The sequence below is a fragment of the Prionailurus viverrinus genome, chromosome E2 (assembly GCF_022837055.1).
Source record: "Prionailurus viverrinus isolate Anna chromosome E2, UM_Priviv_1.0, whole genome shotgun sequence".
Taxonomy (NCBI): Eukaryota; Metazoa; Chordata; class Mammalia; order Carnivora; family Felidae; genus Prionailurus; species Prionailurus viverrinus.
In genome coordinates this window covers 46,350,175-46,477,018 of record NC_062575.1, presented here as the reverse complement: position 1 = coordinate 46,477,018, position 126,844 = coordinate 46,350,175, and the positions used below count along the sequence as shown (strand labels likewise).

The following is a 126,844-nucleotide window of genomic DNA, read 5'->3' as shown; positions in this document are numbered from 1 at the left end:
GTTTGAGTCCCACATCAGGCTCCACGCTGATGGTGCGGAGCCTGCTTGGGATTCTTTCCCTCTCCCTCTCTCTCTGCCCCTCGCCTGGTTGTGTTTTCTCTTTCTCAAAAATAAATAAACTTTGGGGGCACCGGCGTGGCTCAGTCGGTTGAGCATCAGACTTCGGCTTAGGTCATGATCTCATGGTTTGTGAGTTCGAGCCGTGCGATGGGCTCTGTGCTGACAGTTCAGAGCCTGGAGCCTGCTTTGTATTCTGTGTCTCCCTCTCTCTCTGCCCCTCCCCCACTCGTACGGGTTTTCTCTCTCTCTCTCTCTCTCTCTCTCTCTCTCTTTCAAAAGTAAACATTAAAAAAATAAATAAACTTAAAAAATATATCATATATGTATTATATGATATATATTTTTTAGATCACTGTGTTTTGGGGTCTTTGTTATATCAGCTTAATCTAGACCCTAGCTTATACTGCCTCAGTGTGCCATACAAATATTCATTTTGTTTCTGTTTGTGCCGTGATGAAGGTTGGGAATCACCATGACCTGGACCATTTCTTCTTTGTCCCTTTTGCTAACTCCTCCTCCCCAGTGTCATCAAGGGGGAAATCCTTTCCCTCCTACCCATTCAGGTATGTAGCTTATTCTGGTCCCAAGATAGAGATTGGATACCCCCAATTCTTGCAGAAAAAATGGGCATATGGGGGTGTTGACCATTACCTTGCTTTGGGTAGCACCTGGAGTAAAGCTTGGTGAGCCTCGATGCTGGAAGTCCCCAGGATGTCCGCATCCACAATCCCCCCCAGGAGCCCAGCACCCGTGAAAGACTGTACCTGAATCATGAGTTGCCCTGGCATAGTGTTTCCTCATGGGTTCCTTTCCTATCTGGGAGACAGTAGTTCCGCCTCCTCCAAGAAAGACACTTTCATTGTTGTTTCCGCAGCTCTCACAAGTCTTTCTTCTGCTCTGCCCGGTCTGAGTCGAACAGTGACACCAGGAAAACCAAGCCTCCCAAAGTTTATCTCCATGCTTCTGAGCTAGGTCATAAGGCAAGAAGCTGCCAAAATTAATATGAACTTCGGGCTCCTTGGCTTACTGGTACCTTTGGACGAGCCCCACTAGAGCGCTCCTCTCCCAGGAGGAGCCTCACACTTCCAGGGCTTCTTGACAACAGCACCTGGGGGCTGCGCTGGTGGGCAGGGGTCCATAGAACTGTCCTTCCTCCACCCTTCAGAGTTGACTCCTTTCCACCTCTGACTTCGGTGCCCTTCATCCGCCCCCCGCCAGTACCCCTTCTCTTGTGCAAGAACCCCACTTGAGGCCCTAGCCCTAGCTTGGCTGGCTGGAACCGGAAGCCGAGGGGATTTGGCTCTGGGGCGCACCAGTGCCCGCCAGTTGTGCGGGTTAGATCACTCGGAGCACCTGCTTCTCCCTCCTGAACTACGAGCCCCAACGTCCTTCGAGACGGATCGTTTCCAGCCTTCCCCCAACTACATTTCCCAGAGTCCACCGGGGCCCTTTTGGGCCCTCTGAAGCGCGTGGCAGCCTGCGTGCCTGGCCTTTCTTTAAGGTGAGAGGAGGGGGCGGGGTGTGTGTGTTTCTGTATGATTTTCGCAAAGGCGTTGGGCGCTGCTTCTCTCCTGCTGCACGTGAGGTGGTGCCGCCTCCTGCCCCTCTTCCTCCCTCCCACTCCCCGTCAGGGAAAAAAGTTGTGAACTCAAACTCCCAGAGCCTAGGGCAAGTTCTGTGGAAGAATGCAGCCGTTTTGACCCGGATGCAGGCCCTCTTTGGTGTTCGAGTGACTCAAAACCAGACTTTTGGGGTTTTTTTTTGCGGGGGGTGGGGGGCGTGAAGAATCTTAATGTGTATCAGGGGCCAGAGAAGGAAGCGGAATGAGTTTGAAATCATACATGTTTGGAAGCTGCGAGACAGGTGTGGAGTCTTCTGTCTCCTTTTTCTTCCTCCAGACTTCTAGAACTCTAGTCCTAACAAGAGGAGCCTGAGGGAAGAAGTTTGCACTACTTAAAGCCTTAAAGTCTTGGCCAGGTGAGTTGTATCTTCCCTCTTTCTTCAAACACCGTCTTATTTTTCATGACTTATGCTCCATATTTTGTCTAAAGGTTGCTATCCTGACAGGCTTCTCTGGGCAGTTGGTCCTCAGTCCTCTCACCACAGTGGGTGAGAGGGCTAAAGATATGCTCGCAATTAGCCCACTCCCCACTCTGATTGTTCCTTCCTCCCCACCCTGTCTTCATGTAATTCGGAAATTATTCCACACATCCAGGGAACTCGGTGCTCTGCACAGCTCTGATGGTGCAGAAATACATACCCTGGAGAGAATTAGCTTTGCAACTTGTGGGGTCATCTGGAGTATTTACCAGCCTATGAAGCACAGGCACTACCCAGCCAGAAAGACACAGGTCCCGGATGAAGCAAGGCCTTGGAAGCCGCCTGCTAGATCTGATGTTAACCTTTAGTTTCAAGATTGGGGAAATTGGGGAAGGGGATTTGAATAGCTCAGTTTGGAGGGTGGTTGGTGCAGCAGCTGTTTACCAACCATTTTATCAATCTGTAAGGCTCTAAGACTGACACATTCTCATTGCATTTTAACATTTCTGAAGTTGGGATGCTTGTTTTTCAGTCAATTCAGTTTAATGAAATAACAGTAACCTTGCCAGCATCATGCATTGCAGTTTTTAAAGCCACAAAGGAGATAGTCCTGACACCTGACAGGGGCCACCTGCTTTAGGAGGGATTTAAAAGGTTTGTGATTGAGGCCTTTAGCACAGATGTGGGTCAACAGGTAAGTTTGGGCAGAGAATTGATGGGAGATGAAGCACAGAGTTCATTATTATTTCTGAAGGGTCCGGTTAAAGTTGAAGGTTTGGGCAGTGAACATGTATGTGCAACTCTGGGTCAGCCTCCCCCATTCGTCAGGGTGTGGTGGTGTCCAGTGGCACTATGTGAACAATCATTAAATATAAGTGATGATTATGAGCCTGTTCATTGCTTTCCTTTGTATATGAGAAAAATTTCACAATAAAACCATTTTTAAAAATTATTTTAAAAAGATTTTATTTTTATTTTATTTTTTAAAATTTTGTTTCATTTATTTATTATTAAATTTACATTCAAGTCAGTTATCATACAGTGCAACAATGACTTTAGGAATAGATTCCCTAATGCCCCTCACCCATTTAGCCCATCCCCCCTCCCACAACCCCTCCAGTAACCCTCTGTTTGTTCTCCACATTCAAGAGTCTCCTATGTTTTGTCTCTCTCCCTGTTTTTATATTATTTTTGCTTCCCTTCCATTATATTCGTCTGTTTTGTATCTTAAAGTCCTCATATGAGTGAAGTCATATATTTGTCTTTCTCTGACTAATTTCGCTTAGCATAATACCCTCTAGTCCCATCCACGTAGTTGCAAATGGCAAGATTTCATTCTTTTTGATTGCTGAGTAATACTCCATTGTATATATATACCACATCTTTTTTTTAATGTTTTTTTTTAATTTATTTTTGAGACAGAGACAGAGCATGAGCAGAGGAGGGGCAGAGAGAGGGGGAGACATAGAATCAGAAGCAGGCTCCAGGCTCTGAGCTGACAGCACAGAGCCTGACGCGGGGCTCGAACTCACAGGCTGTGAGATCATGACCTGAGCTGAAGTCGGACGCTTAACCGACTGAGCCACCCAGGTGCCCCGACATCTTCTTTATCCATTCATCCATTGATGGACATTTGGGCTCTTTCCATACTTTGGCTATTGTTGATAGTGCTACTATAAACACTGGAGTGCATATGCCCCTTTGAAACAGCATACCTGTATTCCTTGGATAAGTACCTAATAATGTAATTGCTGGGTCTTAGGGTAGTTCTATGTTTAACTTTTTTGAGGAGCCTCCATACTGTTTTCCAGAGTGGCTGCACCAGTTTGCCTTCCTACCAGCAGTGCAAAAGAGATTCTCTCTTTCTGCATCCTCACCAACATCTGTTGTCAGAGTTGTTAATGTTAGCCATTCTGACCTGTGTGTATCTCATTGTAGTTTTGATTTGTATTTCCCTGATGATGAGTGATGTTGAGCATTTTTTCATGTGTTGGTTGACCATCTGGATGTCTTCTTTGGAAAGGTATCTATTCATGTCTTTTGCCCATTTCTTCACTGGATTATTTGTTTCTTGGGTATTGAGTTGATAAGTTCTTTATAGATTTTGGATACTAACCCTTTATCTGATATGTTGTTTGCGAATATCTTCTCCCATTCCATTGGTTGCCTTTTAGTTTTGCTGATTGTTTCCTTCACTGTTCATAAGTCTTTTATTTTGATGAGGTCCCAATGGTTCATTTTTTTTTTTTTTTTTTAAATTTTTTTTTTTCAACGTTTATTTATTTTTGGGACAGAGAGAGCCAGAGCATGAACGGGGGAGGGGCAGAGAGAGAGGGAGACACAGAATCGGAAACAGGCTCCAGGCTCTGAGCCATCAGCCCAGAGCCTGACGCGGGGCTCGAACTCCCGGACTGCGAGATCGTGACCTGGCTGAAGTCGGACGCTTAACCGACTGCGCCACCCAGGCGCCCCCCAATGGTTCATTTTTGCTTTTGTTTCCCTTGCCTCTGGAAACGTGTTGAGTAAGAAGTTGCTGCGGCCAAGGTCAAAGAGGTTTTTGCCTGCTTTCTTCTCGAGGATTTTGATGGCTTCCTGTTTTACATTTAGGTCTTTCATCCATTTTGAGTTTATTTTTGTGTATGGTATAAGAAAATAGTCCAGGTTCATTTTTCTGCGTGTTGCTGTCCAGTTTTCCTAGCACCACTTGCTGAAAAGATAGTCTTTATTCCATTGGATATTCTTTCCTGCTTTGTCAAAGATTAGTTGGCCATGTTTATGGGTCTATTTCTGGGTTTTTTATTCTGTTCCATTGATCTGAGTGTCTGTTCTTGTGACAGTACCATACTGTCTTGATGATGACAACTTTGTAGTACAGCTTGAAGTCTGGGATTGTGATGCCTCCAGCTTTGGTTTTATTTTTCAAGATTGCTTTGGCTATTCAGGGTCTTTTCTGGCTCCATACAAATTTTAGGATTGTTTGTTCTAGCTCTGTGAAGAATGTGGTGTTATTTTGCTAGGTATTATATTGAATATGTAGATTGTCTTGGGTAGTATTGACAATATTTGTTCTTTCTATCCAGGAGCATGGAATCTTTTTCCATTTTTTGGTATCTTTTTCAATTTCTTTCATAAGCTTTCTACAGTTTTCAGCATATAGATTTTTCACCTCTTTGGTTAGATTTATTCCTAGGTATTTTATAGTTTTGGTGCAATTGCAAATGGGATAAATTCATTGATTTCTCTTTCTATTGCTTCATTATTGGTGTATAGGAATGCAACTGATTTCTGTGCATTGATTTTATATCCTGCCACTTTGCTGAATTCATGGATCAGTTCTAGCAGTTTTTTTGTGGAATCTTTTGGGTTTCCCATATAAAGTATCATGTCATCTGCAAAGAGTGAAAGTTTGACCTCCTCCTGGCTGATTTGGATGCCTTTTATTTCTTTGTGTTGTCTGATTGCTGAGGCTAAGACTTCCAATACCATGTTGAGTAACTGTGGCAACAGTGAACATCGCTGTCTTGTTCCTGACCTTAGGGGGAAAGCTCTCAGTTTTTCTCCATTGAGGATGATATTAGCGTTGGGTCTTTCATATATGGCTTTTATGATCTTGAGGTGTGATCCCTCTATCCCTACTTTCTTGAGGGTTTTTATCAAGAAAGGATGCCGTATTTTGTCAAATGCTTTCTCTGCATCTATTGAGACGATCATGTGGTTCTTTTCCTTTCTTTTATTGATGTGATGAATCACATTGATTGTTTTGTGGATATTGAACCAGCCCTGCATCCCAGGTATAAATCCCACTTGGTTGTGGTGAATAATTTTTTTAATGTATTGTTGAATCCGGTTCACTAATGTCTTGTTGAGGATTTTTGCATCCATGTTCATCAGGGAAACTGGTTTTCCTTTTTAGTGGGGTCTTTGTCTGGTTTTGGAATCAAGGTAATGCTGGCTTCATAGAAAGAGTTTGGAAGTTTTCCTTCCATTTCTATTTTTTGGAACAGCTTCAAGAGCATAGGTGTTAACTCTTCCTTAAATGTTTGGTAGAATTCCCCTGGAAAGCCATCTGGCCCTTGACTCTTGTTTTTTGGGAGATTTTTGATGACTAATTTGATTTCTTGACTGGTGGGTCTGTTCAAAAGTTCTATTTCTTCCTGTTTCAGTTTTGGTAGTTTATATGTTTCTAGGAATTTGTTCATTTCTTCCAGATTGCCCATTTTATTGGTGTATAATTGCTCATAATATTCTCTTATTATTGTTTTTATTTCTGCTGTGTTGTTGTGATCGTCTCTTTCGTTCCTGATTTTATTCACTTGGGTCCTTTCCTTTTTTCTTTTTGATCAAACTGGCTAGCAGTTTATCAATTTTGTTAACTTTTTCAAAGAACCAGCTTCTGGTTTCATTGATGTGTTTTACTGTTTTCTTGATTTCGATAGCATTGATTTCTGCTTTAATCTTCATTATTTCCTGTCTTCTGCTAGTTTGGGGTTTTATTTGCTGTTCTTTTCCCAGCTCTTTAAGGCGTAAGCTTAGGTTGTGTATCTAAAACCTTTTTTCCTTCTTTAGGAAGGCCTGGATTGCTATATACTTCCCTCTTATGACTGCCTTTGCTGCATCCCAGAGGTTGTGGGCTGTGGTGTTATCATTTTCATTGGCTTCCATGTATTTTTTAATTTCTTCTTTAACTTCTTGGTTAGCCCATTCATTCTTTAGTAGGATGTTCTTCAGTCTGCAAGTATTTGTTATCCTTCTAAATTTTTTCTTGTGGTTGATTTCGAGTTTCACAGCGCTGTGGTCTGAAAGTATGCAAGGTATGATCTCGATCTTTTTGTACTTGTTGAGGGCTGATTTGTATCCCAGTATGTGATGTATTCTGGAGAATGTTCCATGTGCACTGGAGAAGAATATATATTCCACTGCTTTAGGATGAAATGATCTGAATATATCTGATAAGTCCATCTGGTCCAGTGTGTCATTCAAAGCTGTTGTTTCCTTATTGATTTTTCTGTTTAGATTATCTGTCCATTGCTGTAAGTGGGGCGTTAAAATCCCTTAATATTATGGTATTATCAATGAGTTTATTTTCGTTTTTTCAACGTTTTTTTTTTTTTTATTTTATTTTTGGGACAGATAGAGACAGAGCATGAACGGGGGAGGGGCAGAGAGAGAGGGAGACGCAGAATCGGAAACAGGCTCCAGGCTCCGAGCCATCAGCCCAGAGCCTGACGCGGGGCTCGAACTCACGGACCGCGAGATCGTGACCTGGCTGAAGTCAGACGCTTAACCGACTGCGCCACCCAGGCGCCCCAATGAGTTTATTTTTGAAATTAATTGATTTATATATTTGGGTGTTTCACATTTGGAGCATAAATGTTTACAATTGTTAGGTCCTCTTGGTGGATAGAGCCCTTATTTATGATATAATGCCCTTCTTCATCTCTTGTTACAGTCTTTATTTTAAACTCTAGATTGTCTGATGTAAGTATGGCTATTCCAGCTTTCTTATGTCGACCATTAGCATGATAGATGGTTCTCCATCCCCTTACTTTTTTTTTTTTTTTAATATATGAAATTTATTGTCAAATTGGTTTCCATACAATACCCAGTGCTCATCCCAAAAGGTGCCCTCCTCAATACACATCACCCACCCTCCCCTCCCTCCTACCCCCCGCATCAACCCTCAGTTTGTTCTCAGTTTTTAACAGTCTCTTATGCTTTGGCTCTCTCCCACTCTAACCTCTTTTTTTTTTTTTTTTCTTCCCCTCCCCCATGGGTTTCTGTTAAGTTTCTCAGGATCCACATAAGAGTGAAAACATATGGTATCTGTCTTTCTCTGTATGGTTTATTTCACTTAGCATCACACTCTCCAGTTCCATCCACGTTGCTACAAAAGGCCATATTTCATTCTTTCTCATTGCCACGTAGTACTCCATTGTGTATATAAACCACAATTTCTTTATCCATTCATCAGTTGATGGACATTTAGGCTCTTTCCATAATTTGGCTATTGTTGAGAGTGCTGCTATAAACATTGGGGTACAAGTGCCCCTATACATCAGTACTCCTGTATCCCTTGGGTAAATTCCTAGCAGTGCTATTGCTGGGTCATAGGGTAGGTCTATTTTTAATTTTCTGAGGAACCTCCACACTGCTTTCCAGAGCGGCTGCACCAATTTGCATTCCCACCAACAGTGCAAGAGGGTTCCCGTTTCTCCATATCCTCTCCAGCATCTATAGTCTCCTGATTTGTTCATTTTGGCCACTCTGACTGGCGTGAGGTGATGTCTGAGTGTGGTTTTGATTTGTATTTCCCTGATAAGGAGCGATGTTGAACATCTTTTCATGTGCCTGTTGGCCATCTGGATGTCTTCTTTAGAGAAGTGTCTATTCCTGTTTTCTGCCCATTTCTTCACTGGGTTATTTGTTTTTCGGGTGTGGAGTTTGGTGAGCTCTTTATAGATTTTGTCCATCCCCTTACTTTCAATCTGAAGGTGTCTTTAGGTCTAAAGTGGGTTTCTTGTAAACAGCATATAGATGGATCTTGTTTTCTTATCCATTCTGTTATGCTATGTCTTTTGATTGGAGCATTTAGTCCATTGACGTTTAGAGTGAGTACTGAAAGGTATGAGTTTATTGCCATTGTGTTTCTTGTAGAGTTGGAGTTTCTGGTGGTATTCTCTGGTCCTTTCTGGTCTTTGTTGCTTTTGGTCTTCCCTCCCCCCCCATCTTTTCTCCCCTCAGAGAATCCCCCCTTAAAATTTCTTGCAGCGCTGGGTCAGTGGTCACAAACTCCTTTAATTTTTGTTTGGGAAACTTTTTATCTCTCCTTCTGTTTTGAATGATAGCCTTGCTGGATAAAGAATTCTTGGCTGCATATTTTTTCCCATTCAGCACATTGAATATATCCTGCCACTCCTTTCTGGCCCGCCAAGTTTCTGTGGATAGGTCTGCTGCAAACCCCATCTGTCTTCCCTTGTAGATTAAGGACTGTTTTTCCCTTGATGCTTTCATGATTCTCTCCTTGCCTGAGTATTTTGGGAATTTGACTATGATATGCCTTGTTGATGGTTGGCTTTTGTTGAATCTAATGGGAGTCCTCTGTGTTTCCTGGATTTTGATGTCTGTGTCTTTCCCCAGGTTAGGAAAGTTTTCCGCTCTGATTTGCTCACATAACCCTTCTATCCCTTTTTCTCTCTCTTCATCTTCTGGGACCCCTAGGATTCTGATGTTGTACCTTTTTAATGAGTCACTGATTTCTCTAATTCTTAAATCGTGCTTTTTTGCCTTAGTCTCCCTCTTTTTTTCTGCTTCATTATTCTCCCTAAATTTGTCCTCTATATCGCTGATTTGCTGTTCTGTCTCATCCATCCTTGCCGCTGTGGCATCCATCTGAGATGGCAGCTCAGCTACATTTTTATTTCATCCTGACTAGCTTTTACTTTTTATCTCCACAGAGAGGGATTCTAATCTGTTTTCAATCCCAGCTAGTATTCTTATTATCGTGATTCCAAATTCTGGTTCAGACATCTTGCTTGTATCTGTGTTCATTAAGTCCCTGGCTGTAGTTTCTTCCTACTCTTTCTTTTGGGGTGAATTCCTTCATTTTGTCATTTTGAAGGGAGAAAGAAGTTAATAAGGTAAAAAAATTAAAATTAAAAAATTAAAAACAACACACACACACACACACACACACACACACACACACACACACACACAAATCAAATAAATGATGCTAGATCCTAGGTGTGTTTTGGTCTGGTTGTTGAAAGGAGCTTGACAGATTAGAGAAAAAGGGGAAAAAAGAAAAAAAAAGTTTGAAAATTTGAAAAAATGAACACAATGAAATAGAATAAAATGAAATGATGGAAGTAAAATAGAATTTGAAAAATTTACAAAAAAATAAAAAAATATAGTAGAATTAAGGGAAAACATTTTTAATAAAAATTGAAAATAAAAATAAAGTTTTTCTTTCTGTATTCAAGAAAAAAGAAATGAAAAAGAGAAAAAAAAAACAAAAAAAAGAATATTGAATAGGTGGACCAGCAAACAGAGTGAAATACAATTGAAATTATATCATTTTCCCCTACAAGTCAAACTATGAAGCAATTTATAGTCCATAAACTAAGCAGGCAGAGAGACTTGCGGTGTTCCTGAAGAGCGAGGTTGGCCCAGTTGGGCGAGGCTTAGTGTAATGGCTCCATTCTCCACTAGGTAGCACTGCTGAGCTTACTGGGGTGGATGGTTGTGGCGCTTGTAGGTGTGTATGTGTATGCGTGGGAGGGGTGAAAATGGCATCACCCAGCTACCCAGTCTTTAGTGTCAGAACTCTGTTCTCCCTGATCAGCAATTGCGCACCCATCCTTTGTCTCTGGCTTCTGTCACTCCCTGCTTTTACACTGTCACTGAGCCATCAGGTTGCCAGGCGGCACCTCCCTCCTGAGTTTTATCTCAGATGTGGCTGTGTTTCCCAGCCCCTCACTTCTGAGAGAGTGCGGCTTTGTCCCACTCAGACTTCTGGGGGGGGGGGGTGTCTCACTGAGCAATGGCTGGGTGCCGACCACACCCAGGAACGTTTGAGGGACTGTGCTGCTGCCAATGCCCAGAGACTGCAGCTGGGTGCCAGTCCGCCCCAGAAAACATTCACGCGACTGTGTAGCAGCAGCATTTCAGGATTATGGAAAATCATAACACACATCTGGCACCAGGCTTCACCCTTAGTGACCTTGTTCCAGCACCAGCTAATGTGGTTTTCCTCTGGGGTCTGCTGGCACCTTTCCCTGTAGGGGGGGCATACAGCTTCTACCAAATGTCCTCCCAGCAGGGGAACCGCCTCTCCCCGTGTTGCCCGAGGACTACCTGGACTTCACTCTGCTCTTGGGGATTCGCCCTTCCTACCAGCACACCTCCAGGTATTGAGCTGCGGAGTTTCAGACTCTGTGCTCCCCCTGTTTATAGAGTCTTAGTGGAATTTAAACCCTCTCCTTTCTCCTTTCTCCTTTCTCCCTTTTTAGTTCAGTCCCTGTGGCTGTTTCCACTTTTCCACTTTCTCTCCAGCTGCTTTTTGGGGGAGTGCTTTTCCCATACTCTCCTCCAGTCTCTGTCCTCTCTCTGCAAGCAAAAACAACTCCCTGCCCTCCGCGGCTACTCTCTCCCCCAGTTTACCTCTCCATGCTGTGTACCTGCTGAGATCTGTGGCTCAGGTTGTGCAAATTGTTGTGTGAATCCTCAAATCAATTTTCTAGGTGTGCAGGATGGTTTAGTGTTGATCTGACTGTATTTCATGGATGCAAGATGCAACAAAACCTTCCGTGCTGTTCCACCATCTTGGCTTCTCCAAGACTTTATTTTTTAGAACGGTTTTAGGTACATTGCAAAGTTAAGAAGAAGGTACAGAGATTTCCCATATTTATCTTGTCCCAACACGTGCATAGCTTTCCCTATTACTAACATCACCCACCAGAGTGGTACACAGTTGATGAACTTACACTACCACATCATGTCACCCAAGTCCCTGGTTTACATTAGGGTTCACTCTTTGTGTTGTACAGTCGTTGGGTTTGGACAAGTGTATAGTGACATGTATCCATTATTATAGTATCATACAGAGTATTTTCACAGCCCTAAAAATACTCTGTGCATCCCTCACCACCCCTCCCCCCCCCATCTCTGGCAACTACTGATCTTTTTACTGTAGTTTTGTTTTCTCCACAATGTCATATGGTTGGAATCATATTGTATATAAACTTTTAAGATTGACTTCTTTCAGTTAGTAATATGCATTTAAGCTTCTTGCATGTCTTTTCATGGCTTATTAATACATTTTTTTAGTGCTGAATGATATTCTGTTGTCTGCATGTACCACAATTTATTTATCCATTTACCTACTCAAGGATATCTTGGTTATTTCCAAGTTTTGGCAGTTGTGAATAAAGCTGCTATAAACATCTGTGTACAGATTTTTGTGTGGACATAAGTTTTTAGCTCATTGGGTAAATACCAAGGAGTGTGACTGCTTGATCAGATCGTTAAGAGTAAGTTTAGTTTTAGGGCACCTGGGTGGCTCAGTTGGTTAAGCATTTGACTTCAGCTCAGGTCATGACCTCGTGGTTCATGAGTTCGAGCCCCGCATCAGGCTCTGTGCTGACCACTCAGAGCCTGGAGCCTGCTTTGGATTCTGTGTCTCCTTCTCTATCTGCCTCTTCCATGTTCACACTCTTTCTCTCTCTCTCAAATATATAAACATTAAAAAATGAAAAAAGAGTATGTTTTGTTTTGTAAGAAACTGCCAAACTTCCAAATGGCTGTACCATTTTGCATTCCCACCATTAATGTATGAGAGTTCCTATTCCACATCCTTTTAGCATTTGTTGTCAGTGTTCTGGATTTTGGCCATTTTAATAGGTATGTGGTGGTATCTTGTTTTAATTTCATTTCCCTGATGACATGATATGGAGCATCTTTTCATATGCTTATTTATCATCTGTATGTCTTTTTTGGTGAGGTGTCTTGGTCTTTTGCCCATTTTTAAATCAGGTTATTTGTTTTCTTATTGTGTTTTAAGAGGTCTTTATATATTTTGTTTAACTCCTTTATCAGATATATCTTCTGCAAAAATTTTCTTGCAATCTGTTGCTTTTTTTCTCATTCTCTTGACGTAGGTAGATATTTAAAAAATTCCTACTTTTTGAAATAAATCACAGAAAAATTAAACAAAAAATGTCACTAGGAAAAATATTAGCTAATATTCACCACGATGAACCAGAATACTCCAGAAATTAAATTGTATTTAAATAATATTTGTAGTAAAAAAAATTAAAAAAATTTTTTTAAATGTTTATTTATTTTTGAGAGACAGAGAGAGACAGAGAATGAGCAAGGGAGGGGTAGAGAGAGCAAGGGAGACACAATATGAAGCAGGCTCCAGGCTCCAAGCTGTCAGCACAGAGCCCAATGAGGGACTTGAACCCACGAGCCATAAGGTAATGACCTGAGCCAAAGTCGGATGCTTAACCGACTGAGACACCCAGCCTCCCTTATTATTATTATTTTTTTAATTGAAGTGTAGCTGACATATTAGTTTCAGGTGTACAACATAGCGATTTGGCAATAATGTGCATTATGAAATACCACAATAAGTGGTTACCATCTGTCACCATACAAAGCTATTACAGTATTATTGACTATATTCTCTATACTTTTCACTTTTGTGACTTATGTTATAACTGGAAGTTTATACCTCTTTTTTAAAAATATTTTTTAAGTTTTATTTATTTATCCAAGTAATCTCTACCCCCAATGTGGGACTTGAACTCATGACCCCAAGATCAAGAGTTATATGCTCTTCCAACTAAGCCAGACAGGCACCCTGGAAGTTTTTGTATCTCTTAATCTCCTTCACCTATTTTGCCTAGCCCTTTTCCCTTTCTCCTCTGGTAACCACCAGTTGTTCTCTGTATTTATGAGTCTGCTTCTATTTTTTGTTTGTTTTGTTTTTAGATTCCACAGATCAGTGAAATAATATGGTATTTGTCTCTGACTTATTTCACTTAGCATGATGTTGCCAAGGTCCATCCATGTTGTTGCAAATGGTTTCTTTTTTTATGGCTAACATTCCTTTGTGTATATATACCGCATCTTTTTTTTTTAAGTTTTTATTTAAATTCCAGTTAGTTAACATATGGTGTAATATTAGTTTCAGGTGTACAATTTACTGATTCAACACTTACATACAGCAATTTCCCTTGTTAATCCCCATCACCTATTTAAACCCATCCCCCCCACCCACCTCCATTCTGGTAGACATCAGTTCTCTATAGTTAAGAGTCTGTTTCCTGTTTTGCTTCTTTTCACCCCCCCCCTTTGCTCATTTGTTTTATTTCTTAAATTCCATATATGAGTGAAATCATATGGTATTTGTCTTTCTCTGATGTATTTCACTTAGCGTGATACTCTATAGCTCCATCTATGTTGTTGCAAATGGCAAGATTTCATTCTTTTTTTATGGCAGAGTAGTATCCCATTATATATATACACACACACACCACATCTTCTTTATCCATTCATCAGTCAATGGACATTCAGGCTCTTTCCATTATTTGGCTGTTGTTGATAACATTGCTATAAACATTGGGGTGCATGTATCCCTTTGAACTAGTATTTTTGTATTCTTTGTATACCACATCCTCTTTATCCATCCATTTATCTATGGACATCTAGGTTGCCTCCATATCCTGGCTATTGTAAATAATGCTGCAATATACATAGTGGTGCATATATCTTTTCAAATTAGTGTTTTTGTTTTCTTCAGTAAATATCCAGAAATGGAATTACTAGGTTGTATGGTATTTTTCTTTTCAATTTTTTTGAAGAACTGTTTTCCATAGTGACTACACCAGTTTCCATTCCTACCAGCAGTGTACAATGGCTCCTTTTTCTCTACATTCTCACCAGCACTTGTTAAATTTCTTGTCTTTTTGATATTAGCCACTCTGACTGGTGTGAGTTGATATCTAATTGTGGTTTTTATTTGCATTTTCATGATGACTAATGATGCTGAGCATGTTTTCATGTGTTTGTTGGCCATCTGTATGTCGTTTTTTGGAAAAATGTCTATTTAAGTCTTTTGCCCATTTTTTAATCAGATTTTTTTTTTGGTGTTAAACTTCTTTTACCCAGCAAAACTATGTCTAGTTCTTTATTTAACTGCTCCATAACATTGCAACTTTATTTGCCCACTGCCTGCGTGATGGATACTAGATTGCTTCTCTCCCACCATCAAACACCACCCCTTCAACAACACAACAAACAAAACTGATTAAAATTCTTCTATATCTCTCTTAGGGAAATGTAAAAATTTCTTTGGGTTATATACCTGGGAATGGAATTGCTGTATCATAGGGCTCACTTGTGCTTCATTTGACTAAAAACTGCCAGGCCACTTTCCAGAAGAGAAGGGCTGGCTATTCCTGCCAGTAGCATACAGGAGTTCTTCTTTACCACACTACTAATCAACATCTGGCATTTATCTAGCTTTCTAATTCTTCACAATCAGTTAAGTATAATTGGTATCTTGTTTAAGTTTTATTTATCTGACTATTGAAAAGTTCAAATATTGTTTATTTGACTTGTTAACTATTTGGTTTTCCCATTCTATAAATTGACTTCTCATATCTTTTTTTTTTTTTTAACTGGGATATTTATCTTTTTCTTTTTGGTTTGTATAGCTTAGCTGTGTATTCTACTTCATAGACTAGTTGATATTTATGTTAGTGTTAGATGTTACAAATATCTTCTCTTAGACTGTCATTTTTTTCCTGGTAACTTTGGGGTGCTTTGCTTAATAAACATTAATTTATTAGTAAATTAATTATTAATTATTTTTTGTTATTAACTATTAATTATGTAGTAAAAGCCATTAATTCCTTTTTTTTTTACTTACAATTTCTGCTGTTCTTGGCTCTTGTTTAAGGTCTCCCCAAATTAGGTCACAAAAATATTCTATAAGACTTTCTCCCATTAATTTTATCTTTCACAATTAGGAGTTTATTCCACATGGAATCGTTATTTGTATATGGCACATGGTAATAACTCACTTTTATTTTTCTCTGTAATGAGCAGTTTCCTAATACTATTTTCTAAAAGTTTATCATTTCCTCATTGACAAAGAGAGTGTGTGTATTTATTCCATTCCATTGGTCTATGTTTAAGTGTTGGTTCTCAACCTCTATAGTTCCCCATGTGAAATTTGAAATTGGCCCCTATACACAGAGGGCAAGGAGAGACTCAAGAAAGAGGCCCATCACTCCAGACTGGGTAGGTGGCAGGGTTTTGTTGTTTTTGTTTATTTTTATTTATTTTTTTTGTTTTGTTTTTAGGTGGTAGTTTTAATAAGCAAGGGAACTTACATATGAGGCTTGTCTTGGGTGGCTGCAAGACCAGTAGATCCCCGCATCTGCCTGCCAGAATCCTAAAGGTTTATATAGAGACCTTAACAGGATTCAGTCACATATACCATCCAGATGGTCTCAACAACACATGACTCAAGGCTTGTCCTTGAAGTGGCTTCTAGTATGGGAAGAGTGGTGGAATGTACATCCCAAGGACGGGAAGGAGGTAAGGAGCCTCCAAGTGTCTGAGTCCACTCATGGGTCAACTGGAGTCTTGAAGACCTCCTCCTACAGAAAGTAAGCAACTATTAAGTTAGAGGAAAGAGTCCACACAAAATCACTCTCACTTCCAATACCAATTGCAAGTTGGTGGGTTCCTAAAACTACCCTCAGTTTTCATAATTTGCTAGGTAGTCTCAGAACTCACTGAAAGCTGTTATATTCACAGGTATGACTTATTACAGGGAAAAGATATAGATTAAAATAAGTCAAGGGAAGAAGTACATAGAAATGTATCCGGGAAAAGGACCAGATGTGAAGCTTCTGTTGTCCTCTCCCTATGAGGTCAAGACAGTGTTTTTCCAACACTGATGTGTAATAATACACAGAGAGTACTGCAATCAGGGAAGTTCACCTGAGCCTTGGTGTTCAGAATTTATACTGAGGCTCCAGCACATAGGCATGACTGTGCATGTGGTAGATCTGAGTCTCTTGTCTCCAGCCCCTCCAGAGGTTGATTGAGCCCACATGCCTGAAACTCCCACTTTAAATTACATTGTTAGACTCTCCAGTGTGATCTAAAGCCCCTAAGCAAAGACATTCCTACCATGCATGACATTCAAAGATATGTTGAGAAGCTGGAACTAGTGTATTGAATTAAGAATATGGAGATTATGACCTGATGAATGAGGGGGCACAGGCCACCCACATGGGATTGATAGGTAGTTCTCTCAGCATCCAGGCTCCCCTTTGGGGGAAATGGGACCCACAGGGTAATTTTGATTGAAAGTGTAGTTTCAGTACCCCCACATAAAGGAAGTACAGTCACAAGATTTATTATCACTTATGGATCCCAGAAGTGAAAGGGTGAAGTTGAAAGCCAGGGGGAAGGGGAGTCCTCCATCCCAGGTCAGGAGCAAGCAGGAGGTAATGAGGAGGGTAGTAAGCACCTATTACTTACCAGGTGGTTGGGGTGGAGGTCACTAACTTTTCATAGGCTTACCTCTAAGTGGTTATTTAAAAAGGTGCTTCCGAAAATAAAGTGGGAACTTGTGTTCGGCATCCTAAACTCAAGTCCTTATCTAAATGTTTAGACTCTGGGTGTGAGCAGGGTTATCGTACTATAAAATGCCTAGGCAGCACCTCAGAAAAACAAAGTTGTTTTCCTCAAAGGTTGTTTTCTCATCACACAAGGGCCTAGACACTACCTCCTGGAAGCCAAGAGAAAAGGCCAGAACTCCTTTTGGGCAAGGTTAAATTCTTTACTACACAGTCTATTTGTCTGATCTTATGCTAGTACAATGCCATTTTCATTACTACATACAGCTTTGTAGTTTGTTTTTAATCTGGTAAGGCAAGTCACTTCCTGATATTCTTTTCTGCAGTTGACTTAGCTATTCATGGATTTTATTCCTCTGAATAGATTTTGGAATAAGATATTAAGATAACTCAAAAGTCCCACTGGAATCTTCTTGGGAATCTCACTGGATTTATATATTAATTTAGAAAAAATTGGTATCTTTATTTTGCTATGTCATCTGATCCAAGAACATAGAATATCTTTATTCAAAATTTCTCCTTTAAGAATTCAAAAGTTTTCCCATAGAGGTTTGTGTGTTCTGTGTTAATTCCTAGATACTCAATGCTCATGTAGAGAAATGCTGTTGTTTCTAATAAAATAATCTTGAATCCAGCAAACTAGCTAAATTCTTTTAATTGTCTAATAGTTTACATGTTGATTTGATTGGATTGTCTAAGTAGATGATCTTAGTTTCTTCAAACATTGATAGTTTTATTCCTTCCTTTCTAGTCCTTGCACATCTTACTGTCTTAGAGCATTGTTCAGGAATTCTAGTAATATGTTACAGTAGTGGTCATTCTTGTCCTATATTTATATTTAAAAGACTGACTCTAATTCTTCATTATGAACTACATTTTGCCATGCGATTTTGGTAAGTTGCATCTAATTACCAAAGATCTCTTTTATCTGTAATTTGTTAGAGTTTTTTTTGCTTTTGTTTTTCAGTGACTAGTTCTTGAATTAAATCAATTCAGTATTCACCTATTGAGATAATTGTATTTTTTCCCTTTACACCATTAATGTGGGGAATTATTTAGTTGGCATTTGGTGTGTTGAACCATTCTTATAGTCCTAGAATAAAATTTACCTGAATGAGAAGTAGGCTTTGATTACTATTTAAATTCCTTTAAAGGTTATTGATACATTCTAGTGTTCTATTTCCTCTTGTACCTAGTTTCATATTATAAATAATTTGTCCAATTCATTTTGGCTTTCAAAGTTAATTGTGTATAGTGGCTCCTAATATTTTATTTCTTTAATGTCTCCTTTGTTGTTAATTATTTCTGATTTTCTTTCCTATTACTATACAATATTCAGAATTTTACTTCTTATTTAATTTCTGTGCCTCCTTGCCCTTGCCACCTAGGCTGGTGTTATCAGTTTCCTTGTGGGTGTAGTTTGTTGGCTTTGTGGATGAGAGCAAACTTGGAAATCTATTTGTTCTGAATATAGATTTGAAACAAACTTCCTATTTTCAGCCTCCTTTTTCTTGCATCTCCTGAGTCTAGGGCTCTGTTGAGGCAAATCATCTCAAATTTCACACTCGTATGTCTTTTTACATGTACTAAATTGCAGAATTTTATGCTATGCTGAATCGTCATCAGTATTCCATACTTTAATCTTCTTTGAAAAACTATACAGTCTCTATATGCAACATATGCAGTCCTAAAAATCATCATGTTATGCTAAGTTACCTGATAAAAACCATAAGGCTTTTAAACAAGGATAAAGGCACAATGTCCAAAAATTTCACCAGTAACTCATTAGAAAATACAGGAACTTAATAAAAATGGCAGCACAGTTTTAAATGGCTAAGTACATTAAGTATTACAATATATAGTAATTCACCTTGAAAAAGACCTGAAGTTTTGGATGTGGGTATCTACACTCTCAGTGGCCAGCCAATCCCACTGTCACTCCCGCCACCCCATGTGCAAGAAGTAAATGAAAGAGAGAATAACAGTAACAGAAAAGACAGAAATACAGCAAAAGACAGAGGGAAAATACCAAACAGGTTGAGAAGAAAGAAGGGGAAATGAAAGGGAGGTGTGAGGCTGCAAGGCCCTGAGGACCATCTTGTTACTGTGAAGTGGTGGGAGGATGCTTATCTGAAATTGGACGGAAAGTTGTAACACATGCATGAGTGTGGCTCATTGTTTTTATGAGGTGTGTGTCTATATGTGGTTAGTGTTCTATATAGCTTGGTTCAGCTGAGTGCACTTTTTGCATTCACTTAGTGTTTCTCAAATGAAATTACACTTAAGCAAATCAAAATCCATAGTAAACTCCAATTATTTTCTTATAATCATGTTAATACATTTTAAAAGGATTATTACAGAACTGACAATATTTGAAATCTTTACCCATGTTTTCTCCTTACTTGTTCTCTTTTTCCATGTGAATTAATTCCTACTGTTATTTTATGTGTTTCCAGGAGGAAGACATGTAGTCAATTTATTATGCTTAACCAGAAGTCCTAAAATGACTGTTCTTAAAATGCTAGCTCTGTATCTTGTGGTGTGGAATTAACTAAGGTATGGAATTAACCTCCATTGAGCTTTGGCTCTTTATTTGTAAAAGGAAGGCAATAACTTTAACCTAATTGTGTATTTTGGAGATTAAAATGCATGCACCTGATGTAGAATAAATAGAAGGAACTAAAAAGGTTGTTACACATACTACTTTTATAGTTGTCAGTTTCTTTATGGAAAATGTAGAATTTATAACAAAAGTCATATGGTGAGAATTATGTCTTTTTAGTCTTTATTGTAGTATAGTTAACAAATATAAACTACACATATTTAAATGTACAAGTCAAAATGTACATTTTGACATATGTATACACATGTGAAACCATCACAATATTGCTAACATATCCATTACCTCTGAGAGTTTCCTCATGCCTCTTTGTAATCCTACCCTCCTATCCTCCTGTACCTCCTCTCAAATCCCTGTTCTGTCCCAATAGATGATTTGCATTTCCTAAAGTTTTCTATAAATGGACTCATATGATATGTACTCTCCTTTCATCTGGCTTCTTTTTTTTTTTTTCTTCAAGTTTTTTTCAAGTTATCTGGCTTCCTTTGTATATATATGGTGTTTTCTTTCTTTCTTTTTTTAAAATTTATATTCAAGTTAGTTAACATACAGTGTAGTCTTGGCTTCAGGCGTAGAAGCCAGGGATTTATTTCTTACATATGACACCCAGTGCTCATCCCAAAAAGTGCCATCCTTAATGCCTATCACCCAGTTAACCCATTCCCCTGCCTCCAGCAACCCTCAGTTTGTTCTCTGTATTTAAGAGTCTCTTATGGTTTGCCTCCCTCTTTTTTTCCCTTCCCTTCCCCTATGTTCACCTCTTCAGTTTCTCAAATTCCACAAGTGAAATCATATATCTTTCTTTGACTTAAATACCCTCTAGTTCCATCCACATTGTTGCAAATGGCAAGATTTCATTCTTTTGCATCGCTGAGTAGTAGTCCTTTGTGTTTATATGTACACACCACATCTTCTTTATCCATTCATCAGTTGATGGAGGGCTCTTTCCATAATTGACTATTGTTGATAGCACTGCTATAAATATCTGGATTCTTTTATGCAGCATGATTATTTTGAGATCCATCCATGTGGCAATAATCCATTCCTTTTAATTATTGGTGAATGGAATTCCACTGTGTAGATACTACAATTTATCCGTTTACCTATTGATGCAATTGTGGTTCCTCTTCCCCTTAGGACCTGGCTATTGTAAACCTGGCTATTGTGTATTCTCTTCCCCTTAGGACCTGTTTTGCACATTTGTACAAGTCTTGATATGGATATGTGCCTTCATTTCTCTTGGTAAATATCTAGGAATGGAATGCTTCAGTCATATGGTAGTTACATGTTTAACTTTAAAAATATTTTAAAAGTTTTCTAAACTGTTTTCCAAGGTGGTTTACCATTTTATATTCCCAAAAGTATTATATGAGAACTAGTTCCTCCACATCCTTGCCAACACATGGTATGGTCAGTCTTTTTATACACATTATAATAGGTACATAAAGTATCTCATGTGGTTTTAATTTGCATTTCCCTAATAACTGATGATGTTAGAATGTTGAACATGTTGATGTCTATTTGAAATCTGTATATATTCTTTGATCATATCTAAATGTTTTGCCTTTTTTTGTATATACATTAAAAAATTTTAAGTATAGGGGCACCTCAGTGGCTCACTGTCTGACTTTTGATTTCAGCTCATGATCTCACAGTTCATGGGATCGAACCCTGTGCCAGGCTCTGCTTGGGATTGTCTCACTCTCTCTCACCCCCTTTCCCACTTGGATGCTTCCTCTCTCTCTCTCAAAATAAATAAATTAAAAAATTTTTAATTTAAGTGTAGTTGACACATGGTATATTAGTTTAAGGTGTACAATATAGTGCTTCAACAACTATATGTTATGTTATGCTTACCACGAGTGTAGCTACCATCTGCCACCACCCAACGATATTACAATACCATTGACTATATTCCTTCCCAATGCTCTTTTATTCCCGTGACTGATTGATTCCATAATTGGAAGCCTGTTATCTCCTCCCTCTCAACATTTTGCCCATCCTCCTCCCTTTTCCCTTCTGGCAACCATCATTTTGTCCTCAGTATTTATAGATCCAATCCTGCTTTTTGTTTGTTTTGTTTGAAAATTTTTAATGTTTATTTTTGAGAGAGTACATGTGTGAGTGAGGGAGGGACAGAAAGAAAGGGAGACACAGGATCTGAAGTGGGCTTGGTGCTGACAGCAGAGATCCCCTTGTGAGGCTCAAATTCATGATCAGTGAGATCATGATCTGAGCCAAAGTTGGACACTTAACCAACTGAGCCACCCAGGCACCCCATTTGTTTTTTAGATTCTATGTATGAGTGAAATAATATGCTATTTGTCTTTCCCTTGTCTGATTTTACTTAGAATAATATCACTTAGTTCTATGCATGTTATTGCAGATGGCATGATTTCATTCTTTTTATGGCTGGGGAATATTCCATGTGTGCAGGTGTATGTATCTTTATCCATTTATCTATTGATGGATACTTGGGTTGCTTCCATATCTTGGCTATTATAAATAATGCTGCAGTAAACATAAGGGTACATATATCTTCTTGAATTAGTGTTTTGTTCTTGTTGGGTATTAAATACCCAGTAGTGGAATTACAGGATTGTAAGGCATTTCTATTTTCAATTTTTTGAGGACTCTCCATACTGTTTTCCGGAGTGGCTGTACTAATTTACATTCCCACCAACAGGGCCCAAGGGTTCCTTGTTCTTCAAATGCTTGCCAACAATTGTTATTTCTTGTCCTTTTTATTTTAGCCATTCTGACAGGTGTAAGGTGATATCTTATTGCGGTTTTGATTTGCATTTCCCTGATGATTAGTAATACTGAACATCTTTTCATGTGTCTGTTGGCCATCTGTATTACCTTCTTTGGAAAAATGTCTATTCAGGTCCTCTGCCCATTGTAATTGGATTATTTGTATTTTGGGTTTGGATTAAGTTCTTTATATATTTTGGATATTAACCCCATATCATATATATCATTACAAATATCTTCTCCCATTCAGTAAGTTGCCTTTTTGTTTTGTTGGTTTTCTTCACTGTGCAAAAGCTTTTTATTTTGATATGCTCCCAATAGTTTTTCTGTTTACCTTGCCTTACGAGACATATCTAGAAAAATGTTGCTATGGTCGATGTCAGAGAAATTATTGCCTGTGTTCTCTTCCAGGAGTTTTGTGGTTTCAGTTCTCATATTTAGGTCTTTAATCCATTTTGATCCTTTTATGTATGGTATATAAAACTTGTCTGATTTTTTTTGCAGGTAGCTGTCTAGTTTTCCCAGCACATTAAAAATTTTTTTTTTCATCATTATAAGTGAACTCTTTAATCCCCATCAACTATTTCACCCATCATCCCACCCACCCCCTCTCTGGTAACCATCAGTTTGTTCTCTATAGTTGAGTCTATTTATTGGTTTGTCTTTTTTTTCATTGCTTCGTTTCTTAAATTCCACATATGAGTGAAATCATACGGTATTTGTCTTTCTCTATTTCACTTAGCATTATACTCTCTAGCTCCATCTATGTTATTGCAAATGGCAAGATTTCATTCTTTTTTATGGTTTAATAGTATTCTATTGTAGATATATCACATTTTATTTATCCATTCACCTAATGATGGACACTTGGGCTGCTTTCATAATTTGGCTATTGTAAATACTGCTCTAAACATGGGTGCATGTATCTCATTGAATTAGTGTTTTTGTACTTTTTTTTGGTAAATACCCAGTAGTGTGATTACTGGATTGTAGGGTAGTTCTGTATTTAATTTTTTGAGGAACCTCCATACTGTCTTCCACAGTGGCTCCACCAATTTGCATTCCCATCAATAATGTACGAATGTTCCTTTTTCTCTACATCCTCTCCAACACCTTGTTGTTTCTTGTATTATTGATTTTAGTCATTCTGACAGGTTCGAGGGGGATATTTTATTGTAGTTTTGATTTGCATTGCCCTTATGGTAAGTGATGTTGAGTATTTTTTCGTGTGTCTGTTGGCCATCTGTATATCTTATTTGGAGAAATGTCTGTTCATGTTTTCTGCCCATTTTTTAGTGGATTATCTGTGTTTTGGGTGTTGAGTTGTATCAGTTCTTTTTTTATTTTTTAAGTTTGTTTGTTTGTTTGTTTGCTTATTTAGAGAGTGAGCCAGCCAGATACTCCCCTTAGTTGCTCTTTTAAATTGTGGCTTTCTTGGGGCACCTGGGTGGCTCAGTCAGTTAAGAATCCAACTCTTGATTTGCTCAGGGTCATGATCTCACAGTTTGTGAGTTTGAACCCTGCATCATGCTATGCACATTAACAGTGGGGAGTCTGCTTGGGATTCTCTCTTCTCTCTCTCTCAATTAATTAAACTTAAAAAAAATAAAAATAAATTTTGGCTTTTTTTCCATGCCCCAGCGTATCTGGGGTTGGTGTAAGCTAGGAATGTGGGGCTCAGTGAGATGACAGGCCAGCTACATATCTGGACCCTGCTGCAGTCTGCACTCTCAAGGTGGAAGAGTAGTATAAACCATAGTGCTCACCAACCCCTCTAACCTGGAGAGAGTTAAAGTCACTCTTCTACTGTTCAGTGGGTTCTAGGGCTGGATCTTTTATGTATTAATTGCTCTTTTAAGCCATGGCTTTTTATTTGTGCCCCAGGGCAGATGAATTTGCTTCTGGCCCCCTGTACTATCCCTCCACACTGCAGTTTACTTGTTTGGACATTACCATGTCGCAATCTCTCATGCTATTCTCTGTTGTTTTAGCTTTTGTTTTGCAGAAGCTATTCAGTTATCCATCAGTTTTTCAGGAGGAAATGATCTGTAAATAGGTATTGATTCTGGTCTGTCTGGGGAGTGAGTTCAATGTCTTCCTACATCACCATCTTGGAGTTTCATGCATTAAATATGTTTAAGTACCTATTTACATCAACAGTGACAGAAGATATATTCCCAAAAAATTGCCGAATTAATTATACAGACCATCCTTATGACAAATAGGAGTTTTATTGAGTCTTAAGGACAAAACATTGTATAGTAACTATACTGTGGTGCCAACTAGATATGAAATTGATTCCTTGCTATGCCATTTTCTCCATGTCCTTGGGAAAAACTTATATCTCTAAGCCTCAATTTCCTTATCTGTAAAATGGGGTAGCTGTGAGAATCAAACTGGAAAAAGACCTAAGCACACTGTACCAAGAATTGGTAGCAATTATTATTAAAGACAGGATGCACAGTATTTGGGTATAGGGGGTGAGTAGGGATTCTTGGTGAAAAGTGAGTTATTCTTCAGAGTAAAATCATTTGACTAAATTAGAAGGTTATTTAATAAGTTATATTTAATAATGTGGTCATGTGTATTCCAGATGGCATGCAGCCTCAATTGCCTCATCCAGAACATTCTCAGACTTACTGACCTACAAGAGTGGCAGGCAGTGTTCTCTCCCCTGAGCCTTCAACACATGGTTGCTTACAGGGTACCTGGAAGGTGAAGGTAAGCCTTGATGATGGAGGCTTTAGCCATATCAGAGGCTCAAATATTCTGACTTCCTAGAGGCTATCCTTACTTTTCCTTTCCCCTTCACACTCTAAGGAGCATCACTGAGGTAGCACTTTTTTCTCTTATCCTGGGGAGACAGGATATTATTTCTTTTTCACCCCTAACTTTCCTGTATCTCTGTCTTTAATGCAGGGCTTGTCCTTCCACTAGTACAGATATAGGACACTCCACATCCTGCCCTTCCCACGCACAAAATGTCAAACCTACCCTTGACATTTCTTTGTCATTTGCTTGCTCTGGAAGCAACTCTCTTAGAATCAACAAGGTATAACGATGGATTAAAAATGAGCCAGGAATCATTTTACATTTTTCTCATTGTGAAGAGATCTCCAATTCTGCCTCTTGAATCTGGGATGTTCTTAATGGTTTGCTTGACCAGTAGATTATGGTAGAAGTAATACCCTGTGATTTCTGAAGCTAGGTTATAAGAAGCCTATAGCTTCTGCCTAGTTGTCTTGGAACACTCAATCTTGGGATGCTCCACATGGGAACCGAACCACCATTAAAAAAAAAAAAAAAAGCCAAAACCCCCCTGGGGTCGTATGTGAGTGTTGTCAAATGCACCAGTTGAGGTAATCAACCACTGGCATTAATCTGCCATCCATATAAGTGAGCCATAGTGAGTGTCCCAGATTATATGAAACTACACATTGAAGAAGCTCACTGAACTCTAAGGTAGATAATCTCAGAGGTCCACGCTGAGACACAGTATAATTGTTGGAATACAAAGAGGATATCTTGAAAGCAGCGAGAGGAGAGACTTGTCACAGACAAGGGATTGCCAATACAATTAATAGCTGATTTCTCATGAGAAACCCATCTGGCCCAGAAGGCAATGGGATAAAAAATTAAAGTGCTGGGGGGAAAAAGCACTTTCAACCAAGTCTCTGTTGGCAAAACTGCCCTTCAGAAATGAAGGAAAAACTAAGATAAACAAAAGGCAAGAGAATTGGCCTCTACGAGACCTCCCTGCAAGAAATGCTAAAGGGAGTTCTAAAGGCTGAAATAAAAGGACATGTGACAGTAATTCCAAGTCATACAAAGAAACATTACCAACAAAGGTAACTGCACAGGTGTATATATGAAAGCTAGTGGTACTGTATTTCTAATTTATCTCACTTTGTTTCCTACATGATTAAGACAAATGCATAAAACAATAATTTGAAACCTGTGTCAATGGGCACGTAATGTGTAACGATGTAATTTGTGAAATTTCAACAAAAATTTGGGATGGAGTTGGACAGGAACAGAGGTACTGTGTTATTGAACTAATTTGGTATCAACTCAATGTAGATTGGTATAAGTTAAGAGTGTTAACTGTAATACCCATAGTAACCCCTAAGAAAATAAAGAATATACTGAAAAGAAATGAGGAATAAAAATGGTACACTAGAAAAAAAAAATATTAGGAGAGTTGAGGAACAAACAGCAGAATGAATCCTGCATTATCAGTAATCATTTTAAATGTAAATGAACTAAACTTACGAATTAAAAAACAGGAATCATAGTGGGTTAAAAAAACCAAAAAAAACCAACAATGCAACTGTATGCTGCACACAAGAGACTCATTTTAGAGCCAAAGACACTAGTAGATACAACATTAAGTTATGGAAAAAGAAACTCCATGCAAATAACAACCAAAAGAGATCTGGGGTAGCTCTATTAGTATACAAATGGGTTTTAGGCTTAAATTTTTACACGAAACAAAGAAAATTATATAAGGGTCAATTCATCAAGAAGATATATGCACCAGACACTCAAAATATATGAAGTAAACCTGGACAGAATTGAAGGGAGAAGTAGTTCCACAACAACAGGTGGAGACTTAAACACTTCGCTTTCAATAATGGATAAAACACATAGACAGCAGATCAGTAAGTAACTGGAGGACTTGAACACTAAAACCCAGCTAGCCCCAACAGACACATTTGGACACTCCATCAACAACAGCAGCTATACATTCTTCTCAGGTGCACATGAACATTATCCAGTATAGCCTGTGTGTTAGGCCATAAAGTAATTCTCATTTAAAACAACTAAAAGAATACAAAGTATCTTCTCTGACCAATAGAATAAGGGTAGGTTGGGGCGCCTGGGTGGCTCAGTCAGTTAAGCGGCTGACTTTGGCTCAGGTCATGATCTCGCGGTCCGTGAGTTCGAGCCCCGCGTCGGGCTCTGTGCTGACAGCTCAGAGCCTGGAGCCTGTTTCGGATTCTGTGTCTCCCTCTCTCTGACCCTCCCCCATTCATGCTCTGTCTCTCTCTGTCTCACAAATAAATAAACATTAAAAAAAAAAAAAGAATGAGGGTAGGCATCAATAATAGAAGGAAAACTGTAAAATTCACAGATGTATGGGACTTACAGTCTTAACCAGTTAGTCAAAGAAATCACTGTGTAAACTGGAAAATACTTTGAGATGAAGTACAACAAAAACATCAAAATTTATGAGAGGCAATGAAGGCAGTGCTCAGAAGGGAATTTACAGCTGTAAATACCTACTTAAAAAAGAAAGTCTCAACCTGACTTTACATCTTAATGAACTAGAAAATGAGGAGCAAACTAAACCCAAAGCTGGAAGAAGGAAGAAAATAGATGAAAACAGATAAACAATATGTAGAATAAAAAAACAGAATCAATGAAACCAAAAGTTGGTTCTTTGACATGATCAACAAAACTGACAAACTTTACATAAACTGTTTAAGAAATAAAAGATAATGCAAATAATTAAAATCAGAAATGAGAACATTACCATCCTTACAAGAATTAAAAAGGATTATAGGTGAATATAAACAATTGTACACCATCAAATTAAATAACGTAGATTAAATATGTAAAATTCTTACATACACAGAAATTACCAAAGTTGACTCAAAAGAAACGAAATCTAAAGAAACCTATAACAAAAGACGGAGTTGGTAGTTCAAGAGCTCCAAAAAAGAAAAGTCAAGAACTACATGACATCATCAGTGAAATTAAACATTTAAAGAAAATTTAACACCAATCCTACTCAAACTCTTTCAAAAGAAGAGGAAGGAATGCTTCCTAACCATGAGGCTAGAATTATCCTAATAACAAAGCCAGACAAAAGTACCACTAGAAATGAAAACTATAGATGAATATCTCTCATGGCCATAGATAAAAAAATACTGAACAAAATATTAGCAAATCATATCCAATAGCACATTAAAGGGATTCTACACATGATCAAGTGGGAGTTTTGCTAGGAATGCAAAGTGGTTCAATATATGAAAATAAATCTATATGATACACTAAATAGAACAAAGGGCAAAAAAAAAAACCCCATATCATCCTCCCAATTGAATTTGAAATATTCAGCACCTTTTCAGGTAGCACCACTCAGCAAACTAGGAACAGAAGGGAATTTCCTTACTATGATTAAGGGTATTTATGAAAAACCCACAGCTAACATCTTCCCCAATAGTAAAAGATTGAAATCTTTCTCCTTAACATGAGGATAAAAATGAGAATATTAGCTTTCACCACCAATACTCAATTTGGTACTGGAAATCCTAGCCCAAGAAATTAGTCAAGAAAAATAAATAAAAGGTATCCCAATTGGATAGGATGAAGGAAAACTAACTCTACTTACAGATGACCTGATTCTCATTATAGAAAACCCTAAAATATCCACACACACAAACTATTAGAGCTAATAAACAAATTGAGCAAAATTATAAGGTACAGGGATCAGCACATAAAAATCACTTGTGTTGGGCGCCTGGGTGGCTCAGTTAGTTAAGCGTCCAACTTCAGCTCAGGTCATCTGCATTCTGTGAGTTTGACCCTCACATTGGGCTCTGAGCTGACAGTGCAGACCCTGGAGCCTGCTTCAGATTCTGTGTCTCCCTCTCTCTGCCCCTCTCCTGCTTGTCTCTCTCCCTTCTCTCTCTCAAAAATAATAAACATTAAAAAAAACTTTTTAAGTTAATTGTGTTTCTATTCACCAACAACCCCAAAGGAAATTAAGAATATGATTCTATTTATAATAGTGTCCAAAAGAAAATACCTAGGAATGAATTTAAAGAAATGAAAACTTCAAAATATTTCTGAACACAATTGAAAACATCATTAAATGTAAAGACATTTCATTTTCATGGATTGGAAGACATAATCTTGTATTAATGTTCTAGGGCTACCATAGCAAAATACCACAGACTGGATGGCTTAAAAAATTTATTTCTACCAGTTCTAGAGGCTGGATATCCAAGATCAAGGTATTGGCAGATTTTTCCTGGGGTCTCTCTCCTTGACCAAAGGCAAATGGCCTTTTCTCTTTATGTGTGTTTTCCTCTTATAAGAAAATTATTCCTATTGGATTAAGGCCCCATCCTTATGCCTTCATCTAACTTTGACTCCTTAAAGGCCCTTTCTCCAAATACAGTCACACTATGGGTTAAGGCTTCAACATATGAATTTTGGGGATACAATTCAGTTTATAACAACTGGTAAGATGGCAACATTCCCCAAAGTAATGTAGAGATTCAGTGCAGTTCCTGTCACAATTCACAGTCTTTTTTTTTTTTTTTGCAAATTGGAAAAGCTGATCCTCAAAATCAAGTGGAATTTCAAGAGCCCCCAAACAGCCAAAACAACATTGAAAAGGAAAGACAAGTTGGAAGACACACTTCCCAACTTCAGTATTTACTTCTACACTACAGTAATCAAAACAGTGTGGTACTATTATAAGGACAGACATAGAGACCAATGGGGTAGAGTTGAGAGGCTATACACCACCTTAAGAAAATGGGGTATGAAAATCATATGATCATCTCAGGAGATACTGAAAAAAAAATTTACAAAATTGAACATGCATTCATAATAAAGACAACCAGATTTAGAGGGAATATACCTCAACATAATGAAGGCTATATATGAAAAATCCACAGCTAACATCATACTCAATAGTGAAAATAGGCTTTTCTTCTAGGATCAGGTACAAGAGAAGGATGCCCACTCTCACCACCTTTATTCAACATAGTACTGGAATTTCTAGTCATAGCAATTAGAGAATAAATAAAAGAAATTAAACTGTCACTACTTGCACATGACATGATAGTATACATGAAAACCCCAAAGATGCCACAAAAAAATTACGAGAATAAGTGAATTCAGTAAAGTTGCAGGATACAAAGTTAATACCTGGAAATTGGTTGTGTGTCTATAATGCTCATAACAAAATAGCAGAATGAAAAATTAAGAAAACAATCCCATTTATAGTTGCACCAAAAAGAGTAAAACAAATAACTAGAAAGATGAAAGACCTATACTCTGAAAACCCTAAAACACTGATGAAAGAAATTGAAGATGACACAAACAAATGGAAAGCTATCCCAGGCTCAGGGATTGAAAGAATATTGTTAAAAAGTCCATACTACACAAAGCAAACTACAGATTGAATGTATTCCCTATCAAAATACCAACAGCATTTTTCACAGAATTAGAAAAATTTATATGGGGCCACAAAAGACTGAGAAAGGCCAAAGCAATCTTGAAAAAGAACAAAGCTGAAGGTATTCCAATCCTGGATTTCAAGATATGCTACAAAGCAATGATAGTCAAAACCATATGAAATTGGCACAAAAAATAGATCAATGGAACAGAGAGCCCAGAAATAAACCCACACTTATATGGTCAATTAATCTATGATGAACGGGGGGGGGGGGGGGGGAGACAATCTCTTCAATAAATGGTGCTAAGAAAACTGGACAGCTGCCTGCAAAAGAATTGTACTTGGACCATTTTCTAAAACCATACATAAAAATAAACTGAAAATGAGTTAAAGACTTAAATGTAAGACTTGGGGCACCTGGATAGCTCAGTTGGTTAAAATTGTCCAACTCTTGGTCTTGGCTCAGGTCATGATCTCACGGCTTTGTGGGTTTGAACCTGTGTTGGGCTCTGTGCTGATGGTGTCGAGCCTGCTTAGGACTCTCTCTCTCTCTCTGTCTCTGGTTATCCTTCACTTGTGTTGTCTCAGTCTCTCTCAAAAAGAAAGTTAAAATAGATGTAAGACTTATAACCATAAAAATTATAGAAAAGCACACAGACAATAATTTCTCTGACATCAGGCATTGTAACATTTTTCTATATATATCTGTTAAGGCAAGGGAAACAAAAGCACAAATAAACAACTGGGAGTACCAAATAAAAGTTTTGTGCAGTGAAGGAAACCATTAACAAAACAAAAAGGCAGCCTAATGAATTGGAGATGATACTTACAAATAATATATCTGATAAGGGGTTTATATCCAAAATATATAAAGGACTTATACAACTCAAAAACCTAAAAACAAATATGATGAAAAAATAGGCAGATGACCTGAATAGTTTTCAAAAGAATACACAATCAGGGAAATGCAAATCAAAACCACAATAAGCAATCATCTTACACCTGTCAGAATGGCTGAAATAAAAAAGACAAAAACAAGTGTTGGTAAGGATGTAGAGAAAAGGGAACCCTCATGCACTGCTGTTGGGAATGTAAATTTGTACAGCCACTGTGGAAAACAGTATGGTGGTTCATAAAAAAATTAAAAATAGAAATACCATATGATCCAATATTTCCACTGTTGAGTATTTACTGAAAGAACATAAAAACAGTAATTCAAAAAGATCTATGTATCCTATGTTTCTGGCAGCATTATTTACAACTGCTAAAATATGGGAGATGTGGTACATATATACAATGGAATATTATGTAGCCACAAAAAGATGAGACCTCACCATTTGCAACAACATGGGTGGAACTAGAAGATACTATGCTGTGAAGTAAGTCACACTGAGAAACAGAAATACCATAAGATTTCACTTATATGTGGAATCTAAAAAAACAAATAAAGAAACAAAAATAGAATCATACGTATGAATACAGAGAACAAAGTGATGGTTGCCAGAGGGGAGGTGGGTTGGGGGTATGGGAAAAAATAGGTGAAAGGGAGTGGTGGGAGATACAGGCTTTCAGTTATGGAATGAATAAGTCATGGGAATAAAAAGCATAGTACAGGGAATATAGTCAGTGATCATGTAATACTATTTTATGGTGACAGATGGTAGCTCCATTTCTGGTGAGTATAGCATAACAGAGATGTTGAATCACTATGTTGTACACGTGAACACAATGTAACATTGTGTGTCAACCACAGTTAAATAAGAAAAGTATAAAAACAATTGTAGAAGCAATGAGTTTCCCAGCTATGCAAAACCTAAAGGAATTATTTACCACTAAATGAGCTTAAGAAATATTAAAGGGACTTCTTTATTCAGGAAAGGAAAGGCCATATCTAGAAATAAAATATATGAAAGAGAAAATCTCATTGGCAAAAGTATTTAATGTATACACACACACACACAAAAAACAAATATGACATAAACAATATATGGGGTTGTGTGTGAAAAAATGTAGTACTTTTAGAATGTGTTTGAACTTAAGTGACCACCAACCTAAAATATACATAGGTTGTTATATATGAACCTCATGGTAATCACAAACCAAAACTAAAGGTATACAAAACTAAAGAGAAAGGAATTCAAACATAACACTAAAGGCATTAAAAGAGGCGCCTGGGTGGCTTAGTCGGCTAAGCATCTGACTCTTGATTTCGGCTCAGGTCATGATCTCACAGTCATGGGAGTGAGCCCCACATTGGGTTACACACTGGAGCCTGCTTGGGATTCTCTCTCTCCCTCTCCCTCTGCCCCTCTTCCCTACTCGTGCTCGCTCGCTCTCTCTCTCTCTCTCTCAAAATAAATAAATAAGCAAACAACAAAAAATAAAGTCATTAAATCAGAAGGGAAGGGAGAGAAGAAGAAATGAACTACTAAAACAACAACAAAAAACCCCCAACAAAATGGCAATAAATATATACTTGTCAATAATTACTTGAAATGTAAATGGAATAAATGCTCCAATCAAGAGATAAGGTGGCTGAATGGATTAAAAATCAAGACCAACCTACGTTCTGCCTACAAGAGACTTACTTCAGTTATAAAAGTTACAGACTAAAGCAAAATGGTTGGGAAAAGATTCTACCAAATGGAAATGAAAATAATACTGGGGTAGCAATATTCATTGAACAAAATAGTCTTTAAAACCAAGGTGTGACAAGACACAAAGAAGGGCATTATGTAACAAATGGATCAATCCAACAAGGTATTACACTTGTATATATTTATGTGTTCAGCATTGGAGTATGTAAATATATAAAGCTAATATTAAACAGACACAATGAGAGAAACGGACAGCCATACACTAATAGTAGGCGTCTTTAACACCCTACTTACATCAGTGAATAGATCATCCATATAGAAAATAATTTAAAAAAAAAGCAAGGTCTCAAATGGCTTGAAGATGGCGGCGTAGTAGGACGCTGGGCTCACCGCGTCCTGCTGATCACTTAGATTCTACCCACACCTGCCTAAATAACCCAGAAAACCACCAGAAGACTAGCAGAACGGATTCTCCGGAGCCAAGCGCAGACAAGAGGTCCAGCGAAGAGGGTAGGAAGGGCAGAGAGGCAGTGCGCACTACACGGACTGGCACTACACGGGAGGACCGGCAAAGCAGAGCCCCCAAGTCTGGCTTGCAAAAGTGGAAGGGCCAGATGGAGTATGTTCTGACAGCAAGCAGGACTTAACATCTGGAAGGTTATAAGCTAACAGCTCTACTTGGAGACTGGGAGGGCTGGAGGACAATGGGAGGGAGGGTTGTTGAGCCCCGGATGACAGAGTGCAGCTTGGTGGAAACAAAGACGCTCGCCAGCGCCATCTCCCTCGCCCATCACCCAGCCAAAATCCCAAAGGGAACCAGTTCCTGTCAGGGAACTTGCTTGCACCCTGCAAACACCCAACGCTGTGCTTCTGCGGATCCATCCCTCCTGTGGCAGGTCTGACCTCCTCCTGGTGCCGCAGGGCCCCTCCCAAAGCGGACCTCTGAAGGAAAAGCGAGCTGAGCCTGCCCCTCCCGCCCTGTGCACCTTGCGGATCCACCCCAGCTAACATGCCAAATCCCCAGCACCACAAGCCTGGCAATGTGCAAGTTGCCCAGATGGGCCATGCCACCCCACAGTGAATCCGGCCCCTAGGAGAGGGGAAGAGAAGGTACACACCAGTCTGACTGTGGCCCCAGTGGTGGGCTGGGGGCAGACGTCAGGTCTGACTGCGGCCCCACCCACCAACACAAGTTATTCAAGACAGCACAGGGGAAGTGCCCCACAGTTCCGCACCATTCCAGGGACTATCCAAAATGACCAAATGGAAGAATTCGCCTCAAAAAAACCTCCAGGAAATGACAGCTAACGAACTAATCAAAAACGATTTAAACAACATAACAGAAAGTGAATTTAGAATAATAGTCATAAAATTAATTGCTGGGCTTGAAAACAGTATAAAGGACAGCAGAGAATCTATTGCTACAGATATCAAGGGACTAAGGAACAGCCAGGAGGAGCTAAAAAATGCTATCAATGAGCTGCAAAATAAAATGGAGTCGACCACAGCTCGGATTGAAGAGGCAGAGGAGAGAATAGATGAATTAGAAGATAAAATTATGGAAAAAGAAGAAGCTGAGAAAAAGATAAAAAAATCCAGGAGTATGAGGGGAAAATCAGAGAACTAACTGATGCACTAAAGAGAAATAATCTACGCATAATTGGTATTCCAGAGGAGGAAGAGAGAGGGAAAGGTGCTGAAGGTGTACTTGAAGAAATAATAGCTGAGAACGTCCCTGATCTGGGGAAGGAAAAAGGCATTGAAATCCAAGAGGCACAGAGAACTCCCTTCAGACGTAACTTGAATCGATCTTCTGCACGACATATAATAGTGAAACTGGCAAAATACAAGGATAAAGAGAAAATTCTGAAAGCAGTTAGGGATAAACGTGCTGTAACATATAAAGGGAGACCGATAAGACTCATGACAGATCTGTCTACTGAAACTTGGCAGGCCAGAAAGGAATGGCAGGAAATTTTAAATGTGATGAACAGAAAAAATATGCAGCCGAGAATCCTCTATCCAGCAAGTCTGTCATTTAGAATAGAAGGAGAGATAAAGGTCTTCCCAAACAAACAAAAACTGAAGGAATTCGTCACCACCAAACCAGCCCTACAAGAGATCCTAAGGGGGATCCTGTGAGACAAAGTACCAGAGACATTGCTACAAGCATGAAACCTACAGACATCACAATGACTCTAAACCCATATCTTTCTATAATAACATTGAATGTAAATGGACTAAATGCGCCAACCAAAAGACATAGGGTATCAGAATGGGTTAAAAAAAACAAGACCCATATATTTGCTGTCTACAAGAGACTCATTTTAGACCTGAGGACACTTTCAGACTGAAAGCAAGGGGATGGAGAACTATTTATCATGCTACTAGAAGTCAAAAGAAAGCTGGAGTAGCCATACTTATATCAGACAAACTAGACTTTATATTAAAGGTTGTAACAAGAGATGAAGAAGGGCATTATATAATAATTACAGGGTCTATCCATCAAAAAGAACTAACAATTATAAATGTCTATGTGCCGAATACGGGAGCTCCCAAATATATAAAACAATTACTCACAAACATAAGCAACCTTATTGACAAGAATGTGGTAATTGCAGGGGACTTTAATACCCCACTCACAGCAATGGATAGATCATCTAGACACACGGTCAATAAAGAAACAAGGCCCCTGAACGATACATTGGATCAGATGGATTTGACAGATATATTTAGAACTCTGCATCCCAAAGCAACAGAATATACTTTCTTCTCAAGTGCACATGGAACATTCTCCAAGATAGATCACATGCTGAGTCACAAAACGGCCTTTCATAGTATACAAGAATTGAGATACCATGCATACTTTCAGACCACAATGCTATGAAGCTTGAAATCAACAACAGGAAAAAGTCTGGAAAACCTCCAAAAGCATGGAGGTTAAAGAACACCCTACTAAAGAATGAATGGGTCAACCAGGAATTAGAGAAGAAATTAAAAAATATATGGAAACAAATGAAAATTAAAATACAACAATCCAAACGCTTTGGGATGCAGCGAAGGCAGTCCTGAGAGGAGAATACACTGCAACCCAGGCCTATCTCAAGAAACAAGAAAAATCCCAAATACAAAATCTAATAGCACACCTAAAGGAAATAGAAGCAGAGCAGCAAAGACACCCTAAACCCAGCAGAAGAAGAGAAATAATAAAGATCAGAGAAGAAATAAACAATATAGAATCTAAAAAAACTGTAGAGCAGATTAATGAAACCAACAGTTGGTTTTTTGAAAAAATAAACAAAATTGATAAACCTCTAGCCAGGCTTCTCAAAAAGAAAAGGGAGATGACCCAAATAGATAAAATCATGAATGAAAATGGAATGATTACAACCAATCCCTCAGAGATACAAACAATTATCAGGGAATACTATGAAAAATTATATGCCAACAAACTGGACAACCTGGAAGAAATGGACAAATTCCTAAACACCCACACACTTCCAAAACTCAAACAGGAGGAAATAGAAAGCTTGAACAGACCCATAACCAGCGAAGAAATTGAATCAGTTATCAAAAATCTCCCAACAAATAAGAGTCCAGGACCAGATGGCTTCCCTGGGGAATTCTACTAGACATTTAAAGCAGAGATAATACCTATCCTTCTCAAGCTATTCCAAAAAATAGAAAGGGAAGGAAAACTTCCAGACTCATTCTATAAAGCCAGTATTACTTTGATTCCTAAACCAGATAGAGACCCAGTAAAAAAAAGAGAACTACAGGCCAATATCCCTGATGAATATGAATGCAAACATTCTCAATAAGATACTAGCAAATCGAATTCAACAGCATATAAAAAGAATTATTCACCATGATCAAGTGGGATTCATTCCTGGGATGCAGGGCTGGTTCAACATTCGCAAATCAATCAACGTGATACATCACATTAATAAAAGAAAAGAACCATATGACCCTGTCAATTGATGCAGAAAAAGCATTTGACAAAATTCAGCATCTTAATAAAAACCCTCAAAAAAGTCGTGACAGAAGGAACATACTTAAACATCATAAAAGCCATTTATGAAAAGCCCACAGCTAACATCATCCTCAATGGGGAAAAACTGAGAGCTTTTTCCCTGAGATCAGGAACACAACAGGGATGTCCACTCTCACCACTGTTGTTTAACATAGTGTTGGAAGTTCTAGCATCAGCAATCAGACAACAAAAGGTAATCAAAGGCATCAAAATTGACAAAGATGAAGTCAAGCTTTCACTTTTTGCAGATGACATATTATACATGGAAAATCCAATAGACTCCACCAAAAGTCTGCTAGAACTGATACATGAATTCAGCAAAGTTGCAGGATACAAAATCAATGTACAGAAATCAGCTGCATTCTTATACACTAATAATGAAGCAACAGAAAGACAAATAAAGAAATGGATCCCATTCACAATTGCACCAAGAAGCATAAAATACCTGGGAATAAATCTAACCAAAGATGTACAAGATCTGTATGCTGAAAACTATAGAAAGCTTATGAAGGAAATTGAAGAAGATATAAAGAAATGGAAAAACATTCCATGCTCATGGGTTGGAAGAATAAATATTGTCAAAATGTCAATACTACCCAAAGCTGTCTACACATTCAATGCAATCCCAATTAAAATTGCACCAGCATTCTTCTCGAAGCTAGAACAAGCAATCCTAAAATTCATATGCAACCATAAAAGGCCCCGAATAGCCAAAGTAATTTTGAAGAAGACCAAAGCAGGAGGCATCACAATCCCAGACTTTAGCCTCTACTACAAAGCTGTCATCATCAAGACAGCATGGTATTGGCACAAAAACAGACACATAGACCAATGGAATAGAATAGAAACCCCAGAACTAGACCCACAAAAGTATGGCCAACTAATCTCTGACAAAGCAGGAAAGAATATCCAATGGAAAAAAGACAGCCTCTTTAACAAATGGTGCTGGGAGAACTGGACAGCAACATGCAGAAGGTTGGAACTAGACCACTTTCTCACACCATTCACAAAAATAAACTCAAAATGGATAAAGGACCTGAATGTGAGACAGGAAACCATCAAAACCTTCTAGGAGAAAGCAGGAAAAGACCTCTCTGACCTCAGCCGTAGCAATTTCTTACTTGACACATCCCCAAAGGCAAGGGAATCAAAAGCAAAAATGAACTATTGGGACCTCATGAAGATAAAAAGCTTCTGCACAGCAAAGGAAACAATCAACAAAACTAAAAGGCAACCAACGGAATGGGAAAAGATATTTGCAAATGACATATCGGACAAAGGGCTAGTATCCTAAATCTATAAAGAGCTCACCAAACTCCACACCCGAAAAACAAATAATCCAGTGAAGAAATGGGCAGAAAACATGAATAGACACTTCTCTAAAGAAGACATCCAGATGGCCAAGAGGCACATGAGAAGATGCTCAACGTCACTCCTCATCAGGGAAATACAAATCAAAACCACACTCAGATATCACTTCACGCCAGTCAGAGTGGCCAAAATGAACAAATTAGGAGACTATAGATGCAGGAGAGGATGTGGAGTAACGGGAATCCTCTCGCAGTGTTGGTGGGAATGCAAACTGGTGCAGCCACTCTGGGAAACAGTGTGGAGGTTCCTCAAAAAATTAAAAATAGACCTACCCTATGACCCAGCAGTAGCACTGCTAGGAATTTACCCAAGGGATACAGGAGTACTGATGCATAGGGGCACTTGTACCCCAATGTTTATAGCAGCACTCTCAACAATAGCCAAATTGTGGAAAGAGCCTAAATGTCCATCAACTGATGAATGGATAAAGAAATTGTGGTTTATATACATGATGGAGTACTACGTGGCAATGAGAAAGAATGAAATATGGCCCTTTGTAGCAACGTGGATGGAACTGGAGAGTGTGATGCTAAGTGAAATAAGCCATACAGAGAAAGACAGATACCATATGTGTTCACTCTTATGTGGATCCTGAGAAACTTAACAGGAACCCATGGGGGAGGGGAAGGAAAAAAAAAAAAGAGGTTAGAGTGGGAGAGAGCCAAAGCATAAGAGACTGTTAAAAACTGAGAACAAACTGAGGGTTGATGGGGGGTGGGAGGGAGGGGAGGGTGGGTGATGGGTATTGAAGAGGGCATCTTTTGGGATGAGCACTGGGCGTTGTATGGAAACCAGTTTGACAATAAATTTCATATAATACAAAAAAAAACCCAGAAACAAAAAAACCAAGCATTAGCCTTAAACACATTAGAACAGATGGATTTAACAGATACGTACAGGATATGCCACTCCAGAATACACATTCTTCTCAAGTGCACATGGAACATTCTCCAGGATAAATCACATTTTAGGGCAGAAAACAGGCCTCAGTACATTTAAAAGATTGAAGACAAATGAAGCATCTTTACCAACCACAATGGTATGAAACTAGAAATTAAGTAGAAGAAGAAAACTGAAGAAACAATATGTGGAGACAAAACAACATGGCTATTAAACCAATGGATCAACAAAGAAATCAAAGAGGAAATTTAAAAATACGTTAAGGCAAATAGAAATGAAAACACAGTATTCAAAATCTGTGGAATGCAGCAAAAACTGTTGTAAGAAAAGTTTATATCAATATAGGCTCACCTCAAGAAACAAAAGGAAGGAAAGATTCCAAACTCATTCTATGAAACCAGCATTATACTGATACCTAAACCAGTCAGGAGGGAAAGGGGTGGGGGGAAGGAGGGAAGGAAGGAAGTAAGAAAGGAAGGAAGTTAGCAGCAATTATCCCTGATGAGCAAGGATGCTAAAATCCTCAATAAAATATTGGCAAACTGAATTCAAAAATACATTAAAAGAATCATACACCATGATCAAGTAGATGGTTCCATATGTGCAAATCAATGTGATATACCATATTAAGAAAACAAAGGATAAAAACCATGAGATTGGCAACAGATCCAGAAAAAGCATCTGACAAAATTCATTATACATTTATGATACAAACTCTCAACGAACTGTTTATTATACAGGGAATGGACATCAACATAATAAAGGCTATATATGACAGACCACAACTAACATCATATTCAGTGGTGAAAAGCTAAAAGCTTCCCTCTGAGATCAGGAAGAAGACAAGGATGCCCACTCTCACCACTTTTATTCATGATAATATTGGAAATCCTAGCCGCAGTAATTAGGCAAGAAAACTAAAAGGCATCTAAATCAGAAAGGAAGAAGTTAAACCATCACTACTTGCAGATGACATTATGCTATATATGGAAAATCCTAAAACTCCACCAAAAAACTAATAAATGAATTCAGTGAAGTTGCAGGATACAAATGAATATACAAAAATCTAAAAAAAAAAAGATGAGTATACAAAAATCTGTTGGCTATCTATATGCTAATTATCAGAAAAAAATTAATAGTCTCATTTACAATTGCATGAAAAAGAATAAAGTACCTAGGAATAAATGTATCCAAGGAGATGAAAGACCTGTACTCTGAAAACTGTAAGACACTGATGAAAGAAACTGAAGATGGGGCTCCTGGGTGGCTCAGTCAATTAAACATCTGACTTCGGCCCAGGTCACGATCTCACGGCTCCTGAGTGTCGAGCTCTGTGCTGACAGTTCAGAGCCTGGAGCCTGCTTCAGATTCTCTGTCTCCCTCTCTCTCTGCCCCTCCCCTGCTCGCACACTGTCTCCCTCTCTCTCTCAAAAATAAATAAAAAACATTAAAAAAAAAAAAAAAAGAAGAAACTGAAGATGACACAAACAAGGGGAAAATACTATGCTTGTGGATTGGAAGAATCTATACCCAAATGTCAATGGTGGTTTGCACAAAACTAGAACAAATGATTCTAACATTTGAGAAGAACCACAAAACACCCCAAAACATCCAAAGCAATCTTGAGAAAGCTGGAGGTATACTGATTTCTAGCTACACTACCAAGCTATAGTAATCAAAATAGAATGATACTGGCACAAAAACAGACATATATATCAGTGGAACAATACAGATAGATAGAAATATACCCAGGTTAATATTGTCGATTAATCTATGATACAGGAGGCAAGAATATACAATGGCAAAAAGTCTCTTTTATAAATGATGTGGGGAAAACTGCACCAGTTTTCTTATACCATATACAGAAATAAAATCAAAATGGATTAAAGACTTAAATTTGAGACCTGATACCATAAAATTCCTAGAAGAAAACACAGGCAGTAAACTCTGACACCAGTCTTAGCAATCCCTTTCTGGATCTCCTTAGGCAAGGACAACAAAAATATAAAAATGGACTACATCAAACCAAAAAGCTATTGCATAGCATAGGAAACCATCAATAAAAAGAAAAGGCAACCTACTGAATGGAAGAAGTTATTTGTCAGTAGTATATCCATTAAACAGTTAACATTCAAAATATCTAAAAATCTCATACAACTCAGTATAAAAATAATCCAATTGAAAGGGGGCAGAAAATCTGAATAGGCATTTTCCCAAGGAAGATGACACATGAAAACATGCTCAACATCACTTAACCATCAGGGAAATGCAAATAAAAACCACAACGTGATATTACTTTGTATCTACCTATCAGAATGGCGCATATATATAAAGACAAGTGTTGGTAAAGATATGGAGAAAAGGGGGCCCTTATGCACTGTTGGTGGGAATGTAAATTGGTGTAGTCACTATGGGAAATACTGTGTAGGTCCTCTAAAATTTAAAAATAGAACTACCATAAAATCTAGTAGTAGGTAATTACTTGAAGAAAATGAATGTATCAACCCAAAAAGATATTGGTACCCTTACGCTCATCACAGAATTATTTATAATAGCCATAATATGGAAATAACCTAAATGTCTATTGATGGAGGAATGGATAAAGATCATGGTTTGTATACAACAGAATGTTACTTGGCCATAAAAAAGAACAAAATTGCCAACTGTGACAACATGGACAAACCTAGATGATATCATGCTAAGAGAGATAAGTCAGACAGAAAAAAATACTGTATTATTTCACTTCTAGGTGAAATATAAAAAAACAAAAAATAGAAATAAACACTCATAGGGGCACCTGGGTGGCGCAGTCGGTTGAGCGTCTGACTTCAGCCAGGTCACGATCTCGTGGTCCGGGAGTTCGAGCCCCGCGTCGGGCTCTGGGCTGATGGCTCAGAGCCTGGAGCCTGTTTCTGATTCTGTGTCTCCCTCTCTCTCTGCCCCTCCCCCGTTCATGCTCTGTCTCTCTCTGTCCCAAAAATAAATAAATGTTGAAAAAAAAAAAAAAAAAAAAAAAGAAATAAACACTCATAGATATGGAGAACTGATGGTTAGTGGGCAGAATGTAGTTTGGACAAAATAGTGAAGGGTCTTAAGTACAATCTTTCAGTTATAAAATAAGATGGGATGTAATGTACAGCATAGGGAACATAGTCAATAATACCATAAGAATTTTGTATTGTGACAGATAATAACTAGATTACAGGGGTGACCATTTTGTCATGTATATAAATATTGAATCACTATGTTGTACATCTGAAACTAACATTGTATGTCAATTATTCTTCAGTTTAATCAGAAGGGGGAAAAAAGAATGAAAGTATAAAACTCTTAGAAAACAGAAGTAAATCTTCCTTATGTTGGATCTGTCCATTGATTTTTAGATCTGACACCAAAAGCAAAAAAAGACAAATTCGAGTTCATAAAAACTACAAACTTTTGTCTATGAAAGGACTTTATCAAAATGAAAACATACAGAATAGGAGAAAATGTCTGCAAATCATACATTTGGTTTGTCTTCTGGTTGGCTTTTTATTTGATTTTGATAAAGAACAGGGAAATGAAGCTGAATTAAAAGTATCTACTGAAAATATCTACTTACCCAGATTATTAACTAGAAAATGGAAATTCTTCCCGCTCCATTTTATTGTGATACAGTCAGCACACTGCACGTATAAGTTTAAGATATAAAGCATAATGAACTTACCTATGTTGTGAAACAACACTTCTATAGGTAAGAAAAAAAAAAACTGCGATGAGAACTTTTAGGATCTACTCTCTTAACCTTAAAATATATAGCAGGAGAGCCTGGGTGGCTCTGTTGGTTAACTGTCTGACTTCGGCTCAGGTCCTCATCTCACAGTTCATGAATTTGAGCCCCACATCAGGCTCTGCACTGACAGTGTGGAGCTTGCTTGGGATTCTCTCTCACCCAATCTCTTTCTGCCCCTCTGCCACTCTCTCAGACTTAAAAATAAAACCATATAGCAGTGTTAACTGTAGTCTTCATGTACATTACATCCCTAGTACTTATCTTACAACTGGAAGTTTGTATTTTTTGGCCACCTTTATTCAATTCCTCTTTGCTCTGTTCCTCGCCTCTGGTAACCACAAAACTGACCTCCTTTTCTGGGAGTTTTTTTGTTTTTATTTTTTAGATTCCACAGATAAGTGTGATCGTATGGTATTTGTCTTTCTCATTTGACTTCACTTAGCAAAATGCTCTCAAGGTCCATCCATGTTGTCACAAATGGCAGGATTTCCTTCTTTTGGATTTCCTTTCTTATGGCTCAGTATTCCACTGTGCGTATGTGTGCACGCACCACAAATTCATTATCCAGTTCATCCATCCAATCCATACACTTAGCTTGTTCCCTTATCTTGGTATGAACATGGGAGTGCACATACCTCTTCAACATATGGTTTTTGTTTCCGTTGGATATATTCCCAGAAATAGAATTGCTGGATTATACAGTTGTTGTTTTTTAAAAAACTGCATACTGTTTTGCATAGTGGCTATACCAATTATGATACCACCAACAGCGCACAAGTGTTCCCCTTTCTCCACATCCTTGCCAGCATTTATCTTTTTGATGATAGCCATTCTAACAGGAGTGAAGTATTATCTCATTGTGGTTTTGACTTCCATTTCCTTAATTACTAGTGATGTTGAGCATCTTTTCATGTACCTGTTGGGACATTCATGTGTCTTCTGCACAAGGGATTCAAATCCTAACAACTCAGCTCGGTTGTAGCTCTGGTCATTTCAATTAAGAAAAAAAAAAAAAAGCAATCAGCTTTTCACTCTCCCCTTTATCAGAGCCCAGTGCAGAATTAAGTTTCTATTCCTACCCAACAAGCTCTAGCAACAAGGTGTGGTGTTATCACTGTTTCCTCTCCATCCTCGACACCTCTGTTTTAGCTGGGCTGAATGGGGAGGTGAACTTCTATCCCTACCCACTGAAAATGAAGTGGGTATCAGTGCTCCACTTTTGCTTGGGTTGAGTCAGTGGGGCTCAGCAGGAACATCCACACCCACCTGTACACTAAAGCTATGCCTAAACTTACCTGCAGAAAGGAGGTTAAGTAGGAGCTAGAGTCTCAGAACATAACACACAAAATGTCCAGGATAAAAATGAAAATCATTCATACATCATATCAAGGAATAGGAAAATCTCAAGCTTTAATGAGAAGACAATCAAGAGACATCAATACCAAGGTAACTGGAGTTATTTGGCAAGGAATTTAAAGCAACCATCATAAAAGTGCTTCAGGTGAACAAATCATGTACACACTTGAAACAAATGAAAAAAAAAAGCTCAACAAAGAAAAATATAAAGAACATGAAATAATTTGAAATGAAAATTACAGTAACCAAAAGACTCAATGGATGTGTTCAGGAGTAAAATGGAGAGTACAGAGGAAAGTATCAGTGAACTTGAAGATAGAACAAAATAAATTACCTAATATGAACAACAAGAGGAAAAACATGTTGTCTTACAAGGGAAGGATAAAAAGTATGAGGCTGGAAAAGCAGTAAAAGAAATAACAGTGGGAAATTCCTCAACTGTGGCAACAAACCTAAGTCTTCAGATTCAAGAAGCTGAGCAAACCCTAAACAGTATAAACCCAAAGAAATTCATGCTGAGATACATGATAATCAAACTTAAGAATACTGAAGACTAGAAACAATTTTTGAAAGCAGTTAGAAATGATACATTCCTCCTATAGAGGAATGGTTCAGATAAGAGATTTCTTATCAGAAAAAAAAAGGTCAAAGTGAAGTGGCCCCTTTTTCAAGTACTGAAACATCTGTCAACCAGAATTCTCTACCAGCAAAAAAAACATCCTTTAGGAATGAAGGTGAAATGAAAACATACTCAGACAAAGGATAACTAAGATAGTCTTTTTGTTGCCAGGAGACCTATACTAAAAGAGTGGCTGACGGAAATTCTTTCAGCAGAAATGATGAAGGAGTATAGAACATCTGGAATGAGGATAGAACAGAAACAGTAAAGATATGGGTACATTTAATAGAATACCTTTCTCCTGTGGTTTCCTAAATTATGCTAGATGGGTAAAGCAAAAAATGGTTAACACTGTCTCATATAGTTCTTATGGTATATAGGGGAAATACCTGGTACAATTATATAATAATAAAGGGGGAAAATAAAGAATCTTAGTTGAGATAAGGTTTTGAACTGGTTAAATGACAGTAGATTGTGGAAGTTATATATGTATGATGTTAATACCTAGAACAACTACTAAAAAATCCATAGAGATACACTCAAGAACTCTAAAGTAGAATTCTAAAAAAATATGCTGAAGTAACCCATGAAGGCATGAAAAGTGACAGAGGAACAAAATAGACGGAACAAAACAACCAAATGACAGATCAATGTTCATAGCAGGTTTTTATAATAACCCAAAACTGGAAATGCAAATGTCTTTCAAAGGCTTGATGGTTAGAGAAACCATGGTATATTGATACCATGGAAAACTACTTGAGAAATTTTAAAACCAGAAAAACTTTATCTGTAATAACTGGGATTTATCTCAGGGCATCAGGTTGAATAAAAAAACACCAATCTCAAAAGGTTATATAGTGTAGGTTCCATTTATAAAACACTCTTGATATTAAACAGTATATTATAGAATATAATAATCTCGAGATTATATATTAGTGCTTGCCAAAGGTAAGGAGTGGGAAGCACAGAGGGGAAAAGGGTTATGGGTGTGACTACAAAGGGACAGAACAAGGAATATTTGTGGTGTCAGAAGTTCTGTATGTTGATTGTGGTGGCAGAGAAAAAATTGGAGTGGTAGTTAGGAGATAAAATTGTTTAGAACTACATTAACACACACAAGCGCATGCAAAACCAGTGAAATCTACTAACGTACAGATTGTGCCACTGTTAAATTTGATACTGCACTGTAGTTATGTAAGATTTAACATTAGGGAAAATCGGACATAGGGCACACAAGCTAAACAGTACTATAGGGTATTGTTTCTGCAACTTCCTATAAACCTGTATTTCTAAATAAAAACATCTTTTGCAAGTCCCAGTAGAAAACAAATAGACAAAATATATGAATGAGCTATTCACAGAAAAGTTAATTTGAGTTCCACATATATTTGAAAGGCCTGAATATATAACATTTTAGATGTGGTACAAGAAGAGCTTTCACACCCACTGGGCACGTATGTCACACATATAAAATCACCATCATGTGCATGACCATTTAAGGATTCAGAAACCAAATAAAGCTTTGTTGAGATATGCGAAAATTCCCTCTGGTCTGATGCAGGCATCTATCCTTGGCTTGCTTGACATGTCAGAACATTATTCACATTTTACAGTAGGTATGAATGGCCCCTACTCAATCTGAAACCAAGCCAAATATAGGTTTTGGGTTTTTTTCCCCAAGTGGAGAGCCAGTTATTCCAACAATTAACTATTTCTTTAGTTTCTTCACTGCCTTCAGCTAAGGAAGAATTTGTGTTTGAAATAAACAATTTTAAAATTGGCATCAATACACACACACACACACACACACACACACACACACACTGAATCAACATTGTGAGGAGATGGTAAGCAAAGTGTCATCTTAATTCAGGTTTTGTTTGTGTATCAGTAAAGAGAATTTCCTACAAATTTTAGTTTTGACCATAAAGAATCCATTTTCAAGTTGTTTCTATAGGTCGTGTGCCATTTTGGTTCTTATTTTAGAGAAATTAGGAAAATAAGGAAAGGCAAAAAAGAATACAAAAATAGCAACATAATCTTGACAACCTGATTTGTTACCACCATTATATTTGCTTTCCTTTCTATTAAAGAAATGTTACAGGTAAATATAACAATTCCATCTAAAACCCTCCCATTTCCTGAAAGGCAACCAATGTCATATGTGGATTTATGACCAATACACAGTACCGTTCTTTGCATTATTTTATTAAACTTATACAAATGTTACATCTTCTCATTGTACATTTTGCTTTTTCCTCTCAATATTATATACTGTGATCTACGTAACTATATGTCACATTTATACCTTCTAAATATTGTATTCTATCATAGCAATAATTACGTGGTATTAATTTATCATTCTACTGAGAATTTATGTCCAATTTAGTGTAATACAAACCACAATGCAGTGAACAGAGATGTGTATCTCGTGCCTCTGTATGTGTGCCTCTGAAGCCAATACACCAAAAGAGAAATGACAGCTTCATATTTATGTGTTCTTAGAGTAATCCTTTTACTCTAAAATAATAAATCTATTTTACTTTCATCATAGTTTTAGAATTTTGCTTATTATATTCTGGTCTTCAATCTATCTGGAGTTTATTTTTGTATATGGTATAGAGAGCTATCATTTTTTGTTCATATGAATCTTCCATTTATTGAATAGGCCATTCTTTCTCCAGTGACTTCAGTAGCACTATCATACACAAAATTTCCATATCTCCTTTCTCCAATCCTTGTATCTGCTAATTTACTTAACAAGAACACATTTAGACACCAGCTTTAAATAAAAGTACGTGATGCTATCTAGTAGACTGTGCCTTCTCTTTTTTCACTGTTGTCTCTGCTATTTGTGGTCCTTCATATTCCTATGTAAAACTTTAAATCAGTTTGCGAAATTCTTAAAATATAATTAGCGAAAACTTTGAGTGGAAATACCTTAGAGATGAGAGAATTTTTGTTTTTAAAAATGTCACCTTTTTCAAACAATGTTATTTTTCTCAAAATTTCAGGTGTTATTTTGTGCCCTTGAAAATGTTTTATAACTTTATATGTATATATGTGTGCCTGGTAATTCACTGTTGTGTTTATCCTTAGACATTTTATATCAACATATTTTTGAATCAAATATTTCTTATGTAAGAGGTTATTTTTATAGCTTCTCTTTTCCGCCAATCTTCTTCTTACTTAACACATTGGCTAGGAGCTCAACTGTAATATTGATATGCTGATAGTAGATATCTTGTTTCACATTTTAATAAGAATGCTGAATAAATATCTTTAGGTATCTGTGAAGGTTTTTGATGTTCAGCTTTGTCACCTTGGTAAAAATACTCCTTGTTTCATAAATGTGTGACTTCTTCAAAAAGGCTTTCCACAGTCATAGTTTTCTGTTCTAGAACTGATTATGTAAAAAGGAGATGCTAATTCTTTCTAAAGGCTTTTCCATATTCACAATATTCATAGTGTTCTACTGAGTATGAATTCTCTGGTGTCTAACAAGGTGTGACTTTTGGCTGAAAGCCTTACCACACTCATAACAATGATAAGGCTTCTCACCTGTATGTTTTCTCATATGAAGTGTAAGAGATGAGATTTGAGAGAAGGCTTTTCCACATTTACTACAGTCAAAGGGCTTCTCACCTGTATGACCTCGTATATGTATAGTAAGGGATGAGCTTTGGGAGAAGGCTTTTCCACATTTATTACATTCATAGGGTTTCTCACCTGTATGGCCTCTCATGTGGACAATAAGAGAAGTTCTTTGAGAGAAAGCTTTTCCACATTCATTACATACATAGGGCTTCTCACCAGTATGACTCCTCATATGTAAGTTGAGCAATGAGCACTGAGAGAAGGCTTTCCCACACTTATCACATTCATAAGGCTTTTCTCCTGTGTGACTTCTCAGATGAAGAGTAAGGGATGCAATTTGAGAAAAGGCTTTACCACATTCATTACAATCATAAGGTTTCTCTCCAGTGTGAACTTTCTGATGTGTAATAAAGTTTTGCTTTTGGCTGAAGGCTTTACCACATTCATTACATTCATAGGGTTTCTCTCCAGAATGAATTTTTTCATGTGCAATGAGATTTGATTTCTGGCTAAAGGCTTTGCCACATTCCTTACATATGTACGGTTTTTCTCCAGTGTGAATTCTCTGGTGTCTAACGAGATTTGACATTTGAATGAAAGCTTTCCCACATTCATTACATTCATAAGGTTTCTCTCTAGTATGAATCTTCTGGTGTGTAATGAAGTTTTTCTTGTGGCTGAAGGCTTTTCTACATTCCTTACACTCATAAGGTTTTTCACCAGTATGACTTCTCATATGTACAGTAAGGGCTGAACTTTGAGAGAAGGATTTTCCACATTCATTACATTCATAGGGTTTCTCACCCGTATGAATTCTTACATGTATAATAAGCATGGAAAATTGAGAGAAAGCTTTTCCACATTTATCACATTTATAAGGTTTTTCTCCTGTATGACTTCTCATGTGAAGAGCAAGGGATGCAATTCGAGGGAAGGCTTTACCACATTCATTACATGCATAAGGTTTCTCCCCAGTATGAACTTTCTGATGTGCAGTGAGGCTTTGCTTCTGACTGAATGCTTTCCCACATTCATTACATTCATAAGGTTTCTCTCCAGTATGAATTTTTTCATGATCAATGAGATTTGATTTCTGGCTGAAGGATTTCCCACATTCCTTACATGCATAGGGTTTCTCCCCAGTATGAATTCTTTGATGCCTAATGAGATTTGACATTTTAATGAAAGCTTTCCCACATTCATTACATTCATAAGACTGCTCTCTACTATGAGTTTTATGATGTTTAATGAGTTTTTCCTTGTGGCTGAAGGCTTTTCTACAGTTTTTACATTCATAGGGTTTCTCTCCAGTATGAATTCTGAGGTGTCTGATGAGGTCCAAAGTTTGACTGAATCCTTTCCCACAGTGATTACATTTAAAGGGGGTTACTACAAGATGGGATGGATTAATGACAAATGATTTCATAGGTTCATTATATTCAGAATGTTCCTTTCTTATAAAGATTCTATCACTATTATGACAGTCAAAATCATTATGTTCTAAACACTTTCCAAATAAGTCATATTCATAGAGATTGTGACTGGAAGGAAAAAAGTCCAAGTTAAGAGGAAATGCATTGGCAAATTTCTTATGACATTCAATGACTTTTTCTTCAGTCAGTGTTTTTGTGAATTTATCTTCAAATTGTGTCAAAAGTCTGTCCTGGATTTTCTGACGCTCATCAATTCCCCATACTTCTCCTAAAACAGATTGCAAATAAATATCACTTGAAATATTTTCCAGTATTGTAACGTGAAGAAAATTTCAGAAAATATGCTATTATGGGATTGATTCTTGGTTTAAGATGTAGTTTCCCATTATAAAGCAAATTCCAAGTGCATATATCTCCTATTTCCTTAGCTTTAGGAAATTCCAGGAAAAATATGAGTGGAGGAAGACAGGAATACAAATAACTTTGATTGTGTTTAAAAATGGGATCTGAAACAAAACAGATAAACTGTTGCATAAATAAAAGGAAGAATGCAGATGTACCAATAAAGTTAGAAATGACACAGGAAAAAACAAAAACAGGAAGTTAAAAATCATAAAACTATTTTGCAGGACTCTATTAAAACATAACTTTATAAACTGCTTGACATAAGTAATTTTCTGGAAAATGCAAATTACCAAAACTGTACCTGTAAGAGGTAGAAACCTATATAAACCAACTTCCACAAAATGAACAGAAAAATACAAAAAAGCAATCCCTCAAAAACAAAACAAATCAAAAGGGCCAGAGAGGTTCACATGGGCATTTGAACAAACATTTAGGGGACATTTGCTTTCATGCTCTGCAGAATGTTATAAAAGAAAAAAAAAAGGAGAATTCCCAGTTTTGTGCATGTGAAACAAACATAACATTAACACCAAAATCTGACAAAGATGACAACCAAAAAAGCAAACTATACACCAATTTTACTTATGAATATCAATGTAAAAATTCTACCTAAAATATAAAAATGACCAAGAAGGAAAAAAAAGTGACCTAGAGCACATTAAATATACATCATAATTGAGTAGGTTTTTTTCCACGTACATATATATGTTTTGCTACTAGAAAAATCTGTTTCTAATCAGCAAATACATTAATAGGTCAAAAGTAAAAAATCAAGTAATCATTTCCAAAGGTATATTTAAAAGTTATAAAACTAAATATCTATTTTCCATAAAGAAACCCTCAAAAAATGGGACTACTTATTTAACTTCAGAAAAAGTACAGTACAGCTTAAACACTTACAGTACACTTAAATCACAATTTTTAATAAGAAAAATCCCCCCCCCTCCACAAAAAGGAAAATCCCAAAGTACTACATTAAAGTTAGTACTATCACCACTACAGTACTGGATGGCGCATTAACAGAAGAAGAAATCAGAGGTATAAAAACTTGGAAAGTAGAAGATTAACATTTTGGTCAACAATAAAACAATTTACCTACAAAATCAAGAGTGAAAAATCATTATAAAATATAAAAACTTCATTATATTCACTATATATAGGAAATTAATATTTAGTTTCAATAACATTCATATATACACAACTATTTAGAAAACATAAGAATCATAATCACAAAAAATATGAAAAACATGTGAACAAATTTAATAAGAAATGTTGCAAAATTACAGAAAACTAAAATGCACACACACATGTGACCAAATGGAAAGGTGTTATGGGCTGAACTGAATGTACCACAAAAAAGATATGTTGAACTCCTAATGCCCATACCTCAGAATGTGAAGTTATTTGGAAAGAGGATCACTGCAGATGCAATTAGTTAAAATGAGGTCATTCTGGAGTTAGGGTGACTCAATCTACTATGAGTGGTGTTCTTGCAAAAAAGGATTCAATGTGAAGAGACAGAAACACAGAACACCATGTGAAAATAAAGACACAGACTGGAGTTATGGTATCACAAGCCAAGGAATGTCTGGGGCTACTAGAAGCTGAAAGACACGAAGGAAGGGTCGTTCCACTAGAGGCTTCAGATGGTGCATGGCCTGCCAACACCTCGATTTAGTATTTTTAAGCCTCCAGAACTGTGAGAATAAATTCCTCTTATTCTTTTTTTTTAATTCTTATTTTTTTAATATTTATTCATTCTTGAGAGACAGTGTGAGCGGGCGAGGGGCAGAGAGAGAGACACAGAATCTGAAGCAGTCTCCAGGCTCTGAGCTGTCAACACAGAGCCCAATGTGGGGCTCAAACTCGTGAACCACAAGATCCTGACCTGAGCAGAAGTCAGATGCTTATCCTGACTGAGTCACCCAGATGCCCCTAAATTCCTGTTATTCTAAGCCACCCAATTTGTTGTACTTTGTTATGGCAGCTCTAGGAAGCTAAGAATAAAGGCATTATCACATTCCTGGAAGAGAACATTCAATACCGAAAATAACACTTACTCACAAGCTAACCTAATTTCAATAAAAATGTTTGAAAATACAGGTAACAGCTCAAAGGAAAATGAAGATAACGGTTGTCACCTTAGAGAGGAAATGTATAAGAGAAAAACTACTTTTCAATATGTCCTTTTGTACTATAAGCACGTATTATGTATTTTAAAAAGTAAATAAAGTTCTGAATACTGCAGTAATAAAGTGAGAAAAAAAAGGGCAGGTTAAAATTGGATCAGAGAGCTGGAACATAAAACTGGAAGAGCCTACTTAGCATGACTGGATAGGGAATACATATGTACTGTGAGCAGAAGGGAAAACAAAGAGTGAAAAATTGAGCTTAAATACGGTAGAAGAAATACATGAATTATCTCATCCCACTCCCAAGCACACCAATGTGAGATAAAGAAGGAAAAACATATCAACTAACAAAGACAAAGACCACTCTACCCTAAAGGAGATGGAGGATCACTTAAGAAATGAAAGCAGAGGGGCGGTTGCATGGCTCAGTCAGGTTAAGCATCCAACTCTTCATTTAGGCTCAGGTTATGATCTCACTGTTGTGGGATTGAGCCGAGCCCTGTGTCAGGCTCCATGGTCAGCTTGGGATTCTCTCTCTCCCACCCCCCTCCCCTGCTTGCTCAGTCTGTCTCTCTGTCTCTCTGTCTCTCTGTCTCTCTCTCTCTCTCTCACACACACACACACACACACACACACACACACACACACACACACTAAACAAACATTTAAAAGAGAGAAAAAATGAAGCAGACATGCTGTAGAGTCAGGGACATGAGGCAGAGGAATACAGAGAAAAGGACCTGGCTCAGCATAGAGAGAATAAGTGCAGGTCTACATACTGAAGGATTACTTTCAGTTCCCTGTTGCTTCTTAGATCTGAGATGGGAAAATGGAGATTTTTCTCTCTCTGCCAGACTGATAATAAAGGAAGGGAAAAATTACTGTGAAATTGTAAAGCAGGTAAAGTTAGACAGTTGGTTGCAGATTACAAATGTAGAAAAGAAGGCAGAATACTAAGCTTTTGGGTCACTTCAGTTAGGGAAAAAAGAGCTTAATTAAGCAAAAGATTTTGAAGAAGGTACAATTAGGTTGCCAAAGTACTATTCCAACAGAAGTGAAAGGGCCAGAAAGATGTAGGGGAAAAAAAGCCAAAAACAAAATAAAGGAGAATTTCTAAAAATACAAAATACTGCTACCGAATATTTTTTTTAAAAGCAAATGAGTTAATAGGGAGCTGCAGAGAGAAGAGTAATTTGGAAGATATATCTGAAGTAATTACTGAGAAAGCCAAACAGAGAAATAAGGAGAGAAAAAATAATAAAGGAAATGAAAAAAAATATGGAGGAAAAAAGATCTAGCTTCTATCTTTAGGAGTCCCAGAATGAGAGTGTTGAGAAAATGAAGAAAAGCCAATATCTGATGATGTTAGCTGAGGAATGTGCAGAATTAATGAGGACAAAACAGGAAAATACTATGGTAATTTTATACCAACAGATTGGAAAATACAGATAAAATAAGTTGTTATACAGACTACCCTGGAACTTTAGTATATGGTAAGCCTTTACAGATAGAGAACAAACTTAAATATTTATAGAAATTACATTGTTCAACTCTGTGAAAATTAATTTGAAAACCAGAATTAAGTACTTTTCTAGAACAATACAACCTATTATGTCAAAAACTAATGCCAAAAGAGACAAAACATCTGCGTAAAATTTATAAAGTAATAATGGAAAAAAGCTGTCAAAGCACTTTCCCTTGATAATCCAAAAGGTCCAAATGGGCAAACAAGTAAGATAAACCAAAACTTTAAGGGAGTTATACACCAGTGCTATTATAAGTATTCCAGAACAAGAAGAAATGGTTCTAAATTCTATTTAGGAAACCAGTGTAAAATTGACTTCAAAGCCTGAAAAAGTTAGAACAATTATTTAAATTCATGACAAATATGTGAGGATGAGTAATTACTAAGCAAACATACTAAGTAAACAAAATTCACGCATATACATAAAAGGAAAAGATCACAGGGTAATCTCCTGTAAAAAAGATGGTTATTTTAACTAAATGAATATTAAAGAAACTTAGGGTGGCAAAGAGTACTTCAAAGAGGAACAACCAACTGTGAAAAAATACTGGAACAACATACAACAAATAAAAGGCTAATCACATCAATATATTCATACAAATTAAGAATTCAACAGAAAAAAGGGCAGAAGACAAACCATTTATAAAGAAACCATTTTTAAGCATATGAAAACATCCTTCACAATACCATAATAAAGGAAATACAAATTTAAACTGTAATAAATTGTTTTTCACCTATTAAATTGGCAAAAAATTTTAAAATTCTAAGACTGTGTTGGCAGAAATTTTTGGTTGAAATAAAAATGTTTCCTTGGAGGGCAAAAAAAGACTTGGCAATATCTACCAAACTAGAAATATATGTATAAATGTATGTATGTATTGTCTACATGTGATGAATGTATATATAAGTATGTATGTATACATGTGTGTATAACAAATGTGTACACAAATACATGACAAATGTAGCAGAAAATGGAAGCTAAGAGAAAAGTATCACAGACTTTAAAACTTATTGAGTAAAAGGGTTGTAGCCATTACTAAAGTATGAGAGCAAAAGCTAAAAATACACTGGGAAATGTGCCCATGAGCACAAGATATAATGCTATGGCATTTACAATGAAAGGAGAAGATAAAGTAGAAAGGGCTATGAACATCAACAGTATCCGAACAACTACAATTCTGTGAATATCTGAATGCAAAGGGAAAGGATCCTATGTAATAAGGTGGGCAGAGACTGAAGATGCTAATAATAGAATGACTGTCAAAGTAAAGATGGAAATGAGTTAGGAAATATTGATATCTAGCACACAAGTAAAAAGGCTAACTGGTCCTTTAAGTTCTGAGGAAAGAAGAATGTTATCTAGAAAAGACATCTTAAATTAGTAAAGAATTCAGAAGTTCACAGAAATTATCTCTATTAAAGTCTACAATCTTTAAGAAAATATTTTTGAAGAATATTTCAGAGGGTCATGGCTTAACCATTAAAGGGGCATGGCCCCTTCTCACCTGTCTGGTTCCCTCCCTGACTAACCTGGACAGTGTCTCCTTAACACTTCTTCCTCCACCACCCAAGGTTCTTCTTCTTGCTCCAACTTGAAAATCACATCAGGTTTGGTGAATGGACAGCCTGTCAAAGAGAAGTAACATAACGTTTGGGCACAAATGCCAGGAACAAAAAAATCATTCAAGAATTGAGGCTAGCCCAGACAAACCAGGCTTTCTGAAGGACAAGAAAAGTGTGGTTTTGGGGATGCTGCCTCTGAAACATAAGCAAGGATGACATTTTATTTTAAAAGCTGCAGCATGCACACTCATACGAGCAAAGGCACCTAAAGGCCAAACTCACTCTAACATTTAAAGGTTCCACAAATTTCAGAAATTTGGAGAAAAAAAGGTACTTCACTCCCAGAATTTGAGTTATAAAGGAAACTACCCTTACCCACTGTGATTAAGTTGTTGTAGTTTTCTAGCATCACATTCCGGTACAGGTTCCTTTGAGCAAGATCCAACTGTTGCCACTCTTCCTGGGTGAAGTCAATAGCCACATCTCTGAATGTCACTGTCCCCTGTAACAACATACTCCTACTCAACCTGAAGTCATCCATCTTAAATGATGTGGACAAAACAAATTGAACCATGTTCTCACAGTATGCAAAGGTAATACGTTATTTAAAATTTTTCCTGGTTTTGCTATTTTCTAAAAGAAAAAACATTAGCAACATTCTGTCAGTTTATGTTCATTCACAAAAAAATTTTTTTAATGTTTATTTTTGAAGGAGGGTGAGACAGAGTACGAGCAGGGGAGGGTCAGAGAGAGAGACAGGGAGGCAGAATCTGAAGCAGGCTCTAGACTCTGAGTTGTCAGCACAGAGCCCAACCCAGGGCTCAAACTCACGAACTGCAAGATCATGACCTGAGCCAAAGTCGGACGCTTAACTGAACCACCCAGGCACCCCAACAAGCACGTATCTTTAATACCTACCATGGGTTAAAGAGATCCAGGGGACCAATTTATAACTGAGTATAGAAAATGGGGGAATATAAAACTTAACTGGTCTGGGAACTCACTGGATGCCTGTGACTCACTGAGGCAAGAGAAAATGAAAACTTGTTTGGATGGAAGCAGAAGCAGGGAGAGAATGGTATGAACAATTTGAAGTACAGTAGTAGCTGAAAGTATGGTTCATTAGGAGAAATCTAGAAAAATTAGGATTTATTGTTCATAAGCCTAAAATAAGTGCCCGCAGGAATGAAAACGGGATATGATTGCTAACAAAGTTCACATATATTGAAAAAAGAGGACAATAGCATCATACAAATACCAACAGACAAATTTAAAAACTCATTAAAAAAGTTTTTTAAATAGTCTGAACTGGAATTACAACTAAAACCATGAGAAAACAGTATCAAGAAAGCTTTAGAATACTTTCCAGAATACTTTCCAGAAACTGGTGACAAGTTTCTTGAGAGCAATAACTGAAATGTTCAGAAGAGTATAAACATAAGAAAAAAAATCTTCAACAGCAATAGAACAAAGAGGGCTGTCCAAATTTCCTGCCCTTTGAGGAATTTCTGAGAGACTGGGTGGGATAAAAAGGGAGCTAATTCACAATCAGTGTTTCTAGCATTTTATTTCTAGGTTTAAAAGGACCCAGTGAATATGAACATCTACTAACACTAAGGGTTCAGAGTAGGCTGTGGGATTGATACAAATCCTCTTTTGGAATCCTTCCTAATAAGTATCAAGGCCTTTGAAATAAACAAGTTTAAGAAACCAAAGGCCATATGGCTGAATAAGACATCCCTCATTTGTTTCCCTGCCTCAGCAACAATCTGGCTTCCATCTATGGACATGAAGTACCTTTGCAGGAGCTGTTGGGTAGAGCACCATATGTCAAGAGACTCAGGGGGAGACTCGCCTACTTATGCATTGGGTAACAGGCATACAAGACCTCAGCCCCTGTGTGGACCCTGTAGTGACCCATGAACCAACTCTAGCCCCTCTTGGCTGTGGTCCAGGACTCCTGGAAAAAAACTGTCTTAAACAATCACCCATGAACAACAGAACTTTTGTGGAAATCCAGGTTTGCAGCAGAGAAATTCCAGCATATTGTCAGAGCAAAAACTGGAGGAGTTTGGACTCATCACAGAGGGTAAGAGGAAGAGTTTGACTTTACTCACATCATCTATCCCTCAAGGCTGCACAGCTTAGGACCATGAGGGATTTTCTTGGCCAATGAATTCATCTGTGGAGTGTGTATGAGTGACTTGGTTTCCTAGCTATGTGGGACAGTGCCAGAGTGGCTCACCTCTCTCTTACCCCATCCAGAATACTGAATTCTGGGCTACATGACTAAAGGGTAGAATGAGTATGGGAAAGCGACAGATAGGAGTCTTAAAGGGCATTAACGGGATCCATATCTGGGGCACCTGGGTGGCTCCATCTGTTAAGTGTCTGACTTCGGCTCAGGTCATGATCTCACAGTTGTGGGTTCAAGTCCTGCACTGAGCTCTGTGCTGACAGCTCAGAGCCTGAAGCCTGCTTCGGATTCTGTTTCTCCCTCTCCCTCTGCCCCTCTCCTGCTCATGCTTGCTCTCTCACTTAAAAAGAAACAAACATTAAAAAAATTACATTAAAAAAAAAGGGATCCAATCTTACTGTGTTGCAAACTCCACTAAGAAGCCTACTCATGAACTGCTGCATGTATTTTACCTGTAGATCCTCCTCCCCCATGGGTACCCTCAGAATTCTGTAGGCTTCACCCCCCCTCCCACTCCTATCTTGTAGCAGAGAGCCCCAATCTGAGTGCAGACCAGGGAGAGACCACAAACATGAGCTTTAGTGCCACCTTTGGGAAAACAAAGAAGAAGCTGTCAGCAGTGGTGTGCTGGCAGATCAAGAGAAGGCATCCAAGCTTCAGAATTCTGCCACAAGGAGGAGCAAGAAGAGCGGAGCAGGTACATCCATAGAATCTGAGAAAGCCTCAAAATCCCTAGCAGTGCTGACAGAAGTTATTTTTCTCCTGAACGTAAAGACTGGAGGAGGTGACTGCTACTTCAAATGTGAAGACAGCAATGCAAAACTTTAAGGAACATGAAAACATCAAGGATACACGATACCACAAAAGAATCACAATAATCTACCAGAAACTGATCTCAAAGACATGGAAACATTCAATTTACTCAATAAAGAATTCGAAATAGCTGTTTTATCTATTTTTGATTTTTATTTATTTTAAATTTTTATTTCTTGTTGAGAGAGAGAGAGTATGAGTGGGGGAGGGACAGAGAGAGAGGGAGACAGAATCCAAAGCAGGCTCCAGGCTCTGAGCTGACAGCACAGAGCTCAACACGGGACTCGAACTCACAAGCTGTGAGATCATGACCTGAGCTGAAGTCAGGCACTTAACAGATGGAGCCACCCAGGTGCCCCATTATTTATTTATTTTTAATATTTATTTATTTGGAGGGGAGGGAGAGAGGGAAGGAGAGAGACAGAGAGAGAGAGAGAGAGAACATGAGCAGGGGAGGGGCAGAGAAAGAGAGAGGGAGAGAGAATACCAAGCAGGCTCCATGCTCAGTGCAGAACCTGACATGGAGCTCAATCTCAAGACAGTGAGATCATGACCTGAGCCGAAATCAAGAGTCAAATGCTTAACTGACTGAGCTACCCAGACACCCCTCAAAATAGTTGTTTTTAGGAAACTCAAAGAGCTATAAGAAAACACAGAAACATAATTTGATATCAGAAAAACATACATGAACAAAATGATAAATTTCAGAAAGAAATCATAAAGAACCAAACAAATTCTGGAGAAGAATACAAAAAAATGAAATGAAAAATGCACTAAAGAGCACCAACTTAATAAATGACATAAATGACAAGCCTACATGTAACACAATACTTAATGGTAAAGGGTCAGTAACAAGGTGAAGGTGCCCACTCTCACCACTCCTATTCAACACGGTCCTGGAAGTCCTAACCAGAGCAATCAGGCAAAAAAATGAAATAAAAGGTATCATGGGGCACCTGGGTGGCTCAGTCAGTTAAGCATCCAACTTCGGTCAGGTCATGATCTTGCAGTTCATGAGTTCAAGCCCTGCATCGGGCTCTGTGCTGACAGCTTGGAGCCTGGAGCCTGCCTCAGGTTCTGTGTCTCCCTCTCTCTCTGCCTCTCCCCCCTCATGTTCTGTCTCAAAAATAAAAATAAAACATTAAAAAAAAAGAAATTAAAGGTATCCAAATAGAAAAGAAAGAAGTAAAACTGTCTTTGCAGATGATATGATCTTACATATAAAAAAACTCCCAAAGACTCCAACAAAAAACTGTTAGAACTAATCAATGAATTCAGTAATCAATATACAGAACTCAGCTACATCTACACACTAACAACAAAGCAATTGTAACAATATGAAAGAAAACCCTATCCATAATATCATCAAAAGCAATAAAATACTATGAAATAAATTCAACTGAGGATATGAAAGATCTGTATAGTGAATATTACACTTTGATGAAAGAAATGGAAGAAGACACAAATGGAAAGACATCCCATGTTCATGGATCAGAAGAATTAATATCGTTAAAGTGTCCATACTTCCCCAAACCATCTACAGATTCAATGAAATCCCTATTAAATTCCAACAGCTTTTTTTCCACAGAAATAGAAAAAGAAAAAAACACTAAAATTTGTATGGAACCACAAAAGACCCCACATACCCAAAGCAATCGTGAGAAAGAACAAAGCTGGAGACATCACCTTTCCTGATTTCCAACTATAACACAAAGTTAGAATAATCAAAACAGCATGGTACTGGCATAAAAATAGACATATAGGCCAATTAGAATCAAGAATATAGAAATAATCCCATGTATACAAGGTCAATTAATATTTGACAAGGGAGTCAAAGGACAGTTTCTTCAACAAATGGTGTTAGGAAAATTGGATAATCACATGCAGAAGAATGAAATTGAACCCCTAGTATAACAGCCACTAAAATTAACTCACGATGGGTTAAAACTTACACATAAGACCTGAAACTATAAATCTCCTCAAAGAAAACATAAGGAAAAAACTTGACATTAGTTTTGACAACGACTTTTTTGGATAGGACCTCCAAAGCAAAAATAATTGAGACAAGAATAAAGTAAAAAGCTTCTACAAAAAAACAAAGGAAACAATAAACAAAGTGAAAAGGGGATCAGTAGAATAAGGGAGAAATTATTTGCAAAACATGTATCTGATATGGGGTTAATATCCAAAATACACAAAACTCATACAACTCAATATCAAAAAAATCAAACAATCTCTTGGGATACCTGGGTGGCTCAGTAGGTTGAGTGTCCGACTTTGGCTCAGGTCATGATCTCATGGTTCATGAGTTCAAGCTCCGCATCGGGCCCGCCACTGTCAGGGTAGAGCCGGTTTGGAGCCTCTGTCCTCCCCTCTCTCTGTCCCTCTCCCACTCACACACTCTCTCTCTCAAAAGTAAAAATAAACATTTATGTATATGTGTATATATATATATATTATATATATATATATACACATATACACACACACACACACACACATATATATAGTGTGTGTGTGTATATATATATATATATATACACACACACGTATATACACACACACACACACTCTCTCTCTCTCTCTCTCTCTATATATATATATATATATATATCAGACAATGATTGGAGGACCTGAATAGACACTTTTCCAAAGAAAACCTACAAATGGCCAAAAGGTATATGAAAAGATATATGACATCACTCATCATAAGGGAAATGATGATTAACTCAAAACTACGAGGTTTATCTCACACCTGTTAGGATGGCTGTCATCAAAAAGACAACAGATAAGAGATGATGAGGACGTGGAAAAAAGGCAACACTTGTGCACTGTTGGTGGTACAGCCACTATGCAAAAGAGCATGAAGCTTCCTTAAAAAATTAAAAATAGAATTGCCATATGACCCAGCATATATTTTTCTGGGCATATATCCAAAGGAAATGAAATCAGGATCTTGAAAAGATATCTGCACTTCCATGTTCATTGCAGCATTATTCACAGCAGCCAAGATATAGAAACAACCTATCTATGGATGAATAAATAAAGAAGATGTGGTACACACACACACACACACACACACACACACACACACACACAGTGTTATTCAGCCTCAGCCATGAGAAAAGGAAATCCTGCCATTTGCAACATGGGTGGACTCTGAGGGTATTATGCTAAGTGAAATAAATGAGACAGAGAAAAACAAATACCCTATAATCTCACTTATATGTGAAATCTTAAAAAGCCAACTCTCAGAAACAGAGTGGTGGCACCAGGGACTGGGGGCAATGGGGGAGATGTTGGTTAATGGGTACAAACTTCTAATTATAAAACAAATAATTTCTAGAAATCTAATGTGCAGCAAGGTGATTATAGTTAAGAATACTATATTATATACTTGGAAGTTGCTAAGAGAGTAGGTCTTAATGTTCTCAACACAAAAAAGAAATAATTATGTGACAGAATGGAGATGTTAGCTGATCCTATGGTGGTAATAATTTTGTAATATACAAAATTCAAATCGACACTTTTGTATACTTTATTATTATTTTTTTCAACGTTTATTTATTTTTGGGACAGAGAGAGACAGAGCATGAACGGGGGAGGGGCAGAAAGAGAGGGAGACACAGAATCGGAAACAGGCTCCAGGCTCTGAGCCATCAGCCCAGAGCCTGACGCGGGGCTCGAACTCACGGACCGCGAGATTGTGACCTGGCTGAAGTCGGACGCTTAACCGACTGTGCCACCCAGGCGCCCCTGTATACTTTATTTTTTAAGGAATCCCTGTGCCCAGTGTGGGGACTGAACTCATGACCCTGAGGTCAAGAGTCACATGCTCTATAAATTGAGCCAGCCATTTGACCCATCATTGTAATTTAAAACAACACAGTATTATATGTAAATTATAGCTCAATAAAGCTGCAGAAAGAAAACTGTCAAATTTTTAAGATCCTAAAATTCAGGGAGTTGTTGGGAATTCCCCTTAATTGGGATAAAGACCAAACTAAGCTTGAACAAAGCACCTGGTTAAGAAGTAGGGTTGAAGAGAAAACAAAATATAGAAAGCTGGTCCTAGTAACTTCACTAATCACACTGAAGGACAGGAGCATATAAGATGAATTCTTGCTAACACTGCCTCAGTCTCAGATTTCTCCTCAGGAAGATGGATCAATAAACTAGTAAATAAAGTTTAAAAACCAACACCACAGATTTGGCAAGAAAATTCTAACTGCTCAAGAGTGAGAGAACTCAGAAAAAAATTATTAAAATTAAAAAATTTAGTAAATGTGAAAATATAAATGTCTTAAAATTAGAAGTCCAGAACTTATATACATAAATCTCTATATTTAAAAGTTGATATTTTAAGCATAAATAATACAGGCAGCAAATGTTTAACAAGTTTAATGACGGAAACACGTTTAATGATGTTTAAAAACATACAGAATGAAAAATAAATACAGAAACAATCTCAATGAAAAATTTCAAGGAAATGAATAATTTCAAAGGTAATTTGGGAGGAAGGAGGAAAGATGGCAGAGTAAGATGGTCCTGAGCTCACCACTTTGTCACACAGACACACTGAGGTAACAGCTACATACATTTATGCAACTAACCGAAAGCAATCTGAAGACTGGTAGAGACTGGTAGAACAAGCCTTCCACAGCTAATCACATAGCGAGAGGGCCACTTTCAAAAGGATAAGAGGTGGAGATGCGGTTGAGAACCAAACCCCTGGTGTGACTAACTGCAAAATGGAGGGAGGGAGGTCATAAGCACAGAGAGGCGTTAGGATCAGACACCACACCAGACACACCAGGCACTGGAGACATGCACTGCGAACATGAGGCCTAGTAAAAAGCCTGTATTGAAAACCAGGAAGGCTTAACTCCGGGATCTTTAAAAATCAGAGGGATTAACTCTGGGAAAGCTGGAGGGCAACAGGAAACTGCCCTTAAAGAGCCAGCATACTAAATAAGTTGGTCTGAGAGAAAGCACAGAAACAGCAGTCTAAAAAGCACCTTGGGTATATGTGAAGAAGATTACTGACTAATCTTAGGAAGTGCTTGAGGGACAGGAACAAAAGTGCTGGTGGGAGCCATTTCTCTTCCCCTTTCCCAACCTAGATAAGCCAGAGGCTTGCAAAAGCCAACACTAACATTCTCCATCTACCTGCTAGCCCTGGTACCCTAACACAATGTTCCCCTACTCACCTTCTCCATCCAACTCATCTACCTCAGAAGGCATCCCTCCAAAGCAGCTCCTATTTCCCCATCCTCGCAGGCAGCTCTGAACAGACTGGTGCCACTCCAATGGACTCCTGCCCCCACGTACCAGTGCACATCACGTTCTGCAGCAGAGTCTCTTAGCCCTTTGTTCAGGGAGCAAACCTGCCCTTTAGTGCACCTGCAGCTGTAGAGAGGCTAATTGTAGGCAGACAGGCTAAAGCTGGCCCCACTCACCAACAAGCCCATGCTGGTGGCAGCCAGGCCTCTCAACAAATCAGGGAGCAAACCCTGCCCACTGTGCCCACAACAAGCAAGGCAGGTCATTGCAACTGGCTTGGGTTAAGACAAATGCAGCAAGGGTACTACATAATGACAAAGGGATTAGTCCAATAGGAGGATATAACAATTTAAGTATCTATGCTCCCAATACAGGAGCACCTAAATACATAAAAGAAATTAATGAACATATTTGTAAACTTAATTCAATTCAATGTCAATACCTCAGTAGTTTTAATTATGGAAATAGAGTAATTCTAAAGTTTATATGAAAAATATAAATAGCTACAAGTAGCTAAGGCGATGCCGAAGAAGAACAAAGATGGAGGATTCATTTGCATTATCAGATCAAGATTTATAATATATGGTAATTAAGATAGAGTGGGAGTGACATAAGGAAATCAAAACAATGGAAAAGGACATAAAAGTCAGAGATACATATATTAACATGAATAGGTCTGAAAACACAATGTGGAGTGAAAAAAAAGGAACTGCAGAACTGTAAGCCCATTATGTTCTCAGTCATTTAAAAATCTCAAACACAGAGCAACATATGTGGTGTTCACATATACAAATCTGTGTGATAAGAATATAAAACCGTGAACTCTATGGGGGCGCCTGGGTGGCTCAGTGGGTTAAGTGTCCGACTTCAGCTCAGGTCATGATCTCGCGGTCCATGAGTTTGAGTCCCACGTCGGGCTCTGTGCTGACGGCTCAGAGCCTGGAGCTTGTTTAGGATTCTGCGTGTCTCTCTCTCTCTGACCCTCCCCTGTTCATGCTCTGTCTCAAAAATAAATAAACGTTAAAAAAAAAATTAAAAAAAACAAAAAAAACCCATGAACTCTATGGATATAGGTAACATTCATGAGAGTGCATCTGGGGCCAAAGTATCTGTAATATTCTAATTATTCTGTTGAAAAAAATCTTGAGGCCAACAGGACAAAATACTAAAATATGCTAATTTGGGGAGCTGGGTATGTGGCTATTTATTCTACTTCTCCCTCCCTCTTCCTAGATTCTTTTTTAAAAGAGAGACAGCGTGCGTGAGCGGGCTAAAGGGGCAGAGGGAGAGAGAATCTTAAGCAGGCTCCCTACTCAGTGCAGAGCCTGAGTGGGGCTTAATCCCATGACTCTGGGATAATGACCTGAACTGAAATCAAGAGCTGGACACTCAACTAACTGAGCCGCCCCATAGATTTTCAAATAATAAAGAAAGGAAGAAAAGAGAGAGACAGAGGAAGAAGCAGCTCTTTATTAGTTATACTATTTTGTGTTTTTCTAACTAACTGACTTGTATTTTATTCTTACCAATTCCTTTATTTTCTTATTTTGTTTCTAATTACCAGAACTATGTATTTTGCTCTTTCATTCTTTTGTTTATTAACATATTGTTTTCAGCCTGTGCAATGCTTTACTTATTAAAATTTTTTTAAATGTTTTATTTTTGAGAGAGAAAGAGAAAACGCGCGCACATGCACACGCACGAGCAGGATAGGGGCAGAGAGAGCCCGAGACACAGAATCTGAAGCAGGCTCCAGGCTCTGAGCTGTCAGCACAGAACTCGATGTTGTGAGATCTTGACCTGAGCCGAAGTCGGATGCTCAACGGACTGACCTATCCAGGCGCCCCATGCATTGTTTTATTTTTTAAGATGTTCTGTAACATAAAGTTTTATGTCTCTGTTGATTTGAGTTGCTTATCCTAGTTTAAAAATTTCTATGTGAAAAAAAAAAATTTCTATGTGAATGTTTTTCTTTTTGAATCTTTTATTATTTACTTCATATTTAATTGTATTGTAGAACTATCACATGTATAGTTTCTACGTTTGAAATGTATTAAATTTTATTCAGGCCTAATACATGGTCAGTTTTCAGGTTACTACATATCCAAGTAAGGGATAGTAACTGAAGGGATAGTAACTGTTTCCAGGCTATAAACTATCTTAATCTAGTAGCTCAATCAAAATTTTTTTTTTACCATTTTTTAAAAACTTTATTTTTTAGAGACAGAGTATGTGCACGTGGGGTGGGGAGGGCAGAGAAAGAGGGAGAGCAAGAACCTGAAGCAGGCTCTGCACTGTCAGCACAGAGCCCAATCTGGGGCTTGAACCCACGAACCGTGAGATCATGACTTGAGTCAAAGTCAGATGCTCAAATGACTGAGCCACCCAGGTGCCCCAACTCTATCAAATTATTATTGGTAAATACATTCTTTTCTTGGTCTAGTTTATCTAGCATGAGCTAAGACAGGTCAATGAAAGTTTCCTATGGATATGTATCTTCTTATTTTCAGTGTTCTTTATAGTAACTTTGCTGCAGGTTATTTGATAAAGAAGCAGTCCTAAGCCATTTATCTTTATTAGCTATTGCACTCATCATTTTATTTTTTTAGAGTTTATTTATTTTGAGAGAGAGAGGGACAGCATGTGCACGTGTGAGTGGGAGAGGGGCAGAGAGAGAGAGAGAGAGGAGGGAGAAAGAGAATCCCAAGCAGGCTCTGTACTATCAGCACAGAGCCAAATGTGGAGCTTGAACTCCTAAACCCTGAGGATCGTGACCTGAGCCAAAATCAAGAGTCAGACACTTAACCAACTGAGCCACCCAGGACCCCTGGACAACCACTTTGGAAAACTGTTTGTCAGTATCAATAAAAGGTGATATATATGTATGTATGTGTGTATATATATATATATATATATATATATATATGTATATATACATACATATATATATATATATATATATGGTCTATAACTTAGCAATTCTAGTTTTGGTTTATATACAAAAGAATGTGTACATATATGCAACAAAAGACATCTACAAGACAATTCATAGCAATAGTATTTGTAATTGTCCTGAAATAAGAACTACCTAAATGGCAATCAATAACAGAATGGATAAATAAAATTATGGTTTATTTACATAACTGAATAATATACAGCAATCTGAAATTAACTGAACTACAACTACATGAAATAATTCAACATGAACCTGAAAAACATAGTATTAGGCAAAAGAAATCAGACACAAAGTATATAGATGAATAATAGAAATCATCTATGGCGACAGTAGTTGAATAGTGGTTACCCTGGGGTGGGAGTAATGCCTTGGAAATGTGCAGAAGGAATCTCATGGTTTGTTAGATCTATTTCTTGATCTATTGCTTATGCAGGTTACACAGTGTGTTCACTGAAAATTAACTGAGTTTCAGGAAAAAACTAGATATACCGAGAAACTGCGAGATAGGGACACACCGTCAAAGAAAGGTACATGTCAGTATAGGAAAGCTTTGAGCTAAGGGTGAAAAGGCAGTGAAGTGAGATATGTTTAACAGCTAAGAGTGCAGGATAAATCTGAAAGAGAAAGATTCCAAAGGAAGTATAAAGAAAAAGCTGAAGTTTTGAGGAAAAGGAATTATCCTTGAAGAGGAGGCAAACATCACTTATTCTAAGAGTAAAATAAAGAAGAAACAAGGAAACATGGATTCAATTCACTAAAACCATAAATACTCACAAAAACTATGTATACCAGGCATAGAATGTTCTAGGGGCTGGAGATATATCAGTAGCCAAATAAAAAATACTCTCTGTTCACATTTCAGTGGACTAAAATTATAAGAATTTACCAGAAATTATTAGACTGTGGCCCAATCTATAGCAAATACCCATTGAAAAATATAATTATGTAGGGTCATTTGAAAGACACACATCTTGTCTATTTCTTAGGATATTCTAGTATTCTTCTTTACTATTATGTATGATACATATAGAACAAATGGCAAATATACTAATCTTAAGTGCATAACCTGATACATTTTTATACATTTATATATTTGTGTACTTAGGTCAAAATAAGAACATTTTCAGCACTCCAGAAGATTCTCTCATATCCCCTCCCAGTAAATATCGTAGGGGTAACTACTATTCTGATTTCTATCACAAGGGATTAGTTTTCCCAGCTTTTAAACTTCATATAAATGGAACCATATCTTTTGTTTGTGAATTTACCTATATTGCTGTGACTAACCAGTATCTGCCATTTTTTTATTGTTGTGTGGTCTCCCTTTGCATGAAAGAGATAATTTATCATTTTTCCTGATACTCTTCATTTCCATTCTTTCCAATGCTGGCTATTTTAACGTACATTCTTTGTTTTCTCCTTCATCAAAACAGACCATCAAAATAGCTGGGTTTTTCAACTACAAGAGGTCACACTATAATATATTCACTGACCTACAACAATAGGTGCCAGTGACAAACATACTTCTAAGAAATGTTCATTTTAATTCTTATTTACAATGCAAATTATGTAATGAATTTCTGCTCTGGTTTGGTAATAATAATGAAATTGAAAGTTGAAGCCCAACTTTAATCTCTCTAAATGAATGTTGGTATTACCATTTTCACTCTTTCCTGGACTTAAACTTCCAACTCTGTTTCCTCTGAAAATGCGTATATATATGCGATTTTCCAATTTACTGTACAGATTGCTGTAATCCCCTTAAACTACACTGTAGAATAAAGGAGAGAATATACTATTTAAAATTTACCTGGGACTCAGTCATTTCCTCTTCTGTCTGGTAATGGAGAGGGCTTAAAAAGGCAGAGCTGGGAAAGAGAAGAAAAGCCATTAGACCAGGTGTGCTTTGTGGTTTCAGAAACCTGTACCCACAAGGTGGATTAAAGGTCAACCTGTAGCAAAATGATTCTTGGATCCATCAGAAAGGCCAAGAATATTCACACCAGAGGTGCTGAGAGGTATAAGGATGACTGGTAAGATCATGTATAGCTTAGGCATAAGGTGGATAAGAATACGATTTCACATGTGGGGGATGTCCCATGAATCTGTCAATAGCTCTGTATCAGAAAATAAATAGTTCACAGGAAGCAGGAAGACACACAGCTTCATGAACGCACATAACCAAGAAAATCAGAAAACTGACAAAACACCTAAGGTATTTTAATGTATTGAGACATTACCAACTAAATGAGAATTTAAACAAAATGGTAATGTAATTATATCCTTTCAAGGAAGGAGTAAGGAGAAGTTTGTGTGTCTGTGTGATATTTATTGGAGATATTGGTGGTGGTAAGAGAATTTCTTTTTTGCCATAGTAAAAAAAATATATAAGAAATCACACAAGAGCTGAAAGAGGTTTTAAAAAAGGTGAAAGTGTTTTTTTCTGGCAATAGGAATTAGGGATGGGAAAAAAAACCAGTACAGTTTTCCTTCTTTTTATTTCAAGTCTAGTAGCACTATTTCATTTTCTTAAATAAAATTCATATTAGGGTGCCTGGGTGGCTCAGTCAGTCGAGTGGCCAATTCTTGATTTCAGCTCATGTCATGATCTCACGGTTTAAGAATTCAAGCCATGGGGAGCCTGGGTGGTGCAGTCGGTTAAGCGTCCGACCTCAGCCAGGTCACGATCTCGTGGTCCGGGAGTTCGAGCCCCGCGTCAGGCTCTGGGCTGATGGCTCAGAGCCTGGAGCCTGTTTCCTATTCTGTGTCTCCCTCTCTCTCTGCCCCTCCCCCGTTCATGCTCTGTCTCTCTCTGTCCCAAAAATAAATAAACGTTGAAAAAAAAAAAAAAAAAGAATTCAAGCCCTGCATCAAGCTCTGCACTCACAGCACCGAGCCTGCTTAGGGTTCTCTCTCTCTCCTCTCTCTGCCCCTCCCCCGCTCATGCACGTGCTCTCTCAAAATAAACAAACAAACAAAAAAGAGAGGACAGAATAAGATGGTATCTCAGTAGTTTCCCAGCACCAACAGTACAAAATTCTGTAAAGAAAATTTGATACTTCGCTAAGCATAGAGAACCAGCATACTCCGAAAGGCCACATGTGGCAGATAATGTTACTAACAATAGCCATTGCCCTCATCTTATTCCTTGAAAAATAAACCTTAATTTTTTCACATGGCAATATACCTTCTCCCAAGGATGAATCATGACTGATCTAGGTCAATGAGGGTAATCCTACTTCCCTTTGCCAGTTACTCACTTTCCCAGCATCCCCTGCAGCTATGAGTTATAATGTGACAAAATATTGGCTAAAAGGAGAAGGGTTATGGAAAAATTTATATCCTCCCCCCCCCCTCCCCCGTACATATCTCTTGCACAGAGCCCCTTTGGCCTGAGGGTGCATACCAGCACATTCTGTTGTCCGGACAGTTCTGGCTCTTGTAGTGGACGTGGGTCTATGTGGGCATAGGTTAAAAGAGGAATTATCATATTAAGGGCATTTGCTTAAGGTGAACTGAAGTCGTCAACTAGCCAGACAGAAGACGCCAATCAGGACTCCCCCCTACTGTCTTTCTTCTTTCTCTGAATCATCAAATTTCTCAAGTACAGGCAAGAAACAGAAAGTGGAGAGAAAACAACTCCAAAATTTCTTTGAGGCACCTTATGATGAATTTCATTGTAGAATTTCTAATAGCAGTATGTGAACTGGAAGGATGGTTCAACAAAAACTACTTTATATATTGTTAAGGACTTACAAATGACGAAAAGAAATGAGAGCTCTTATTTAAAGAGGATTTCTTCCCCATCACCTTCAATGAAGTTATGCCACATTTATATTACAGTACAGGTAAATATATTTGTCTCATTCTGCCTTGCATTTTGGGTTCTACTTCCATCCTCATTGATATCTATAAAAAAGATTGGGGGCGCCTGGGTGGTGCAGTCGGTTAAGCGTCCGACTTCAGCCAGGTCACGATCTCGCTGTCCGTGAGTTCGAGCCCCGCGTCGGGCTCTGGGCTGATGGCTCAGAGCCTGGAGCCTGTTTCCGATTCTGTGTCTCCCTCTCTCTCTGCCCCTCCCCCGTTCATGCTCTGTCTCTCTCTGTCCCAAAAAATAAATAAACGTTGAAAAAAAGAAAAGAAAAGTAGGGCCAAAACTAAACATCCATTACTCTGTGACTCTGCCAGTGGCATTCTAAGACTCCAAGGAAGAGATCATAGCATAATTTAGAGGAAGTTTATTCTTTAAAAAAAAAAAAAAAAAAAAAAAAGATTGCTAGGAATTTGATTGGGATTGCATTTAACCTACAGATCAAAGAGACATGAAAACATGAGTCTTCCGATCCACGAATGTAGTATATTTCTGCACTTATTTTTTATTTCTTTCATCATAGTATTTTTTTTTTTTTTCATTTTCAGCATACAGTGTCTACACATATTCTGTGAGATTTATTTTTAAGTATCTTATTTTGGGGAGTGTTACTAAATTTTTTATTTCAAATTCCAACTGTTCATTGCTGGAATGTAAAAATGATTTGACTTCACATACTGATTATGTATCTTGCAACCATGCTACATTCATTGAAGACATCTAGGAGCTTTTCTGTAGATTCTTTGGGGTTTTCTTTTTTCTTTTTTTAATTTTTTAGTTTCAAACTATGTAAATACATATCTTTTTTTTATGTTTATTTTTTTGAGAGAGAGACAGACAGAGACAGAGCATGAGCGGGGGAGGGGCAGAGAGAGAGAGGGAGACACAGAATCCGTAGCAGGCTCCAGACTCTGAGCTGTCAGCACAGAGCCCAATGCGGGGCTCCAACTCACGAACCGCAAAATCATGACCTGAGCTGAAGTCGGACACTTAACCGACTGAGCCACCCAGGCGCCCCTTGGGGTTTTCTATCTAGATAATCAAGTTGCCTGCAAATAGAAACAGCTGTATTTCTTCCTTTCCGATTTATATGTCTTTGTTTTTCTCTTGCTTTATTGCACTGGCTAGGATTTGCAATACAAGGGTAAATAACGGTGGTGATAGAGGACATCTTCACTTTGTTGCTAATCTTAGAGGTAAAGCATTATCTCACCACTAAGTATAATGCAAACTCCAGTATTCAGGTTTTTTTAGATGACCTTTAGTAAAGAACATTCCCTTCTGCTCCTAATTTGCTGAGAATTATTTTTTCATGAATAAATGCTGAATTTTGTCGTGCTTTTTCTGCATCTATTGAGATAATCATATGGTTCTTCTTTACTCTCTTTTGGTGAAGTACAGTCACTGATTTTCAAATAATGAACTTAAAATTCATCTTGTATTCCCAACATGAATCCATTTAGTCATGTTATATTATCCTTTTTATGCTAGATTCAATTTTTCAATTCAATGTTAAGGATTTTTGTATCTAAGTCCGTGAAAAATACTGGTCTGTGGTTTTCTTGTCATGTCTTTGTCTGGTTTTGATATCAGGGTAAGGCTGGTCTCATAAAATGACTTGGAAAGTGTTCTGCTTCTTCTACGTTCTGGGAGAGTTTATATAGAATTGTTATAGTTTCTTCCTTAGATGTTTGCTATTTCACTTGTGAAATTATTTGGGTGTATAGTTTCCTTTTTAGAAAGTTTTTTTGTTTACTGAGGTATAATTGACATATAACATTATATTGGTTTCAGGTGTACAATGTAACGATTTGATATTTGGGTACACTGTGAAAGGATCATCAAAATAAGTCTAATTAATATACATCATCTTACATAGTTACAATTTTTTTCTTGTGATAAAAACTTTTAAGATCTATTCCCTTAGCAACTGTCACATATGCAGTAGAGTATTGCAAACTATAGTCATTATGCTATACATTAGATCCCAGGACTTGTAACTAGAAGTTTGTACCTTTTGACCACCTTCACCTATTTGTCTTATCCCCTACCCTACCCCCTGCTTCTGGCAACCCCCAATCTGTTTTCTTTACCTATGACCTTGGTATTTTGGGGAGGGGAGGCATTTTTAATTTTTTTTAGATTTCACATATAAATGCAGTCATACAGTACTTGTCCTTCTCTGTCTGGCTTATTTCACTTAGCACAATGCCCTCGAGGTCCATCCATATTGTCACAAATGTATTCTTTCTTATGGCTGAATAATATCCCATTGGATATTATCTGGATCTACTCTACTCCGATATTCAGGATGTTCAAAAATCACCAAGCTGGCTAAACAGCAAAAATCCATACATAAGGATATCATACTCACGGAAAATAAAAAAAAGAAAAAAAAATCCATACATAAGGATATCATACTCATGGAAAATAAAAAAAAGAAAAAAAATCCATACATAAGGATATCATACTCATGGAAAATAAAAAAAAGAAGCCAGTAAAAATAAAACACCTTATGTATAACACGACAAGAATAAGAATTACAACAGAATTCTCATCAGAAACCATACAAACAAAAAGACAGTGGAGTAAAATATTTAAAGTATTAAAAGAAAATCCTACCAACATAGAATTCTCTAACCTGGGAAATTATCCTTCAAAAGCAAAGGAAACTAATATTACACTGTATGTCAACTAACTGGAATTTAAATTAAAACTTTAAAAAAAAGTGGAGAAATAAAGACTTTCTCAAATGAACAGAAACTGAACTTTATCACCAGTAGACCTGCCTTGCAAAAAATGTTAAAAGTTCTTCAGGCAGAAGAAAAATGATATAGGTCAGAAACTTGGACCTACATAAAGAAAAGTAGCATATCAGAGAAGGGATAATGAAGTTAAAACAAAATCTTCTGGCTCTTTCATTCTTAATTTTTCTAAAAGAGAAATGTTTATTTAAAGAAATAATTATATTAGGTGATTATATGTATTAGGTGATTTTACAGCACATGCACAAGTAAAATGAATGACAGGAATGTCACAGGAATGAGAGGGAGAACTTCGGAATACAGTTGACCCTTGAACATCACAGGTTTGAACTATTTGGGTCTACTTATATGGGGATTTTTAAAAATAAATATAGTACAATATTGGGGCGCCTTGGTGGCCCAGTTGGTTAAGCATCTGACTTCAGCTCAGGTCATGATCTCGTGGTCCATGAGTTTGAGCCCCGCGTCGTGCTCTGTGCTGACAGCTCAGAGCCTGGAACCTGCGTCACGTTCTGTGTCTCCCTCTCTCTCTGCCCCTCCTCTGCTGTGCTCTATCTCTGTCTCTCAAAAATAAACAAAACAACAAAAGAGTTTAAAAAATACAGTACAGGGGCGCCTGGGTGGCGCAGTCGGTTAAGCGTCCGACTTCAGCCAGGTCACGATCTCGCGTTCCGTGGGTTCGAGCTCCGCGTCAGGCTCTGGGCTGATGGCTCAGAGCCTGGAGCCTGTTTCTGATTCTGTGTCTCCCTCTCTCTCTGCCCCTCCCCCGTTCATGCTCTGTCTCTCTCTGTCCCAAAAATAAATAAACGTTGAAAAAAAAAATTAAAAAAAAAATACAGTACAAAACTGTAAATGTATTTTCTCTTCCTCATGATTTTAATAACTTTTCTCTAGCTTACTTTCCTGTAAGAATACAGTATATGATACATATAACTTAAAAAAAAATACATGTTAATCAATAGTTTACATTATCAGTAAGGCTTCCAGTTAATATCAGGCTATTAGTAATTAAGTTTTGGGGGAGTTAAAAGTTATAGGTGGACTTTCAACTTCACAGTGTTTGACACACCTAACTTCCATATTGTTCAAGGGTCAACTGTACTGTTATAAAGCTCCCTGCACTTTATCTGAAGCACTATAGCATTTTTTTAGAGTGAACTCAGATTAGGTAAAAATATATATTGTAGGGGCACCTGGGTGGCTCAGTTGGTTAGGTGTCCAACTTCAGCTCAGGTCATGATCTCACAGTTCCTGAGTTCGAGCCCTGCATCAGATCCATGCTGACAGGTCGGAGCCTAGAGCCTGCTTCGGATTCCGCGCCTGTCTGTCTGTCTGCCTCTCTCTCTCTGCCCCTCCCTTGCTGTGCTCTGTCTCTCTCTTAACAGTAAATGAACATTAAAAAATTAAACAAAAAAGAATGATAAAAATATATATAAACTCTAGAGTAATACCAATTTTCTTTTTACAAGGATAAATGATACAGTAAAAGAGTGGACAAAATGGAAACATGCTCAGTGAAAGACAGAAGTCCAGAAGGGAAAAAAAGAAACAGAGCAAATGGAACAAATAGAAAAGAGTTACAAAGATGACTGATATTAATTCAACTATATAAATAATCATATGGGGGCGCCTGGGTGGCTCAGCTGGTTAAGCAACCGACTTCGGCTCAGGTCATGATCTCACAGTTTGTGAGTTTGAGCCCTGTGTCGGGCTCTGTGCTGACAGCTCAGAGCCTGGAGCCTACTTCAGATTCTATGCCTCCCCCTCTCTCTACCCTCCCCTGCTAACGCTCTGTGTCTCTGTGTCTCACAACAAATAAAAACGTTAAAAAAAATTAAAAATAAACAAACAAACAAATAATATTAAGTATAAATGGTCAAAATACAAAAATGGAAAAACAGGTTGTTACCAGTGGGTAAAAACACCAAGACCCAACTATATGTGCCTACAAGAAACACATGTTAAATATAAACATCAGATAGGTTAAAAGTAAAGGAATAGGAGTGACATCAGCAAAAATATAAGAGTAGGAAACTCTAGGGGTCCATGTCTGTTCAGAAACTGAAAAAACTAGCAAAACCTGTCAGGATCAGCCTGATAGTAACTCTGGAAGACAGTCAAAGGATACAAACAAGTAAATGCTTAATCAGGAGAGAGGTGAATTAAACGCAGTAGGAGATCTCTGTGGTATTGTAACTAACCTATTCACAATCACAAAAGCAAGAAAAACACTAAGGTACTAAGAATAATGCAAACAAAAGCTGTGTAAGAGCCATTTATTCGATTTCCTGATGTTCATTAAAAGTGGTCTTGGGGCGCCTGGGTGGCGCAGTCGGTTAAGCGTCCGACTTCAGCTCAGGTCACGATCTCGCGGTCCGTGAGTTCGAGCCCCGCGTCAGGCTCTGGGCTGATGGCTCAGAGCCTGGAGCCTGTTTCCTATACTGTCTCCCTCTCTCTCTGCCCCTCCCCCCTTCATGCTCTGTCTCTCTCTGTCCCAAAAAAATAAATAAACGTTGGAAAAAAAAAAAAAGTGGTCTTAAATAAGTATCAGGCTTTAAAATAGAAGTGAGCATGGTAATGATGACACCTTTCCCAATATTATCTATAAAATTAACATAATTCCAGTAACCTTTCAAAAAACACTTTTCATTCAACTTGTCAAGTCAATCTTCAAATTTATTTAAGATGATCTGAGAAAAGTGAGATTAAAAAAAACCCTAAAATTTATCTAAGAGGGATGACATGAATATACACATATCAAGCATATTTACTCATATTAAAAAATGGAATAGAACCCAAAAAAACTAAAAAAATTTTTAAAGTTACTAATCAGAGTAGAGAGAAACAAGGTAATAGAGGCACAAATATAATATAAACAAGACTTCTTTACCTTATCTGACCACAATGCTATGAAACCAGAAATGGGTCACAAGAAAAAATCTGGAAAGACCACAAATGCAGGGAGGTTAAACAACATGCTACTAAACAATGAATGGGTCAACATGGGAAATCAAAGAAGAAATAAAAAAATACAAGGAAACAAATGAAAATGAAAACATGGCAGTTCAAAACCTACGGAATACAACAAAAGCAGTCCTAAGAGGAAAATATATAGCTATACAAGCCTATCTTAAGAAGCTAGAAAACTCTAAAATAAACAACCCGATCACCTAAAGGAGCTAGGAAAACAAATGAAGCCTAAAGTCAGCAGAAAGAAGGAAATAATAAAATTACAGCATAAATAAATGATATAGAAACTCTACTCCTGAAACCAATATTGCACTGTATGTTAACTAAAGTTAAAAACAAAAATAAAGGGGCGCCTGGGTGGCTCAGTCGGTTGGGCGTCCGACTTCAGCTCAGGTCATGATCTCGCGGTCCGTGAGTTCAAGCCCCGCGTCGGGCTCTGGGCTGATGGCTCAGAGCCTGGAGCCTGTTTCAGATTCTGTGTCTCCCTCTCTCTCTGCCCCTCCCACGTTCATGCTCTGTCTCTCTCTGTCTCAAAAATAAATAAATGTTAAAAAAAAAAAATTTTTTTTTAAATAATAAAATAAAAACCAGACAATAGAACAGATCAATGAAACCAGGAGCTGGTTGTTTGAAAAAAACTGTAAAATTATAAACCTCCAGCCAGACTTATCAAGAAAAAAAGAGACAGGACCCAAATAAATAAAATCACAAATGAGAGAAGAGAAATAACTAACACCACAGAAATACAAACATGGATGAATAAATGAGCAAACAGAAGATACATTAATAAAACCAAAATAAAAAGTGGGTAATTCTGAATTTTTAAAATTGGAAATAGCAATATGAACTCATGAAGTCCATTCTGTTAAGAATATACTTCCTGCTACAACATTAATGAACACTGAAAACATGCCAACTGAAAGAAGCCCGTCACAAAAGATGATATATTATATGATTTCATTTATACCAAATGTCTGGAAAAGGCAAATTTATAGAGACAGAAAGCTGATTATGGTTGATTACACTGGGATGAAGAAGGGGAATAGGAGACTGATTGCTAATATGTATTTCTTTTAGGAGGGGCAAAAATGTTCTAAAATTACATTATGATGATGGGTATACCTGTGAATATAGTAAAAAAACCAAACATTGAATTGTACACTTTAAATGGATAAAATATTATCAAGCTATTAAAAAATAAAAGAGTGTATTTCCTAGCTCTGTCCACCAAAAAGGAAAAAAAAAAAAAAGTCTAGAAACAATGACCATGCCAATAACAATAAGCACTGCAACGGTGGTCTCAAAATATCATTTCCTAATAAAAGGAACCAGAGCACCATAAAGAAAGGCCTGATTCCATGCCTAAGGCAGGAAATATTCAAAATGATCTTGGAATAACCTTCATACCAGAAATGTAGGACACTATCAAAGACTTCCAGAGATGTGTTAAAAAAAAAAACAAAAAACTTAAAAGACATCTTGAAAAGACAACCAAAGATGGGAAAATTTGAGCTTAACAGAGAAAATAAGCACAATGGTTTGAATTACATCAAATATGCTAAAATCTATGAGTACATAACAGTAAAAATAACAACTCATTGGGAAATGCTAAGGAACCAATTCAATAGCCTGAAAACCTATAAAGGGAAAGAATCAATTTATTCTGCTTTTCCTATAAAAACTTTCTTCAAGGTAACCAAAGGGTTGATGAGGGAAATTTTTTTCTTTACAATATTCCAGCCACTAAATGAAGAAGGAATGCAGAACTCAAACACCATTTATACCAAATATCATTTTGTAACCCCTACTGAAATATAGTTGGTAATCTTCCATGTTTTCTTAAACTGATATAGTGGTAAAAAGAGGGATTGTTCTATTTTGAAAACATTTGACAAGTAAAGGAAAAATATGCCCCCATCTCTCTACCTTACTTCCTCTAATATTTCAACCCAACAGTCCTTCAACCCCATCAGGAACTTCGTTCATTCTACCAATTTTTCACTGTCCCTCACCTCCTTCCTATCCTCACTTTTCTACTTACCTGGCCTAAAATTCAGTCAATCAATATAATTAATTCCTGCCAACTTAGACACCCTTACTTCACATTACTCCTAATTAGTTCATGAAACCAACACTCTGGTTAAATCCAACTCCATCTACCCCTCTATTTCACTCCTCTTCCATTTAAAGCAAAACTTAAAGAATTATCTATAACATGTATCTCCAAACTTTTTTCTCTATTTCTCTCTTTAGCCCCATACTCCACTGAAACTCCTCTTCAGGGTCACCAATGACTTTCATGTTGCTAAAGTCAACATTCCTTTCTCAGTCCTCTTTTCACTTGGCCTATCAGCAGCACTGACACAGTTCTTGTTAACACACATTTTTCCTTTGGTTTCCAGGGTATCAAACTCACTTAGCTTCCCTCCAACCATTCTAGCTAGTCCCTTCCAGTCCTTTTTGCTTGTTCCTTCTCATTTCCCAGGCTTTGTTGGAGTGACCCAGATATAAGTCCTTTACCTCTATCTTTTTCTATCTATCCTACCCTTTAAGTGATCTCATTCAGTCTATTCACTTTAAATATCTACATATTGATAATTCCCAAATTTATGTCTCTAGCCTAGATCTCACATAATTTTTTTAAAAAAATGTTTATTTATTTTTTGAGAGAGAGTGTGCACGTGTGAGCACACAGATATGCATGAGAGCGGCAGTGGGGCAGAGAGAGACAGAGAGAAATCCCAAGCAGCCTCCGTGCTAACCTAACCACTGAGCCACCCAGGCACCCCTCAGATTCTTCTTTTGAACTTCAGACTTGTATATCCCATTGCCAACTTAATATCTCTACTTGAATGTCCAATGGGCATCTCATGCTTCATATACTATATTCCAAACTGAAATCTCACTATCTCCCTTTGCCCCAAGTCAGTTTTTCCTACTTTCTTTCCTTTCTCAGTTAATAACTGTTCTTCAAGTGTGCCAGATTGAAAAATACTGTGTCCTCTTGTCACAGTTATACTCCACATCAGTTCCTTCAGCAAACCCCATCAGCTCTATCTTTAAATTATATCCAATACATGACTACTTGTCACCATTTTTACTACTCTGTTCCAGGTCATGGACATCTCTTCCCTAGATTATTGTAAAGGTTTCCTAAATGGTCTCTTCTGCCCTTGTCCCCCCACCCCCATCCTTCTTCGTATAGTTCCTCATCAGAGCAGCCAAAGTGATACTCTTACATTGTAGGCAAGATAATGTCACTCCCATGATCAAAACTCTCCAACAGCTTCCCACCTCATTCACAGTAAAAGCCAAATCATAATATGGCCCATGTTATGAACTTGATCTACCCTTCTTCCCTCCACTTACCTTTTTTCCTCTCATTTCCCACTAGTCTCCATCTCATTTGCTCTATTTCAGCCATACCAGCCTCTCTGCTGTTAACAGGCAGGTTCCCACCTCAGGACTTTTATAACTGTTGTTCACTCTGCCTGGAATAACCTTCCCTCAGTTACATGCATAAATAGCTCCTTTACTTCCTTCATATCTTTTGTTTTTTACTTTTATTTTGAGAGAGAGAGAGAGCGCACACATGAGCAGGGGAAGGGCAGAGAGAGGGAAAGAGAGGATGCCAAGCAGGCTCTGCAATGCCAGCATGGAGCCTGACTTGGGGCTCGAAATCATGAACCATGAGATCATGACTTTAGCCGAAACTGAGTTGGATGCTTACCTGACTAAGACACCCCGGTGCTCCACTTCCATCATATCTTTATTACCTTTTCAGGATGCCTTCCCTAGCCACCCCATCTAAAACTCGAATTCCCTTCTCTCACTGTATATACCATTCTGTTTTACTTTTTCTCTTAATATTTTTCCCTACTGAATGTATGTTCTACTTAACTCACTTACCTTATTATCTGGTCCACGACAATGTAAGTACCATGACAGCAGAGAGTTTCTCTTTTGTTCAGTGCTATATCCCAAGCATCTAGAATTATTCCTTTCACATAGACAGCATTCAATAAAGGGAGTGCTGATGGATAAATGAATTAGTACCTGAAGAATCTAGAAAATAAATTTGAAAAGAGAATACTGCTTCAGAAAAATATTTTAGAAAACACCTATTTCACAAAGATTTTTAAAATGTAACCAAACTGCAAATTAATAAAATTTTACATCTATGAGGTTAGCAAAGATTACTAATAGTGGATAACCATTGTTATCAAGGGTGTATGAATACAGCAATCTTATACTATGCCAATAATACTGTAAATTATTGGAACCTTACAGGAGAATAATTGGATAGCTTTAAGGAGCCTTTAATAACCACCCACATTTTGACCTATCAGTTCCCCTCCTAGAAGCCTACCTCCTCCCCCAAATTAGTAAGTGCATTATAACATATGACAACTAGTTGTGATAAACACATTGTTCATAATGGCAAGAAACTGGAAAAAACAAATTACCCATCAACAGGGGTAAATGTATTAAACTGTAGAGCATGAAAAACTTTAAAATGACGACATACATTTGTAAATGTTTAAATGGGAAGATATTGTGTATTGTTAAATGACAAAGGCAGGTTACAGAACTGTATGTGTAGTGTGATACCAATTTCTTAGCTATTATGGACATATATAATAATATAGCAATGCATGTATGTATTCACAGAGGAGTGAAAAGATGAGAAGTAAATTTCAACGGTGGCTGGCAGAATTATGAATGTTGTTTTCCATGACCTTTTCTGTATTTTGCGACTTGGGGTGGGGAGTCGGGGGCAAGGAGCATGAAGTTGGTACGCACACAAACAACGAGGCTGATACACAAAAATAAAATTTAACGTAAATAAATACCAAGTGTTGGGGCTATCGATATCTCACATAAAAACACATTTCCAACTACCATAACCAAAGAAATGAGGCACTGATACAAACAGTCGCACAAACCTACACACACAACCGTGCTCTACCTTTCATCCACCGAGTTCATCATTCACTCACGATCCCACAATCACGCACGTTCGCACCCACATTCATACTGAAATGTAAAAGGAAAAGCACACCCACAAAATCCGCTTACACACACGTTCTCACGGCCACACTCAGTCACAAATGTCTGGCAAACAGTTCCATCACGCGCCACTCCCACGGCCGCAGGGAACCACCCGCACCTGCACAGCCCTGCCGGCATCCTCCTCCAGCACGGAGGCACGGGGTCCGCAGGCCCCTACTCCCAACCAGCACAAAGGGTCCAGGGCTCAGAGCGCGAGGCCTCCCGAGGACTCACCAAGGAGCCCGCGGATACAGGCCCAATCCCACAACTCAATGCCGCCCAAGTGGCACAACCCCTGCGGGCTGAGTCGGAGGCTCCTGTAAGGTCAGCGTCGGCTGTGACTGAGGGCAGCACGAGCCTCGGTCCGTTAGACGCCGGACAACACTTCCCAGAGGCCCCCGCGGCTCACGGGGGTGGGGGCGGGCCGGCTTTCTTGTTGGCGAGTAGCGGTAATTAGCGTACCGCTGCGTTTAAGGGCGCCAAGATCTGCCCTGGAGGCTCAACAGTTTTGCTGCAGCTGCTTCACTTGAGCCCGGCACTCCGCTAGGAGCCTGGAAGTGCAACTTGGTGTTGAAAAGAATCTGAAAAGGTTAGCAACTTTTCGGCCGAGGACTACATTTCCCAGAGGCCTTCACGGCCAAGTCTATTTTCTGCGCAAAGCGCCTGCCTTCTTACGGTTGGCTGGGTCGCCGGTTTCCCGGTGTTACGGTGCCTAATACGTGAAGGAAGCTCGGCTGAGTGGGTTTAGTTCCGTCTTGCCCGGGCCCCACACGGACTTCAGCAGGGTGAAGACTGGGAAAAGTCAGGGGCCTGTGGCGGGACGAGATGGACCAGCTTGACCCTCAAGTTCCTGGCAGGCAGAAGAGGGGAGTGGTGTTGTGTCACCGTGTGTGGCAGATTTAGGCCGTGGACCTGGTGGTAGGGCGTCTATGGAGTCCAGAGACTCTCAGGTCCAGTGACTGAGGGTCTTGCGAATTTGCGACCATTTGTATGACAATGGTCGCGTTGTATGTTCTTGTGACCATTTGATTCTGACCCTGCAGTTTTTTCAGATACTGTGTGCTTTTGTCAATTCTTTGTGTGTTTCTGCTTTTCGGACTCGAGCCTGTTACAATATTGAAACTTACAAGGTTCCGTTTATAAACCACAGTCACCAAGATATTAAATGGGAGGAATTTTAAACGTTTGTGAATCCATGTAACTGAAACACCCATGCTTTTTTATTCTGTTACTCCACTACTGCCCTAAAGATTTTTCCTTTTTTTTTCAGCATTTCATATGGTTCAGGCTCTGACTTGAGAAGAAATAAAAAACCATTGACAATGAAAGTTGAATACTCTGCAGTAATTTTGCAGAAGAGACTAAAATGGAGAAAATGCCTCTGAAAACACTAGCCCAATGCTTTTCTGCTATGATAGGCTGGCAATGAGAACAAAATGCTGCAGACTACAGCATGCTAAATATCGGGAACTTGTAGTTGTTGGAGATTATCAGAGAGGCTACTGACTCATAAGCTTACCATGAAGCTATATAAAGCCCGTAGGACTATGGTACCTCTAGGATGTCTTCCTTTCACTAGATGATATTGGGCGCTGTTTCAGAGAGTATGAATTGGTCTGGGAAGGGACAAGAAACTCCCAAACACTACATAAAAGGAACGTGCCCTCCAAATGAGTTTTGTTTGTTTGTCTTTACCAATAGTAAATTTTTTCCTGTCTGCTGTAAGAATTATTTTTGCTTATCATTTTGTTAAGAGATGATAAAAGAACAGAATTGGGTGTTCTATGTCCATCCAGCTTCCTGATTTTTTATACTTGGAGATTTGTCTATCTCCTTTTATTTGTTAACTTTGCCTTATATATTTTGAAGCTCTCTTATTGGATGGTATACATTTTGAGTTGTTTGAATTGTAATAATTTCCTGTTGGATCAGTCCTGTTGGAGTTTACTCTTTATAATAATGGCTTTTTTTTTTTTAATTCTTGGTCTATTTTGATATTACTATAGTTTCACCATCCTTCTTTTGGTTAGTGCATGGTTTATCTCTATCCTTTTGTTTTTAACCTGTTTTATTTTTAAAGCATGTCTCTTATTAAACAGCATTATTTTAAGATCAATAATGACAATCTTAATCTTTAATTTGACATATTTAGTGAATTACATTTAATGTAGTTGGATTTTGGTCTACCACCTTAGAATATATTTTCTTTTTTGGCCTAGCTTTTAATATTAATTTTTTATTTTGAGATAATTCTAGATTTGCATAATTCAGAGATCCTGTGTGCCCTTTATCCAGTTTCCTCCAATGGTAAGTAACATCTTCCAAAATTATATATAGTGTCACAACCTGGATATTTACATTGATACAGTGAAGGCTTAGAATATTTACATCATCACAAAGATAGTTCATGTGTTCTTTTTAACCACACCCACTTCCTTCCTGCCCACAGCCCCCTGTTTAAGGCCCCACAACCCTAATCTGTTCTCCAATCTCTGTAATTTTACCTTTCAAGAATATTATATAAATGGAATGATATAATGTGTAATTTAGGCATTGGCTTTTTCATGCAGCATAATTCCCTGGAGATTCATAAATGTTTTTACATGTGTAAGTAATTCATTTTTATTACCGAGTGGTATTCCATGTGGATATACCACACATCGTTTAGTCAATCACTCACTGAAGAACATGAGTTGTTTCCAACTTTTGGCTGTTATAACAAAGCTGCTGTACACATTCATGTACAGTTTTTTGTGTGAACATAAATTTTCATTTCTTTTAGGTAAACACGTAGGAAGGATTTTAGAAGGAATTTGTCAATGTATACCAAAAGCACAAATGAAAAAAAAAAACTATCTGGGATTTTGATTGAGATTGTGTTGAAAATACAGATCAATCGGGGGAGAAGTGCCATCTTTCAAATGGTGAATCGCATGACCCATGAACATAGTATATATCTCCATTTATTTAGATCTTCATTCATGTCTCTCAGCAATATTTTGTAGTTTTTGACATAAAAGTAATGAAATCTTTTGTCAGATTTACCCCTAAGTATTTCACAGTTTTTGATACTATTTTAAATGGAATTTTTAAAAATTTCACTTTCCAATTGTTCCTTGCCAATTTCTGATTGTACCTTGTATTTCATATAAAAACACAATTGATTTTTGTACCTTGATCTTGGAACCTATTAATTTGCTAAAGTCGCTTAGTGTTTCTACTAGAATTTTGGAGGTTCCATTGGATTTTCTACACTAAATGATTATGTCACCTGTGAAAAAAGACATTGGTACCTTTTCCTATCTGTTGTGAATTGTGATACCCATTTATTTTCCAGTATGCAGGTACCACCCACAAAATTTGGGTGGGGTGTTGAGACTCTTGATGCCATACACACACCAAGAGGGTATGAAAAGTTTTATTACTCACATAATGAAGCTTCCTAGGAAAAGCAGGACAGGCTTCCCAAGAAAGTCTGCAAATGGTTTGCAAGAGGAAGGAAAGGAAACTGGCAGGGAGGGTTTTTTTTTTAAATATTTATTTATTTTCTTGAGAGAGAGAGAGAGCAGGGGAGGGGCAGAGAGACAAGGGGACCAGGGACCTGAAGCAGGCTCTGTGTTTACTGGATTAAGGTTGGTATGATATACTTTGTTTTCCTTTTAATATTTGTAGAATCTGTAGAGATGTCACTTCTCTCATTCCTGATATGGGTAGTTTATGTTATTTCCCTTTACTTCCTCATCAGTCTGGCTAGTTTTATCATATTTATTAATCTCAAAGAACCACTTTTTGGTTCCATTGATTTATTTGTCAGTTTTCTCTTTCACTAATTTCTGCTTTGATCTTCATCATTTCCTTTGTTTTACTTACATTGTGTTTTATTTGCTCTTCTTTTTCTAGTATGTCAAAATGGAAAAGTCATTGATTTGAGACTTTGATTTCTTCTTTGCTAATATAGTATTTGTTTCTATAAATTTCTCCCTGAATACTGCTTCAGTGGCCTTCCATAATTTTTATATAGTTTTCATTTTCTTTTGGTTCAAAATACTTTCTAATTTCCTTTTTGATTTCTTCTTCAACCCATGGGTTATTTTGAAATGTATATGTTTCTGGGGTGCCTTGGTGGCTCAGTTGGTTAAGTGTCTGAATTCTGACTTTGGCTCAGGTCATGATCTTGTGGCTCTTGAGTTTGAGCCCCACATGGGGCTGTCTGCTGCCAGTCAGTACAGAGCCTGCTTTGGTTCTTCTTTCCCCCCTCTCTCTGCCCCCCCTCCCCTGCTTGCATGCTCTCAAAAATAAACATTAAAAATATTTTAATGTATATGTTTCCAAATATTAGAGGATTACCCACATATTTTTCAGTTACTGATTTCTAATTCAGTTTCATTGTGGAAAGAGGCTTGTTTTCTGGTCCAGTATATGTTCTACCTTTGTAAATGCTCCAGGTACACTTGAAAAAAATGAGTATTTTTTTGCTATTTTTGGTTTTGCTCTGTAAATATCAATTAGCTCAATGACAGTGTTTTCCAAATCTTCTGTGTTTTAGCTTATTTACTGAGAGTGGTATTGGAATCTCTGAGATACCACTGTGGATTTTCTCTTTCTTAGTTTTATCAGTTGTTGTTTCATGTATTTTGAAACTATTGTTAGGTGCATTAAACATTTACAATTGTTATTTCCTCTTGATGAGCTGACCACTGTATTATTATGAAATTAACTTTATCCCTATTGTTTGTTCTGAAATCTTCCTTGTAGATATCAATACACCTACTCCAGTTTTCTTTTTTTTAATAGCTTTATTGAGATATAACTCACATGTCATACAATCCACCCATTTAAAGTATACACTTCCATTTGTGGTATGTTACATTATTAAATTTTTATATGACCATAAAATGTATAACACAAAATTTGTCATTTTAAGAATTTTTTTTATGTGTACAATTCAGTGGCATTAAGTATATTCACAGTGTTGTACAATCACCAATACTATCTATTTCCAAAATTGTTATCAACTTATTTTTTTTTTTAACATTCATTTTTGAAAGGCAGAGAGAGACAGAGCGCGAATGGGGGAGGGGCAGAGAGAGGGAGACACAGAAACAGAAGCAGGCTCCAGGCTCCAGGCTGCAGGCTCTGAGCTATCAGCACAGAGCCCGATGTGGGGCTCCAACTCACGGACCATGAGATCATGACCTGAGCCGAAGCCAGCCACTTAACTGACTAAGCCACCCAGGCGCCCCCAAAATTGTTATCAACTTAAATGAAGGCTCTGTAGTCACTAAACACACTAGGCAATCAAGTCTCAATTCCTCCCTCCCCACATCCCCTGGTAACCTCTTATTTTCTTTCTCTATGAATTTGTCTAATCCAAATATTTCATGTAAGCAGAATACAATATTTGTCCTTTGTGTAGGTTCAGTTCACTTTGCATAATTTTTTCAAGATTCATCCATGTAGTACCATATTATCAGAACTTTATTCCTTTTTATGGCTGAATAACATTCCATTGCATATATATACTACATTTTGTTCGTCAATTTATCTGTTGATGGACATGGGTTGTTTCCACCTAGTGGCTATTTTGAATAATGCTATAATGAACATTAGAATACAAGTATCTGTTCAAGTTCTTGCTATCACTGCCTTTGGGAGTGGAATTGCTGGGTCATATGGTAAACTATGCTAAGCTTTTGAAGAATTGCCAAACTTTGTTCTTTAAATTTTTTGTTAATATTTATTCATTTTTGAGAGACAAAGACAGAGCGCAAGTGGAAGAAGGGCAGAGAGTGAGAGGGAGACACAGGCTCTGAGCTGTCAGCACAGAGCCAGACACGGGGCTCCAACCCACAAACTGTGAGATCATGACCTGAGCCCAAATCAAGAGTTGGACGTTTAACTCACTGAGCCACTAAGGTACCCCTGTTTTTCATTTTGGTGAAGTCTGATATATCTCTTTTTTTTTTTTGGTTGCTTGTGCTTTTGGTGTCGCATCTAAGAATCCATTGCCAAATCCAAGGTCATTCCAGCTTTCTCTACACAGCATTAGTATGGTGTGTCTTTTTCCATCCTTGTACCTTTAACCTATTGGTGGAGTTAAATTCAGTTTCTCATAGGCAGTGTATGGTTGAGTCTTGCTTTTTTATCCCCTATGATACTTTGTTGCCTCTTAATTGGATTTTCAGATAAATTATATTTAATCTGATTATTGATACAAACCTTCCGTCTTGCAATTTGTTTCCCATCTGTTTTTTGTTCCTTTCTCTATCTGACTTCTTTTGGATTGAGTGATTTATGATAATTTATGATTCCATTCTATCTCCCTTGTTGGATTATTAGCTATAACTTTTTGTTTTATTAGTTTAGTAGTTGCTATAGGACTTAGAGTATACATCTTTCACTTATAGTGTTTGTTCAAGTGATATTACTTAACACAGAACGGAGGAAACTTCCAATAGTTTATTTCCATTTACTTCTCTTGGTCTTTGTGCAATTGTTGTCATATGATTTACATTCACATCCTAAACTACATTGTTTATATTTTTGTTTAAACAATAATTTATCTTTGGACAAGATTTAAATAATATAAAAAAAGGTCTTACATATTTACCCAGTAGTTATTATCTCTGATGCTCTTCATTCCTTGTGTAGATCCAGATTTTTATTTATTTAAAAAAAATTTTTTTTTTAAATGTGCATGTATTTTTGAGAGAGAGACAGAGTGTGAGCGGGAGAGGGACACAGAGAGAGACAGACAGAATCCGAAGCAAGATCCAGACTCCCAGCTATCAGCACAGAGCCTGAGGTGGGGCTCGAATCCCTGAGCTGCAAGATCATGACCTGAGCCAAAGTCTGATGCTTAACTGACTGAGCAATCCAGGTGCCCCCAGATTTTTGTTTTTAAATGTTTATTTATTTTTGAGAGCGAGCGAGTACAAGTGGGGGAAGGGCAGAAAGAGAGGTGGACAGAGGACCCGAGGCGGGCTTGACGCTGGCAGCAGAGAGCCCGATGCAGGGCTTGAACTCATAAACAGTGAGATCATGACCTGAGCCAAAGTCGGATGCTTAACCAACTGAACCACCCAGGCGTCCCTGGATCCAGATTTCTATTTGTTACTCAATTATACATGTAGGGACCCATGGGTAGCTCAGTTAAGCATCCAACTCTTGGTTTCAGCTCAGGTCATAGTTTCACGGTTCTTGGTTTCACAGTTAGGGGCTCATGGTTTCATGGTTCTGCACTGGTAGCATGGAGTCTGCTTGGGATTCTCTCTCTCTCCCTCTCTCTCTGCCCCTCCCTGCCCTCTCTATCAAAATAAGTAAACATTAAAACAAAATTACACATGTATTAAGCCTCTTGAGGTTACCCTTCTACTCACTTTCTATTTGCTATTTTCATCTTTATTTTTGTATTAATATATTTTTTTTACATTGATTTTTTAGAGACAGAGACAGAGCATGAGCAGGGTTGGGGCAGAGAGAGAAGGAGACACAGAATCTGAAGCAGGCTTCAGGCTCTGAGCACAGAGCCTGTCAGCACAGAGCCTGATGCTGGGCTTGAACCCACACCCATGAGATCATGACCTGAGCCAAAGTCAGATGCTCAACTGACTGAGCCACCCAGAAGCCCCTCTATTTGCTATTTTTAAAAGTTTATTTTGTTTATGTCTATCCCAGCACCTCCAAGAGCATCTGGCACCCACTAGGTGCTTTCTAATTTGATACCACAAGGAAAAATTCCACACACCATCCACATCCACTAGTATAATCCTCAGGATCTGTCCACACACACTATTATATCACACTTCTACTCCACTTTACACCAGGCAGTCCCTTTCTATTATAGCACATTCTCACACACAACACAATCTCACACATGGTCACAGAAAAACAGCATGCCCGCCCCAACACCTAGGGTTTTACACGTACACACAATGACAGAATCAGAGGGTCGTGGCACCACTCACAAAATTAGCCAGGTTACAGAACTTGTTCAAATTTAAACACCATTCTAAGGGAGTATAGAGTCAGATTAAAGTGGTCAGAGTGGTGTGATCAGGGAAGGCATTTTTGGAGATGTGACATTTGTATCTGAATGGACAGAATAAGAGAACTTGGAAGACACCCTCTAGAAGAGCCATTTTAGGAAGGGAGGACACATTCACACCCATCATCACCAAATCACAAATACTTTATACCCCGACCCCTTCCCTCCGATCTTCGAGGTAACCATTTCCGAAGCTGAAACGCTCTAGGGAAGTCGGGACCTGCGCACTCTACTCCCTGCCCTCCCTGTCCCACACACTTTTTCGGGTACCCCAGCACAACTGTAGGTGCTCGCCCCTCCGTTTGTGTGGGCGCGCGCTCCCGAACCGCACCCCCTGCGGCTGCTCCGCGACTCTAAGTTCTGCCCCTGGTTGCTAAGAGAGGTGGACGGAGCACTCGTGTCTGCGCACTTCAATCGTAGGCCATCTAGCTGACACTCTACCCCGTTCCCGTGGCGGACCCAGGCTCCGAAGTGAGATCTGGGCTCCCACTGTAGGGCCAGGAAGAAGTCAGCGTGGGAGGACCCAGGGCAGAGGGGCGGTGTTACGAATCCCCAGCGGAGACGCGCCAGTGTAGTCGGACTCTGCAGCGCCGCTTTTTCTGGTCCGGACTACATTTCCCAGTGGCCCCTGCGATTACTGGGCCGGCGGCCCCTTTGTGTCCTCCGGAGGCCCAGTAGCTTCTTTCCGGGCCCGCGGGGGTGGGTTCCATCAGACTCTTAGGGCAGGAGGTGGGCCGGGGTAGAGATTGCCTGAGCATTCAGGGCGGAGACGGGATCTTCCCGCAGTTACTTCTGCAGGTAGGGAATGGGCTGAGGAATGGCTTGTGGGTCACCCGGTCGTCGGTTTCCGGGCCCTCGGCGTGACTCTAGGTGCGAGATCGTGGTTGGTTGTCATACAGTGTGAGACTGTCATCCGATGTGCCTGTGCACGTCGTATCTGTGACTGTGGGTGCGAGTGAGTCGATAGTTGATGCTACAGAGTGAGACTGTGAGGGGGGTGGGGGGTGGAGGGTATTGTGTCCCCCGTTTGTTCCAGTACCCTCGGCCTCTTTGTGACTGGGGTTGTGAGTGTGAACGTCGGTTGCGATACTCTAGTGTTTGAGACTTCAAGCTTTGGGAGAGCGTGACGGTCGTGGCCGCTGACTGTTCTGTGTCAGCAGACGGTGGTTGGCGCTATAGTTTTTATGAATGAGTATGTGGGGGGACTGATTGAGACTATGAAGCCAGCCAGGTGATGCCGGTGTGCCACCAACTTTCAGAACCACTGGTCTATTGGAGAGGAGAGAGAGTGTGGAGTCAAGAAGACCTTTATTTGATCTTGGTACAGTTAGTAGTTAGTTGTGTGCCTTTATGTAAATGATTACATTCCTCAGAGTCTTTATTTGTAAAAATCGAGAAAATCTACTGTTAAAATAATAAGGAAGTGATTTAGGCATGGGTTAACTTGTATGCAAACAAATTTCTAGGTCTCCAGTATGCTTTCTTTCTATTGGAAGGAAGGGTGTAACAGAGGAAAGAGAAGCCGAAAAATTCTAGGCTGGTGATTCTGGATGCTATAGGGAAATGCTACCTTTTCTTGTTCTTTTCCCCATCTCAGTCATCCAAGGACACTGCCATTTCCCAAGAGAAGAGCCAAGAAGAGGAAAGAATGGCTGTTGGACTTCTTAAAGCCATGTACCAGGTGAGTTGGTGTTTTCTATTTCCTGAATGATTTTCCTGCTCTTCAGATGTCAAAGCAGACATTAACTTTGCTTATGCTGACACTTTACTGGGTAACTAATCTCATGTCACTTATTAAAACTCTCCAGCAGTTGATTCCCACCTCATTCAGGATACATGCTGAAGTCCTTGCCTTGGCCTGCAAGACCATACATAATCTGGTCCCTGACTATCCTTCTGACCTCATTTTGTCACTCTGCAACTCACCTACTCAGTTCTAGCCACACTAGCTAGCTTCCTTGTAGTGAACGGAGTACATTCTTTTTTTTTTTTTTTTTTTTTTTTTTTTGCTGAGTACGTTCTTAACTCATGACCTTGGCACTTGCTATTTCCTCTGCCTGGAATGCTGTTCCCCAAGATACAGACCAACTTCTTCATTAGTCTCTGTCCAAACATTCATTCACTCAACATTGTTTTATTAAGCACTTATTAAGTAAAAGGTCTTAGTCTTTGGTCCTCTATCTTCTTTTCTCTATCTACACTCACTCCTTTGGAGATCTCAGTCTGTCTTATGGCTTTAAATGCCATCTATATGCTGACAACCACCAAATTATATACAGCCCAGTCCTCTCTCCTGAAATCCAGACTTCTATATCCAACCAACTAGACTTAGTATCTTCATTTGGTTATACAGTAGATATGTCAAACTCAAACGTCTCAAACTTGGTGAAACAAGCCACTGTAAGTTTGCGGGCATAGAAGTGACATATCTAACTCTCATTTAATAAAATCACTCTGGCTACTATTGAGAATTAACCGAATGGAACAAGGATAGAAACAGGGAAACCAATTAGGAAACTCTTACATACTTCCTTATCTCAGATGCTCAACTTAAAAGTCTTCCAATCGTGAAGTTCTATTTGTTCTACGTTCAAAATGTATCCAGAGGTTGATGACTTTTACTACCACTGCTGCTTCCATTCTGGTCTGAACTGTTGTCTCCTACCTAGATTACTGCTATAGTCTTCTAACTTTTCTGTCTGCTTCCACCCTTCTTTTAGTCTATTCTCAACAAAGCAGTCAAAGTGATTCTGTTACACATGTTCCGTTATGTGATTCTTGCAGGAATAGAAATAATGGAAAATATAGCAACTCTTTCAAATAATTTAGCTGTAAGGATGTAAGAGAGATGGGTGGTATCTGAAGGATAAACTGGTCAACAAGGTTTTTAATTTGAACTGTAATTTTTAATGTTTATTAGAGAGAGAGTGTACATGTGCAAGTGAGTTGGGGAGGGGTTGAGAGAGAGGAGAGAGAGAATCCCAAACGGACTTCATGTTCAGCATGGAGCGCAGTGTGGGCTTTATCCCATGACCATGGGATCACGACCTGAGCTTAAACCAAGAGTTGGTTACTCAACCAATTGAGCCACCCAGGTGCCCCAACAACAAGGTTTTTTAAAGATGGGTTTATATCTGTATGCTGATGTTCAAGATTCAGTAGAAAGGGAAATTTGAAGATGAAGAGAAGCAAAGAGGGAAGTGACGGAACACTGCTTGAGTAGGTGAGAGGAGCTGAGGTCTAGTGGACAAGTGGAAGGGTTGGCCTTTATTAGGAGAGTGACTGTTCATATAGAGTAGTAATAGGAGCAAGTTAGAGTATGTAGGACAGATGCAGAAATATGTGTAGATGTTGTAGGAGTTTCTGGAAATTCTCTTTGAATAGCTTTCGGTTTTTCTAGTGAAACAGCAAGATCACTAGTAAGGATGAGGAAGGAGATATTGAAGACTTGAGGAGAGAGGAAAACGTATGTAATGGTCATTTAGGAGAGTGGGGAAATGAATGGACTAGAGAAATATATCATATAGGTAGCATTTTGGTCCACTTGAAGTCAGTGTCATGAATTTAAAGTGAGACCAGATAGCATGATTGGTGTGACTTTCTCCAGCAAAGTTCAGCTGTTCAGGGTACAGAAGTAGAGTATTCTGAGAGATGGCTGTGGTTTAACCAGGTGACTAAGGGCAGGGAAACTGAGGGTATATCCATAACAAATGGTTGTGGTAGGAAGTGAGGGAATGTGGGGTTGAGAAACATTGAAAATGCGGTAAGTAGAACGTGATTTGTAGGTTCTAGTGGGGTCAGAGAATTTTCCTAATTGGGGTACTAGAGGGCAAAAATTGGAATATAGGAGGAAGAAGTCAGGGTAGGAGAGTTGAGATTATAGAGGGTTTGCTACTTATTGGTAATGACAAAGTCTGGGGCATGGCAATAGAAGTGAATGACTATACAAGTGTGGAAGACAAGACTACTGGAGGAGAGAAGCGACACAGCTGAGAGCCCTGGATGTTGGGAGGATTATTTATATAGATATTGAAATGACCAAAGATTATATATGATAGGAGTAGTACTGGAGAGAGTGACAGTGAGTCAGGTGCTGAGGTGTTAAAGGAATGACAGACTATTGGTATCTACCAGGAATTGGTAGGTAACTAAAACAGGGATGATAGAGTCTGATTTCATGAATGTTTAAAACTAGGTGGCTTTTAGGTAGGTGGGAGGGGTAATGGTCTAGAAACAAATTTAAGGAGCAAAGAGGTCTCCGGGTGCTGTGGTACAAGGAGTGTGGGAGATAAAACAGTCACCACATGACAGGGCTTCAGGGGAAGTAGTAGGTCCTCTCAGGTGGGAGCCATGTTTCTATGAAGGCAAAAAGGTGAAGGGAACTGTTGACTTTCTTCATACTGGCTTGATTATAATTATGAATGGATTTTGAAACCACATGTATTTGGTTAGAGGTTAAATTTATTTATTTTCATTTATTTATTTATTTATTTATTTATTTAAATTTTTTTTCAACGTTTTTTATTTATTTTTGGGACAGAGAGAGACAGAGCATGAACGGGGGAGGGGCAGAGAGAGAGGGAAACACAGAATCGGAAACAGGCTCCAGGCTCTGAGCCATCAGCCCAGAGCCTGACGCGGGGCTCGAACTCACGGACCGCGAGATCGTGACCTGGCTGAAGTCGGACGCTTAACCGACTGCGCCACCCAGGCGCGCCTATTTATTTTTTTAAATTGCAGTGTAGTTAACTTCCAGTGCTTAGTTTCAGGTGTACAATATAGTGATCCAACAGTTCCGCACATTACTCAGTGCTCATCAAGACAAGTGCACTCCTAATCCCCTTCATCTATTTCACCTACCTCCCACACCTTTCCCCTGGTAACCATCTTTTTGTTTTCTATATTTAAGAATCTGTTTTTCCTTAAGAGACTCTTAAATACAGAGAACAAACTGAGGGTTGCTGGAGGGGTGTTGGGTGGAGGGACAGGCTAAATGAGTGATGGGCATTAAGGAAGGCATTTGTTGGGATGAGCACTGAGTGTTCTATGTAGGTGATAAATCACTGAATTTTACTCCTGAAATCATTATTATACTATATGTTAACTAACTTGGATTAAAATAAAATAAAATAAAATAAAATAAAATAAAATAAAATGTTTTCTGGTTTGTCTTTTTCCCTTTGTTCATTTGCTTTGTTTCTTAAATTTCACATATGAGTGAAATCATATGGTATTTGTCTTTCTCTGACTGGCTTATTTTGCTTAGTATTATACTCTCTAGATCTATCATGTTGCTGCAAATGGCAAGGTTTCATTCCATTTTATGGCTGAATAATATTCCATTGTATATAGAGAGGTCAAATATTTTACGAGATTATTTGTTAGAGGTCAAATATTTGACAGTAATACTTTAAGCTCATTATATTGACATTGTCATTATTTTCATTAAATTTCATCAAAATAATCATTGAGGGGTACCTTCTGGGTGTCTCAGTTGGTTGAGCGTCTATTAATTTCGGCTCAGGTCATGATCCCAGGGTTGTGGGATCGAGCCGTGTTGGGCTCCACGCTGACTGTGGAGCCTGCTTAAGTTTCTCTCCGCCCCCCCTCTCTCGGTCTCTCCACCTCCCTCCCTCCCTCTCTCTCCCACCTCTCTCCCTCTCTCTCTAAAATAAAAAAATAATAAAAAACAGAATCCTTGAAAACATGTATGTCATATATTAAAAATAGTTATACATTTATTATATATATTTATATAAGGTAAGGAAAACGTTTTTGGAAGCATATATGTAACATATGAGGGATGTTATTGTTGGTAGAGCAGAGATGAAGAAACTCACAATCTACTTCATATAATTAAATAAGAAAAAACTTATTGAGTGTTGTAAAATACTTCAATAATTTTTATTCTGTAGACAGTTTAACTATGACAAAATTTTATCAAATGCCCAATAAATATTTTCTTGCCTTGACAGATTCACCTCTTTTAATTTTGTAATATATAGTTACCTATATATAAATGTATGCATACATGCACACAAACACATATGTTAGTTTTCATCAGCAGGTGGTCACATTATAGACATCTAGAAATCCAGAATCCAGCTTAATCACAGCATAGCCCAAGTTTTTAAGAACTTTGCCCAGGCCCTGTAGGTAGAACCAGTATTATAAGCAGAACACCCATTTCTTTGCACAAAATTTTAAGTACTCTGGATTAAAGTATTTGAATTAAAATTTTTCTTTAATTTTATTTTTTTAATTTACATCCAAATTAGTTAGCATATAGTGCAACAATGATTTCAGGAGTAGATTCCTTAATGCCCCTGACCCATTTAATCCATCCCCCCTCCCACAACCCCTCCAATAACCCTCTGTTTGTTCTCCATATTTAAGAGTCTCTTATGTTTTGTCCCCCTCCCTGTTTTTATATTATTTTTGCTTCCCTTCCATTATGTTCATCTGTTTTGTCTCTTAAAGTCCTCATATGAGTGAAGTCATATGATATTTGTCTTTCTCTGTCTAATTTCACTTAGCATAATACCCTCTAGTCCCATCCACATAGTTGCAAATGGCAAGATTTCATTCTTTTTGATTGCCGAGTAATACTCCATTGTATATATATACCACATCTTCTTTATCCATTCATTCATCAATGAACATTTGGGCTCTTTCCATACTTTGGCTATTGTCGTTAGTGCTACTATAAACATTGGGGTGCATGTACCCCTTTGAAACAGCATACCTGTATCCCTTGGATAAATACCTAGTAGAGCAATTGTAGGGTAGTTCTATTTTTAATTTTTTGAGGAACCTCCATACTGTTTTCCAGAGTGGCTGCACCACCTTGCATTCCCACCAGCAATGCAAAAGAGATCCTCTTTCTCCACATCCTCGCCAACATCTGTTGTTGCCTGAGTTGTTAATGTTAGCCATTCTGACAGGTGTGAGGTGGTATCCCATTGTGGTTTTGTTATTTCCCTGATGATGAGTGATGTTGAGCATTTTTTCATGTGTTGGTTGGCCATCTGGATGTCTTCTTTGGAGAAGTGCCTATTCATGTCTTCTGCCCATTTCTTCACTGGATTATTTGTTTTTTGGGTGTTGAGTTTGATAAGTTCTTTATAGATTTTGGGTACTAACCCTTTATCTGATATGTTGTTTGCAAATATCTTCTCCCATTCTATTGGTTGCCTTTTAGTTTTGCTGATTGTTTCCTTCGATAAAAAAAATTTTTTTTAATGTTTATGTATTTTTGAGAGAGAAGGACAGAGTGTGAGCAGGGGAGGGGCAGAGAGAGAGGGAGACACAGAATCCGAAGCAGGCTCCAGGCTCTGAGCTGTCAGCACAGAACCCAATGCAGGGCTCAAACTCATGAACCGTGAAATCATGACCTGAGCCGAAGTCAGACACCTAACTGACTGAGCCACCCAGGCACCCCAAAGTATTTGAATTTTAATGGAACTGGTGATTTTCTCTGCTTGGTCTAGCACAATTTTCAGAGATATAGCAAGCACTTTCTCGTCTCATTTTTGATCCTTTCATAGTTTCTTCAACTTTTCAAACCATTCTTTCATTAATTCAATTTATCCAGCAAATATTTGAATGCCTCGTGTGCCAAATACTCTTCTATAACTAGGGATATAGCAGTGAGCAAAGCAAAAATGTAGTCTACCCTTATGGACTTCACATGTCAGTGGAGGTTGGGGCAGACAATAACAAAATAAGTGCCATGGAGAACAATAAAGGAGGGCTAGGAAATGGGGAACAGGGGTAAGAGTTTGCTATTTTTATACAGAACGATCTGAGAAGTACAAAAGGCCTGAGGGGGAACATGCTTGACATATAGTTGAGGATGTAATATAAAGGAGAGCCCAGTATGCTTGGGGCAGAACAAATAAAGTGAGTATGTTAACAGATGAACTTATTTCACTTCATTTATTGATTTCATTTCAGGAGTTGGTGACCTTCAGAGATGTGGCTGTAGACTTCTCCAGAGAAGAGTGGGATTGTCTAAATTCTTCTCAAAGGCATCTGTACAGTAATGTGATGTTGGAGAATTATAGGATCTTGGTGTCCCTAGGTAAGAATATTTCTTCCAAAATTGAGTTTCTACTCATAAGGGCCTCTTTGCTACCACCATTATGAATCTTTGGATAGCATCCTCAGTGGTTGGCAGAATATCTGTTGCTGTGCCAAAGTAATGGTTTAATATTTGTGGAGTTGCCAGTGGATGGGTCTATTATTAATCTGTGTTGGAAGCTTTAGCTTTCTTGTACTTTGAACACATGTCTTTACACATTTGTCTCCAACTTACTGTAAGCTCCCTCTTCCCCGTTAATCAAAGGATTGGTTATGAGTTCTGGGATATCACAGCATGACCAAATTGTTTCTTTTCATATATGCAGGACTTTGCTTTTCTAAGCCAAGTGTGATATTATTATTGGAACAAGGGAAAGAGCCCTGGATGGTGACAAGAGAGCTGGCCAAAGGCTTGTGCTCAGGTGAGTGAAGAGGAAATAGAAATAGGCAGGCAAAAACCTCTGCAGGTGACAGCTCTGCTGGACATAGAGGTGTCACCCCTTCACTCTTCTTTGGTGGCATGTTTTTGGATGTTCTAGGTTTTACTAGACACTGGGACCTTTTAGAGCATTCTCACAAATTTGTTTTTCTTCCTTTTAATGTTTATTTATTTATTTTGAGAGAGAGGGAGAGAGAGAGCAAGACCCGGGGTTGGGGGGGGGGGGGCGCAGTGGGCAGAGAGAGGGAGAGAGAATCCCAAGTAGGCTCCACCCTGTCAGCACAGAGCCTGACAGGGCTTGATCTCGCAAACTGTGAGATCATGGCCTGAGCCAAAATCAAGAGTTGATGTTTAACCAACTGAGCCAGGCACTGCCTGAATTTGTTATTCTTAACTATCTCTCCTTTAATACTTTGCTCTCTCCTTTCTAAGAACTCTTCCAGTCTTCAATCTTTTCCTAACCTGATAAGCTTTTGAACTTTACAGACACCTGTAACTCAAGTGCCATGTTCAGATCTTGACACTTACAGGCAGTAAAATTTTGGGCAAGTTACTTAACCTTTCTATAAAATAGGATAATTCTTTTAAAGTACTTGAAGAGTTCCTGTCTCATACTGTGAACTCAAAGGCTGTTACTTGCTATTGCTGTACTAGTAGTGAATCTCCAAATGCCTCATTTTTCTCTCAGTGGTCAGTTCATTCATTGTTTCATCAACATTTATTGAATTAAATTTTTTTTTACTGTTTATTTTGAGGGGGGGAGGGGCAGAGAGAGATGGACACACAGAATCTGAAGCAGCCTCCAGGCTGTGTGCTATCACCACAGAGCCTGACACAGGGCTGGAACTCACAGACCGTGAGATCATGACCTGAGCTGAAGTCAGATGCTTAACCGACCGAGCCACCCAGGTGCTCCAACATTTACTGAATTTAAAAAAAAAAATTTTTTTTTTTCAACGTTTTATTTATTTTTGGGACAGAGAGAGACAGAGCATGAACGGGGGAGGGGCAGAGAGAGAGGGAGACACAGAATAGGAAACAGGCTCCAGGCTCTGAGCCATCAGCCCAGAGCCTGACACGGAGCTCGAACCCACGGAACGCGAGATCGTGACCTGGCTGAAGTCGGACGCTTAACCGACTGCGCCACCCAGGCGCCCCAACATTTACTGAATTTTTAAACAAAGTACATGCAAGATGTTAGAGCGCTACATATTTGTATAAGTAATCAAACAATTGATAGACTAGTAGCAGAGATACAGTATTAACTATAAATAGCATATTTGAAAAGAAAGCTGGTATAAGGACGATCAGACAAAAAGGTGAGAGGCCAAGGAACCTGGGTAACTGAGAAGATAATGGTCTCTAACAAAAACACAGGTCAGGAACACCTGGGTGGCTCATTTGGTTAAGCATCCAACTTTGGCTCAGGTCATAATCTCACAGCCAGGGAGTTCAAGCCCCGCCTTGGTCTCTGTGCTGACAGCTCAGAACCTGGAGCCTGCTTGAGATTCTGTCTCTCTCTCTCTCTGCCCCAACCCCACTTGTGCTCTGTCTCTGACTCTCAATAAATAAAAAATAGAAATAGAAATAAAAACAAATTAAAAACAACAACAAAAACACAGGTCAGAAGCTAGAAACCATTTCAGAGAGAAGAGACTAAAGAGTTTAGGGTTGTGGCATAGGAAGGATTTTTAGGGGCACCTGGGTGGCTCAGTCTGTTGAGCTTCCAACTATTGGTTTTGGCTGAGGTCATGATCTCTTGGTTTTGTGGGTTTGAGCCCCACATCAGGCTCTGTGCTAGCAGTGAGGAACCTGCTTAGGATTCTCTCCCTCTCTCTCTCCGTCCCTCCCCTGCTCACACTGTCTCCGTCTCTCTTAAATTAAATAAATAAAAACTTAAAAAAAAAGGAAGGATTTTTAGATAGACATAGGAAGCATTAAGGTAAAATGGAGGACTAAAGTTCAAAAGAAAATTAGGGAAATTGTAAACATCTCTTGTCACTACCACTCCCCAACTCACCTCACCCCCCGCTACCTCTCTCCAGTCTTTTATGTCCTTGTTCAGTTTTTTAAGAAAAATATTTGATGTGGAACTGTAGTTTCAAGGAATATATGGTTAAATTTTATTTATTAATTATTATTAAATAAATCACACACACAGGAATGTATATTAATATATGTATATAGCTTAAATATTAATAGAACAAAAACCCAGGTACATACTTCTTAGCTTAAGAAATAGAAAATTGTTGGGGCACCTGACTGGCTCAGTAAAAAAAAAATCTTAAAAAAAAAAAAGAAATAGAAAATTGTCAATGTTATTATAGACTCATGAGGGCCCCTGCCTAATGGTATACTATTCTCCACCTATGATCCATCCCCAACCCTCACTGGAGAAACCATTTTTCTACAATTTTGTTTTCTTTTCTTGCATTTTCTTTCTTTCTTTCTTTCTTTTTCTTTTCTTCTTTTCTTTTTTTTTTTGAAAGAGAGAGAGAGATTGAGACAGAGCATGGGGGAGGGGCAGAGGGAGAACGAGAGAGAGAATTTTAAGCAGGCTCCATGCCCAGCTTGAGCACTATTCAGGGCTTGATTTCACAACTGTGAGATCATGACTTGAGTCGAAATCAAGAATTGGACACTTAACTGACTAAGCCACCCAGGCGCCCCATTCTTGCCTTTTCTTTAGTATACCATATACTCCTAAACAAAATATTATATTTTTGTGTTTTCAACTTTTTACATGTGGAAATTTACATGTAATTCTGACTTTTTTTTAACTCAAAATTATATTCCTGAGATTTATCTGTGTTAATTTTAGTAACTATGGTTTCCTGAATTTTTGTCTGCTCAAATGTAATGTATTCCACCATGTAAACCATAATTTATCCATTGAAGGTCATTTGAGTTGTTTTCATTTTGTGCTATTATAAATGTTAACTGCTGTGAACCTTATACGTGACTATTGGTGTACAAATGCTGGAGTTTGTATAGAGAACATAGTCAGGAATTTACTAAATAATGCTATTTACTTTCCAAAGTGCTTGTATTAATTTACATTTCTCATAGTTGTGTGTGAGATTACTCACTGCTCTATACTCAAAATTGACCAATTAAAATTTTTTTTGCCAATTTGATGAGTGTGAAATATTATCTGCTATACTTGCCATCTGAATTTCTTTGATTACAAAATAAATTGGGCATCTTTTGGATTTGGATTTCCACTTTTGTGAGGTGCCTGCTCAAGTCTTTTGCTCATTTTGGGGAAGGTTGTCTTTTATATATATGCTTGTAGTTTATATTTTTGATTTTGGTATTTTGTTTTAAGTAAACTTTGTATTCTAAAATCATATAGATATTCTCAAATTGTCTTCTAAAGATTTTCCTTTCATATTTAGGGCTTGAATCAATTGAAATTGATTTTTGAGATTGAAGTAAGAATTTAATTTCTGTGCCTTAGTGGAAAACCAAATGTCCTAGAGTTATTGAAGAAATGAGCTCTCTTTGATCATTGTTCAGAATGTTACATGACTTGAGTCAAAATCAAGAATCAAATGCTTAACTGACTAAGCATCTTAATGTATCGGATTATAGTATATTTATGGGTCTGATTTTGAGCTCTATTCCATTTCATTGATCTCTGTTTCCTTATGCCAGTACCACACTTTCTTAATTAAAATACTTTATTATAAGATGGGATATCTGGAGCACCTGCGTGGCTCAGTCAGCTAAGTGTCTGACTCTTGATTTCAGCTCAAGTGGTGATCTTACAATTCGTGGGATGGAGCCCCATGTCTGGCTCTATGCTGAGCATGGAGTCTGCTTGGGATTCTCTCTCTCTCTCTCTCTCTCTCTCTCTCTCTCTCTCTCTCTCTCTCTTTCTCTCTCTCTCTCTCTGTCCCTCCCCTACTCATGTACACTCTCCCTCTCTCTCAAAATAAATAAATAAACATTAAAAAAAAAAAAAGAACAGGATATCTTTTAGGGCAAGTCCCCTACACCTTGTTTTATGTTCTTCAGAATTTCTTCTTTGCCCATTGGCCATCTGAATAGTTTAGAGCCAACTTGTCAATTTCCACCAGAAAACAACAAAAAAAGTGATTGGCTTTTGATTGAAATTTTACTTATACTCTATATCAGTTTTGTAAATTTTTCTATTTGTAAATTTTTTATTCTGTAGTTTATCTCTCCATTTATTTAGGTTTTAAATTTTCCTTTGGTATGTTTTATAATTTTCTTCATAAAGGCCATGCATATCTTCCGTTAGAATAATTCCTAGGCATCTTAATTACTATGTTAAAATATTATATATATATTTTTTTATTTGTTGCTCATGTTTTAAAATGAACTTAACTTTTATACATTGACCTTATATCTAGCAATGCTGCCAAGCTTTCTCATTAATGCTAATAGTTTTTAGATTTCTTTGGATTTTTTTCTATGGGCAGGCTATCTGTGAATCATTTTAAATTCTTATACCTTTAATTTCTTTTTCCTATTGCTCTATCTTAGATCTCCAGTACAGTATGAACTAAAGTAGTGATAGCAGGCATTCTTTTTTTAAAGTTTTTATTTTAATTCTAGTTAGTTAACATATCATGTTGTATAGTTTCAGGTGTACAGTATAATGATTCAAAAATTTCATACCTCACCCGGTGCTCATCACAAGTGCACTGCTTAATCCCCGTCACCTATTTAACCCATCCTCCAACCCCCCCTTACCCCCAGTAACCATCAGTTCTCTGTATTTAAGTCTATTTCTTGGTTTGTCTCTTTTTCTCTCTTTTTTCCTCTTTGCTTGTTTGGTTTCTTAAATTCCACATGAATGAGTTATATGGCATTTGTCTTTGTCTGACTTATTCCACTTAGCATAAGACTATCTAACTCTATCGATGTCATTGCAAATGGTAAGATTTCATTCTTTTTTATGACTGAATAATATTCCGTTGTGTATATATATATATTTATATATATATATATAAACACACACACACACACACACACACACACACATATATATATATATATATATATATATATATATATATATATATGTATATATATACCACATTGTCTTTATCCATTCATCAATCAATGAACATTTGGGCTGCTTCCATAATTTGGTTATTGTGAATAATGCTGCTATAAACATAGGGGTGCATGTATCCTTTTGAATTAGTGTTTTTGTATTCTTGGTAAACACCCAGTAATGCAATTGCTGGACCATAAGGTAGTTCTACATTTAACTTTTTGAGGAAGCTCCATACTGTTTTCCACAGTAGCTGCAACAGTGTGCATTCCCAACAGTGCATGAGGTATCCTTTTTCTCCACATCTTTGCCAACACCTGTTGTTTCTTGTGCTGTTGATTTTAGCCATCCTGACAGGTATAAGAAGTGATATCTCATTGTAGTTTCCATTGCATTTCCCTGATCATGAGTGATGATGAGCATCTTTTTATGTGTCTGTTGGCCACCTGTATATGTTCTTTGGAGAAATGTCTGTTTATGTCTTCTGCCCATTTTTAAAATGGATTATTTGGGGATTGGCTATTGAGTTGTATAAGTCCTTTATATATAATTTTGGATAGTAACCCTTTATCAGATATGTTATTTGCAAATGTTTTTGTGTATGGTGTAATAAAGTGGTCCAGTTTCATTCTTTTGCATGTTGCTCTCCAGTTTTCCTAACACCATTTTTTGAGGTGACTATCTTTTTTCCATTGGATATGCTTTCCTATTGTGTTGAAGATTAGATAACCATATAATTATTGGTTTATTTCTGGGTTTTCTATTCTATTCTGTTGATCTATATGTCTATTTTTGTGCCAGTACCATACTGTTTTTTTTTTTTAAGATTTTATTTTTAAGTAATCTCTACACCACATGTGGAGCTCAAACTCACAACCCCAAGATCAAGAGTCAGTTGGCTCCACCAACTGAGCCAGCCAGGCACCCCTGGCACCATATATGGTTTTTATTATATTACAGCCTTGTAATGTAACTTAAGTCTGGAATTATGATGCCTTCAGCTCTGCTTTGCTTTTTCAAAGTTGCTTTTGCTATTTGGGGTCTTTTCTGGTTCCATATACAAATTTTAGGATTATCTGCTCTTCTTCTGTGAAAAATGTTGTTGTTATTTTGCTACGGATTGCATTAAATGTTTAGATTGCTTTGGGTAGCACAGACACTTAAACAGTATTTGTTCTTCCAGTCCATGAGCATGGAATATCTTTCTGTTTCTTTATGTCATCTTTAGTTTCTTTCATCAGTGTTTTATAGTTTTCAGAATATAGGTCTTTTACCTCTTTGCTTAGGTTTATTCCGATTTATCTTACTGGTTTTGGTACAGTTGTAGTTGGATTGTTTTCTTAATTTCTCTTTCTGCTGCTTCATAATTGGTGTATGAAATGCAACAGATTTTTGTACATTGATTTTGTATCCTGCAACTTTACTGAATTCATGTATCAGTTCTAGCAATTTTTTGGTGGAGTCTTTTGGATTTTCTATATAGAATATCATGTCATCTACAAATAGTGAAAATTTGACTTCTTCCTTGCCTATTTGGATGCCTTTTATTTCTTTTTGTTGTGTGATGATAGCAGGCATTCTTTTCCCCTTTGGTCTTAATGAGAGTGCTTTCATATTTTGTTATTAACAATTCTGATGTTTAAAGGTTTTTGGTAGATACCTTTTTGTTCCTGTTTGCTAGAGTTTCATTGTGGAAAGCTTTTGAGTTTCAATAAATGTTTTTCTTTATCCATAGATGATTAGATGGTTTTTAGTTTTTTATCTGTTAATGTGGTGAATTACATATTACATTTTTAATGTTGAACCAACTTTGTAGTCCTGATACCAATCCATTTTTACAGCTTTTTCATTCATGGCTACTTGCTCTTTGCCAATATATTTAGTATTTTTTGCATCTGTGTTAATCAGTGAAGTTGACCTGCAGTTTTTCCTTCATGAACTCTTCTTGTCAGATTTTAGAATCAAGATACTAGTCTCATAAAATCTATTGGTGAGTATTCCTCTTATTCTTCCTTAGAATAATTTGTGTAAGATCAAAATTCTTTGTTTTTTGAATGTTTGGTAGAACTTTGTTCATCTTGTCCTGTGATTTTCTTGTAAAAAGAATTTCTTGTGAAAAGAACTAATTCAGTTTGTGCTAAGATTCTGTTTCTCCTATAGTAATGAAGTTATAGCATTTTTTCCTGAGAATTTTTATGTCCTATGTAAATTTTCAAATTTATTAAAGTTGCCCATTATCTTCTCTTATCTAAAGTTGGTAGTATATGTAACTATGATCTCTTTTTCCTCCCAAAAAGGGAGAAACAAATTTTTCCATGGACTTATCATTTTTTTTTTAGTATTTTCAGTCATTTTTCTCTTCACTGACGCTCTCTAATTTATCTTTTTAAAAATTTCATTTATTCCTCCTCTTTATTATTTAATTCCTCCTGCATTTATTTATGCTGTTCTCTTTTTTTAAGTTTTGGTTTTTTTCAAAAAATTTTTTAGTGTTTATTATTTATTTTTGAGAGACAGAGCACAAGTGGGGGAGGGGCAGAGAGAGAAAGACACACAGAATCTGAAGCAGGCTCCAGGCTCTGAGCTGTCAGCATAGAGCTAGATGCGGGGCTTTAACTCATAAACTACTAGATCATGACCTGAGCTTAAGTTGGATGTTTAACCAATTAAGCCACCCAGGTGCCCTTCTTTTCTTAAGTTTTAAAGTTAGATAATTCATTATTTTTGAGGCTTTCTTTTTTCTATTATAAGCACTTAAGACTATATTAGGGATATATTCCACATGTTTTGATATGTCATCTTTTTGTTGTCATGTATATCTAATCATTTTCTAATTTCCATTGATTTCTTCTGGACCCATGAATTAAGTGGAATTTTTAAGTTCCAAATTAAAAAATTTTTAATTGCATTGTGGTTAGAGAAGATGGTCTGTTTAATTCAAATTCTTTGAAAACTTATTTTATGTCTTAGTGGTTAAGTGGTTGTTGTGTCCTAAAAAATATTATCTGTTTCTGGTTGTGGAGTGTACAGCATTTGATATATGTTCATTGGATTAAGCTCATTAATTTTGCTGATCAAATCTTCTGTGTCTTTATTGATTTAAAAAAAATCTCTGAGGGGCACCTGGATGGCTCAGCTGGTTGAGCGTCCAACTCTTGATTTTTGACTGAGGTCATGATTTCATGGTTTCATGGGTTCAAGCCCCATGTCAGGCCCTGTGCAGTGACCCTGTGGAGCCTGCTTTGGATTCTGTCTCTCTCCCCTTCTCTCTGGCTCTTTGCCATGCACGTATGCTCTCTCTCTCTCTCTCTCTCTTTCTCTCTCTCAAAATAAATAAATAAACATTAAAAATTATTTTAAAAATTGTGATGATGAATATATACATTTTTTTAGAATTCTGACAATTGGTTATTTCTGTTTTGAAAATATTTTATTAGGTCATATGTTTTTGGATTGTTCTATCTTTCTGGTAAATTCTTCCATATATTATTGTTACCCTTTTTAAATCTACTGATGATTTTTCTCTTAATTATTTTGCTTGATATTAGTGTAGCTATATTAGTCTTCTTTTGTTAATACTTGATGTAGTTTTTCTATCCCTTTATTCTCTTATTTTCTGTGTTTCTCTTGTAAACAGTATATATAGCTAAAAAGTTTTTTATTCTATGATAATCTGTGTTTTAACTAAATGATGGCAGTCAATTACATGTTTTGGTATTACTAATAGAATTGGACTTATTTCTACCATCTTATTTTCTTTTATAAATTCTTTTTCCATTTTTTTCTTGTTTCTTGACTTTTTCTCCATCTGCTAATTTGAAAGTTATACAGTCTATTTTTTTTCTTGTATTGATTAGCTTAGAAAATTTAACATTTATGGGACACCTGGCTAGCTCAGTGTAGATTTCATTAAAAAAGCTCAATGTAGATTTCATTAAAAAAAAATGTTTTAATGTTTTTACTTATTTTTGAGACAGAGAGAGACAGAGTGTCAGCAGGGGAGGGGCAGAGAGAAAGGGAGACATAGAATCCAAAGCAGGCACCAGGCTCTGAGCTGTTAGCACAGAGCCTGACGTGGGTCTCGAACTTGTGAACCATGAGATCATGACCTGGGGTGAGGTTGGAGGCTCAACCAACTGAGCCACCCAGGTGCCCCATATTTCATTTTAATTGCTCTACTTAAGATTTATTATGATTCTTGTATCTGACTATTCTGGTCTTAACAGTTTCTGGGTAATGATCAATGGTTATTTCTTCACATATTATTACTCCCCTATTCACTGTATTTTCTTTTCCTAAAACTCCAGTTAGATGTGCCTATGACCTTCTTTCTCATCCAGGTTAAACTGATGCTTTAAACTGATCCAGGTTGGGGCGCCTGGGTGGTGCAGTCGGTTAAGCGTCCGACTTCAGCCAGGTCACGATCTCGCGGTCCGTGAGTTCGAGCCCCGCGTCAGGCTCTGGGCTGATGGCTCGGAGCCTGGAGCCTGTTTCTGATTCTGTGTCTCCCTCTCTCTCTGCCCTTCCCCCGTTCATGCTCTGTCTCTCTCTGTCCCCAAAAATAAATAAAAAACGTTGAAAAAAAAATTAAAAAAAAAAATAAACTGATCCAGGTTAAACAGTTGCCCCTTACTGACTCAAAAGTAACTTTTGAAGTCTTTTTGACCTCTGGGAGTTTACCTTAATTTTTTGCCAGATTTGCAACACATCTAAAAAGATATTTTCTCTCTTTTACACAACATCTTAAGTTTGTTTGTTTCAATATGTCTGGTTTGTCATTTTAACTAGCCTGCTGTATTGCTGGACAGGGATCCTGTGTACTGTTAAAGGATCTAGTTACTCACTACCATGTTGCTCTAATTTTATACCCATGTACACTCTCTCTGAATGAGAAAGGATGCATCTACACCTTTTGGTAATGTGGTAGATTAAATATAATATCATAATGTGTTTTCTTAATTTTCTTTGAACACATGAGATTGATTTTGTTACATGCCTTTATTACCCAGTTATTTTAAAAATTGTCTCTTCACATCATTTGTCTGCTTTTAATGGACCATAGTTCTTTTTACTTATCTATAAGGTCTCTTCCTTATTCAGGATTTTATTCTTTTGTCTCACATTAAAAACAGATTAAAATTATTTTAATTATGGTAAGACACATATAACAAAATTTACTCTTAACTGTTTTTAAAGTACTGTCTATTCACTACCATTAAGTACTTTCATAGTGTTGTGCTGCTGTCACCAGCATCTTGCCATAGAACTCTTTTTATCTTGTAAGACTGAAACTATACACATTAAACAGTAATTCTCCATTCTCCCTTTCCCCAGTCTCAATAACCATCATTCCACCTTCTCTCTGTGACTTGCACTGCTGTAAGTACCTTATATAAGTAGAATCATACAGCGTTTGTCTTCTTTTGACTGGCTTATTTCACATGGGGTAATCAAAGTTCATTCATCTTGTAGCATGTGTCACAATTTCCTTTTTCTTTAATGTTTGCTTATTTATTTTGAGAGAGAAAGAGAGAGAGCGAGCAAGCCAGGGAGGGGCAGAGAAGGAGAGAGAATCCCAAGCAGGCTCCACGCTGTCGGCACTGAGCCCAACACGGGACTTGAACTCATGAACCATAAGATCATGACCTGAGCCCAAAATCAAGAGTCTGATGCTTAACTAACTGAGCCACCCAGGTGCCCCACAATTTCTTCCTTTTTAAAAGTGAAATACTATTCTATTGTATGTATATATCACATTTTGTTTATCCATTTAATGACATATGTTTTGGTTGCTTCCATCTTTTGGCTATTGTAAATAATGCTCCTATGAACATATGGGTAAAAATACCTGTTTGAAACCTTGCTTTCAATTCTTTTGGGTATATACTTAGAAGTGGAATTGCTGGATCTTATGGTAATTTTATTTTTAATTTTTGAGGAACTGTTATACTGTTTTCCACAGAGGCTCTCCCATTTTACGTTCTCACCAACAGTGCCAAGGGTTCCAGTTTCCCCACATTTTCACCAACACCTGTTCTTTTCTTGTTTGTTTTTAATCTTTTTTTCCCCTTTTTTATTTTAGAGAGCACGTGAGCAGGGGAGAAGGGCAGAGGGAGAGAGAGACTCTTGAGCAGGCTCCACACTCAGTTCAGAGCCCAACATGGGGCTCAGTCCCACAACCCTGGGATCATGACCTGAGCTGAAATCAAGAGTTGGATGCTCAACCAACTGAGCCACCCAGCCACCCTTTTCTTTCTTTCTTTTTTTTAACAGTAGCCATCCTAATGAGTATGAAGTGGCATTTTGTGGTTTTGATTTGCATTTCCCTAATGATTAGTGATGTTGAACATCTTTTCATGCTTGTTGGACATTTGTATCTCTTCTTTGGAAAAATGTGTATTCAAGACCTTTGTCTATTTTTAAATTGTGTTCTTACTGAGTTGTAGGAGTTCTTTATATATTCTGGATATATATGCATTTTCAGATGCATGATTTGCAGATGTTTTACCCCATTTTGTGGATTGCTTTTTTATTTTGATGATTTTAATCTTTAATGCATAGAAGTTTTTAATTTTCATGAAATTCAGTTTTTTTACTTCCTCTTTTGTTGTCTATGTTTTATTATAGTATTATAACCAATAAATCATTGCTAAAGTCAATTTTATGAGGATTTTTTTTCTCTATGTTAACAACTAAAAATATTTCAGTTTTAGGTCTTACATTTAGGTCTTTGATCCACTTGGGGTTAACTTTTGTATATGATGTAAAGCAAGAGCCCAGCTTTATTGTTTTGCATGTGGATATCCAATTTTCACCGCATTTGTTAAAAGCCTGTCCTTTCCCCATTGAATGGTTTTGGCACCCTTATCATCTGTATGTCTTCTTTGGAAAAATGTCTATTCATGTTTTCTACCCATTTCTTAACTGGATTGTTTTTTGGCTGTTGAGTTGTATAAGTTCTTTACAGATTTTGGATACCAACCCTTTATCAGATATGTCATTTGCAAACCTTCTCCCATTTTGTAGGTTGCCTTTTAGTTTTATTGATTGTTTCCTTCACTGTGCAGAAGCTTCTTATTTTTATTAAGTCTCAATAGTTTATTTTTGCTTTTGTTTCCCTAGCCTCAGGAGACCTATCTAGTGAGAAGTTGCTACGACCAATGTCAAAGAGGTTACTGCTTGTGTTCTCCTCTAGGATTTTAATGGTTTCCTGCCTCACATTGAGGTCTTTAATCCATTTTGAATTTACTTTTGTGTATGGTGTAAGAAAGTGGTCCAGTTTTATTCTCTTGCGTGTTGCTGTCCAGTTTTCCCAATACCATTTGTTGAAGAGACTTTATTCTGTTGGATGTTCTTTACTGCTTTGTCAAAGATTATTTGGCCATATAGTTTTGGGTTCAATCCTGGGTTTTCTTTTCTGTTCCATTGATCTATGTGTCTGTTTTTGTGCCAGTACCATATTGTCTTGATCACTACAGCTTTGTAATATAATATGAAGTCTGGAATTGTGATGCCTCCAGCTTTGCGTTTCTTTTTCAAGATTGCTTTGGCTATCCGGGGTCTTTTGTGGTTCCATACAAATTTTAGGATTGTTTTTTCTAGCTCTGTGAAAAATGCTATTGATATTTTGCTAGGGATTGCATTAAATGTGTAGATTGCTTTGGGTAGTATAGACAGGTTAACAATATTTGCTTTCCAATTCTTAAGTATGGAATGTTTTTCCCTTTCTTTGTGTCATCTTCAATTTCTTTCATTGGTGTTTTATAGTTTTCAGAGTATAGGTCTTTTCATCTCTTTGGTTAGATTTATTCCTAGGTATCTTATTGTTTTGGGTGCAGTTGTAAATGGGATTGATTCCTTGATTTCTGTTTCTGCTGCTTCATTATTGGTTTATACAAATGCAACAGATTTTTGTACATTGATTTTGTATCCTGAAACTTTACTGAATTCATGTATCAATTCTAGCAGTTTTTTGGTGGAGTCTTTTGGATTTTCTGTATAGAGTATCATGTCATCTACAAATAGTAGATCCTTGCCAATTTGGATGCCTTTTACTTCTTGTGGTTTCTGATTGCTGTGGCTTGTACTTCCAGTTCTATGTTAAATATCCGTGGTAAGAGTGGACATTCCTGTCTTGTTCCTGACCGTAGTGGAAGAGTGTTCAGTTCTTCCTCAATGAGAGTAAGATTAGCTGTGGGTTTTTCCTATTTGTTGGCACCCTTATCAAAAGTCATTTGACTATACATGTGAGGGTTTATATTTGGACTTTCTGTTTTCTATTCCATTAGTCTGTATGTCTCTTTATGCCAGTACCACACTGTTTTGATTACTGTAGAACTTTGAAGAAAGTTCTGAAATCAGGAAGTGTGAGATCTCCAACTTTCTTCTTCCTTTTCAAGATTGTTTTGACTATTCAGGGTCCATTGAGGTTCCATATGAATTTTTCTTATTTCTTGAAAAAAACATAATTGGAATTTCGATATGGATTGCACTGAATCTGTAGGTAGCTTTAGGTAATATGGCTGTCTTAGTAATATTAATGTTGTAACCATGAATTCAGGATATCTCCATTTATTTACATCTTCTTTAATTTCTTTCAGCAATGTTTTGTAGTTTTTTCATTGTACCAGTTTTTCATCTCGTTAATTCCTATTTTATTCTTTTTCATGCTATTGTAAATAGAGTTGTTTTCTTAATTTCCTTTTCAGATTGTTGATTGTGCATAGAAATACAACTGATTTTGGTGTGTTGACTTTGTATTTTGCTACTATGCTGAATTTGTTAATTCTAAGTGGTGGGGGTGATGTAGAGTCTTTAGTGTTTCTACATATAAGAGCATATCATCTACAAATTTTAGTTTTTCCTTTATAATTTGGATTTTTAAAATGTATTTTTCTTGACTAATTGCTCTGGCTAGAACATCTAGTACTATACTGACAAAGTGGTCAAAGTGGGCATTCTTGCCTTGTTCCTGATCTTAGAGGAGAGTTTTCAGTCCTTCACCATTGAATATGATGTTAGCTGTTGGCTTTTCATATATGGCTTCTATTATATTGAAGTAGTTTCCTTTTGTTGCCAGTTCAGTGTTTTTATCATAAAAGGGTGTTGAATTTTATAAAATGCTTTTTCTGCATCATTTGAGTTTTTTCCTTCATTTTGTTAATGTGTGTTACATTAATTTTTGCTGAACCATCCTTGCATTCCAGCAACAAATTCAACTTGGTCATGGTGTATAAGCCTTATAATATGCTGTTGAATTCAGTTTGCTAGTATTTGTTGATGAGGTTTACATCAGTGCTCGTAAGGGATATTGGTCTCTAGTTTTCTTATGGTATCTTACTTTGGCTTTGGTATCAGAGTAATGCTGGCCACATAAAATGAGTTTGGAAGTCTTCACTCCTCTTCATTTCTTTGGAAGAGTTTGAGGCAGATTATGTGAATTCTTAAACCTGTGATAGAATTCACCACAGACACTATCTGGTCTTAGGCCTTTATTTGTTGGAAGGCTTTGGATTACAGATTCAGTCAACTTACTAGTTATGGGTCTGTTCAGGTTTTCTTTCTTTATGATTCAGTCTTAGAAGGTTGTGTGTTTCTTAGAATTTGTCCGTTTTATCCAATTTATCGGCATGCAGTTGTCCATACTACTCTCTTATAATCCTTTTTATTTCTCTGTAATTGGTAGTAATGTGGCCCCTTTCATTTCTGATTTTAGTTACTTGAGTCTTGTTTTTCCCCTAGTCAGTCCAACTAAAAGTTTGTCAGTTTTGTCAATCTTTTTGAAGAACTAACTCTTGGTTTTGTTGATTCTATTATTTTTCTATGTATTTTGTTGATCTCTACTTCAGTATATTCTTTTTCCTAGCTTTGGGTTTAGTTTGCTCTTTGTCTAGTTTGTTCACATGTAAAGTTAGGATGTTGATTTGCAATCTTTCTTTTTTAATGTAAGCATTAACAGCTTTACATTTCCCTTTTAGCACTGCTTTTGATGTATCCCATACTTTTTGGTATGTTATATTTTTCTTTTCATTCAAGATACCTTGTGATTTCTTCTTTGACCCATTGGTTGTTTAAGTGTGTGTTGTTTAATTTCCACATATTTGTGGATTTTTCCAGTATTATTTTGCTATTGATTTCTAGTTTCATTTCATTATGATTGAGAAAGATAATTTGTATGATTTCAGTCTTTTAAAATTTATTAATGCACGGGGGCACCTGGGTGGCTCAGTTGGTTGAGCATCCAATTTCGGCTCAGGTCATGATCTCGCAATTCAGAGCTTCAAGCCCCATTTTGGGCTCTGGGCTGACAGCTCAGAGCCTGGAGCCTTCTTCAGATTCTGTGTCTCCCTGTCTCTCTCTGCCCCTCCCCCATCACGCTCTGTGTCTCTCTCAAAAATAAATAAAAACATTAAAATTTTTTAAAATTTATTAATGCATGTTTTATGGACAGCATATAGTCTTATCCTGGATACATGTTTACTATTTTGATAAACTTTAGGATTTAAAAAAAAAATTCTTGAAGTCAGTTTGCCAAACTGAAAAATCTGAGAGAATGGTGCTCCACAAGACTGTGCTTATTTCAGATAGTTTCTGCAAGTTTGGGGATTTTCAGGGCCACTCTCATTTGACTAGCTGGCTACAGATAAGAGGGTGCCTACAGTCACCCTCAGGTTTGATAACTCACAACAGTGACCTCCAGAGGTCAGGAAAGAACCATATTATGATTACAGTTTTATTGTAGCAAAAGATAACAAAGAACCAGCCAAAAGCACAGCCACCAATGGCAAGGTCTGGCAGAGTTGGAAACATGAAAGGGCCTTCCAGACATCTCAATATTCAAAAGAATAAGCTTTCAAGAGAGCTTCAGTGTTACAGAGTTATTTGTTTGTTTGTGTTTTGGTTTAACTAGGTAGGTATGATTGAGTGGATCATTGCCCAATGCCCAATGTGATTCAGTCTCCAGCCTCCTTCCCTTCCCAGACTGATACCATGATAGCTCAAAGCACCAACCCTTTAATCACATGGTTGGTCTTTCTGGCATGGCTAGCCTCCATCCTAAGTCATCACATTAGCAAAAACTATCTAGGGGCATGCCATGAGTCATAAACTATAGCCATAAACTATCAAGTATGGGGGCACCTGGGTGGCTCAGTCAGTTAAGTGTCTGACTTTAGCTCAGGTCATGATCTCACAACTCATGAGTTCAAGCCCTGCATCAGGCTCTGTGCTGAAGCTCAGGGCCGGAGCCTGCTTCAAATTCTGTGTCTCCCTCTCTCTCTGCCCCCTGCCTCCCCCCATTCGTGCTCTCTCTCTCTCTCTCTCTCTCAAAAGTAAATAAAATATTAAACTATCAGGTATGGTCCAAGGGCCTCACAATTATACTCCTTCCAGTAACTTAGAGTGGTTAGAGGGTTACCTCTTGGAACTATGGACAAAAGCCTGCCAAATTCTTTATTACCCAGTTTTTAAAAAAATTCACTATGAGGCTCTGACTGTAATTGAATGGAAGTAATAGGTTAATTTTAGAATTAATGGCTTTACATTTTGGTTCTTCATATAGAAAAACAAAGTATGCATCTTCTCCCTTTATTCAAATTTAAGGGGAGGGGGGCAGTTCCCTCATTAGAATTGTAAAGCTTTTTGCTCATTTCTCGCAAAGTTTATTTTTAGGGTATTTTCCCTCTTCATTGTTGTTGTCAGTGTTAGTTATCTCCTGATGTTATTTTCTTTATGCCTTCCTCTATTGCTTTTTAAAATGGATTCAGAAGTTGCAAAATGATACAATCTTATTTGAAAAAAATAAGTATAAATAGTATAGTAATCTCCCTTCTTCTACATAGCTTCTACATTCTATTTGCATTTTATTTATGATATGATTCATATCTGGTGTTTTGCAAGTCACAACATATTCATAATTCTTTTTAATGGTCATTATTATTAGCTGTTGTTATTATTACTTTTGTGACATTTCTTAACTAATATTCCAGTACTGTGCGTGTTTTGTGATTCTGTATTTTAATCTTTTTCAGTATAAATCATTGAACAAGTTGATTTTCAAAAAAATTTTTTTTAACATGTATTCATTTTTGAGAGATGGAAAGGGACAGAGCATGAGTGGAGTAGGGGCAGAGAGAGAAGAAGACACAGAATCTGAAGCAGGCTCCAAGCTCTGAGCTGTCAGCACAGAACCCAACATGGGGCTTGAACCCACAGACTGTGAGATCAAGACCTGAGCTGAAGTTGGATACTTAACTGACTGAACCACCCAGGCACCCCAGAACAAGTTGATTTTCATTACAACATTTAATTTCATATCATGTGATGTTAATATTCTTAGCCATGATTTTTTTGGTTTACATTTGTTCCTTCTTAATCTCTTTTGGTTTGTTCTCTTTTCCCAAATATCTTAATGTTGGAGTGCTCTGGGGTTCATTACTTGCTCCTTTCTCTTCTCTTTATACTCATTCTCTTGGTAATATATTCTCTTTAACTGCCATGTATATGCTGGTAATTTCTAGTTTAAAATCTCTAGTCCAGACTTCTATCTTAAATTCAGTCTTATGGGTCCATAACACTGCCTTCTCAGCATTTCCATTTCAATGTCTAAAATCAACTTGGCTGGGTGGCTGTCAGTTAAGCATCTGACTCTTAATTTCGGCTTGGGTCATGATCTTGCAGTTTGTGAGTTCGAGCTCTGGATCAGGCTCTGTGCAGACAGTGTGGAGCTTGCTTGGGATTCTCTCCCTCTCTTTCTGCCCCTCCCCCGCTCATGCCATCTCTCTCTTTCAAAATAAATAAATATTTTTAAAAATAAAAATTAAAAACACTTTAAGTTTATTATGTTCAAAACTGAACTCCAGATCTTACATATATCCCCACCTAAACCTGTGCCCATGGCCTTTCCCATCAATGTTGATGGCTAATCCATTCTTCTATTGCTCAGGACATAAACTTTGAAGGCTTGCTCATCTCTTTTTACTGTTACTTTCCATATCCAATCTGTCAGCATATCCTCTTGGCATTTCCTACAAAATACATCTAGAATCTGGCCACCTCACTATACCTCCATTGATAGCTCTCTGGTCTGGATCCTCATCATCTTCACCTGGATTACTACATTCATAGGTCCCCTTACTTCTTCCATATTTGCCTCCATTCAGTATTTTCATTGAACTGTACATAAGTATCACTCCTCTACTCCACAGACACTTCAGTGGCTTTCCATCCCACTCAGGATAAGAACCAAATTCCTTAGAAAGTATATAAACCTTAAATAATCTTATCTTTTATTTCCTGACTTCATCTCCTACAACACCTCTCCAGACACACTGGCCTTCTTGCTATTCCCTAAACATATCATATGTGCTTCTACTTTTAGGCTATTTCTTCCGCCCACAATGCTCTTTCTCAATATCTAAGTGACTGACTTCTTCACTTATTTCAAATCTTTGCTTAAATGTTAATTTATTAATTATTCCTACCTCTGACTTTACCAACATTCCTAATCTCTTTTACCCTGCTTTTCTTCTTGTGAAGCACTTAGTACCTTCTAACATATAATAAAATTTACTCATTTAGCATTTATTTCCTATCTCCCCCAAGAATATAAGGTCCATAAAGGTAAGGATCTTTGTTTTGTTTAATATCAAAAGCATTAGAAGACTTTGGCACAAGGTTTGATAAATATTCTTGCAAGAAAAAACTATAATAATGGATGTTATTTCAGTGCTTGTATTATTCATACATGCATAAAATTGTAACCAAGTCCATCCATCTCCATAATTCCTTATTGACATGAGATTTACCTTTCTGATTTTTAAAAAAATGTTTATTTTGAGAGAGAGAGAAAGTGTGAGGGAGGGGCAGAGAGGGGGGCAGGGACAGAGGATCCAAAGTGGGTTCCATGCTATCAGCACAGAGCCTGATGAAGGGCTTGACCTCACAAACCGTGAGATCATGACCTGAGCTGAAGTTGGATGCTTAACTGACTGAGCTACTCAGGCACCCCTACCTTACTAATTTTCTTATAATTTCTAATCATTCCTCTTCAAGTTTCTGTATGATCTATTTTCAGTTTCTTACAAACATCAGAACTACAAAAGCCAATGTTCTTGTGGGTTTTGTTATTAAATTCACATACTTCACTTTATGAATGTAAATTCAGAAATGTTCCTTCTGGTACATCATAGAGGAGACATGTTTTTAAATTATTTTTCAGGCTGGGAATCTAGGTGTGAGACTGAAGAATTAACCTCAAAGCAAGATATTTATGAAGCACAATCATCCCAGAAGATTCTAGAAAAACTTACAAGCTGTGGCCTTGAGTATTCCAGTTTAAGAGAAGAATGGAAATGTGAGGACCATTTTGAGACACAGCCAGTAAATCAGAAGGCATGTTTCAAGGAAGAGACAATCACTCATGAAGAAGCCCTTATTAATAAAAGAGCACAAGAATATAACAAATCTTGGGGAAATTTCCATCCGAACACACTGCTTCATACACAACAGATAACCACCAAAGAGGAGAAAGTACATAAACATGATACACATAAGAAAAGCTTTAAAAAAAATTTAATGGCCATTAAGCCCAAGAGTATCTATACAGAGAAAAAACTTTTGAAATGTAATGACTGTGAAAAAGTCTTTAGCCAGAGCTCATCTCTTACTCTTCATCAAAGAATTCATACTGGAGAGAAACCATATAAATGTGTAGAATGTGGAAAAGCCTTCAGCCAGAGATCAAATCTTGTTCAACACCAGAGGATTCATACTGGAGAGAAACCCTATGAATGTAAGGAATGTAGGAAAGCCTTCAGTCAGAATGCACACCTAGTTCAGCATCTGAGAGTTCATACTGGAGAAAAACCTTATGAATGCAAAGTGTGTAGGAAAGCCTTTAGCCAGTTTGCTTACCTTGCTCAACATCAGAGAGTTCATACTGGAGAGAAGCCTTATGAATGTATTGAATGTGGAAAAGCATTTAGCAATAGATCATCCATTGCTCAACACCAGAGAGTTCATACTGGTGAGAAACCTTATGAATGTAATGTCTGTGGGAAAGCATTTAGCCTTCGTGCATACCTTACTGTACACCAGAGAATACATACTGGAGAGAGACCCTATGAATGTAAGGAATGTGGGAAGGCTTTCAGCCAGAATTCACATCTTGCTCAACATCAGAGAATTCATACTGGAGAAAAACCTTATAAATGTCAAGAATGTAGGAAAGCATTCAGCCAGATTGCCTACCTTGCCCAACATCAAAGAGTTCATACTGGAGAGAAACCCTATGAATGTATTAAGTGTGGGAAGGCTTTTAGCAATGACTCATCCCTTACTCAGCATCAGAGAGTTCATACTGGAGAGAAGCCTTATGAATGTAACGTTTGTGGAAAGGCTTTCAGTTACTGTGGATCCCTTGCCCAACATCAGAGAATTCATACTGGAGAGAGACCCTATGAATGTAAGGAATGCAAGAAAACTTTCAGGCAGCATGCACACCTTGCTCATCATCAGAGAATCCATCTTGGGGAGTCACTCTCACCACCCAATCCAGTCAATCACCAAGTTCTCTAGACACTATCTCATAAATATATCCAGAATTTATATTCTTTTTTTTCTATCTCTAAAGTCACCGTAGATTCATCTCACCTCAATCACCATACTGTAGCTTTCCAAGAGGTCTTCCTATATCAACTTTTGATCCCCTTAAATTCATTCCCACCATGCCCCAAACTGATTTTTTTAGTATAAGAATATATCACTGCCTCCAGTTAAGACTTTTTTTTCTTTTTTGGCTTATTATTTTCTTAAGCTAACATCCTCAGTCTTTAAATTGTCTGTGAGGTGCTTCATTATCTGGTTCTTACATACCTTTCAGTCTTATTTTATTTATTCCAGTCTCCTTCACTGAGCACTAGGCACTTCCCAGGACTAAGAGCTTAGATTCTGGAAAATCAGCTCTACAACTGCTGTGGTATTGTACGACTTTGAGTAATTTGTTTGACTTATCTAAACCTCAGGGTTTTCTTTAATTCTTAAAATAGGGATAATAAAGGATACTGTATTGTAGAACTGTGATTATTAAATGATATAGTGTCTGTTGTAGACTGATGCATATAAAGGAATAAATTTGCATGTAAAGTGCTTCACGTAGCACATCAATTATAGCAGATATTCAATAAATCATAATAGCTAACGTGTATTGAGTGTCTACTCTGCACCAGGCACTGTTCTACATACTCAGCATATGTTAAGTTACTTACTCCACAGCTAGAACAAAATTCTTCAGTGGACAAAGTAGAACATCCCTGGGAAGCAGCAGGTCAGAATTAAGAAAACCTAAAAATTTTAGAAACATAAGTGGGAGTCTTTGCACTCTAGATACGTAATCAGGATAGACAACAAGTAGAACTACTAACACCTACAACCAGTTTTAGGAAGTTTCTAAAGGAATTGGATAAACAATATAAGGAGAGTGATGATTGAGAAGAATACAGAACTCACATTTAGATCAAGAAAAGAATAGAGGATCACAACTCCAAAAAACCAATAAACATAGAAATTCACACTGTCCCATAAAAATATACCAGGCCCACGCAATTGTATGGGTGAATCTAAGTAATTTAAGAAGCATTTAAATTGTTCTACACCACAGAAAAAGTATAAAGTTTGTGAATGTTTTAGCCAGTGGTTGTAAAATTTAAACCAAATAGGAATTAAGGGTAAAAAGCTACAGACAAATATATATAGGGTTTCCTATAATATATTATATATATATATATATATATATATATATAATATATATAATTTCTCCTTCAGTGAATATTGAGTACCTACTGTTTGCTGGACATGGTTTTAGACACAAGGAGACAATAGTGATCAATACTAAGACTATGTCTTCATGGAGTTAAATTTCAAAGGCTAAAATCATTAACACTTAAATATAAAACAATAGATTTTCTAGACCTAGCAAAATGAAAAATAATAAACTGAGGAGTATTATATGGTCTAAGCTGAAGAGACAGCCTAATAAAAGTTGTCAGCTATTCCTAATTCACAAATTCACTCCAATTAGAACCAAAATTCCTCAGGTCTTTTTTCCTGCTAATTTCACAGCTTTGTTCTAAATTCATCTATGAAGTGTGAACTCTTAAGCAAGACAGCTGTCGAGTCTGACCTATTTCTAGAAATTCTGCATATGATTAAGATGGCTTAGACCCATAGAGAAAAGATGCATTTGGGGTTATTAGAATAATTGTTTATATCCATTACAGTAAGGGAAAAGCAAATAAAATCATAGTGAACTATTTCAAAATCATTACATTGGCAAAAGCATCATAGTACCAATTACTGGAAAGATGTGGAGCAGTACGAATGTTCATACAGTGCTATTGGAAGTAGTTGTATTTAGGATAATTTAGCAATATCTAGTAAAGTTGAAAATGCGTATACTCTCTGACCCAGCAGTTCCACACTTAAACCTCTTATAGTCTCTCCTCTCTTCATGTGTCTAGAGAAGTATACATGAAAGTCTATTTCAGTATTATTTAAGAATGAAAAGCTTAAAGCAATCAAAATAACCATTAGGGTGAATAGAAGTTAGATCCCAAGTTAAAAAGAATGAAGTAGAGATATTTCTGTCAGCATGGATAAATCTTAAAACAATGTTAATGAAATTGAACTAGACAGTATTTTGTATTATATGGTACCATTTATATAAAGTTTGAAAATATGCAAATTGATGCTATGTGTATTTTCCATGGCTAAATACCATATAGATTTAGTATAGCAACATTCATGGAAATAATAATTAAATCCAAAACAGTGGTGACCTCTGGAGGGGGAGAAAAATGAGCTTGAGAAAAGGATGCAAAAGGAGATATCTGTTAATCACTCACTTCTTTAAAAAATAAGCAGACATGGCCAATTCTTATAAATTGATAAAGCTGGTTGTTGGTTTATAGGTAGGTTCTTATTCTCTATATCTTTCTGTATATTTAAACTACTTCATAATAAAAAAATAACATTTAAGTATTTGCTTTTGTCAAGTTACTTCCTTACTATATCTCAGGCATGCCACTGGTGTTCCCATCCATATTCATCATTCCCTTCAGAAAGAAGCTGACACATAATTGATTTCAGATGCAATCACTGTTAACAATTTGGTATATCAGTGTTTTGACAATGACTGTATTCTTTTTTTTTTTTAATTTTTTTCAACGTTTATTTATTTTTGGGACAGAGAGAGACAGAGCATGAACGGGGGAGGGGCAGAGAGAGAGGGAGACACAGAATCGGAAACAGGCTCCAGGCTCTGAGCCATCAGCCCAGAGCCGGACGCGGGGCTCGAACTCACGGACCGCGAGATCGTGACCTGGCTGAAGTCGGACGCTTAACCGACTGCGCCACCCAGGCGCCCCCTCAATGACTGTATTCTTATGCTGATGGTTTTGTGACCTACTTATTACACATTTTCCCCCATCAGTCTTTTTCTTCCTCCCCAGCTTTACTGAGTTGTGACTGACAACACTGTATGTATAAAGGTGTACAGTGTGATGTTTTCATATATTTATACATTGTGAAATGATTACTCCAATCAAACTAATTAACATATCCATCACCTTACATGTTATCGTGTGTGTGTGTGTGTGGTGAAAACACTTGAGGTCTCTGCAAATTTCAAGTATACATTAACTATAAGTTACCATGCTTTACATTAGGTCTTCAGCACTTACCCTTATAACTGAAAGTTTATACCTCTTGATCAATATCTCCCTTTCCCCCCACTCCCCAGCCACTCATCACCACCATTCTGTCACTGTGAGTTCAACTTATTATAGTCTACATGTAAGTTAGATCATACAATATTTGTTTTTCTGTGTCTGGCTTATTTCAGTTAGCATAATGTCCTCCAGGTTCAGCTATGTTTTTGTAAATGGCAGGATCTTCTTTGTTTTTAAGGCTGAATAACATTCCATTGGATGTGTGTGTGTGTGTGTGTGTGTGTGTGTGTGTGTGTGTGTGTGTGTTTTCTTTACCCGTCTACAGACACTAAGGTTTTTCCATATCTTGGCTACTGTAAATAATGCTGCAATGAAGATGGGCATGCAGATAAGTTTGAGATCCTGATTTCATTTCTTTGGAATATATACGCAGAAGTGAGGTCATATAGCAGTTCTATTTTTAATTTTTTGAGAACACTACATACTGTTTTCCTTAATGCCTGTGCCAATTCACATATTGACCAAAAGCGTACAAAGGGTTTCCATTTCTCCATGTCCTCACCAACAGATATCTTTTCCCTTTTTGATAACAGCCATCCTAACAGGTGTGAGGTGATAACTCGTTGACATTTTTGTGGTTTTGATTTTCATTTCCCTTATAATTAATGATCTTGAGCACTTTTCATGTACTTGCTGGCCATTTGTATATCTTCTTTGGAAACATGTTTATTTGGGTCCTTTGCCCATTTTTGTTATTGTGCTTTTTTTTTTTTGCCATTAAGGTACATTAGTTCCTTATATATTTTGGACATTAATCCCTTACCAGATATGTAGAATCATATTTTATGTATCTGGTAAGGGGTTAATATTTTCTCCCATTTCATAGATTGCCTTTAATTTTGTTGATTGATTCCTTTGCTGTGCAGAAGCTTTTTAGTTTGTTGTAGTTCCATTTGTTTATTTTTGCTTTATGTTGCCTGTGCTTTGGTGTCAAATACAAAAATCATTGCCAAGACCAATTTTAGTGAGCTTATTCCCTATGTTTTCTTATAGGAGTTTAATGATTCCAGGTCCAAATGAAAGTCTAATACATTCTGCATTAATTTTGGAGTATGGTATAAGATAAAGATCTAATTTTAATCTTTTGTATATGGGTAACCAGTTTCCCCAATACCATTTTTTTAAAAGAGATTATCCATTCCTCATTGCATTCTTGGTGACTTAGTAAAAAACTAGTTGACTGTATATGCAGAAATAAATCCATCATCATTCTTAACATTTACAGAGAACCTTTCTGTATGCACCATGATTTATTAATTCCCTGTTCTTTCCAACATTTTTAAATGTCTAGATTTTTCATAGGCCAATTACTATCCTTTCAGAACTTTTTCTCAGATGTTAAAAGGAGATAATACCTTTTTCATAGAATTGTTGTATGAATTATCATCACACATATTAATGCCTAGCAATGCTTAATGTTAACTGTTACTATTCTATAAAATGTATGGGGGCAGTGGAAAGGGAACTGGAGAAGGGAAATGGTGTGAAGTCATTATAGTAGAAACAGGAGATTGAAATTCACTTAAGACAGGTATGTAGCACACAGGAACAAAGATATGTAGTAACTCTGGATTAAAAGATGTATGCCTAAATTAACTTGGTCACTATGTTTATAATCACTGTCCAGCATAATTTTTATTTCTGGTGACTTAGATTTTTTCACTATACTTTTCTTATTTATAAGTCAAATGTAAACATAAGCAATTAAAATATCAAAGAACTTATTTACCACTGTCAGAACTTAAAAGAAGCCCCAGACCTATATGCCTGCATGACTGGGAATATTAACAGGGGATAGGATGACAGAATGAAGCAGAGCACTTATCTACCACACTCCAGGGAATGAAAATTAGTAAAAGCAGTTAAAAAATAAAGTGACTGCCCTCATTTCAGGTCTATTACCTCATTAATAGCCTTTAGATGGAAATATATAGATGCACAGCACTATAGCTCAGTCCCTTATAGTAGCTTAGGAAAGAAATACTGTACTTAAATACTTTTGCCATAGGTCCCTAGGATCTGGAATGTCACTGTGCTTCTTATAGTCTATGCTCATAAACAGCTCTGAGGTGGGCTATGTTCACCAGGCAGCCAGGTATTGAACAGGAAGGAATATACTCCTAAGTTTTTAGACTGACAAGTAGATACAAAAGAGAGAATCCAAATTTAAACTTCCCAGTTTCTAAGGCAATTCTCCATATATCTCTAGCCCTACTGAATTACAAAAAAAAAAAAAAAAAAAAAAAAAAAAATACTGCATTACTAATTGTCAGAGAATACTTAAAATAACTCTAAGCTCTTGCCATTTTTTATCTGGAGTCTTTTCAATTTCTTAAAAAAAAATTTTTTTTTTAACATTTATTTAATTTTGAGACAGCATGAACGGGGGAGGGGCAGAGAGAGAGGGAGACACAGAATCGGAAGCAGGCTCCAGGCTCTGAGCCATCAGCCTAGAGCCTGACGCGGGGCTCGAACTCACGGACCACAAGATCGTGACCTGAGCTGAAGTCGGACGCTCAACTGACTGAGCCACCCAGGCGCCCCAGGAGTCTTTTCAATTTCTGATGGGTTCCTTCCCAGCTATACTGAAGTAACTAGATCAGCACTGCCCAATAAAAATATATTATGAGCAATAGAACAATATAGGTAATGTCAAATTTTCTAGTTGTCACATCAAAAACATAAAAGAAATAGGTGAATTTAATAGTAAGATATTTTATAAACTATATCTAAAATATTATTTCAACATGTAATAAAAAAATAGTGTGACACTTTACATTCTTTAATTCAGACTGACCACCTTTCAAGTGCTCAATAACCATGTGACCAGTGTAACCATATTGGATAGCTAGAACTAGACCTTTATCAGAAGGAACAGGCAGGTAGAGAAAAACTGCTAAATATATAAAACCACTCCAGGAATCTAACAGAAGGACACCAAATAGAAAAAATGATACTCAATGAAACAGAATTGAAAGAAAAAAAGGGAGAGAATTTTTCTAAAGCTCTAATTGTATTCTCAGTGTACTAAAAAGGGAGCGTTCTGAAATTTTTTTTTTTAATCAAAGATGATTCAAAGAAGGAAAAAGAAAGAAAATAATTATCAGAATAGATATTGTAGCTATTTTAAATGACTTTCTGAAAAACTAAAAATCAAATGGCAGGAGTACCAATAACCTCATTTGAAGAAGTAAAATATCAGATACTCTGCAGAAGGGAAAGAGGGACACAAACTCACCAACAATGGTGCAGGATCCTTGTGTTTCCCTCTCTCTTTCACTGTTTCTCTGGATTCCTTAATATTTATTGTGTGAGAAACCACTAAAAGAACTGAAACCAGGAACGGGTAAAAGATACTGTCTCTTAAAGGTGAGAGTGTAAATAAAACCTCTTTGATGAGTAACTTGGCAGGATCTTCAAAAATATAAAATGCAAATACCCCAATTCATGCCCATGTATGTATCTACCTTGTACATTACAAATAAACATAAAAATTCACCCTGAGCAGTGAAAATGAAATATAAGTTGGTATAAAAGGCATGGAAAGAAGGGTGGATAGGAAACAAAATATGATTAAAATACTATTTTTTAAAAATAAAATTTTTTCATTAATACTTCACTTCTCAAAGAAGAAGCCTTCAATCATTCCTACCTTCACTCTTCTGGTCTTGTCACTTTACTTTGAAATATTTGTCACCAAGGACCATTTATTTTGTAATTCCAAAGGTCTAGGCTTTCCCTTTTTCTGAGTTTGGTACTTTTCTAACTCCCTTTCATATACTATTCTCTTCTTTCTTCTTAATAGCTAAAATCATATTGTCTTAGTTCTTCTATTTTATTTAGACACCCGTAAGTCTTTTCTCTCAGTATTCATTCTTCATAACTGACCTCATTACCTCCCAAAATGTCAAGCATGTGGTTGATGCCACAATCATATCTGTAATCCTGAGGATGTTTTGATATTCAGTCTCAATTATCCACTTCAATTTTGCACCTAAATCTCAAAATCTCAAACCTTAAGTTTCCCAAGCCAATTACATTGTGTGTGTGTGTGTGTGTGTGTGTGTGTGTGTGTGTGTGTGTGTGTGTAGGTATTTACCAAACCAACACTTCTGATGTCCCTTTATATGTATGTAAATGTCACAGTTTCCCTTCCAATCAAGCTTAAAGTTAAAATTTCAAATGTTTTCTAGGCTGTCATCTATAGTATCCTTTATTGTTAGAACCTTATGTGAATAATATTACATGGACATATTATTATTCTCCATTATTTTATGCATTATTTGAAATTTCTGATCAAGTTTAATGTTCTCCATAAAGATCAAGCACATCTTTGCTACATTTTAAATTGTGGGGTTTTTTTAAGTTTATTTATTTTGAGAGAGAGAGCACGAGTGGGTCAGGGACAGAGAGAGGA

At 37.6% G+C, this 126,844-nt stretch overlaps 2 protein-coding genes across 10 annotated transcripts; one reads left to right on the top strand and one right to left on the bottom strand.

Annotated features, from left to right (window-relative positions):
* Positions 1-47,675: 47,675 nt before the first annotated feature.
* LOC125153533 (zinc finger protein 569) lies at positions 47,676-82,641 on the bottom strand. Its single transcript, XM_047836779.1, has 6 exons — positions 82,280-82,641; positions 80,903-81,058; positions 69,198-69,255; positions 56,514-56,640; positions 56,106-56,201; positions 47,676-50,781 (listed from the first exon to the last, which is right to left on the bottom strand). The coding sequence occupies exons 3-6, from the start codon at positions 69,210-69,212 to the stop codon at positions 48,956-48,958; spliced, it is 2,064 nt and encodes a 687-aa protein (XP_047692735.1). The 5' UTR covers positions 69,213-69,255; positions 80,903-81,058; positions 82,280-82,641; the 3' UTR covers positions 47,676-48,955.
* ZNF570 (zinc finger protein 570) lies at positions 82,547-121,678 on the top strand. Of its 9 annotated transcripts, none has more exons than XM_047836811.1 (6): positions 82,567-82,634; positions 84,341-84,352; positions 91,690-91,773; positions 98,049-98,175; positions 98,501-98,596; positions 117,861-121,678. In XM_047836811.1, the coding sequence occupies exons 2-6, from the start codon at positions 84,350-84,352 to the stop codon at positions 119,216-119,218; spliced, it is 1,668 nt and encodes a 555-aa protein (XP_047692767.1). In that variant the 5' UTR covers positions 82,567-82,634; positions 84,341-84,349; the 3' UTR covers positions 119,219-121,678. The 9 variants fall into 9 exon arrangements, with proteins under 9 accessions (XP_047692770.1, XP_047692767.1, XP_047692766.1 ...); XM_047836810.1 differs by having other exon boundaries at positions 82,617-82,634; positions 84,302-84,352; XM_047836809.1 differs by lacking the exon at positions 82,567-82,634 and adding an exon at positions 82,686-82,995.
* Positions 121,679-126,844: the final 5,166 nt, after the last annotated feature.

Bases quoted from the DNA above. Each gene is read 5' to 3' on its own strand.
- LOC125153533 (XM_047836779.1), bottom strand. The intron at 56,202-56,513 runs GTAAGGGTAGTT...TCTCTTTGACAG, and splicing joins CAACAACTTAATCACAGTGG to GCTGTCCATTCACCAAACCT. The intron at 50,782-56,105 runs GTTAGTCAGGGA...AATCTGTTTTAG, and splicing joins GTTAAGGAGACACTGTCCAG to GAGAAGTATGGGGAATTGAT.
- ZNF570 (XM_047836808.1), top strand. From the start codon at position 91,327: ATGCCGGTGTGCCACCAACTTTCAGAACCACTGGTCTATTGGAGAGGA. The intron at 91,414-91,689 runs GTACAGTTAGTA...TCCCCATCTCAG, and splicing joins AAGACCTTTATTTGATCTTG to TCATCCAAGGACACTGCCAT. The intron at 98,176-98,500 runs GTAAGAATATTT...TCATATATGCAG, and splicing joins TAGGATCTTGGTGTCCCTAG to GACTTTGCTTTTCTAAGCCA.